The following is a 137,849-nucleotide window of genomic DNA, read 5'->3' on the forward strand; positions in this document are numbered from 1 at the left end:
GTTCCGCAGCAGCCACCGTTCCACGTGTTTACATCCACGGCCGCCGGAGCAAACGGCGGACTGAGCAGTGGGGGAATTGGGTGTCGGACCCCCACCCATCTCATATTATTGACTTATTGCAAGGATAGTAAATATGCGATAACTGCATTAAGGAAAACAAAATACGCCCTTGAAGGTATAAAGGTATACATATATACTGACGTTTCCCCTCCTTAAACCTTTACCACAGCGTCCACTTTACAGTCGCTTTGTTTTTTGTATGAACTGTGTTTTGTCATGAAGTTGTAATATTGCGCACACTGTACGGCAGTCACCTCAAGAGTCAGCTGGGCGGAGCTGCCCACGTGAAGGGCATGCGATCCCACTCCCCTTCTGGTGTGCCCTAGTCACATAGTGTCTGCAGACTCTTACCCGAGGACCAGACAACCCCTTTAAGTCAGTAATGGCTACCCCCAGCCATATATAGTGAGATGTAAGGTGTCGGATTTGGCTGGGCATGACTTATACTGGACTGAGAGCCATCAATCAGCCAGGAGGGATAAGGCACGCCATGACTCTTCTCCTGATCTGCTCCGCCCAGATGACTCTTGGGGAAAGGACACAGATTTATAGCCCATGCCCTGTTGAATCAGAATCTCTCTACGGATCCGCAATCTTTGCATTTCTTCCCTCGCCTTTATCAGATATTTAGGGCAGCAATTGCAGGACTGTATTGTCCATTACTTGTCTAAAGGTGGGCTAGATTAGCTGCCGGGGGGCTTCAGAGCTATAAATGAGCCATTCCCGTAGTGGGCATGTTAGGGAATGGTATAGAATAGCTGACCGTTCTGGTTACTGCAGGACTTCTTACAAGACTCGTTACGGTCAGATTCCATCATTCGCTTCCGGTGCCCGCAGGTTTGGCAGAAAGGCGGAAATCATTACCCTCATCACTAATGTCACCAGGATAAAGGGGAAACCTGAGTATTCTGTTATTTATCACGCTGCGGTCCGTATTTCCGCCCATGTGGATGGAGCACCGTGCCTCTGAGCTCACCGGCTGCAGCGCTGGTCACCTAACAAACCACATATTTGGACCGAGATTTTTTTTGAAAGTGGACGACCCCTTTTAATTATTTTTACATAAGAAAGATTAGTGTATCTTTTACATTTGATTAATCAACAATTGCGTACCATATAGCCTGATATTATGATGCACAATTGTGGAAGATTTAGGAAGTGAATTGCTGGTCGGGTCTCCCCCAGAAGAAGCTTGAATAGAGGCGAAACCTAGGATGGGGCTGTCTGATCGCCGTACAATATGCTGATTTTTTTTTTTTTTTTTTTTAAAGATTTCTTTGCTATCACTCTACTTTTATCTGAGTGATTTTTTTTTTTTTTTTTTTTAATTCTACTTGTTACTTAAAGGGGTGTTCCCAGGTTTCTAGTCATCCCCTATCCTTTTGATATGATTTAGCTTCCCGATTGCAGGTGTCTGATTTGCTTACTTAAAAGGGGGGGTTCTCAAGTTTAGAAATTATTCACTATCTCTTGCAAAGGGTAAAGGTTACTGATCGCTGTGGTTCTGACCTCTGGGCCCCTCACGATCCCATCAATCAGGCCCAAAGTGAATGGAATGGGGGCCGATCATGTGCGCTCCTGCTCAATTTCTCCTTAATGGGAGACCCCCAACTGAGCTCAGCGTTTGGCTATCTCCAGCGGACCCTTTTAAGGATGAATTGAGTGGATGTGCGCATGGTTGACCACCACTCCATTCACACAGGGGGGCTCTCGGGATTGGGGGGGGGGTGTATGCCTTTGAATTCCTGGCGCCCAGTAAGATAGACTCTATCCAATGGACCCAGGGGATAACTTTCACTCTAGAGAATACCCCTTTAATTATGGATGAAGTGTAATTCCAGGCTTGGCCACTGTGATTAGAGTGGCGCTGCTCCCCTATTCTCATACCATCCATTTAACCCTGTAATCAGCTGATTGTGCCCCGTCTGGCTGCAGCAAGGAGGGCTGAATACAAGAATGGCGCACGTCTGCTTAAACCTGACCAACAAAGACAGAAGAAGCCCGGCGAGTAGTCATTTTGTCGTTTTTTTTTTTGTTTGTTTGTTTTTAACCCTCCCCGGCCTGTGAATTAAATACTAGAAAAAAATCAAATTTTCCCAGTGACCAGGACACGTTTTTCAAATCTGACCTGTAAATTTTTATGTCAATCGTTTGGAACGTTTCAACGCATCCCAGCGTGATTGTTTTTACGTGACGCATTATACTTTATGTTAATGGTAAATTTGCTTTGATTTTGTTTTCGCCTTTATAAAAAATATCAGAAATTTTACAAACTTAAAAAAATAAATAAATTTGGGGACGTCAGAAGCATAAATTGTAGCAGCAATTCTTCATTTTTTATTTTTTTTTTTCTATGGAGTTTACAAAACTTTTTTTTTTTTTTGGGACCCATTCAGTTTTGAAGCGACATTGGTGGTCTTGTATATCAGGGAAAAACCTCCAATAGTGATACCATTTTAAAAAAAACGGCACCCCATATCCAAAACTGCTGTCCGGGAGTTTGTTAACCCTTCCTGTGCTTTTCAGGAATTAATGTGGCATGATCGGAAAAGTATTGGGAGCACACAATCCTGATCTCGGGGGGCAGGAGGGAGCCCCCACACTGTTAACCGTCTAGATGCTGTAGTCGCTACTGACAGCAGCGTTTAAGAGGTTAAACTGTGTGACTGATGCAGCAGGGTGTCTGCTACAGTGGACAGCTGCTGCATTTTCTCCCGGCGGGGGATTCTATTATCTTCTATCTCAGGGCAGTAAAAAGAGGGGTATTGGGGATAAATGCGGGTAGTAATGTAGGAGCATGCATCTGATTGTGCCTTGTGAATGTGCATGTGAGCCCCCCAAACACATATTCTGCACATACCCCTATTATTGCCTAGTTGTATATATTCACAGTAATACAGTAATTGCAGCGGTGGCCACAAGAGGGAGCTCTCTGCTTATCTTAGAAATTGTCTTTGCACCAGAATGGTTAAATATCTAAGGGGGGTGTTTAATTTTAATATCACGTTCCTTCACAAAAAATACATCAGCCCTCTCATTTATTGCACTTTGACACAAGTTATGTGAACAGTCCGTAAACGATCTTGTTTTTTTAACTAGTTACTGGGGAGGATGCCAGACCGACGGGATCTGCGGCCATCCTCGCAACTTCCGTCACATTTTATTTTTATCGCTTTTCAAACATTTTATCACCACAATTCTTTTTTTCTTTTTCCTCCTTTCGGCATCAGAGGTGAACTGATTGACGACCTCACAACAAAGTGACATTATTTTCCATTATCCACCCGTTGACCTGAACGATAAAGTGGGTGGGTAGATAGGGGAGCGTTGAAAAATCTGCAAGGAGTTTGTATGTTCTTCCTGCGCTCGGGTGGGCTGCCGCCCATGCTCCAAAGACATACAGGTAGGGGCCAGTGATGGATGTGCTGTGGCTAATGATGGGTCGCCTGTATGATGGAGGTAAACCGCTGCTATCCTGGGTTTCTCAGGGCTGAAGCAACGTTTGGGTTCAGGGAAATGAGAAGGATAAAAGTTGGAATTATTTTTTTTTATAACGAAGTCCAAAAGGGACTTTTCATCCAATCAGGATAGTTGCCCAATGAAGCGGACAGGCAAGGAGCCCTCCTGGAGGCTGCACAGGTGACCCATCATTAGCCACATCTCTTCCATCACTGGCCCCTACCTGTATGTCATGGGTGGCAGCCCACCTGGGCACAGGGAGAACATACAAACTCCTTGCAGATGTCATCCATGGTGGGATTTGAACCCTGGACTCCCATGTTGCAAAGCACCAGTGCTTTCCACTGGGCCACCATGCTGCTTGGAAGATAACCTTTGCCATATCATTTATCTGACTCGCAGCACCAGGAGGATCCATTTGCAATTTCTAAAGTACAACTGAGAGGTAGAATTACTCTGACCTCAGTCAGAATTGAACAAAGGACCCAAGCGTTCGAAGGTAATCAAGCTAACCACTGAGCCACCGTGCTGCCTGAGCATTATATGATGGCTAGGTCATCAATATGTCTATCAGTACCTACCGACAGCTCATGGAAAGAAAGTGCAGGTTTCATTTGAGGTCTCTGATTTCATTTTCTGAGATGTGTCTGAGAGGAGGAATCTCATTGACCTCAGTCAGAGCTGAACCAAGGACCCAAGTGAAGTTGGCAATGGCGGTAACCACCGAGCTGCCTGAGTTTATTTCTGGCCAGATCATCAATAGGACTCTCAGCATTTGTGGGTAGGTCAGAAAAAAACTAGAGCAGGTCCCATTACAATCACTGACTACAATTTCTAAAGTACACCTGAGAGGAGGAATCTCCTTGTCCTCAGTCAGAGTTGAACCCAGGACACCAGCGTTGTTAACGCAACATGGCATCTACTAATTAGTCTAGCAAATTTTGCATTCAAAAAGTCAAATGTCGCTCCTTTCCTTCTGAGCCCTGCCGTGCGTCCAAACAGCAGTTTTGCTCCACATGTTGGGTATCGGCGTACTTGGGATAAATTACGCAGCAAACTGTACAGTTTCTTCTGTTGCCTTTATGAAAATGCAAAATTTGTAGCTAAGAAAACATTTTTGTGAGATAACTTCTGTGAAGCACCTGGGGGTTCAAGGAGCTCACCACACGCTTACATAAGGTCCTTACTTTCCAAAATAGTGTAACTTGTGCGTGGTTTCCATTATTTATGCACATCAGGGGCTCTTCAAATGTAACATGGCGCCCGCTAATGATTTTTATATTTGAAAAGTCAAATGGCGCTCCTTCCCTTCCGAGCCCTGCCGTGCGCCCAAACAGTGGTTTTCCCCCACATACAGGGTATTGGCATGCTCAGGAGAAAATGGCACAGCAGATTTTGGGGTCCATTTTTTTCCGGTTTCCCTTGTGAAAATAAAGAAATTTGGGTCTAATTTAAAATGTGAAAAAGTTAAATGTTCATATTTTTCCTTTCACCTTCCGTTTATTCCTGTGAAACCCCTGAAGGGTTAATAAACTTCTTGAATATGGTTTTGAGCACCTTGAGGGGTGCAGTTTTTAGAATTGGCGTCACTTTTGGGTATTTTCTGTCATATAGACCCCTCAAAATCACTTCAAATGTGATGTGGTCCCTTAAAAAATGGGTATTATACCTACCGATAATTCGGTTTCCAGGAGTCCATCCTGACAGCACGCTGGAGGACGTCCTCCTCCTCCTTGCAGGGACAGGAAACACAACACGAGAGGTTAAAAGGTCCCACTCCACCCCCTTTCCCTCAGTGATTTGACAAGTACCACACCAAGGATAGATATACTTTGCAAAAAAAATTTTTTTATTTACCAACATATACAGCATATGAAAATAGAAACCATTGGGGGGGAAATAACAGTGCTGTCAGGATGGACTCCTGGAAACCGAATTATCGGTAGGTATAATACCCATTTTCCAGGACGTCCCCCTGACAGCACGCTGGAGAATACCAAAGAAACCTCCTCTAGGGTGGGACAACTGCCTGGAGAACTTTTCTCCCAAAAGACGTTTGATGGGCTGCTAACACATCCAATTTATAATGCCTGCAGAAAGTATCTACTCTGGCCCATATAGCTGCTTTACAAATCTGATCTAGGGATGCCCCTGCCCCTTCGGCCCATGATGCCGAAACCGCTCTAGTAGAATGTGCTTTAATCCCTACTGGACAATCTACCCCTTCTGATAAGTAGGCTTTTGAGATTATAGACGTGATCCATCTCGCTATTGAAGTTTTGGAAGCTTTTTTACCTCTATTTTTACCCCCGAACAAAATGAACAGATTAGAATCCTTTCTCCAAGAACTAGTGGCTTCTAGATAGTCTAAGACCGCCTGTCTGACATCTAGGGAGTGTAACGCCTGTTCTTTCTCATTGGAAGGGTTGTCACAAAAAGAGGGTAAGATTATCTCCTGATCTCGATTTTTTGCAGACGCTATCTTGGGAATAAAGGTTGGATCTAATTTTAATATTATATGGTCTTCTCGGACCTGAAGGTAAGGGTCTTTAACTGAAAGAGCCTGAATCTCGCCTATGCGCTTAGCTGTTGTAATTGCTACTAAAAAGGCCGTTTTCCAGGTACGTAGAGAAATAGGCATGCCTTCTCTAAGAGTATAGGGATCTTTACATAGGGCCATGAGAACTAAATTTAAATCCCAAGAAGTAAATAGTTGTCTCAAGGTGGGAAGTAATCTCTGGGTGGCCTTCACAAATCTAATTATCCACGGGTGGGAGGCCAATGGATAATCCAAGAAGGTACTAAGAGCCGAAATCTGAACCTTAAGAGTACTTGGACTAAGCCCCATGTCAAAACCAGATTGTAGAAAATTCAAAACTCTAGGAACATCCAAGGCTCCCGACATCCCGACCGACCTGCCACTTTCTGTACAAAATTTCTTCCAAATCTTGTGGTAGATGGCTATAGTTACAGGTTTCCTGCTAGCCTGGATGGTTGAAATTACTTTATCAGACAGACCTTTGGCTTTTAACATGTCCCTCTCAGGATCCATGCCGATAGATGTAATCTCTCCGGGAGTTGATGTAATACCGGCCCCTGATGGATGATGTCCTTCCATAACGGGAGTCTGATAGGATCTTCCAACGTCATGGTTCCCAACAGTGGAAACCAACTTCTTCTCGGCCAGTATGGCACAATTGTTATTACTGTTGCTCGATCCTCTTGAATTTTTCTGAGCACAACTGGGATAAGTGCTATTGGAGGAAAAGCATAAGACAGAGGTTCGTTCCACGTCTGACTCAGAGCGTCGACCGCTTCCGGAAAGTCTGAGGGGTTGAGGGAATAAAATCTGGTAACCTTCGAATTTTTTCTTGTGGCGAACAAGTCTATCCCGGGAGTTCCCCAACGATGGCATAGAATTTGAAAGATTCCTTGATTCAGTTCCCACTCTGTTGGAGAAACATTTCTTCTGCTCAGGTAATCGGCTAGAATATTTCGAGATCCCTCTAGATGTACCGCTGTTATTGACAGGATCGTGTTTTCTGACCAGGTAAAAATTCTTCGTGCTAGATCTTGAAGAGGCTTGTGTCTGGAACCTCCCTGATGTCTCAAAAAAGATACTGCTGTTACGTTGTCCGATAGTATCTTTACGTGTCTGTTCCTTAAACGGAGACGATTTCTTCTGAGAGCTTCCCAGACTGCATACAATTCTCTGTAGTTTGAAGACATCCGACTGATCTCTTCTGGCCACTCCCCTTGGAAAAAACTTCCTTCCAAGTGAGCTCCCCATCCCCACTGACTTGCGTCCGTGGTGACTACCACACAAGGAGTAGCAATCCAAGGAACACCCACTCTTAGGTTGTGGTCTTGAGTCCACCATAGTAACGACTTTCTTACGCTTATTGATACTCGTATCCTTCTGTCCAGGGATGAGCGACGACGATCCCATACCTTGAGAACTTGTTCCTGTAGTAGCCTTGAGTGTGCCTGAGCCCACCTGACACAAGGGATGCAAGCTGTCATCTTCCCCAAAATCTTCATGGCTGACCTTATTGTAACCGGACCTTTTAGGAATTCTAACATCATCTTCTTTATCGAGATCCGCTTGTCTTCTGGCAAAAAGGATTGTCTGTTTGTAGAGTCCAGGAGTACTCCTAGAAATATTTTTCAGGATTCTGGTTTTAGATGTGACTTTTCCCGGTTTACCACCCAACCTAGGTGTTCCAATAACGATACGACCCGATCTCTGTGTCTTAGTAGTATGTCTTCCGTTCTTGCCACTACGAGAAAATCGTCTAAGTATGGCGGACTTGGTAAGCTTCACGCTGCGCTGCGCTGCTCTGCTCTCGTGTGTCCCTCCATGCAGGGACAGGAAAAACACTGAGGGAAAGGGGGTGGAGTGGGACCTTTTAACCTCTCGTGTTGTGTTTCCTGTCCCTGCAAGGAGGACGAGGACGTCCTCCAGCGTGCTGTCAGGGGGACGTCCTGGAAAAAATGGTTTTGTAAATTTTGTCGTAAAAATGAGAAATCGTTGGTCAACTTTTAACCCTTATAACGTCCTAACAAACAAAAAAAAATTGTTTCAACAATTGTGCTGATGTAGACATGTGGGAAGTGTTATTTATTATTAACTATTTTGGTGACCTATTTCTCTGATGTAAGGGCTTAAAAATTTGAAAATGGCAAAATTTTCAACAAATTTAAGCGCAAGTCATATTATTATTTATTTATATAGCACCATTGATTCCATGGTGCTTTACATGAGAGTCATATAGAAGACATTAACCACTATCGTGAAGTACAATATGTCACGAGAAAAGTCTCAATCTGCGGGATCCGTTGAAGCATTCAAGAGTTATTATCTCATTGAGTGACACTGGTGAGAATTGTAAAATTTGGTCTGGTCATGAACTTGAAAAGAGGCTTGGGGGCTAAAAGGGTTAAGTCAAGAAAGCAAGACGAAAAAAAAAAAGTTTACTGCCAGACGCAAGCATGAGTAAAAACTGCGAAAAATCACGTCCCCTGCTGAGATTTGTGCTTTGTCTTCTCTTTCTTCTCTGCACTTCCAAGATCTGTCATAAAACAAAACCTCCAGTGAGGAAGAGAGCTGTCAGAAGCAACTTAAATAGGATTTATTATATCACTTCAATTCGACAGAGCAAAAAAAAAAAAAAACAGCAAAGTATGACCGCGAGTAATTACTGGAGCTATCAATTATACTAATTACACCAGAAGCCGGTGCACAAATCTTTATAGAATGGATCTGAAATGTAACTGGCTTTATCTATGGACGTCGCTTCTAGAACACGTCGGTGAAGGAGGCCTAGAGATCTTCCACCTCCAAAGGTTCCTGTCAGTAGAAGAAGAATCTTTTCTAGAACGTTTCCAATCCTTTACTATTCACTCCTGACGCTGGATAAACTGCAAGATGGGATTGCATAGTATATCACCGGATTTCAGAAGGCAGGTATCGGAATCGTCCTGATCATGGATGGAGTGCCACCACGACCGGTTCCATTACCAAGAGGTCCTGATGGTCACATTGCGTCTAGTCCTCCTAAAATAAACAGAAATAGAATTCCAGTTGATCATTTGGGTCTTGGTGGGCTTGAGAGCCCCGAGAGAAGGAGGAATATTACCTCGATGCTCCTATGTATCCAGTCTAGGAAGGATGCAATCTTAGTGTAGACCCCCGGCCGGTTGGGCTCGGCACATCCCATGCCCCAGCTCACCACTCCAACCAGGCGCCAGGCAAAATCAGTCTGACAAACCAAGGGTCCACCGCTGTCACCCTGGAGGAACAAGGTCAGAGACGGTATAGTGAGCAGATGCCCTCCTTTTACGATGCGGCTTATTTTTTTACCATTGGCGAAAGAATTGGGAAAATTTTTTAAATTTACACAACTATTCTATCTGGAACACCTATGTAACGTGCTGTGGGTGTAGGTGATGCTGGCAAATAATTATACTCTTGGTTAATTCTATTTTAACCTTTTCTGCAATAGCAAATTTTCATGTATTTTTTTTCTAACTTATGTGCAAGTGCTTCTTACTAAGTTAGAACATCATCAAAAAGTTCATTTATTTCCGTTCTTCAATACAAAAAGTGAATCTCCTACATTATATAGAGTCATTCCAAAAAGAGAGATCTATTTCAAGTGTTTATTTCTGTTAATGTTGATGATTATGGCTTACAGCCAATGAAAACCCAAAAGTCATTATCTCAGTAAATTAGAATACTTTACAACACCAGCTTGAAAAATGATTTTAAAATCCGAAGTGTTGACCTACTGAAATGTATGTTCAGTAAATGCGCTCAATACTTGGTCGCGGCTCCTTTTGCATCAATTACTGCATCAATGCGGCGTGGCATGGAGGCGATCAGCCTGTGGCACTGCTGAGATGTAGGCCAACATCGGACCCATATCTTTTTTTTGTGTGTGTGTGTGCGCGATATGAGTTGTAACTTGATCTGATTTTTTGATCACTATTGTATTTTTTGGAGAGATGTGCTAAAACCAAAAAATGGCAATTTTGGTGTTTTTTTTTTCTCTTACGCTATTTACCATTCGGATTGACCCATTTTATGTTTTTATAGAGCAGACTTTTACAGATGTGGCGATACAAAATAGGTTGGTTCACTCCTTATGTTTTTTTTTAGATTTTATAGGATCACGGGTTTTTTTTTCTTTGTAATCTGAGAGCATCGTGATGTAGGGGCTGAGACCCTGATTCCAGTGATGGGTTACTTGCTGGCCTGCATGCTGTCATTTGATTACAGTCAGAGTTTTCTCTGCTGCAGATTTAGCAGTGCTCTGAATGCTGAGGTGTGTGTATAACCCCCGCCCACACCACTGATTTGCAGTTTTTTGTGCGCACTGTGTATTGACAGCTGCTAATCCATGGTGGGGGCAGGGTTACACACAGCAGGAGGACTAGGAGGCACAAGACAACTAATCTTGTAGTAATAATCTTCTGCTGATAAAACACTGGGTTGTTTTTTTTGAGACCGCAACACATAGCCCAGTAAGTGACACATCGCTGGAATCATCCTGTCAGCCCCCTACATCAGGGGTGTCAAACTGCATTCCTCGAGGGCCGCAAACAGGTCATGTTTTCAGGATTTCCTTGTATTGCACAGGTGATAATTTAATCACCTGCACAGAATGATTCCAGCACCTTGTGTAATGCAAAGGAAATCTCGAAAACACGCATGGTCTGAGGCCCTCGAGAAATGCAGTTTGACACCCCTGGCCTACATCATGCTGGTCGCAGATTTAAAAAAAACCTGCTGACTTTATTTCTCAGTCCCCCTAGAGGACTTCAATGGGTCAACAACAGTTGAGTTTAATGGAAAATGCAATTAAAGTAGGAGAAGTTCGAAGTGTTTCAGGTTTTTTTCCAGTAACTATTCATTCCGTACCTGACAAGCATCAACTTTTCCATCCAGGTATCCTGCACAAAGCATCCGGGGAGTGATATCTCCATCGTATATGCAGGAACTGTTGCATTTCTTGGTACTGATGAGAGGAACCATGGCTTCCTTCAGACTCTGAGGCATGAGAGCTAGAGAGACGAGATACTTATGAATCAGTCCGGCATCTTTGATAACGCCTAAGGCTAAATTCACACGCAGCAGCCATGCTGTGTCTGATAACTGCAGCAGCCCTTTGCCACTGTGGTCTTTCACCTGCAAATGATGGAGACCTTTAGGCCGGCTTCACACTCAGCGTATGAAAATACGGTCCGTATATTACGGCCGTAATACGCTGAAATGTCCCGAAAATAGTGGTCCGTAGCTCCTCCGTAGGCAGGGTGTGTCAGCGTTTTTTGCGCATGGCATCCTCCGTATGTAATCCGTATGGCATCCGTACTGCGTGGTTTTCTCGCAGGCTTGCAAAACCGACATACCGCTATAGAAATGATCCATGTGTCCCAAAAAGAAAAAAAAAAAAAAATATATATATATACACTATATATATATATATATATATATATATATATATATATATATATATATATAATGTCAGTAGACACATATATGTATATATATTAATATTTATTCCAGCGCTATACAGCTTGAAAGCCGGTAATTCAATTACCGGCTTTTTCTTTCTCCTTCCTAAAACCCGACATGATTTGAGACATGGTTTACATACACTAAACCATGTCTTCTCTCCATTTTTTTTGCAGATTCCACACTACTAATGTCAGTAGTGTGTATCTGCAAAATTTGGCCGTTCTAGCTCTTAAAATAAAGGGTTAAATGGCGGAAAAAATTGGCGTGGGCTCCCGCGCAATTTTCTCCGCCAGAGTAGTAAAGCCAGTGACTGAGGGCAGATATTAATAGCCTGGAGAGGGTCCATGGTTATTGGCCCCCCCTGGCTAAAAACACCTGCCCCCAGCCACCCCAGAACAGGCACATCTGGAAGATGCGCCTATTCTGGCACTTGGCCACTCTCTTCCCATTCCCGTGTAGCGGTGGGATATGGGGTAATGAAGGGTTAATGCCACCTTGCTATTGTAAGGTGACATTAAGCCTAATTAATAATGGAGAGGCGTCAATTTTGACACCTATCCATTATTAATCCAATTGTAGTAAAGGGTTAAATAAAAGACAAACACAATATTTAAAATTATTTTAATGAAATAAAAACAATGGTTGTTGGAGTATTTTATTCTACGCCCAATCCAGTCACTGAAGACCCTCGTTCTGTGAAAGAAAAAACATAATAAACCAACAATATACTTACCCTCCGCAGATCTGTAACGTCCAACGATGTAAATCCTTCTGAAGGGGTTAAAACAGTTTGCAGCAAGGAGCTTTGCTAATGCAATGCTACTCCTCGCTGCAAAACCCGGAGAATGAGTCTAAATATAGATCAATGAGCTATATTTAGCTTCATTTGCGGTGAGGCGCCCTCTGCTGGCTGTTTATAGATCGTGGGAACTTGCCTAGAAAGCCTGGGAGCTTTCTAGGTAAGTTCCCACGATCTATGAACAGCCAGCAGAGGGCGCCTCACCGCAAATGAAGCTAAATATAGCTCATTGATCTATATTTAGACTCATTCTCCGGGGTTTTGCAGCGAGGAGTAGCATTGCATTAGCAAAGCTCCTTGCTGCAAACTGTTTTAACCCCTTCAGAAGGATTTACATCGTTGGACGTTACAGATCTGCGGAGGGTAAGTATATTGTTGGTTTATTATGTTTTTTCTTTCACAGAACGAGGGTCTTCAGTGACTGGATTGGGCGTAGAATAAAATACTCCAACAACCATTGTTTTTATTTCATTAAAATAATTTTAAATATTGTGTTTGTCTTTTATTTAACCCTTTACTACAATTGGATTAATAATGGATAGGTGTCAAAATTGACGCCTCTCCATTATTAATTAGGCTTAATGTCACCTTACAATAGCAAGGTGGCATTAACCCTTCATTACCCCATATCCCACCACTACACGGGAATGGGAAGAGAGTGGCCAAGTGCCAGAATAGGCGCATCTTCCAGATGTGCCTTTTCTGGGGTGGCTGGGGGCAGATATTTTTAGCCAGGGGGGGGGCCAATAACCGTGGACCCTCTCCAGGCTATTAATATCTGCCCTCAGTCACTGGCTTTAATACTCTGGCGGAGAAAATTGCGCGGGAGCCCACGCCAATTTTTTCCGCCATTTAACCCTTTATTTTAAGAGCTAGAACGGCCAAATTTTGCAGATACACACTACTGACATTAGTAGTGTGGAATCTGCAAAAAAAAATGGAGAGAAGACATGGTTTAGTGTATGTAAACCATGTCTCAAATCATGTCGGGTTTTAGGAAGGAGAAAGAAAAAGCCGGTAATTGAATTACCGGCTTTCAAGCTGTATAGCGCTGGAAAAAATATTAATATATATACATATATGTGTCTCACTGACATATATATATATATCTATTCTATGTGTACACATTTATTCTACCTATTCTACTGTAAGCTGTCAGTGTGATATTTCTGTACACCGCACTGAATTGCCGGCTTTTCTCGCTAACACCGCTGCGTATTTCTCGCAAGTCACACTGCTTGTCCGTGTGTAATCCGTATTTTTCTGGCTTCCATAGACTTTCATTGGCGTATTTCTTGCGCAGTACGGTGACAAACGCAGCATGCTGCGATTTTGTACGGCCGTAGAAAGCCGTATAATACTGATCAGTAAAATACGGCAGATAGGAGCAGAGGCATAGAGAATAATTGTGCCGTATTTTTTGCGAGTTTTACGGACGTAGTTTCTGTGCTCTTACGTCCGTAAAACTCGCAAGTGTGAAGCCGGCCTTACAATAGGGCAGGTTAGTATTTCAGGTGAAACAGCAGTTTTCCTACAAAATTAAGGGGGCACTGAAAAGAACACACCGGCACATGGCCGCTGCATTTTTATCGGTCGTCCATGACAGCACCACAGAGAGAGAGGAGATCCGCCCTTTGGGAACAGGAAACCTACAGATGCATAAGGGCGGCACCTTTTCCGCGCATCAGTTGATTTCCTGCTCCTGGAGGACAGGATGCCCTACAGATATCTGTACTTCATCTGGAGATGCCAGGCTGACTGTCTGACTCGGGTAGCGAGGGGGTCTCCTACCTCGGTCAGTGCGGGTCCCTGGAAGCGCCATGGTGGGTCTGGGTAGGGCTCCATGGTAGTGAGCGGAGCAGGTGGAACGGAGTCCGGAGGATGTCAGTCTCCGGGTGGCAGCGACGGAGGTGAGTATTTTCCCCCCACGGGGTCCGTCCAGTTTCCCCGGTGCCTCAGCAGCTCCTGCGTCCCGTCGGTAATCCTGTCCGGGGCGCGTGGCGGTGTGCGGCAGGGTCGGCCGGCGGCACCGTGTCTCTGTGCGTTCTTTCCGGCGCCGGAAATGACACGGCAGGGGGCGGGACCGGAAGTCAGACGCCGGCCGGCTTCTGCTGCAGACGGCCGCTATGCTGCAGCAACGTGCAGCGGTGGCGGCGGCGTGGGGGGGACGGCTGGGGGCTATGGGGGGACTGGCAGTGATCTCGGAGAGATCCCATGCAAACCCCCAGCCGAAGACCCGCAGACACAGTGATCAGCCCAGTCGCAGGACTTCATCTAGACTGAAGGGAGGCTGTGGCGCCGTGCCACAGCCTCCCTGTGCATCCTTGTGCATTCTTTCCAGCGCCGGAAGTGACGCGGCAGGGGGCGAGACCGTGACTGGTAGTTGGACGCTGGCCGGCTTTAGCTGCAGACGCCGCTATGCTGCGGCAACGTGCAGTGATGGCGGCAGCGTGGGGGGGATGGCGGTGATCTGCACTGGGAGGGGGCCAAACCCCTGGCCACGCCCATGCTAACACTCTGGATCCGGGGGAAGGCCTATTTAAAGCCGCACAGAAGACTGCATGGCTGCTTGTGAGCCAATCTGCAGCAATGGATGAGCCAGAAGCTCCCGTCGGTCTGCTGGAGGAGCAGGACAGAGCCTCAGAGAGGTCCCATGCAAACCAGCCGAAGACCCGCAGACACAGTGATCAGCCCAGTCACAGGACTTCATCTAGACTGAAGGATCCGGTTCGCTCCCCAGTAATCTGGTACCTACCGCTGCGGTCTGGGTAAGAGACCTTCGTGAACGTGCCTGATGCAGTCTTTTCCTATGTTTTTTCCTTAGCGGAAAAAATGCGCTGGTAAAGTAAAGAATAAGGAGTGTGCACTAAGTGGTTGCCCTTTGCCAGACGCCTACCCTAAAGGACTATGTCAGTCATGTATGCGACAGACGGTAGAGAGAAAAGGAAATATATATATACATTTTATAGCAGTGGTATAATTTAATTACATAGGGTTCTTTCCGCTCCCATAGGTGGCGGAAGAGTCTCCCGATTTTACTTCAAACCTTAGAGAAATCATCAGGAGAGAAGTAAAAGATTCCCTAAAATCATTGTCCCAAGTGGAGCCTTCCAAGAGGAGAAGGGAACCTAGTGTTTCAGATTCGTCTGCTGCCCCTAGGAAAGAATGTGGTTTGGAAGCCTCCGTCTCCTCTGCATCCTGTTCAGAGGAGGATTCTAATCGATTTTGTTACACTCTAGACCAGATGGACAGGCTGATTAAATCAGTCAGATCCACCATGGGGGTGGCTGACGAAAAACCAGAACTTTCGGCGCAAGACCTAATGTTTGGCGGTCTAGACACGAGAAAGCATAAATCATTTCCACTTAATGATAAAGTCCAGAACCTTATCAAAAGAGAGTAGAAAAAAGCGCTCCCTACCACCGGCCTTTAAACGGAGATATCCCTTTGACGACCCCTTGGTGAGCACGTGGGATAAGGCGCCAAAATTAGACGCAGCAGTGGCTAAGGCTTCTAAAAAAACAGTAATTAGACCTACTGGTAATTGTATTTCCAGGAATCCATCCTGACAGCACACTGGAGGACGTCCTTCTTATCCTTGATGGGACAGGAACACGAGAGGTTAAAAGGACCCTCCCCCTACCACCCTTCAGTGCTTTTCCAAAGTAACACATCTGGATGGATGCAAAAACACAGGTTTATTCCGACAACATAATCAATCATACAAATGTTACATCACATGAGTATAAAGATCATACATTAGGGAGGGAACTAATAGTGCTGTCAGGATGGATTCCTGGAAATACAATTACCAGTAGGTCTAATTACTGTTTTCCAGTTCACCACCTGACAGCACACTGGAGAAATACCAAAGGAGAATGGTATTTAGGGTGGGACTACTGCTTGAAGTACCTTCCTACCAAAAGCCAACTGAGGCGATACTACATCTAACTTGTAGTGCTTCGAAAAGGTACTAAGGCTAGACCATGATGCAGCTCTGCAGATCTGATCTGCCGTCGCCCCCCCTTTCTCTGCCCATGACGTGGCCATGGCTCTAGATGAATGGGCTTTGATGCTGACCGGGGAATTTTGCCCGCTAGCTCTATAGGCTAAGTTGATCGTGGATTTTATCCATCGTGCGATAGTCGCTTTAGACGCTTTCCTACCTTTATTTGGACCCCTGAACTGGACAAACAAATTGTTGTCCTGTCTCCAGGGTCTGGATATTTCAAAGTACCTGAGCACCGAGACCCTTACGTCTAAGTTATGATAAAATCTTTCTTTCTGATTTTTAGGGGACTGGCAAAATGATGGTAAGACAATTTCCTGATTCATATTGGAATCTGACACAACTTTAGGGAGAAACGCCAGATCGAGTCTGAATACTAGTTTATCCTCGAATATCTGCAAGTATGGATTCTGCACCGACAGGGCCTGTAGTTCCCCCAATCTTTTTGCCGACGTGATTGCAACTAAAAATGCGGTTTTGAGAGAGAGTTTATCTACTTCTATATCCCCCGATACATCCCACGCCGGTTTACATAGGAAATTCGAAACCAAGTTCAGATCCCACGGCGGGACAGAACGTCTAATCAGTGGTTTTAGTCTCTGGACGGCTTTAGAGAAACGGCTAATCCAGGGATGAGCAGAAAGGGAAGAGTCAAAGAATACACTTAGGGCCGCTATCTGGACCCTCAATGTGCTTGGTCTAAGACCTTTTTGAAACCCTGACTGCAAAAAAACAAGAATTTTGGGGATATTTGGGTGGTCAGTATCAACTGTCGTCTCTCCGCAAAACCCACAGAATCTCTTCCATATTTTCAAATAAATAGCCGATGTTACCGGCTTCCTGCTCGCTTGAAGGGTAGAGATGACATCATCCGAGAGTCCTTTTGCTCTCAAGACCTTCCGTTCAGGATCCAGGCCGCCAGCTGAAGTGCTCCTGGATTCTGGTGTAGAACTGGTCCTTGTAGAAGAAGATCCTCTCTCTCCGGCAACAGGAGGGGTTCTTCTACTGATAGTTTTCTCAACAATGGGAACCAACTGCGTTTCGGCCAGTGAGGAGCTATGAGAATGACCTTGGCCTCGTCCTCGCAGATTTTCCTGAGTGTCCTCGGAATCATCGCTAGAGGAGGAAATGCATACAGGAGACCGTGATTCCAGGGTTGTGAGAAGGCATCGATCGCGGCTGGACTCTCCCAAGGGTTTAGGGAGTAGAAAGTCCTGAGCTTTGCGTTTCCCTTTGAAGCGAATAGGTCCACCGTCGGCATTCCCCAATGATGACACAGGTCTTTGAACACCTCGTTGTTCAGTTCCCACTCCGTGGGGGATACGCTTTTCCTGCTGAGGAAATCTGCCAACTGGTTCTTGGAGCCCTCCAGGTGAATTGCCGTGATTGACAGAACCGACCTTTCTGCCCACTTGAATATCCATTCCGCCAGGTCTTGCAATGCCGGATGTCTTGGACCCCCTTGATGTCGCAGGAATGCTACCGTTGTCATGTTGTCTGAAAAGACCTTCACATGTTTGTTCTGTAGCAGATGTTGTGCTGCCGTCAGGACCTCCCAAACCGCTTGTAGTTCCCTGTGGTTTGATGACTGGTTGCTGTCTGCCTCTTTCCAGCGACCTTGAAAATATCTTCCCAGTACATGACCTCCCCAACCGAGCTGACTGGCGTCTGTTGTAACTGAAACGCTTGGTGTTTGAAGCCATGGTACCCCCAGTCGGAGGTTCCTGGGAAGAGTCCACCAACCCAGAGATCTTTTGATCTGCGGAGTAAGGTTCAGAGTTCGGTTCAGCGAGTTTTGTCTTCTGTTCCAGCTTCTCAGGACTCCCCTCTGAAGCTGTCGAGAATGAAACTGGCTCCATCTTACACAGGGAATACACGCCGTCATCAGACCTAGTATCTTCATCCCGTCTCTGATCGTATTCCGACCTTGGGAAAAGTGATGGATCTTCTGTATTATGCCCTTCAGCCTGTCCTCCGGAAGGAAGGACATTCTTGTTTGTGAATCGAGCATGACTCCCAAGAATTTTATTTTGGGTTTTGGGATTAGGTCTGATTTTTGCCAATTTACAATCCATCCTAGATTCTCTAGAGTTGAGATGAGGGACCGACAGTTGATCCTGAGTTGGACTTCTGAGTCTGCTGCTATTAGGAAGTCGTCCAAATAGGGGACCACCATTATATCCTGATTCCTCAGGAAAGCAACTACTTCTACCATAAGTTTTGTAAAAACTCTGGGAGCGGAGGCCAGGCCGAAGGGGAGACAGCGGAATTGGAAATGGAAGATCTTTCCTTCCAAGACTACCGCGAACCGCAGGAACCTCTGATGGTTTAGATAGATGGGAACATGGTAATATGCACTCTTTAAATCTAGAGTGCACATGACCATGCCTTTTCCCAACAGGGGAATGGTGGACCGAATCGACTCCATCTTGAACCTTTTGTAAATGACCCAATTGTTCAGATGTTTTAAATTTATAATGGTTCTCGATTCTCCCGATGGTTTTGTTACCGAGAAGAGATTGGAGTAATGACCCCTGCCTTCTTCCTGAGGGGGTACTGGGACAATGGCCGCCATTTTTAGAAGGTCCTGAATATCTGACCACATGGGGGATGACTGTTTTAGATGGGAGCTGGATACCAGGAATCTTTCGGGAGGAAGAGATGTGAATTCTATTTTGTATCCCTGGGATACTATCTGTAAGACCCATGGACTTGACGTGATCTCCCTCCAACCTTCCAGAAAACCTGTCAGACGACCCCCTACTCTGATGGCGTCATTTTCTGCGGTAACTGGAACCCTGTCCAGAGTAGCTTCTTTATTTATTTTTAGGCCTGTTATCCCCCCCTTTTTGGTAGCTCCATCTACCCTGCTTTCCCTTACCCCTATAATCGGGTTTTTGATTATAGCGGGGCCTCCGAAAGGGCTGGAATTTTTTAGGTTTCTCTTCCGGAAAACCTTTCTTAACATCTGCAGCTTTCTCTAAAATATCGTCAAGGACTGGTCCGAAGACCTTGCCCCCGGAAAAGGGTATAGCACACAATTTATTCTTAGAATGCATGTCCCCTGACCAGCTCTTAAGCCAGATGGCTCTACGGGCTGCATTCGATAGCGACTGGCCCCTAGCTGCGAACCTAACAGATTCTGCAGATGCGTCTGTCAAGAAGGTAGTTGCTAGCTTTAGCAAGGGTAGGGATTTTAGAATATTATCTCTGGACGTTTTAGCTATTAATTGATCTTTAAGATCATCTAGCCAAAGGTCCATGGAGCGGGCTACTGATGTCGCTGCAATATTAGCCCCAATAATTGCCGAGGAACTTTCCCAGGCCCTTTTTAGAAGGCCATCTGCTTTTCTGTCCATGGGTTCTTTCAAGTTGGACGAATCTTCAAACGGAATCGCCGTCCTTTTGGAGACTTTAGCCAAGGGTATGTCAATTTTTGGTACATCAACCCACTCCTTGACTTCCTCTGGGTTAAACGGCAAGCGGAGTCTGAAGTCCTTAGGAATAGTCAGTCTCTTCTCGGCTTCCTCCCATTCCTCCAGAATCATAGATCTGATATGGGAGTTAACAGGGAACACTTTGGATGTCTGTGAGCGCAAGCCTCTAAACATTTCGTCCTGAACGGAGCAAGATGGCTGCGGCTCCTCCACCTGCATGGTGTGCCGCACTGCTTCCAACAGCTCTCCAGTGTCCGCAGCAGAGAACAGATATCTTCTCCCTTTCTCCAGGGGATCTCTACTTTCATCTTCCTCCTCTACCTCCGACCCACAGGATGATGAGTCTATGGAAGAGTACTCGACCCTTGGTCTTTTCCTCGGCCTCTCCAAAGGTGAAGGTGAGGGTGAGACTTGAGGGAGTACCAGACTTGAGACTGAAGCCTGAACTTCCTCCCTTATCATGGCTCTCATATTAGACATAAGAGACGCCTGCTCCTCTCCTATGACTTTGCAGGTGCATGCTTCACATAGGGGTTTCTGCCAGGAATCCTTTAGCTTAACCGCACAGATAGGACACTTCTTATTCCTACTGGGTTTCTTTACCGATTTCTCAGATAGGGAGGCTGCCTATGGAGACATTATATATATATATATATATATATATATATATATATTCTCAAACACTAGCATTTTTTTTTTTATGGCCTCTACTTACTAGTGCTGCTGACTCCTGACCCTCTGCTCTAGCTGCGTCCTCCATGATGCTCTAGAGATCACTACTGCCCCTGCACATACCTTTTTATTCTGTTCCTCACTCAAAAAATGACGCTCCAGCGTTCTCCACCGCTCTTTCCTCTGCACTACCTGTAGCAGAGACGCCGTCCGTCCCCCTCAGCCGCAAACCGGAAGTGACATGCGGCCGTAAAGAGAGGAAGGTGCGGCGTTGAACTGGTTCCCCCAGCGGCCGCATGGAGACGCCGACGCCAGCAGAGGCCGCCGCTGAGCCTGCACACACCAGGGGACGGACGGAGGAATCGAGAGCCCCCGCCAGGAGGAAGCGATTCCCAACCCAGGAGCAGCGCTACACTGGTAGGCTGAGGGACCCTTCGGGCGGGTGTCAGCCAACGGAAGTCACAGGAGGGAAGGGTGAGGCTGAGCCCCCCCGATCCACATCCCCCCCGCACAGAACGGCAAATCCTCTCGTCCGTTCCTATCCCTGATGGGACAGGAAAAACACTGAAGGGTGGTAGGGGGAGGGTCCTTTTAACCTCTCGTGTTCCTGTCCCATCAAGGATAAGAAGGACGTCCTCCAGTGTGCTGTCAGGTGGTGAACTGGAAAATACTCTATTCCCTTCGATGACATGGCTTCTTTAAAAGATCCTCTCAATAAGAAGACAGATTCGTTTCTTAAAGGGACTTGGAAGATGTTGGCTGGTGCTCTAAGACTTGCAGTAGCTGCGACATGCGCAGCCAGATCGATGATGGTCTGGCTGGACCAGCTAAAGTCTAAGTTAGAAGATGGAGCCTCTAGGGAATCCATGTTAAAATCCCTGCCGACAATCCAGAATGCTGCTGCTTTTCTCGCCGACACGTCCGCAGATTCTGCAAGGATGGCAGCTAGAGCTGCAAGGTTATCAAATGCGCCACGCAGGGCCCTATGGTTGAAGTGTTGGCCCCGCGACATTCAGGCCAGATCCCGTCTTTGCTCTATTCCGTGCGAAGGAGAGTACCTGTTCGGTCCGGTTCTAGATGAACTGCTGGAGAAGGCCGGAGACGAGAAAAATAAATTTCCCAGTCTACCAACCACTTCTTATAGGTGTCCTTTCACAGGGAAAAGGTTCTTTCGCAGAAGGCCGGCCAGGGACCAAGGCTGATGGGACGCTAAAAAGAAAAAAGGTACTTGATTCATGTTTGGAGGTGGGGGACGTCAGGAACCATTCCGTGAGATCAAAAAGCCACCCCAATGACTAGTCGCCCCGGTGGAAGGTAGACCATCTGCCTTCTACCCAGCCTGGTCAAAAATTTCCAGTAGCAAATGGATTTTGGGAATAATAGCTACGGGTCTATGGCTAGAGTTCTCCTCTATCCCTCATAATTTCTTCAGAGTTATCCCACTCAGCCTCTATTAAAAACCTGTCTCCTAAAGTAGCCTTCCTGGTGGCCCTAACGTCAGTTTGTAGCGTAGGCGACATCCAGGCGTTATCCAGGCTTCCCCCTTACATGCAACATAGGGAAGATTGAGTGATACTTTCCCCTGATCCAGCATATCTTCCTAAAGTAGTATTCCAGATTCCATAGAACACAGGAGCTAGTTCTTCCATCTTTCCTCCCTAATCCTACTAATGATAAAGAAAGGCAGCTACACACTTTAGACGTAAGAAGATGTATCCTAGAGTATCTAGCAGTGACTGATCCTTGGAAGATAGGACACGAATAGGTCGTTATCTATCGGGGTAGTAGGAAAGGTCATAGAGTATCAAAATCTATGCTAGCTACGTGGATCAGGGAGGCTATTTCGCTGGCATACATCTCAAAGAGCTAGCCGGCGCCTGAAGGTCTAATTGCGCATTCCACTAGAGCTATGGTTACCTCGTGGGCGGAGAGGTTAGAGGTGTCGATCGACCAAATATGTAAGGCTGCTACTTGGTCTTCTCCAAACACATTCTATAACCATTATAGATTAAACCTGGGTGCTTCCTCGGACCTCTCTTTTGGTGTAAGGGTGCTGCAAGCCTTAGTCCCTCCCTAAACAGTTTACTCTCTGTAATTCTCTCTGTGGTGCTGTCATGGACGACCGATAAAGTCTTAGCTACTCACCGGTTAACGGTGTTTTTCGGAGTCCATGCCAGCACCCGTACATACCCTCCCGTCTTCTTAAGTTCTGGGTGTACACCTCTTCCCTTTTTTATATAATCCACTTGTGGTGAATAGTTAGCACTAGTATCGTTGTATATAAATTGTGCTGTTAACCTTGGTGGTTCTCTTGTGATCTGTAAACCAACTGATGCGTGTGAGAGGTGCCGCCCTTATGTATCTGTAGGTTTCCTGTTCCTGAAGGGCGGATCCCTTCTCTCTCTGTGGTGCAGTCATGGACTCCAAAAAACACCATTAACCGGTGAGTAACTAAGACTTTTGTCTGTTTTAAAAATGGTGCACCATTTTGAAACTTTTACCAGGGGGGGAAAATGCAGCGTAATCTTAATGAACATGATTTTTTTGTGGTGCCGCTTCTGGAAGGGGTAGCCTTGTGCTGCTGCTCAGGCTTTAAAAGTCATTGCCGTATTTACCCTCTTTCATCTGTAAATGTGAATATCCTTCTTTTTATATTATAACAGCAAACATAAAATAACAACTTTTGCTTAATTGGACCTTGAAAACTACATAAAAGACCCCATGCTGTGACCGGCAATGTTCACTGCGGAGCTGCAACCTGGAAATTAGCCGAAGAGAGGGAAAACACACAGTAATTAATGAAAAGTGGGTCTTACATAATCTTCTCTCAAACTGAATAAGTCTTATTTTATCAAAGTTTTATATGGTTTTCTCTTAAAGGACTTGCTGCTTTGTGTCTGTTTTCAGACATTTAAAGAAAGTCTTTTACACTGCTAAATTACTTATACCACTACATGGCTGCAATGAAAACCCATTGTTAACAAATCTATGCTGCTGTTTACAGCATTTTTTCAAATCAGTTTCATGAAAAATCAGCACATTTTGATTTCTATATCCTCTACGCATCATTGTACATAGGAGATTGAAAATGGGTCTTTAACCCTTATCTGTTACCCTAGTTCTTCTGGATGGCCATATAATGGCCATATGGATTTGAAAGTTGAACTTTGTGGTTATAAATCAGAGGATGATTTAGGAAAAGAGCGTTAAATGTTTCAGACTCATCTATACTTTTCTATGTACTGTGATACATAGAGGCTGTAGAAACTAAAATCGTACAAACGTTTTGAAGAATACCTATTGCAAAAATTCTTTTTACCCCAAAGTACATTAATTTAAACTGAAGTTGTCACTTTGAAAATGCAGTTCAGTCCTAGCCGTACATCGTGTATATTTCCAAGATCCCCAGAACATGACGAATGCCCGCCTGGTTATCAACCCATTCTAGCACCCAGGGAGATACATAGAACAGCTAGTAGTAGAAACCAGAAAGTAAAGCTGTGTTTCCTGGTAACGCACAGCATGGGCACCACAGTTCCAAGGTAAATTATGCTCTGCACAGATTTTATTTAGGATATCCTGCCACCTCTTAATATTTGTGTTGGTTCCCCTTGACTTTTTGAATGCCTACTCACCAGTTTACTATTGGGTATTTTTTCTGACACCTTTTATGTATTTATTTTTTTCAAATCTCCTTTGTACCTGTGCATTTTTTACAGCAAAAGAGGGGAGAAGCCGGCTCTGCTTATGGTCAGAACACAATAGATAAAGTGCACATGCACATATTGATTTCTAACTGTATTTCAAAATGAGACATTTAGCAAACAATTGATCAAATCTTTGAGCCACCCTGCCACTTCATGGCATTCTCATAATGGGGCAGGCCTACGCTACGTTTTTTATATTCGCTGTGCCATAAAGGCCTCCTAAATGTATTAAAAGCAATACCACATTAAATGCAAACTGTACCTGAAGCTTTTCTGAATCACTCCCATGGCACAAGAAAGGGCAAGCGCAGATAAAGGTTGACCAGGTCTGGATATAGGCATTTTAGGTACAACTTCCACACTGCCCAGCCAGCACCACAGATGAAGGGTGAGACAGACTGAGACACAGGTGCACAATTAAACAGCGCCTAGGGCAGGGCTGCTGTATGTGTGTACAGCAGCCTATCAATCACAGTGAACACAGAAAGAATGGCATACATGACCCAGCATGCACGGCAACAGTGGTGGTCAACCACAAACCAATATCAAAGCAAAAGAGGGGAGAAGCCAGCGCTGCTTATGGTCAGAACGCAATACGTAAAGTGCACATGCACATATTGATTTCTAACTGTATTTCAAAATGAGACATTTAGCAAACAATTGATCAATTCTTTGAGCCGCCACGCCAAGGCATTCTCATAATTCTCATACGTTTGCGCCTGTGTCCAAGCCTGTCTCACCCTTAATCTGTGGTGCTGGTTAGGCAGTGTGGAGGTTGTATCTGATATGTCTATATCCTGACCTGGTCAACCTATATCTGCGCTTGCCTTTTCTTGCACCATGGGAGTGATTCAGAAAAGCTTCAGGTACAGTTTGCAGTTAATGTGGTCTTGCTTTTAATACATTTAGAAGGCCGTAATGGCACAGCGAATATACAAAACGTAGAGTAGGACTGCCCCATTATGAGAATGCCGTGACGTGGCGGCTCAAAGAATTGATCAATTGTTTGCTAAATGTCTCATTTTGAAATACAGTTAGAAATCAATATGTGCATGTGCACTTTATGTATTGCGTTCAGACCATAAGCAGCGCTGGGTTCTCCCCCTTTTTTATTGTGAGTTTTTTACCACTTGTGTGTCATCAGTGTGTAGCTGTGGTGCCTGCTATTCTTTGACCATTCTCTGTCTTCACCATGCATCGTTTTTATGTCCTACCTTTTACATATATTTCTAATAAATATTATGTTTTATATTCTTGCTGTTTTGCACTATAACCTATAGTGCTGTTTTGCACTATATTATACTTACTCTCATACAGGGTCACTTGACTGCTTACATTTTATCTGTTTCTAATTGCCCTTATATGGTTCCATTGTATATGTGTAACCATAGTGTATATAGTGTATTGGCCAGGTGTCCTTAAGGTGATTAAGTATATTTAACTTTGGGCTGCTCTTCTATCTTGATCCATGAATCCACACGTCTGTTTCTTGGTTTAATTTTCCATGCTACCGGGGCTGGTTTCTGGTCTGATATAATCCTGTTAATGGACCGGGCTTCTATCTAACGAGGAACTGGTGGCAGTCCTACTGGGCGGGCAGTGCTCTGTTTCACTGGTGCTCGTGAAAGGGGCTTCTCAACCTGTCAGGATTGTGGACGAGCATGGTTCCACGTTGCTGTGTGGGCGACATCTTCTTACTCCCCATGCCTCCCTGGGCCCATGTGGACAGGGGGCATCTGTAAAACTGTACCAAGGTGACGTTATGTGTCCCCAGGGGATGCGGAACGTCATGTTGGTGAAAGTGGAGAGACCGCATTACATAATCCGTGTGTCATAATAGTGATAAGGCGAGGTGAGGGTACATCACATAGTTTTGTGGGATAAGATTCTGTATTACTTTTTTAATTTCAATCCTTGCTCATTTGGGGTTTTCAAGTCCTAATCAGTGATTTACATCTTTCCTTGTATCAGTGTGCATACAGAGATAGCTGTCTACATTAATTAGGACCCCTTCCTTCACTAAACAGAATGATCAGGAATAAAATGCAAGTTATGCAGAATCTTTCCCTGTAAAACTACATAGCGGTTTGCTTAGCTGCTTCTGTGCTGTAACATACTCCCTGCAGACTGGCCTGCATTTTCAATATGACAGGTTCCGATTAAAGAGGAACAGTCACTTAAATATGTACTTTTTAACTCCGTATAGATGCCTCTGTTCTCCTGAATCTGGTTTTGTTTTTCTTTTGTTCCTACGCCTCTCTGTTCCTGAGATACGGACCCTTCTTCACTGTACTTAAATCCTTTCTTGTAAGCCAAATAGGCGTGGTCATTAATGCTCCTCCTTGAGCCACACCTAGTTGACTAAAAAGACTAGATTTATATACAGGGAAGCAGGGGCCATACCTCAGGAGTGGAGAGGCGCAGGAACATAAGAAAAACATCTTTGGATTCGTGAGAACAGCGGCATTTACAGTACACCAGTTTAAAAAAATACATATTTATGGTAAGTGACAGGTCCTGTTTAAATTAAAACAATGCATCGATATTATTTAGATCTAGTCATCAAGTGCCCTTCAAATATCATAGGTCAGGTAAATAATTCTAATTAGTGCAACGTTATTGACTATTAATGTACTGGATACCCTCATATTATGAAATGTTAGAGGTATTTGGTACTAAAGTTTGGGGAACTACCAGGAAGTCCCCAAATTCTTTGCCACTCCTAAGAACCACCCTATATTAATATTTTGAGGTTTGAGGACCTGTTAGATACCTGTTCTTATTGTTATCCATTTATCTTTATTTATTTAGCACCAACCTAGTAGAATCGCTGCACATGGCATACACTTGTGTTTTCATCCCAACGTGTGGATGAGGCCGGTTGCTCATTTTATAGGCTGCAGGCTTTAGAAATAACGACCCTTGCAGAAAGTTATCATCCATCATTGCAGATTACTCAGTTACTACATACATGATATCGCTACAACATTTTTTTACGTCTCCGTTCTTCCTCCAGCTACCGGAGGGTTTTTTTTTTCCATCTAGGGAGATCTCTTTCCTGATAGGATTGGGGATGTCAAGTTGTCGGACCTCAGAACCGTATAACATCTATCAGACATGGAGAGCGTTAATTATCGCACATACCTGGGAAGGACTCATTCCATTCATAAAATCGATAAAGGTCACGGTTGGACCATCCATCTATGCCGCTATACGTTACCCATAATGAATGTGCCATCAGCACAATAGTTAGTGTGCATATAGTGCTAAGAATAAAAGTGCTTGGTCTCTTCCAGGCAACCCATAGTGTGCTGACCCAGCCTATTTTGAACCTAATGACCTGGCCGTTTTTTGCAATGCTGACCAGTGTCCCTTTATGAGGTAATAACTCCGGAACGCTTCAACGGATCCTAGCGATTCTGAGATTGTTTTTTCGTGACATATTGGGCTTCATGTTAGTGGTAAATTTAGGTGAATAATTTTTGCATTTACTTGTGAAAAAAATCGGAAATTTAACAAAAATTTTGAAAATTTAGCAATTTTCACATTTTGAATTTTTATTCTGTTAAACCAGAGAGTTATGTGACACAAAATAGTTAATATAACATTACCCACATGTCTACTTTACATCAGCACAATTTTGGAAGCAATTTTTTTTTTTTTTGCTAGGAAGTTATAAGGGTTAAAATTTGACCAGCGATTTCTCATTTTTGCAACCAAATTTACAAAACCATTTGTTTTTAGGGACCACCTCACATTTGAAGTTATTTTGAGGGGTCTATATGGCTGAAAATACCCCAAAGTGACACCATTCTAAAAACTGCACCCCTCAAGGTGCTCAAAACCACATTCAAGAAGTTTATTAACCCTTCAGGTGCTTCACAGCAGCAGAAGCAACATGGAAGAAAAAAATGAACATTTAACTTTTTAGTCACAAAAATGATCTTTTAGCAACAATTTTTTTTTTATTTTCCCAAGAGTAAAAGGAGAAACTGGACCACGAAAGTTGTTGTCCAATTTGTCCTGAGTACGCCGACACCTCATATGTGGGGGGGGGAACCACTGTTTGAGCACGCGACAGGGCTCGGAAGGGAAGGAGCGCCATTTGACTTTTTGAATGAAAAATTGGCTCCAATCTTTAGCGGACACCATGTCGCGTTTGGAGAGCCCCTGTGTGCCTAAAGATTGGAGCTCCCCCACAAATGACCCCATTTTGGAAACTAGACGCCCCAAGGAACTTATCTAGATGCATAGTGAGCACTTTGAACCCCCAGGTGCTTCACAAATTGATCCATAAAAATGAAAAAAGTATTTTTTTTTTCACAAAAAATTTCTTTTAGCCTCAATTTTTTCATTTTTACATGGGCAACAGGATAAAATGGATCCTACAATTTGTTGGGCAATTTCTCACAGTGATACCTCATATGTGGTCAGAAACCACTGTTTGGGCGCACGACAGGGCTCGGAAGGGAAGGAGCGCCATTTGACTTTTTGAATGAAAAATTAGCTCCAATCGTTAGCGTACACCATGTCGCGTTTGGAGAGCCCCTGTGTTCCTAAACATTGGAGCTCCCCCACATGTCTGACATGATTAAGATCGCATAGATCGAAACGCGTCTATCCTCATGACTGCATCCACCTGTGAGCAAGGATTTTAATCACGCTATATTTATATGCACCAATAAAGCATTTCAAGATTTTAGAAGCAGGAGTATTCACCTTAGCCTAATTCTAACCCTAATTGCAACCCTCACCCTAATTCTAACCCTAATTGCAGCCCTAACCCTATTTGCAACCCTAACCCTAATTCTAACCCTAAATTTAACCCTAACCCTAATTGCAACCCTAACCCTAATTCTAACCCTAAATGTAACCCTAACCCTAATTGCAACCCTAACCCTAATTCTAACCCTAACTTTAATTGCAACCCTAACCCAAATTGCAACCCTAACCCTAGTTCTAACCCTAACTCTAACCCTAATTGCAACCCTAACCCTAGTTCTAACCCTAGTGGAAAAATAAATGTAAATATATTTTCTTTATTTTTAAAAAAAATTCCCTACCTATGGGGGTGATAAAGGAAGGGGGGGGGTTATTATTTTTTTTATTTTGATCACTGTGATAGGTTCTATCAAAATGTATCTGGAATGAATCTGCCGGCCGCACTGCGGATGCGCCACCATTTTGGAAGATGGCGGTGCCCATGGAGAAGATAGACGGACACCAGGAGGGACACCGGAGCTCGGTAAGTATGCGGGGGTGAGATTGGACAGCGGGGGGAGTGGACAGGAGGACCGAGGGGAGTGGAAGACAGCAGAAGACAGTGGCGGTGGCGGGGGCAGATCGTGGTCTCCTTCCATGGCCGATGATATTACAGCATCGGCCATGGCTGGATTGTAATATTTCACCAATTTTCATTGGTGAAATATTACGATTTCTCTGATTGAAAGTGAAACATCACTTTCAACAGCCAATCAGAGCGATCGTAGCCACGGGGGGTGAAGCCACCCCCCCCCCCTGGGCTCAAGTACCACTCCCCCTGTCACTGTATGTCGGGTGAAATTAGTTAACCCTTTCACCCGACCTGCAGGAGCGCGATCCGACCATGACGCATATGCTATGTCACAGATCAGATTGGCACAGGTTTTCATGACGCATACGCTTCGTCAAAGGTCGGAAAGGGGTTAAGGATTAGAAACCCCTGAACTAATTGTTATTTAAAGAGAACCGGTCAGCGGGATTTTGCCAAGTAAACTAAAAAAAAAAAAGTAACTAAGTAATCAGTGTTAGAAGTTTTCAGTTAATGAGATGCCGGTGCTTCAGGGCCAGACTGTAGGCAGAATCTTATCTTGGTGCTCTAAGCTAGAGAAACCAAGGAAAGACCTGACCGCAGGCCGCGCCGAATCACAAACATGTTCCTCATCATAGAAAAAGAAAGAGACAGACAGAAAGAGACAGACACACAGAGCGATACAAACTCGGACAAATAGACAGACACAAAGGGAGAGACAGACACAGAGAGAAAGAGTCAAACACACAGAGAGAGAGACACTCAGAAAGACAGACACCGACAGAGAAAGACATAGAGAGAGAGACAGATACCCAGAGAGAGACAGTGTCTGCATCTGTGTCTGTCTCTCTCCCTCTGTGTCTGTCTCTTTTCTGTTCCCAATTTACTGAGCCCAGTACACAAGGTCCATACAGACATGGAGGGGAGAACATGACCACAGAGCCCGGACCTCCACCCCATCCAACACCTATAATGGAGATTGTGAGCCCGGCCGCCCCCAACATCAGGGTCTGACCCCACAAATGATCTTCTGGATGAAGGGATAAAAATTCTCACAATCTCCAAAATGTTATAGAAAACCTTCCCAGAAGAGCAGAGCAGTTATATCTGCAGAGGAGCGACTCCGTATTACGTCTATGGATGTAGGATGGGAGGTCAAAAACGCTCCTAGAGGTAAATGTGGAGGGGCCCAATACATTTGTCTTCCATAAGTCTAATCAATGGGAACACCACTATGATAATGTATAATGAGGACTGATAGAAACAGCTGAGCGTCTTTGCATGTGACCACTGCAGCCGGTCACGTGTTGTACTACTGTCATCATCATTGCTGAGTGGTCATGTCAGCAGTAGTATTGGCTGCATCTGTCTCGTGCCGGGGCTTATACACACAGTCCATGAGCACTGCCAGAGCCGAAAAAAAAAGAAGTGAATATCAAATGTCTAGATAATAAAATCTGCTCTTTTCTTTTTAGTTTTTTTTTCAAAGGTGCGGTATCTGACTACACATTGTTTATTCGTAGTCTGTAACCATGGAGACACACAGTTCTGTTTTGGAGCTGTAAGATAATAGGATATATTTAATCAAGGCAATTTTCAACTTATTTTACTTTTAACGTCAAATGCATTGTGGTAATAAGGATTGATACTAAGGATGTATGTGATCGGATTAAAAAATAAAAGTATATATTGCAAGAGAAATAATTTCTGGTGAAGTTTTATAATACTTTTTGGTTATTTTATTTTCACACTTTTATTGTAGTTTTCCCCAGCCGACGTAAAAAAGAAGCAAACCTAAAGGTAATACTCACTGTTGTCAGGATGAGTATGTCCCCAGCCGGAGACCCAGCACTCGGAGCCGGCAGGAATATCTTGCTCATATTGCGGTAGACACACAGGGCGAACGCTATCTAAAAGAAATCATGTTCATGCAATTAAAAAAAAGTGATATGCAACAGGGGTTAGAAAAATGAGAAACGATATCCTAAAAAAAAAGGATATAACGTGCACAACACCCACAACGCACAACATCATCTACAATATAAAAGTACAAAGGGCTCGAAAACACATAAAACATTCAGCTGCCATGGTCCTGGACAGGAACAATAAAGATTTCCAGCTGAAATAGGCAAAAATTAAAGGAAGTAGAAATGTAACAATTAGAATAAAATAGGGCATAAAATATGGTAATCAACGTGTTACTTTCATTTAATAGTGATGTCCAACCTGTGACTATAACAGATTTCATTCTAAACTGTGTGCTCTCCTGTAGCCCAGGCTTATAGGACTAAGAGGAGATCGGGAAAGCAATCTACTTCCTTGTGAGAGCTCAAGTATGACGTAGACTTTCCCACATTGACAGATCCATGAAAAAACTGAACAATGAAGACAACGACCTTACATACTTACTGCACCTTGAGATACTCGGGCAATGTGATATTTCCATTGTTGGCTATTATGGTATTACGCCAACAGCGTCTCCTAATTATGGTGTTTTTTTTTAGCGAACTAGGTCATTAAAGATTAAAAAACTGATATTTGAGACCTTGTTAAACTGATGTATTTACTTAGTCAGAATGGCTGTATTATTCTTGAAAGTTTATTCTCAATCTCAACCCACCTAGCCTGATTGACAGCGTCTCACTGTCCCTCCTCCCCGTTGCTGCGGAGTCTCCACCCAACAAGCTTAATTAACTGCTCCTCCTTATCCTCCCTCCCTGCTGCTGAATCTGTAGCCACCATGCTGAATTGAGAGCTCTTCTGTGTCAATCCTGCCTACTTCTACTGAATCTCCACTCACAAAGCCTGATTGACCGAATTACACTCTCCCTCCACCCTGGTGGTCCTGAACCTCCACCCATCTAACAATGTCCCTCCTCCCTGTTGATTCTTTATCCTCCTAGCCTGATTGACAGCATCTCACTGTCCCTCCCTACCTGTTGCTGCTGAATCTCCAAAGCAGCCTGATTGACAGATCCTCAATGTCCCTCCTCTCTGCTGATTCTCTGTACATAGGCTTAACCATAGTGATGTCATGTAGCCAACGCAGACAATGATTGGCTGTTTAGTCACATGTCACGTCAACACACTACATCATTGGAGAAGCCTCATAAAAAGAAACTGGTGAGGGACCTGACAAAAATTGAAGTGGGAGTTAGTTTTTCTGTTTTTTTGTTATTTTGGAGCATTTGCAGCTATTTTGACATACTTTGAGTTCTTGACATCCTCTTCAAAAGTAGAGAATGTTTTCGTATTACATGCCAACTAAAACTTTGTTTCCACTCACATAGCCATCTCATGATAGTGAGGAAAATCAGTGATAGATGTGGTCCCATGAATGTTTATGGGATGGTTCCCAAATATATGACACATCATTTATTGCACCAGCTTGGTCCCAATTCCACAAAAAATGTTGCGTGCAGGCATTTCTTGATTGGGCTATGGATGTCTACTTTGAAAGTGGAACCCTGGATCATCCATGTCAATTACATGCTATGTGACCCCCTTACATAGACCCCCCATGATGATCCAAACAAGCAGGCAAGAACAAAATGTCTCTGCCCTTCTTCAGTCCAATTAAATAATTTCTAAACCTATACGACATAATAATAGAATAAAGAACCAACCTGAATAATTTAAAGGTTTCTCTAATTTCATCAATGCAATGTCATAATCATGGCTCCTGTCATCATACTTCTGATGATAAATGATTTTCTCCACCGCTGAAGAAGATGCGTATTGTCTTACAGGGGAGTGACTGACAATGCCCGAAAGGACAGACCAACTGGACAGCGAAGGAGACCTGTAACTAATTGGAATACTTATCAATAACATATGAAACATAATAAGAAAATCATGATTCACCTTGTCACTTTTCATTTCATCTTCCAAGTGATTAATCCTTGTGGGTGGGACTTAATATTGGCATTAAACCTCATGGGTGGGGCTTGATATAATTGAATAAAGCAAGCTGTGTTGATATTGTTTGAGGGCTTTTTGGGTAGATTTAAAAATATAACACTTATTGCTATGTCACAGGAGCTGAATGCCCATAAACTAATCTATACAAGAGAATTTACTGTAAGTAAGAAACAGATACGTCGAAATGAGCAAATAGATTTCCAAAACCCTGGTTTAGCGGCTAGGTCAGCATTCCCTGGCCACTGTACAGGAACCCTGAAAACCGTCTCCCACCTGCCAGCATCCCCGCCTCCTCTATTCATTAGCCGGCCTGGTGCAATGTTGTGTGTGTGGAACTCTATAACAATAATGTCCGGCTAATCAAGGGAGGATCCAGAAATGCTGGCAGGTAAGAATCCCTTTAAGCGTTCATGGATTGTACTTTTGAATCAATTACCCCATCACTAATGTCTACCGTTATACACTGCTCAAAAAATAAAGGGAACACTAGAATCCCACATCCTCGGTATCACTGAATGAAATATTCCAGTTGTAAATCTTTATTCATTACATAGTGGAATGTGTTGAGAACAATAAAACCTAAAAATGATCAACGTAAATCACAACTAATATCCCACAGAAGTCCGGAAATGGAATGATGCTCAAAATCAAAGTGGAAAATGAAGTTACAGGCTGATCCAACTTCAGTGGAAATGCCTCAAGACAAGGAAATGATGCTCAGTAGTGTGTGTAGCCTCCACGTGCCTGTATGACCTCCCTACAATGCCTGGGCATGCTCTTGATGAGGTAGAGGTTGGTCTCCTGAGGGATCTCCTCCCTGACCTGGACTAAAGCATCCGCCAACTCCTGGACAGTTTGTGGTGCAACGTGACGTCGGTGGATGGTGCGAGATATGATGTCCCAGATGTTTTCAATCGGATTCAGGTCTGGGGAATGAGTGGGCTAGTCCATAGCATCAATGCCTTCATCTTGCAGGAACTGCTGACACACTCCAGCCACATGAGGTCTGGCATTGTCCTGCATTATGAGGAACCCAGGGCCAACCGCACCAGCATATGGTCTCACAAGGGGTCTGAGGATCTCATCTCGGTACCTAATGGCAGTCAGGCTACCTCTGGCGAGCACATGGAGGGCTGTGCGCCCCTCCAAAGAAATGCCACCCCACACCATTACTGACCTACTGCCAAACCGGTCATGCTGAAGGATGTTGCAGGCAGCAGGTCACTCTCCACGGTGGCTCCAGACTCTGTCATGTCTGTCACATGTGGTCAGTGTGAACCTGCTTTCATCTGTGAAGAGCACAGGGCGCCAGTGGCGAATTTGCCAATCCTGGTGTTCTGTGGCAAATGCCAAGCATCCTGCACTGTGTTGGGCTGTGAGCACAACCCCCATCTGCAGATGTTGGGCACTTAGACCATCCTCATGTAGTCGGTTTCTAACCATTTGTGCAGACGCATGCACATTTGTGGCCTGCTGGAGGTCATTTTGCAGGGCTCTGGCAGTGCTCCTCCTTGCACAAAGGCTGAGGTAGCGGTCCTGCTGCAGGGTTGTTGCCCTCCTATGGCCTCTCCATGTCTCCTGGTGTACTGGCCTGTCTCCTGGTAGCGCCTCCAGCCTCTGGACACTACGCTGACAGACATAACAAACCTTCTTGCCACAACTCGCATTGATGTGCCATTCTGGATGAGCTGCACTGCCTGAGCCACTTGTGTGGGTTGTAGAGTCCATCTCATGCTACCACGAGTGAGAAAGCACAACTAACATTCAAAAGTGACCAAAACATCAGCCAGAAAGCATTGGTACTGAGATTTGGTCTGTGGTCCCCACCTGCAGAACCACTCCTTTGTTGAGGGTGTCTTGATAATTGCCAATAATTTCCATCTGTTGTCTATTCCATTTGCACAACAGCATGTGAAATTGATTGTCAAACAGTGTTGCTTCCTAAGTGGACAGTTTGATTTCACAGAAGTTTCATTTACTTGGAGTTATATTCTGTTGTTTAAGTGTTTCCTTTATTTTTTTGAGCAGTGTATTTGAGTTGAACAATTCTTACATACCCCATGCTAGCAATAACCTTATCAATAGTAATTTCCACTGCCGAGTGGCCACTTAGACCAGTGCAATGGATGCAAACGTGTTACCAACTTGTATGGGTTATCATTGTAGATTATTTAAATGAGAAAAAAGAGAGTTGGAAAATCTAAACAAATAAAAATTAGCAGTTATGTTCATACTTGGACCTATTTTTGATCGATTGACAGGTAGGGTCCTCTAATTGGGTCATCTATGGTGGGTCTAAATCAGGCTATGTGGTAGAGATTTCAGAAGAACAGTTTCTATATTTGGTCTGTGAGGGGTTTTGTCAAGGATGAAATTGCTTAGAGATAAAACTACAAATCACTGATTGATCTCTGCCTTAATCCTTGAGTTTTTTTTGGCTTCCACTGATAGAATGGGATCATGAATGACTTGTAAAGTAAAGCATCGCGCAGAAAAACTCAACATGATAGATCGATTTTCTGACAGATTGGTCAAACATTCCTGCTATCACCTGCCAGCTGTCATCCCTGTTTAGATGAGGAAGGTTGGCAAAAAAATAGTTTAAATTTACTTTTCATCCATCCAAAATCTCCAGCGTATGTCCAATTTAAACTGTATCAAGACCTACTTGTGCACACAGTGTGCTGCCGTTATGATCCATTGCTGGGCTATGATGGAGCCACCACAGACATGTTTGTTGTGTAGATACAGACTGACTAGCCATGGCCAACGACCCAAGCTTACATCACGTCCTCCAATTATTCGAGAAGATTTGGAACGGGATCCGCATTCTACAAAGGTAAAAGGTAAAGTTATAATTTGCTTTACGTTACCAAAAGATTTAACGGGGTTGGATGTGATTAGGAATAAGGTTTGAATCATAAAGTAGACCTCAAAAAACATATAAAACCACTATTTATTGTTAAAATCAAGGCAACGAACCCAACCCTAAGTGACAAATACACACAAACAAACCAAAAAGCACAAAAACAAGCTATAAAACCTACTTGAACTAATGGGGATGGCTATATGCTTATATCATAAGTGACACTACCTATCATCATATCTGGCCTCCTGAAGAGCTGTGGCAGGCGAAACGCGTTGAGGCGTTCTTTATTAAGATGGCGGCAGCGCTGACATGCCGGCAGATGAGTACCGACAGTTTTTGTATATATTAATATTTTGAGATGACATAGCAATTGGCGTTACATCAGGGATACCTATTGAGGATGCTCCAGTGAATATGAACGAGTTGGTTCTGTCTGGCAGCAATTATACCCTATTTTTGGCAGCTACCTGCTTTTAGTCCAGCTATTTTTGCGGTACTATCTGTTATATGTATATTGGCATTTCACCTACCGTCATTAGTGTCTATCATTCACATTTTTCTTGTTCATTTTGGGGTATAGGCTTTCCCTAGTGCAGTTGATCTCTGTATAGTACTAGAGGACCCTTTAGCTGCTGGGTAGAGGTGACCATCTAGTGGTATAGGGCACACTAGGGCCCCTAGGGATAGTCATCGTTGAGCGGGGGCGCCAGTACGTTCCCCCTAGGGTGTCAACCTCCGCAGATAGGTAGGGGAGCATCTAGTTACCTTACTAGGGGCATATAGCCATCCCCATTAGTTCAAGTAGGTTTTATAGCACGTGTTTTTGTGCTTTTTGGTTTGTTTGTGTGTATTTGTCACTTAGGGTTGGGTTCGTCGCCTTGATTTTAACAATAAATAGTGGTTTTATATGTTTTTTGAGGTCTACTTTATGATTTAAGCCGTATGTACCTCGTACTCTATAGATATATTTTTGAGAGTATTTTAGGAATAAGGTTTGCTTCATTTTCCAGAAACAGACCCTCTCCATGGACGCTGTGGGACATTGCAACTCGTGCTGTTCCTGGAAGCTAGAAAGCAAGTCTTGTTTCCTAGATTCATAAAACCTCTTTAAGGAATGACTGCAGACTTTTTTGCATTCAGAGTTGTTTATAGTGACGTTAAACTTGGGTAAAATGTACAACTCACCTGAACATTTCAGTGCAACAATGTGTCCAGAACGACATCCTTGTCTGCAAAGTGAAATATGGAAAAAAAAAGTACAGTCGTTGTGAGAAATAGGAAATCATAACAAACAATTTAATAAAAAGAAAATTCATGGCATAATTGAGGTAGTAGGACCAGGCCCAAAGATTGAAGGTATCTATGTGAGAGCCTTATCTTTTCCAATTTTTGAGAATGGGCAATGGTAAGATTCAAGGATGCATAGGAGCAGGATGACTAGTAATGTTTGAAGCTCCCTATGCAATTTTTTTTCCCTTGTTGCTCACTCTTCCGCACAACCCAAAATGAATACGGACCATTCGTCAAATCCCCAAAATAAAGATTTACTGTAAACCAAACATGACCAACTAAATGAACAAATAGATAACAAACCTTCCCTCCCCAGGCAGACCCTCGTCCTTTTTCCTTTCCCCAATTGAACACTTTATGGAGACATTAAACCGGAATACAATCCACAGTCAAGACTTCTATTTACAATTTTAAAGAACTTAGTCCAAACCTCACCATTTACTGATTCCAGACTAGATCTTCTTAGTTTACAGACCCTAGATCAGATCCCCCTTGTTTACAGACTCCAGACCAAACATTCCCTTTTTTACAGATCTTAGACCAGACCATTTCTGTTTAAAAACACAACATCAAGCCAGACACACTCTTGTCTACAGCCCCCCTACCAGACCTACTCCTGTCTACAGCCCCCTACCAGACCCACTCTTGTCTACAGCCCCCTTACCAGACCTACTCCTGTCTACAGGCCCCTACCAGACCTACTCCTGTCTACAGGCCCCTACCAGACCCACTCTTGTCTACAGCCCCCTTACCAGACCTACTCCTGTCTACAGCCCCCTACCAGACCCACTCTTGTCTACAGCCCCCCTACCAGACCTACTCCTGTCTACAGCCCCCTACCAGACCCACTCTTGTCTACAGCCCCCTACCAGACCCACCCTCTGTCTACAGCCTCCAATCAGACCCATGCCTGTCTACAGCCCCCTACCAGACCCACCCTCTGTCTACAGCCTCCAATCAGACCCATGCCTGTCTACAGACTCTTCCAGACCCACCACTGTCTACAGCCTCCAATCAGACCCACACCTGTCTCAGCCCCTCTACCAGACCCACCCCTGCCTACATCCCCTCTACCAGACCCACCCCTGCCTACATCCTCTCTACCAGACTCACCTTTCTAAAGCAACCCTATCAGACCCACCCCTATCTATAACCACTCTACCAGACCCACCCCTGCCTACATCCCCTCTACCAGACCCACCCCTGCCTACATCCCCTCTACCAGACCCACCCCTCCCTGCCTACATCCCCTCTACCAGACCCACCCCTGCCTACATCCTCTCTACCAGACTCACCTTTCTAAAGCAACCCTATCAGACCAACCCCTATCTATAACCACTCTACCAGATCCACCCCTGCCTACATCCCCTCTACCAGACCCACTCCTGCCTACATCCTCTCTACTAGACTCACCTGCCTAAAGCCATTCTATCAGACCCACCCCTATCTATAGTCACTCTACCAGATCCACCCCTGCCTACATCACCTCTACCAGACCCACTCCTGCCTACATCCTCTCTACTAGACTTACCTGCCTAAAGCCATTCTATCAGACCCACCCATATCTATAGCCACTCTACCAGACCCACCCCTGTCTACAAAACCGCTCTTAAACTCACCCCATCAATATCCCCTCTACCAGATCCACCCGACAACATTCCCTCTACCAAACCAATCTCTGTCAACAGCCCCTCTAACAGACCCACCCCATCAACATCCACTTTACCAGATCCACCCCATCAACAGGCCTTCTACCAAACCCACTCCATCTTCAACCCCTCTACCAGACCCACCTTTGCATACAACACCTCTATCAGACTATCCCCTGCCAACAGCCCCTCCATCAGACCTACCCACATTTACAGCCCCACCATCTACAGACCCTCTACCAGACCAACCACTATGAACAGCCCCTCTTCCAGACCCTGACATTTCTTATTAAATCTTAAACTTTATATGTTATTCTCAATGAGACCAGGGCTCCTTTCAATCTCAGGCCATCAACATTTGGAGGGGGCATCTTTTGACAGCTGCCATGGCCACTGATTGGCTGCAGCTATCACATTTCGGAGAGTAAGACGCCGAATTGCACAGAATGTTAAGGCTGCAACTGGCTTTTCAAGCAAGGTAATACCCCTTTAAGCTAGTTACCTCTCCCCATTCCTTAACTTTCCTGTTCCCAGCACAGCGTTGGATGCTTAGTATTAGAAGCAAAAAAGTCTAGTAAATAATACATGTGCATTTTTATTATACTTCTTTTACTTTGCGCTACACATAATAATCTATATTTATCTTTCACCTACTGTCATACCTGATGTGCCAAATATGCTCAGGTGCAGCGGTTTGTCCAAATGGGACCTGGACAAATTCTTGACTGTGATTTACATTTGCGGAGGTCAGGTTCACAGCTTTGTGATGCACCAGTCTGCAGGACACAACTCAGTCAGGAACAACCTAACTTCACAATGAACTTTATGCAAAGATATAGTTAAAAATTCAACTACAGGCTCTGCAGGGGCGTAATTAGGGAGAGCAACCCACTAGTGTCCCTCTGGGTGCTAAATACAAGACAGGCTTCTTTGTGCATTGATAGGGATATTTGGATATGGAGTTTAGGTTACTTATAGGAATCTGTAGCCAAGTTTTTGCTGTTTGTGAATAGTATGATTTAGGGGCAAAGACACTCATACCAGTGATAAATCACTTGGGCAGTCGTTACCCCAGGACTTCCCTATTGTTGCACCTCGGCTTTTTGTATTCAAGAATGTTTTTTTTTGAGCAGTCAAGACCGACTGCTTCATTCATTGTTTAATAGGGGTTAAAAAGTACTTTTAAAGTTCATCTTAATGGGCCCAGTGTAATAGAATAGAAAAAAATACTATATTGACCTCCCGGCCCGAGGTTGCTATTCTGTGCTCACCCATGTGTCAACATTCGACGCTGATTGGCTGCATCGGTCACGTGACGTCCCTTGTCGGATGTCAATGCTAGAGGACTGGTGGGGGACACAGTATGGAAAGTGGTGGAGGTTCAGGAAATCGGGGAAGTATGTAGAAGTTTTCTTTTTCCTTTCTTCCACTTCCATCACACAATTAAGGTAAATTTTCATAGCAGCGGACAATCCATGAAAGGGAACCAGTCGTTAGATTGATGCTGCTCATGCAACAGGCAACAGTAATCACATCCTGGCTGCAAAACTTCCCAGCGCTGCTTCAGATCTGTCCATTGTATGTGCATAGGTGCAGACCTGTCAATCATTTCTAGCAGCGCTGATTGACAGGTCTGTCCATTGTATGTGCATAGGTGCAGACCTGTCAATCATTTCTAGCAGCGCTGATTGACAGGTCTGTCCATTATATGTGCATAGGTGCAGACCTGTCAATCATTTCTAGCAGCGCTGATTGACAGGTCTGTCCATTGTATGTGCATAGGTACAGACCTGTCAATCATTTCTAGCAGCACTGATTGACAGGTCTGTCCATTGTATGTGCATAGGTGCAGACCTGTCAATCATTTCTAGCAGCGCTGATTGACAGGTCTGTCCATTGTATGTGCATAGGTGCAGACCTGTCAATCATTTCTAGCAGCGCTGATTGACAGGTCTGTCCATTGTATGTGCATAGGTGCAGACCTGTCAATCATTTCTAGCAGCACTGATTGACAGGTCTGTCCATTGTATGTGCATAGGTGCAGACCTGTCAATCATTTCTAGCAGCACTGATTGACGGGTCTGTCCATTGTATGTGCATAGGTGCAGACCTGTCAATCTTTTCTAGCAGCACTGATTGACAAGTCTGTCCATTGTATGTGCATAGGTGCAGACCTGTCAATCATTTCTAGCAGCGCTGATTGACGGGTCTGTCCATTGTATGTGCATAGGTGCAGACCTGTCAATCATTTCTAGCAGCGCTGATTGACAGGTCTGTCCATTGTAGGTGCATAGGTGCAGACCTGTCAATCTTTTCTAGCAGCACTGATTGACAAGTCTGTCCATTGTATGTGCATAGGTGCAGACCTGTCAATCATTTCTAGCAGCGCTGATTGACGGGTCTGTCCATTGTATGTGCATAGGTGCAGACCTGTCAATCATTTCTAGCAGCGCTGATTGACAGGTCTGTCCATTGTATGTGCATAGGTACAGACCTGTCAATCATTTCTAGCAGCGCTGATTGACAGGTCTGTCCATTGTATGTGCATAGGTGCAGACCTGTCAATCATTTCTAGCAGCGCTGATTGACGGGTCTGTCCATTGTATGTGCATAGGTGCAGACCTGTCAATCATTTCTAGCAGCGCTGATTGACAGGTCTGTCCATTGTATGTGCATAGGTGCAGACCTGTCAATCATTTCTAGCAGCGCTGATTGACAGGTCTGTCCATTGTATGTGCATAGGTACAGACCTGTCAATCATTTCTAGCAGCGCTGATTGACAGGTCTGTCCATTGTATGTGCATAGGTACAGACCTGTCAATCATTTCTAGCAGCACTGATTGACAGGTCTGTCCATTGTATGTGCATAGGTGCAGACCTATCAATCATTTCTAGCAGCGCTGATTGACGGGTCTGTCCATTGTATGTGCATAGGTGCAGACCTGTCAATCATTTCTAGCAGCGCTGATTGACGGGTCTGTCCATTGTATGTGCATAGGTACAGACCTGTCAATCATTTCTAGCAGCGCTGATTGACGGGTCTGTCCATTGTATGTGCATAGGTACAGACCTGTCAATCATTTCTAGCAGCGCTGATTGACAGGTCTGTCCATTGTATGTGCATAGGTGCAGACCTGCCAATCATTTCTAGCAGCGCTGATTGACGGGTCTGTCCATTGTATGTGCATAGGTGCAGACCTGTCAATCATTTCTAGCAGCGCTGATTGACAAGTCTGTCCATTGTATGTGCATAGGTGCAGACCTGTCAATCATTTCTAGCAGCACTGATTGACAGGTCTGTCCATTGTATGTGCATAGGTGCAGACCTGTCAATCATTTCTAGCAGCGCTGATTGACAGGTCTGTCCATTGTATGTGCATAGGTGCAGACCTGTCAATCATTTCTAGCAGCGCTGATTGACGGGTCTGTCCATTGTATGTGCATAGGTGCAGACCTGTCAATCATTTCTAGCAGCGCTGATTGACAAGTCTGTCCATTGTATGTGCATAGGTGCAGACCTGTCAGTCATTTCTAGCAGCGCTGATTGACAGGTCTGTCCATTGTATGTGCATAGGTGCAGACCTGTCAATCATTTCTAGCAGCGCTGATTGACAGGTCTGTCCATTGTAGGTGCATAGGTGCAGACCTGTCAATCATTTCTAGCAGCGCTGATTGACAGGTCTGTCCATTGTATGTGCATAGGTGCAGACCTGTCAATCTTTTCTAGCAGCGCTGATTGACAAGTCTGTCCATTGTATGTGCATAGGTGCAGACCTGTCAATCATTTCTAGCAGCGCTGATTGACGGGTCTGTCCATTGTATATGTGCATAGGTGCAGACCTGTCAATCATTTCTAGCAGCACTGATTGACAAGTCTGTCCATTGTATGTGCATAGGTGCAGACCTGTCAATCATTTCTAGCAGCACTGATTGACGGGTCTGTCCATTGTATGTGCATAGGTACAGACCTGTCAATCATTTCTAGCAGCACTGATTGACGGGTCTGTCCATTGTATGTGCATAGGTACAGACCTGTCAATCATTTCTAGCAGTGCTGATTGACAGGTCTGTCCATTGTATGTGCATAGGTGCAGACCTGTCAATCATTTCTAGCAGCACTGATTGACGGGTCTGTCCATTGTATGTGCATAGGTACAGACCTGTCAATCATTTCTAGCAGCGCTGATTGACGGGTCTGTCCATTGTATATGTGCATAGGTGCAGACCTGTCAATCATTTCTAGCAGCGCTGATTGACGGGTCTGTCCATTGTATGTGCATAGGTGCAGACCTGTCAATCATTTCTAGCAGCGCTGATTGACGGGTCTGTCCATTGTATATGTGCATAGGTGCAGACCTGTCAATCATTTCTAGCAGCACTGATTGACAAGTCTGTCCATTGTATGTGCATAGGTGCAGACCTGTCAATCATTTCTAGCAGCGCTGATTGACGGGTCTGTCCATTGTATGTGCATAGGTGCAGACCTGTCAATCATTTCTAGCAGCGCTGATTGACGGGTCTGTCCATTGTATGTGCATAGGTGCAGACCTGTCAATCATTTCTAGCAGCACTGATTGACGGGTCTGTCCATTGTATGTGCATAGGTACAGACCTGTCAATCATTTCTAGCAGCGCTGATTGACAGGTCTGTCCATTGTATGTGCATAGGTGCAGACCTGTCAATCATTTCTAGCAGCACTGATTGACGGGTCTGTCCATTGTATGTGCATAGGTACAGACCTGTCAATCATTTCTAGCAGCGCTGATTGACGGGTCTGTCCATTGTATATGTGCATAGGTGCAGACCTGTCAATCATTTCTAGCAGCACTGATTGACGGGTCTGTCCATTGTATGTGCATAGGTGCAGACCTGTCAATCATTTCTAGCAGCACTGATTGACGGGTCTGTCCATTGTATGTGCATAGGTACAGACCTGTCAATCATTTCTAGCAGCGCTGATTGACAGGTCTGTCCATTGTATGTGCATAGGTACAGACCTGTCAATCATTTCTAGCAGCGCTGATTGACAGGTCTGTCCATTGTATGTGCATAGGTGCAGACCTGTCAATCATTTCTAGCAGCGCTGATTGACAAGTCTGTCCATTGTATGTGCATAGGTGCAGACCTGTCAATCATTTCTAGCAGCGCTGATTGACAGGTCTGTCCATTGTATGTGCATAGGTGCAGACCTGTCAATCATTTCTAGCAGCGCTGATTGACGGGTCTGTCCATTGTATGTGCATAGGTACAGACCTGTCAATCATTTCTAGCAGCGCTGATTGACAGGTCTGTCCATTGTATGTGCATAGGTGCAGACCTGTCAATCATTTCTAGCAGCGCTGATTGACGGGTCTGTCCATTGTATGTGCATAGGTGCAGACCTGTCAATCATTTCTAGCAGCGCTGATTGACGGGTCTGTCCATTGTATGTGCATAGGTACAGACCTGTCAATCATTTCTATCAGCGCTGATTGACAGGTCTGTCCATTGTATGTGCATAGGTGCAGACCTGTCAATCATTTCTAGCAGTTTCTGGGAAGAGCTGGCTGGGCGTATTATCGGATTCGTCTCATCTACGGCTATGGTCCTCGGCTGGATCATTAAAGTATATGCTTTCTAAAATGCCTGAGAAAAATATACCTGGCCGTAATTATGCTGCTAGGCTCTGATTTATGCTGCCCACATTTTAGTCAGCATGATGTGGGCAATATGATTCAAATGACTGTTTCCCTTTAAATTATTGAATTTGAGGACAGTTCACATGGGCCACCAAGCAGCCAAGAAGTGAGCAAAAGATTAATTCATGACCTATTGGGATCGTTCATGAGGCCTAAAATGTGCAGACTGTATGGGGGCCGATCTATTGGAATAACGATCTTTCAGCCCTATACAGCTTTCATCAGCCCCCATAAGAGTCTTAAAGAAGCCCCTATCAACTTGCTCGTTATCTCAGAATAACAAATTGCTCGAGACATTACTTTCACTACCATATTAAGATTTGCACCTGATGAATCCTAAGTGTCGGCACACGTGGGTTCCCCAATCTGCGCTCCACCTCTCATGACACGCGAGCAGCCATTCTTCTCTGTACTCCACCTGCACTTCCAACAAGAAGTTTTCTGTGTTTATTCTGAAAGATACTGAAACCGTTGTCATGAAAGAATGATTTCTTATTGACCAAAGATTTCGATTTTTGAATGGACACCACATGCCTCAATCTGGTAATAAATCGAGCGCGCCTACACAATGACATAACAGTATACAATATATTATTACATTGCCACAATATATATGACTGCAGTCACCGCAGGAAACATTGACTTTATTGCCCTTCCCCAATTTGTAACCTGTAGAGATTTACATACAGTATATAGGTTCCATCAACATTTTCCCATAGGGTGGCCATACTGAAGACATGCACTAGAGGTTGTCCAAACTGGGCAAGTGACCCATCCATAGGAAAGGTGACAACTGCTGATAGCTGGGAGGTCACTATTGGGACCCCCACTGATCCCGAGACTGGCGCTTTGATATGCCTTGTTAAGACCCCCTTGCACATTAGACTAACGTTGATGGAGCCCACCGACATTGACAGCTCGGACGACAGTCTAATGTACATTGGGGCCTCCTGACTTTCTTCCCGAAGGATTTGGCATTTCCAATTTCGGGCTGACGATCCTTTTGTTCTCTAACAGATAAGCTGCCGCCAGTGTTGACTGAGCGCTCCTGTGGATGGGAGAGTTGTGAGAGATGGCTGCCGGCTAAACCATCGTTCAGCTGACAGAGTTTTCAAGTGTATGGGGGGACATTAACCCTGCTGTTGTCTTCGGTCAAAAACGACCGACCTTGAACTTCAATATTCTTTAAAATATTCAAGATGCGGCTCTGAAACCCATGGCCGACCGACCCATCCTCATTTAAGTCAATCAACCACAAGTTTCAGAACCGCATCTTGAACACCCCCAAAAATACCAAAATGGGTCTCCCCAGACTGAAGACAACAGCAGGGTTAAGATGGAGCAGCAGTGATCTACTGGAGGGGCGAGTGTGCGACCACCACTTCGTTGTAAATGAGCACCTAAGAGCGTTCGGACCCCCAGTTAGTATAGCCTTACCTATGGATTTACTGTATAGTGTTTTTATTCTGCCTTATCTAAGCCTTAAAGGGGTTTTCTAGCAATAACTTTTTGATGTGTGGCGGTCCGAACTACTGGGAGTGGTAGAATGGGACACTTTATCCATGTTTAAATGCAGCTGTACTGCACATGCTCGACCACCACTCCATTCTCTATGGGGCTTCCCCGTATAGAACGTATGGAGCCGCGGTCAGACATCAGACCTAATGCTCCATTCTATAGGGAATAAAAAAGTGTCCTGTCTGGTATAAACATTTCCAAGTGTGTGGATGAAAGCCATCAGACCCCTATCGATCTATATGTTATCACCTATACAGAGGATAACTTGTTTTCACCAGACAAATACCGCTTTTACCTTGCCATCCTATTTAATAATAATGAGATGACTCTGATGACTCTTTCCCAGCCTACAAAGCAAAGCTAAAATATGAGCAACGAAAAATCTAAACTATCCACTTATCATGTGTGCTGCAATGGCCAGTATGAAAAGTGGAAAATGTTTTTTTTTTTTGTGTGGATAGTAATATAAAAATAAGAAAAACATTCCAAACCTTTTCTTCGTGGCACAGTAGTGACTTCATTGTCAGTGTCGTTACATGAAGAGCTCACGTCAGCATCTTGCAGCGGTACAGAGCCTTGATAAACAAGAGGCGCCATGAAGTACTGCGCTGGAAAGAGTCAGAAACCAGAATGATGAAATCCTTTTCTTACAAGGAATTACATAATGTCACACTTAAAGGGAAGGTTCACCTTAAATCATCTTCTGACATGACACTAAGTCCTGTGTCCCCCCCACCGCTTCTTTGCTTCTCTATTTCCTGATGTTGTACATTTCCCGTAAAGCACAATATTATGGCAGACACTTGTATTAGAGTCTCATTGCCGTAAATGGTAAATTTCCTGCTGACGACCGAGCAAACCAAATACCTACAGGTCCGATGAGCAGGAAAAGATTTTGGGCATATTATGGATCAAACATTCTGATAGGTCTATGTTTTAAGATGGGCATTCCCTCCAACCAATTCATTACAACATTTTAAAGGGAACCTGTCACCTGAATTTGTCGGGATCGGTTTTCGGTCATATGGGCGGAGTTTTTGGGTGTTTGATTCACCCTTTCCTTACCTGCTGGCTGGCCGAAATATTGGATTGAAGTTCATTCTCTGTTCTCCGTAGTACACGCCTGCGCAAGGCAATCTTGCCTTGCGCAGGCATGTACTACGGAGGACACAGCATGAACTTCAACCCAATATTGCGGCCAGCATGCAGCCAGCGGGTAAGGAAAGGGTGAATCAAACACCCGAAAACCCCGCCCATATGACCGCAAACCTGTCCCGCCAAATTCAGGTGACAGGTTCCCTTGAAACAGTATAAAATGTTTTCGCATCTTCTTTTCTTCAGGAGCACACAGCTCCTCGGCCTCCCATATTCCTGGTGTTTGGGGGTGGTGCGCTCCTGAAGATTAACAGTTTTGACCAGCAGCATGGTCATACCACAGGTCAGAACTAACTGGTCCGCCATGCTGCAAGAAGATGTACCTTTACCCCTGCAGCGAGGGACACTGATGCTGACTGGACCCAGGGAAGCGGCCGGCTACAGAGCGGCATTTCTAGGCGCTGAAGTATAGAGCTCGCAAGTGGTGCGCACTCATTTCCTACTGTGCCCAGCCACTCAGGACTGCAGGGTGGCCACAACTTGGCTGGAGCCGTACACAACAGAAATAAAAATCCCTCTGTTCTTGAGAATGAAGAAGAGTTTTACAAGCACTTTGCAATTTTAGCCATAGAAGAATTCAAGACTATATCTTTAAAGGGGTTGTCCATTTTTGGGATAAATCTATTTTTATTACTTACATTTCTGTATGTGGGGCCAAATCTAATTTTTGTAACTCGGCTTCATTAGTAATTTTGCACTATTTTACTTTTATGGACTTTTTGTTTCTCTACACATTCAACTTTGATGTGATCTGTCGTCACATATGATCTGAGAGGAACTCCGAACAAGACAGATAAAAGAGTTACAAACTTTCTCCGTTAGACCATCTTATTGGACTGACTGACGGATTCTCAGATAACTCAATCTGCAGCCAGCCATAGACAGTGCAACACGGAAGTTATTGTAGGCAAAGGGTATAAAGTTTTACGTCATCAGTCCAGCGTTTTTATTGCAGCACCGGAGTGGTGCTTGTAATCCAAGTTCCCTGCCCCTAGTCTTACAATTAAGTGCCGCCATTTTCACCTTCTACCAGTGCCACTCCGGTCGGTCTCCAGCAGTTTGTGACCTGCCGGATTGCTTTAGGGTTTGCCGAATGAGCCAGAGGTCACTTTTCTATGTACAGTGGGTACAGAAAGTATTCAGTATTCTACTCTGTTTCATTGCAGCCATTTGGTAAATTCAAAAAAGATCATTTTTTTTCTCACTAATGTACACTCTGCACCCCCATCTTGACTGAAAACAAAAATAGAAATGTATAAATTTTTGCAAATTTATTAAAAAAGAAAAACTGAAGTATCACATAGTCATAAGTCTTCAGACCCTTTGCTCAGTATTGAGTAGAAGCACCTTTTGAGCTAGTACTGCCATGAGTCTTCTTTGGAATGATGCAGCACATTTTCACCCCTGGATTTGGGGATCCTTTGCCATTCTTCCTTGCAGATCCTCTCCAGGTCAGTCAGGTTGGATGGTGAATGTTGGTGGACGCCATTTTCAGGTCTTTTCAGAGATGCTCAATTGGGTTTAGGTCAGGACTCTGGCTGGGCCGGTCAAGAATGGTCACATACTTGTTCTGAAGCCGCTCCTTTGTTATTTTAGCTGTGTGCTTAGGGTCATTGTCTTGGAAGGTGAACCTTCGGCCAAGTCTGAGGTCCAGAGCACTCTGGAAGAGGTTTTCATCCAGGATATCTCTGTACTTGGCCGCATTCATGGTTCCTTCAATGACAACCAGTCCCTGCAGCTGAAAAACACTCCCATAGCATGATGCTGCCACCACCATATTTCACTGTTGGGATTGTATTGGGCAGGTGATGAGCAGTGGTTTTCTCTACACATACCGCTTAGAATTATCACCCAAAAGGTCTATCTTCGACTCATCAGAGCAGAGAATCTTATTTCTCATAGTATGTGAGGCCTTCGTGTGTTTTTAGCAAACTCTATGTGGGCTGTCAGATGTCTTGCACTGAGGAGAGGCTTCCGTCGGGCCACTCTGCCATAAATGCCCGATTGGTGGAGGGCTGCACTGATAGTTGACTTTGTGGAATTTTCTCCCATCTCCCTACTGTATCTCTGTAGCTCAGTCACAGTGATCTTGGGGTTCATCTTTACCTCTCTCACCAAGGCTCTTCTCTCATGATTGCTCATTTTGGCTGGACGGCTAGGTCCAGGAAGACTTCTGGTTGTCCGAAACCTCTTCCATTTTAGGATTATGGAGGCCACTGTGCTCTTGGGAATCTTGAATACTGCAGAAATTCAGTTGTAACCTTGGCCAGATCTGTGCCTTGCCACAATTCTGTCTCTGAGCTCCTTGGCCAGTTCCTTTGACTTCATGATTCTCAGTTGGTCTGACGCACTGTGAGCTGTGAGGTCTTATATAGACAGGTGTGCGCCTTTCCAAATCAAGTCCTATCAGTTTAATTAAACACAGCTGGACTCCAATAAAGGAGTAGAACCATCTCAAGGAGGATCACAAAGAAATGGACGGCATGTGACCTAAATATGAGTGTCTGAGCAAAGGGTCTGAATACTGATGACCATGTGATATTTCAGTTTTTCTTTTTTAATAAATATGCAAAAATTTCTACATTTCTGTTTTTTTCAGTCAAGATGGGCTGCAGAGTGTACAATAATGAGAAAAAAAATTAACTTTTTTTGAATTTACCAAATGGCTGCAATGAATCAAAGAGTGGAATATTTAATGGGGTCTGAATACTTTCCGTACCTACTGTAAGTCTGCAAGAACTTCTTTCTGGCTCTCATAGACTTACATCCTAGAAGTCCTTGGTCCAGATAGGACTTTCTAACGCAGCACGGACAGGTAGCGCTGGTGCAGTAAAGCAATGTAGTTGGAATAATGTTAGCCGATGTGGCAAGACTGGAGAAGCAATATCTAGAGTAGCAGACCTGGCACAACAGTAGCAGAGTGGGAATAGTGATGCACTAGATTCAGTATAGAGGAATAGGTATAGCAGACCCACGTTTGTAAGGTGCATGATGGTGTAAAATTAAAGATTTTATTCAGCCAACGCATTTCTTAGCCAGACTGGTGCCTTTGTCAAGGTGAAAAAAACATTATTTTTACCTTTACAAAGCACCAGTCCATTGCTGAAATGCGTTGGTTGAATATAAACTTAAATTTCATACCATGGCTGATTTTGCATTCCCACAGGGACTGTGACCTCTCCACTGAAGTGATTTGCTGTTTGGAAGATTGTCCCCCCCAGCCACAGGGCCGCAGCTTCTAAGGCTCTTATAGGTGTTGTGTCCTTACACAACCCCCCCCCAGATGAGCGCTACCATCACTCTCACCCTCTGTTATTTCTCTGGCGGTATTGCCATATTGTGCACTTCTATTACAACCAGGCCTCAGAATGTTTGTAATGTGAGTTCATTATAGTAGATCTTGTACAAAGAGGTAGCAGAGTTGACTCAATGTTCTGCACCTGGTGCAGCAGGGCCGAGTTTACATAAAAGGCTCAGTGCAGCAGAGCTGGCACAGCGATATAGCAGAGCTGGCGCAGAATTGAGGAACTGGTGTGGCAGAACTGGGTTTGTAATAGAGGTTAAATGTAGCGCAGCGATGTAGCAGTGCTGGAACTACAATGATTTAATAGCAGAGTTGAGTTAACAGTGGTTGTACAATGTAGCTTCCAGAAGTCCAACTACCTGAATACTCAGGCCGTATCCTGCCTCATGAGGCAGATTTAATTGGTCCAAGTGGTCAATGCACAGGAGAATAGATAGGACCACACGGATGCTCACGGCTCAGGAAACGTGACAGGTGAGTAGCATTGACTTGTGGGACTTTTCTGGATGCGATCTTTCTTTTGAATCTCAGTGGTTTTAGTTCTATTGACTTTGCAGCATTTCATTACGTAATATCTGAGAGCAGACAGAGGATCTGTGATGGAGGTTTCAGCACATGTTTGGGCATAATTCCTACAGCCCCATTATCGCAACATTAATACCTGTCTAGCAGAACATTGAGCCCATGGCCCAGTAAATCGCATTTACATATCAGTGGAATCACCTTCTAAACTTTGTAAAATGTAGGAACTGATCATCCTTCACAAAGTCCCGTTCAAGGCCGTGTAACATATTAACGCCGGTATCATCCTGTAATACAATCTATTGCAAACAGAAATCCATCTCTCTGTTGTGTAGAGATACACGGAGACCATTTGCATGAGTTATACATCACATCTTTTCATCTGTAAGTGGGAGCCTAATGAAGGTTATCGTTTGGCTATCAAAATGCTTATAAATGATACGTAATAGTGACCATAAATCATTCACTAAAGAGCTAATTAGGAATATACCCATTCTCCCGGCAGCACGGCGTGTAGGACTGCTAGATCTTTGCGGGATGTTTTCCTAAAGGCGGCGGCGCTGTCTAAGAACAGCATATGACAAAAACGAATGATGTATTTTCTTGGCCATTCGCATAAATGAAGGTGAATTACCCATCATATTAAATCAGTATCTTATATTAGAAAGTATTGATGAAGATGTTTTCGCGCTGAATCTTTTGAAAACCGAATACTCTAGGATCAATGGATTTTGGAAAAAAAACGATTCGCCAAGAATATTCCAAAGTCTCCAAGTTCCATGAAAATACGTGTTCAACACCTTGTGGTCTACTAGGACTGTGTCCAATCGATTTCAAGCTGTTTAAAGGGAATCTGTCTACAGGTTTTTGCTATCTCATCTGACAGCAGCATGATGTAGACAAAGAAACTCTGAATCCAATGATGCATTACTTAGTTTGCTGGGTGCAGCGGTTTTGACACAATCAGAGTTTTTAGATTTAGCAATGCAGCACAGCTGAGAAAACTGCCCCGCCCACACCACAGCTAACCCCGCCCACACCAAAGCTGCCCCCCCCCCCCCTCCCCGCCTAGAATTGACAGTAAGCTGTCTATCACAGTAGGAGGTGAAGTTAGACAAGAGCCCTCATGCCAGCTAGTCCTGGCAATGATAAATGCCAGGTGATAAAACTTTCAGTCTAAGTAAACAACAGCACACAGCTTGACATGTGACACATCGTTGAACTTGTGTTTTAACCCTTACTTCATGGAGTCCTCAGATTACATAGCAAAAATCTGCTAACAAATTCCCTTTAACACAAACACAGCCTTACTAAGTTCAAAGTGGCCTTACCATAGACATAAACGGTAATAGACTTTAACAAAAATGAATAAATTGAAAAAGGTCCAAAAATTATCCATCTTACTCATTTATGATCAGGCCTAAACACTGACTTAAACTGAGAATGTTGCTATGAGGAGTAACATCGCTCAGTTGTGTCTGAGACCGGTGTGACGAGACTTCAGGGGTGCGGTTTACAGAACAAGAAGAACAAAGCTGTTACATTTTATATTTAAAATGCCACATATTCCATAACACCCTCCACCTCCACTCCACTTGCCAGAGGCAAAGTAGACCAATTGTGACCTGTATTTATAAATGTTACTGCCCGGACAGCTAGTGCCGGAGGTCGCGGTGGTGCTTCTGCTGCCTCTGGCAGCTCCCACATTCTTAGCAGTTTTATGCTTTTTTATGCTTTTTTTCTTTTGTCATTGCCACTTTTCCTTTAACCATTTCGTACAACACTATAACTTCAACCCCAGTTATTCAACTCTTGCCATAAAAAAAACATAACAAGAAATGCTAGGTAAAGTATGCGTGGTTGTCAAATTCTTCTAAAAAAATCAGGGGTACAAAAACAGGCATGAACATATAAATGTCTTCATTAAAAAAAAAAAAAAAAAAAAAGGCTGTAATACAAAAATACTAGGAGGGTGAATGTCCAAAAAGCGAGCACCTGCAGCATTGCATTACATTAGGGTGATGTATACGGATGTAAGATTTGACTAGTAAAATGGTTTGCAACACGCACAGTTTAGAGGTAGACAGTTGCCGTTAACAGTCTGAATTTTGGGAAACTTTATTTTGTATTTTTATTTTATATTTCTGCATTATTTGTATACAGTATGTCATATGTGTTTGTGAAGATATGTGGTTGATTTCCGAATGTAGAGAGGACACAGAAATACAACCCTTTATCTACGGTCATTTTCTTAACTTATTCATTTCTTAATGAATCGTTAGATCTTTGCCCATTGATGGTGATGAGAAAATCCCTTTATTGACCCAAATGTGAAATTACGGAACATTTGAACAAATTTTTTTTTTTTGCATTTATCTGTGACTTTTTCCCCCTTTAGGCATACTCGCAGAGTATATTCAGGTCTCCACTACTTTACCCATATATTAGCAGATTAGGTTTCATGTATACAGGGATATAATGGGTCCTCGTTGCGTGCAGAAAGGGGGTCCTTGAGTTTTTCTTTTTAACATTAAGCAGTAACTTCTCTCTTTCTCAAGTTTCTAGGCTTTTGGAGTCTTTCGATGCTGGCCATTGCGCTTTTCCCTTATTTACTTTTAACATGCCGTTTTAGCAGAGTTGCACATTTTAGTCATTTGGTTTAAGTGCGCTACATCAAGCCGTCAACTGGGGCCTATTAGATGTTTCTTCATGCCTTTAAATTAAATATATAGATATTGCCAGAAATAGATGATTCTGTATAATTAGCAGTCATGAGACCTAAGAGGATGGAAGCTGAATTTAAAACTTCTTTAGTAAGAGAAGTTTTTGGCGAATTTGCAAGAAAAAGGCTGATCGGCAATTCAGTTGCAAAAATGTTAGTGCATGTTCATATGTTGCAAAGGGAGGATATTAGCAGTATAATGGTGCGACTTGGTTTTTTCATTATGGTGGTTAGAGCCATCACGGATGCAGCTCGGTCTGGAATACCCCTCGTAGGAGTTCTGACGCCGACTGTTTTCTGTGCAGAAATGAATAATTTAGGAATCCTGACTGTGCGTTCTGGAAATGGCAGCGCACTGTGGGTCACACTGAGATCTGGGTAAATTAGAACAGATATGACGGGGACATGTCCTGGACTTACAACACATTCAGAGTCACGTTTTGCATTTGTGTAGGTTTTCCCTTGAAATGCTTTGACTTTTCAGACAAAACATACTTTGCAAGTAGGGAACAATGGGACTAGGAGGACTAGTCCTAGAGGCATGTCCCCTGCTGCTTCTCTCCACGCCCTTGACTGACAGTTCTCTCCTTATGAGTGGGTGTACGGCTTGAGCTGTCAATCTAGAGCAGTGTTCCCCAACTCCGGTCCTCAAGAGCCACCAACAGGTCATGGTTTCAGGATTTCCTTAGTAGTGCACAGGTGATGGAAATATTGCCTTTGCAGGTGATGCAATTATCACCTGTGCAATACTAAGGAAATACTGAAAACACGACCTGTTGGTGGCTCTTGAGGACTGGAGTTGGGGAACACTGATCTAGAGGATAGGAGAAGCTGCGAGGACTGGCCTCTTGGACAGTTGCATGGTCCCCAGTTGGCCTTTTAGTATATTTTTTCTGAAATACTGCAGAGTTTCACAGTGAGACATGTATCACGGCAACAATGGTGCTGAACTCTGATTAATGCTGTCCATAGTTCAGGCAGCATGAATCTATGATCAGGTTTCCTTTAAAGGCTCCTTTCACATTGTGTTCTTCACCATGTTCAGCGGTCCCATCGGGGTTTATGTCTGAATACCTCGCAAAACTGGTATGCGCCAACGGGGCCAATGACTATAGTGGTTCCGACTGAGTCAATGTATGCTCTGACGTGCATCATTTTTGGGCATGTATGCCTACTGGAGGAGGACACTCAGACGTAGTAGACGGGATCTAATTGTCAGCCTCCAATAGGCGTAGATGCTCGAAAATAATGCACAACAGGGCACATGTTGACTCCTTTGGCACCATTAGTGTCAATGGCCCCAGAATCCCGATTTGAAGGTTGATCGGACTTAAGCCCCGACGAGACCAACGAACATAGTACAAAGCGCCTTAGAGGTTATTTACAACTTAGCAGGTTATCATCTATCTACCGCATAGGTGGTAAATTGTTGATCACTGGGGACTCTCCGATGCCCCCCGTATGAATGAATTGATAGCCGTACATGCACAACTCTGCTGTATTCATCGCATATGTCACTGATGGAGATACAGCACAGTGTGAAGGCTTACTGTAGAGTTTTTCCATGGGACTAAGAAGTCTATGAAAGTCTATCTCCATTACTGGCACTTGATGTCACATATGTACAGATGTGAGAATCTCCAGGAGCATTTACACTTCTGTGTTGGTTGTTGCTATAAGCCCCAGACAGAGTTAATGTTAGAATTATCCAAGTCAAAAGGAATTAGAAATCTCTGTAAGATACCTAAGATGTAAACTCCCACCGCTGTCCCGATGAGGAATCCAAGGGTAACGAGAAGCATTAACATCTTCTGGAATCGGCATCTGTCGCCTTTGGACTTTTCTAGAGAAAACATGCAAAATATTTTATGTACATTATTACAAGTAATTATTGTAAGCTTGTAGGTTGGCCAAATTAATACATTTTGATTTGACTGAAATCTCTTTGCATAAGCAATAATTAAAAAATATTTTTTTATATACGTATGTAGTGTCTGAAGCAATAGTTTAGTCTATATAAACCAGTTATGTGATCAGGGTTCATTGCTTACCTAATAAGTTAAGCTTTTAATGAAGATCCTGACGCTGGAATCCTCATTCTTTGTAACATTGGTCATGGTACGGTCGCGTTTGGCAATGACCAGTAAAATGGTATTTACCCTCATGCAGTGTTATTACTGATAATATTGGTCTTTGAATACTGGATTTTATCCCGTAACATTTGGTGATAGTAGTTTTAGGCTCTGTGAACATTTCCATTTTGCACATTATTTTTGCCCGTTCCGTTTCGTAGATTTTAAGGTTGTAGGCAGACAAACTCATAACCTAACCTATGGATCCAGAGAATTTTGATTTCCAAATTAGAAGTACTTCAAATGGCCTACTTCAAGTCTTCTAGGTTGGTATCCACCCCCCCTTCAAAATCTTTAACACAATCACATTCTTAGTCACAGTGACTTTAACATATATGGCTATGGGTACATGGTTGGTAGCTGTTATTCATTGCTCTACTGTACAGTTTCATCAATGTTTTATCACTTTCTTTCCCTATCTTAACCCGTGATGTTTTCTTCCTATTCTGATTTGCCCCATAATTGCTGCTGCATTCCTTGTTTTGGCTTTTATACTGGCCATGATAGATCCTCCAGATGGATTGTGCTATACCTTGTAATGTGATAGCTGAAAAACATTATGGAGAAGCTAAGGGGTCATATCAGTCTTCTCTGACAGACGCATTCTTCCACAATATGTAAAACAACGGTGGCTGTTTTTGGTGATTTATGCAAATCGAATCGCAAATAGTTTGAATTCACCGGGTTTGGCAAATTCCTAAAAATTCAATACAAATTAGATTTACTCATCTTTAGTGCTTTGTTATGTTCTGCTAGAAGAGAGGAAAATAAGACAACTCCATTTTTCTTTTAGCTTTTTACCAATCATAGCAATTTCTATGATGTACGACCCATTCAGTAAATGATTTCTTTGAATTTTGAAGTCAAGGGTATAATTTCACTGCTATATATTCCCTTCACACGCAAAATAGATAAAAAGGCTATTAAGTAATAATAATATTCTGTGTCCTAAGTAATAAACCTCTTCAGTCTTTGCTGTCTAAAAACCTATATAGCACGTTATCAATTTACATTGTTCATTTTGCGATGCTTTTTTGTAATATCCTTCCACAAAGGGATTTTGTGTACCGTAAATGTTCATGATTAATTTTCCCTTTGATCGAACGTTGTTACATTTAATGAGTATTGTAGGGATGAGATTGTATTACTTGTACCCAGACTCAATATATATTATCATGTTAGTGTATTGAGAAGGTGATTGAAAATCTTCCGCATAACGCATTACTTACTGCTTCGGGCGATACTCTAAAAGGGAGACAATTACAGTCCGGGCCGCTATATGTTGTGTTTGGTGTTGTGTACCTGATGAGATTCTCTTTGAGCTTTCAATGCAAGGGAACCTTTTATTGAAAGTAATATTGACATAACCATTCTGAAGGATTGATTATTCTGAATTTACATTGGCCTCGGCAATAATTCACTTTTCAGACGGTGGAGGATGCGGGCATAAAAAATAAGTATCAGACCCCATAGCAAACTATTGGATTGAGCACCACTCAGCTGTGACCGTCATCTGTAGTTTATGAGCCCAGAAAGTGGAAAAGCTGTTATAAGTCACACCTTCCACCTCTACTCAGTGGCTTACATCTTTACATCCCTCCAAGGTCTCCTAGCATTCTGCATTCATTTTCCCATGGCCACTGCTTTACATCTCTCGCTTTTGCTTCTCTCCGTTCCCAATGGCAGAATCATTGTGACCATTCTGTTTTTTTTTTACCTGCAAATGCTTCTTTAAATTGATTAGTGACCGTGTCACTCAGAAATATCATATGTCACTACACGAGGGTGGACACAGACCGAAGAGGACCCCTGTGCAAGAACACTATATGGGCCCCTTTTACATTAATAGCTTTGACCATGCACAATTCCTTCTGCTTTGGTGGTGGTAGTGGCCCCCTTATCTCTTCAGCTCCTGTGCAGCTTAAGAGGTTGCACCAATAATATATCCTCCCCTATCACTACAGTCCAGATTTTGCAGCCTTTACTTGTAATTCCTAGTTGAAATAACTCTGGATAACATATACATGTTGATCTTTAAAATAGCCCTTAAAAAGTGAAGAAGACCCTCAGGGCTGCAATGTGTAATATCATTGACCTATTTAGTGTAAAAAGGGTGATAAATAATGACCCCCATACACATGAGATACATGTTAGCCAAATGATCGGCTGACAGTTTTCTCTCCGGACCTTTTTATATATAGGAACACTCATCTGAGTCGAGCGCTCCAGTATTCTCTAAGCATAAGCTGCTTCCATACTGGGTGTCCTAGCCAGATCCTTCTCTTCCCCAGCATAATCTCAAAGGTCACATTAGACTATTGGCTGAACTCACTGATATTGGAGGTGTAAAATTGTAGTAGCATTGTACTTAGTGAAGAGGCAGTGACCCACAAAGTTCCAACACAAAAATCTCTAATGTATTTTCTCACAGCATTAAAGTCAAATTCACGCCAGTTCATAGCAATACATATCATATGGCTTTATTTTTACAGTCCCTAAACAGGCCAGACTTCCCTTGTCCAGTTTCCCTGGGCGACCGCACGCCATATTAAAGGGAACCTGTCACCCCCCAGGCGTTTGTAACTAAAAAAGCCACCTTGTGCAGCCCTAATACTGCATTCTGACAAGGTGGCTCTTTTAGTTCGGGTCCCTAGCACTACTGAAAGAATCTTTTTTAAAATTAGTCCCTCATACCTCGAAATCGCCATGGGGCAGGTCTTTCCCCTCTAATCCAGACGCCTCCCAGCTGTCACTCATGGCCTCTGCGCACCGGGCGCCGCCTCCTCTTACCTTATTATCGTCCCCGGCGCCTGCGCTGTAAGTTTGAAGGGCAGCGCAACTGTGCATGCCCGAAAAAAAAAATAACAGCGCAGGCGACGGAGACGCTAATGAAGGAAGAGGAGGCAGCGCCCGGCGCTCAGAGGCCATGAGTGATGGCTGGGAGACATCTGGATTAGGGGGGAAAGACCTGCCCCCGTGGTGATTTTGAGGTATGAGGGACTAATTTCAAAACAATTCTTTCAGCAGTGCCAGGGACACAAACTAAAAGAGCCACCTTGTCAGAATGCAGTATTAGTGCTGCACAAGGTGGCTCTTATTGTTACAAACGTCTGGGGGGAGTGACAGGTTCCATTTAAAGTCCCCATATACACAGCTTTACATGTTGCAGACACTACACACGCCAGCCCCTTCCGATTAGTTCCCGTGGGTGTCCTGCATCACTGTATCACAGTCTCTTACAGTCTCTTTACTCACACAGCCGTAAACAGCCCAGGATATCCTCCGGATAGCAGCGGGGCATCATATCCACCTGTTTGCAATCGTTACACATGCTAGTCCTCTTTCGGGCACAGGACATCCACCTCTGGGCACAGGACTGTCCACATCCGTCTCTTTCGGGCACAGGACATCCACTTCTGGGCACAGGACTGTCCACATCTGACTCTTTCGGGCACAGGACATCCACCTCCGGGCACAGGACTGTCCACATTTGAGACCAGTATCATGGACGACTTGCATCACTGTATATGCTGCGGGTGCCAGGCTATTTAGCTGCCCTGGTTGCTGGCTCCACTGGCCTCTGTCTCCATGCACTCAGCCAGCGCTCTGCAGGCTTCTGCTCTGCACACCAGCACACACCAGACTGACACTGACGTGCACCTCACACACCTGACAACTGACACACCCATACCTCTTACTGCAGGCTTTTAAACACACACAAACCTGTGGCCTTCAGACACATGGAAAACCCGGACTAGAAATCTGTGACTCCCATGCACACCTATGGACTTCATCCGTCTGCATGCACTACCTGGGGAGAAGACACAGTGACCCCTACCTGTGACATGAGTCACTGCCTCACATAGGGTTCAGCCAACTTTTATGTATGGTGGTCTTTAGGTTGACAAACACTAGGCTGACCATACATTAGATTACAGTCAACCAAATATACTGGTTTTGGTTGGATTGACTCTTCATAATGAGTGTTCAACCAAATGGTATTTTATCTACTTGGATTAAGAATGGATTATCATGGGATAATAAGCGTTGACAGTATAATAGTACCTAATGCCAAGACACTATCTACCAGAATCCCAACAGCTCTCTAAAAGCTCTCTAAAAAGTTGCAGTACTTGCAATTCATTTCATAAGCATATTATGGATCATATAGCTCATGGGGTCAAGAAAGTAGCATAACTTGAAGCTCATGGGCCTCAATTCAAAAGCTCCAATGGGGTCCCCAATTTTTGCCTGTGTTTAATGCTATTGGCTTTTTCTTATAGGTCAAAGAACCTTTTAGGGCCTCTTAGACTCCATGGCGTGGGTGCGATTGTGACTCCTGTACCTATTGTAGTTAGTGTTCTTCCAGGTTCTTGCGAAATATCTGCCATATGAGTTCATGAAGGTCAATTTTCTGAAATAATAATCTTAGAAGTTGACTGTACTAGATACTGAAGATAGGTCATCCATCCAGGGATTTTTTTGTGATTAACATATCTAGATTTTTTCCTTAGAAATTGAAACGTATGACTAACAACTCTTTGCTTTTCTCTACACTGAGGGCTTATAGATTGAAGTTGACGGACTTACGTCTAATACTATGTTACTAGGTTCAACTTGCCACACTGAAGCATGAACTTATGACGAGGCAGTTTCCCAGTTATGTAGCAGCCACAGAATTTAACATTAAGAACTACTGGTCTCAATCCGGAAGTGTACTGGTAATTTGCAATCTACAGGCCACCAATTATTTACAGATATCCATAGGAAAATGTATTGTCTTTCCTTACCTATGACTCAAAGTTTCTTGGAAAACTTTAGCTGGGTTTTACTATGGTTCAAAGTTTTCCTAAATTATTTACTCTTAGTTAAAATAAATGGTAAACTGGGAGCTCACTGAACCCACATTGCCCTTTTTTTCTACATATTTTATGTAGTCTTATTTTATTCACAAGGTGAATCCTAAATTATTTACTTAGTTGTGCACGTATCCAGCTCAATTACTCATCATTTCTCATATTCTGAACTGAATTCATGGAAAAACAATGTATATGTATGCTCTGATATTTGTTATCTGCATACAAATGTCGCTGGTTTTAATTCCGTGCACTACTCATCTATTCGTTTTGTTTCTGTGTCTTCTTTGCTTTTTCTTACCAGTCCTTTGTGTTCTTTGGGTTCTCAGAAATTCACCACTAGAATGGAGGGTCTATGGCAGTAGCGAAAATTGACAAATACAACAATAGAACCTCCTGTGACCATGAAATCGTTTCCTCTCCTGTGGACAAAGTTCTCACAATGACTTGGAGGCCACAGGAACGTTTCATTACAGGACCCCCTTCCAATGGTGTTTTATAGAAAGACTTTCCTCCCACCACATCATGTCACCAACATGTGACCCAGTTACAGGGAACCTGCCACCAGTTTTTTTTCTTTACCAGCCATGTACATCACCTGTAAAGCACGTAAATGAGGTTCCTATAACACCTTGATACCCTCAGATGTGCCCCTGCATACCTCCGAAAAAGTACTTTATTCATGACCAACGTGGTATCCAAATGATGTGGTCCCATTTGATGGGTTAATCCAGTGCGTCCCCGATCCCACTGAACGGCGCCTCTTCTATCTAGATGGAAGCGGATGATGTCTCTTATGTCATCCACACAGTGCTTGTGTGAGTCTCACCTTAGACAGAGAGAAGAAGAAGCGTTTGACGGGACCAAGTGGCGTTGAGCGTGATCTGGATTGACCCATTGGACCACACAAATTGCATACAGCACAGGACACGAATAAATTATTTTTTTCGGAGGTATGAAGGGACCCCTCTGATGGTATTGGCATTTTATTTGGCCTGAGACCGGTGGAGGACAGCACTGAGATCAGAGGAGGGGAATTGGTTTAGAAGGTTACTAAAGGATTTTTAATTTATGTTATGCAGCACATTACGGCCATTAACTTAGCTGTGGACAAACGCTTTATACTATTTAAAGATTAATTTATCACCTCATTGCAGTATTTTTATTCAGACAGTTCCATCATGTTAGACTAGTCGGCTCCGGGCACCTTCCTATGTAACACTATGTCCTGTTGCACTTTACAGCTGGGTGTATTGTATTGATTCTCATTGTGCACTTGTGAGACTAATGTTGTTGAGGACGACTATTTCCTGCAATGCTACACATTATTCTCCTTCCCCTGTCACGGAGACCTAACCCGACAGGTAACGCTGTAATAACACAGTGATGTTCTGATGCGTCTCTGTACCCTGAACATTATTATCTATTGGCAATGACCCTCTACTTTACCATGCAAAAATGACAATAAATGCAGAACTAAAATACCTGGAGTCAGGTGTCACACCTCGTATATTGCCGCAAGGTAGAAACACTCCATTTCTGATTAGTATTTGTGGAGTATGAAATTTCCAGTAACTCAAATTTGCATTACAAAGGCATTCAATGTACATTATGTTTTACTTTTTTTTTTATTTTAAACATTTTCCAGGATAGGTGATAACATTCTGATGGATTGGACTCCGTCCACAGTGACAGACCCCCAGCAATCAGACATTTATCGAAGAGAACCCCGAACCATGGGCAGCATGAATCATAGGGTAGATGCATGAACACAGCCAGACGTGTTTTTATCTAAAATGTTCCTGCGTCTCAGTGAAAACACAATTTGAGGATCTGACTTCTCCCCCCACCCCACTCCAGGTGATTGACAGGTCTTTCTCAATGTACACACATAAGAGAAACCTATCCCTTACAGTGGAGCAGGAGAAGTCTGCCAGGGGTGTTGTCGGCCATTTCTCATCGGTTTAGGCTCACCCAGTAGAGTGGACCCACTAAGCCCAGCTCTGGGTCCTGGACGTGGGTACAGCTGGCAGGATGGTAAGTGGGGAGTGAGTACGGGACACCCTCAGGAATCTTTAGAGCAGCTGGGCAGATGAAGTGAAGTCAGCAGGGCAACAAAGATAACAGCAAGTAACACGGTGTGCACAGGAGGTGAAGAATAACAAACTAGAGTCTTGAATAACAATCCAAAGACAGGTGTCTCTCCTAATGGGCCTTAAATAGGATCACGGGGAGCACATCAAGTCATTCCAGACAACCTGCAAAATCTGACGCAGAACACAACAGAGGGCAGCAGTTGGAAGTGAAGGAATTCCAGCCCGGGACACCCGGGACAGATGTGACATAATCCCTCCCTATAGTCCCTGGCCAGCTCACCAAATTATTACTTCTCTGAAATACAGGAGCGTTTTAGAGAAAAACATATCTGGTTGCAATTAGGAACCCAGGCTCTGCTTGATGACCCCCGTGGATTACTCAGCATGAATCATGTTACAAGTTCCCTTTTGCTAGCTGAGGATTGATGTGGATATATATTTACAATGCACCGAAACAGCTAAAGGCATCAAAATGACATCCCAATGCACTAACCTTTTCATGCAAAACTGGAACATGACTTTTTAGCATCTTTTTTCCATCAAACCCCTGGAATACTTCCAATAGGTTATTAGATTTCTTTTATTGAGAGCAATCAACCTTTTTTAAACTGACTAAGATAGTACCAAAACCTTATTTTCTCCTTGGTATTACCACCTCCCCACCTGTATCCTCCAGGATAGTCTCATCGTCCACTTGTATCCCCAGGTGTCCCATCACCGCCTCCGGTGCATTTTCCCCCACTTTGATGCTATATCACTTTTTCCCTGAATACTATAACCACAGTATCCTCCATTAGTCGTCCTCTCATTCTTCCTTCAGATGTGTAGGATCAGTCCCACCCAGCTGGTGCTCCTGGCTTAGCTGGACTCCATGGCATTTGTCACTTCATACACTAAGCCAGTGTTCCCCAACTCCAGTCCTCAAGAGCCACCAACAGGTTGTGTTTTTAAGATTTCCTTAGTATGGCCCAGGTGATGGAATTGATGCCTGTCTAGATTATGGAGTTCTCACCTGGGCATTACTAAGAAAATCCTGAAAACATGACCCGTTGGTGGCTCTTGATGACCAAACTTGGGGAACACTGCACTAAGCACTCACATGTATCTACTCTGTCATGTCCCATGAAACTGGCATAAACCCCAACATCACCCACATAGACCATGCGTGCGCCATACACGGATCATTATCAATGTATCTCTGCACACCTCCTGCTGCCCCGATGCTGACATGTGCCAGTCATGATAGAAGAGCCGGCGTTCTGGAGACAGGAGGACAAGGACCTGGTCTGGACACTGTGTTGCTCCAGTGCAGAAGTCTCATGAGTCCTAATATACATGAGACTTTTTAAAGCATAAAATAGCCTGCACAAGTATTGTTGTAACCTCTTCTTGGTGTCCTCTTTATAAATCTGTTCGTGATGAGTCAGTTGTGACTGATCCAACACAAAGAGCCGGCTACCGTCTATGAACGATGGGAGGTATTACGTCAAGGAGAGCTACTTGAAGTTTCCGAATACCTCTCACTTTGTTAAAATTAGAGTTTTCAAATACTAATGAAACGTATTTAATAAGTATTCAGTTGGGATCCAAAATAACCAGCTCTTTTTGGTGAACAATGGCAACTTGTCCAGTAGATAAAAAGAGCTGGACTGCCAATTAGTACTGCCGGGCCTGATTCCTCTACCAGCATTCTCTATGCACACTGGGTTCTGGACATCTGAGACTCTCCCTGATCTGGCCAGCTTCATGTTGGAGCAATGGGTGCCCCCGACTGCTAAGGAATAGTGGACAAAGTCTACGCTGAGAAACCACCCCTGCTCTCGGCTGGTCCATATAGGAGCATCTAAAAATTGTCCGTCTAAAAATTGTCTGAATAAACTTTTATGGCAATGTAGACCCTATTGGGGGACAGGAGTTATTCCTCAGTATTATCACCATTTTACCAATCAGGTCATATACGTGTCCCACCATTGACACATTTAGTATTGGTCTTCTTATGTTTACTTTATGGGTGAAGGGTATTCATTTCTATTTATTTCTCCACCTTATCAGGATTTTTTTTTGTAATTACAGGGAATGTAAAATAGAGGGGGGAGTCATCAAGGAATGCAAGAAGGGGGCTAAACTAACCGTAAGGTTTCCAATTTCAAAGTTCTTCTAAATCGAATTATTGTCATTGTGTGAAGCCTATCGTGTTCATGGCAGTGAATGACTAAATTACCAGGTATCCTTGGCACAATTCTTACCGATCATGTCTGTTTATGATTAGACGATACAGATGATGTTGGTGAAAATGTGTGTTGTGCGGTATAGTACGAATTTTCTTAGCGCTCAATATTTTTTTCCATGCAAATCTTTTCTCTTACCGGTATCTATCACTTCCAATCGATCCTCTTTCGTTTTGATAGTAGTCGTTAGCCCATGAGCATTGCTATGTGTGGTCATCTTGTGAGCCTATGTGGAGATTCGTAACACATTAACTGGATTCCATAGAAATCAACGCAGAGGGGCTTATAAATTCTCCTCCTTCTTCATAGATTGCACAGCTCTCGTGTCCTCAAAATGTCTGGAGGAGCAAATGACAATACTTGGTCATCACCCTTCTCTCCAATTAAAAAAAAACAGCTTTATTCTCATGAGCTATGGTTTTCAATTGGAGGAGGCTGATGAACAGGTCTGGTCTTGTGCTCCTTTTTAAGCAGCAATTTTGAGAACAGGAGAGCTGAGCTGTCTGTGATAAAGAAGAAGAACCTGTAAGGCTGGTTTCACATTTGCGTTTTTTGCCGCTGCGTTTTAGCGCAAAAAAAGCATACTTTTTTTCCCTATACTTAACATTAAAAACGCATGCGTTTTTTGCATGCGTTTTGCTGCGTTTGACGACGCATGCGTCTTTTCTATGCTTGCGTTTTGTTGTGGAAATGCAACATGTAGTAATTTCTAGAGGCGTTTTTTGCGGCAAAAAAAATGCATGCTTTTTTTTGCGGCAAAAAACCTATTGCTGTCTTTGTAAACGCATGGGTTTTTAAGCACATGCATTTGGTTGCGTTAAAAACGCATGCGTTTTCATAGAAAAAAACAAGAAAACACACTGATAAGCCACCCCCTACTATAAAGGTGATAAAGGTATCCTAACCCTAACCCTACCCCTAACCCTAACCATAGGGATCCTAACCCTAACCCTAACCCTATGGATCCTAACCCTAACCCTAGCTATTTCTGTTTATAGAGGGTTTTCTAGTTGATTTTGATGATTGGCAGCTGTCACACACTTCTCAGCAAACGCAGGCAAAAACGTATGTACACGCGTCAAAACGCCGCATTTTTTTCCACATGCAAAAACGCATGCGTCTAAAAAACGCAGCGTTTGCACGCGTTTACATGCGTTTTTTTCACCACCTGCGTTTGCGTTTTAAACGCTGCGTTTTTAAACGCAAATGTGAAACCAGCCTAATACAAATATTATTTTGTATGTAAACCCTTTTGTATTTTGCATGAAAATAATTGCACTATGGAAGGTAAACTAATATCTACCATTATCCCCATAATCTATGTTAATGGACACATACTGTAATACATAGGCACAGGAGTATTAACATTTACATAACGCATCCAACTATGTACCTGATGTCCTGTGTCCGTTTCCATGTATGTAGGGCACATTCTGTCTTCTTGGCCAAGATTCCACCATCAAAACACTTCCTTATAATTCACCCTCATTAATAAAAATCATCCTTGTAATTAGAGAAGAGGATCGTGGCATCACAATGCATTTTGCTGCTCCCACGCGCTGAGTTTTGAAGGATTCTCAATGGCGACCACTTGTTACACAGTCAGCTAGAACAGACTGTTTATTTGGTCAAACGAGAGAGCCAAATCAGCAGAGCTCGTTTCAATAGGTTTGTTGTTTTACCTCGGGTCGGGGGCTGAGCTGAGCCAGTGTCAGATCCTGTTATGTTTATCCAATGCTGAAAAGTCGCTCAATTTCCCAAAATCCAAGCATTCAACAATCCGTATAGCGTGATCCATATCTGAAAAAAAAAAAAAATTCTTGATCATTTACAGGAGCAGTTTGCTTGGTAAAGAGGAAGAAATAGGTGTGTATATTTAAAACATAACCTTTGATAGAAATATTTTAAAATGAATGGCAACTGTCCCTCTGTGCTTCCTGACGCGTTTCTCCTGCAAAGGTTCCTCAGGGGAACTCAGCACATATTCATAAGTTCAGAAGGAATGCAGGGTTGAATCCCCCAAACCCCCAAACATCTGCAAACATCTGCTGGAGAAAAGTGTCGGGGGCAGAGAGAGACAAGTCCGGGGCTTCCGAGCAGCCAGGGATAGCTGTTGACAGCCCTTGTTTGGGCAGGAGTCGTGGGGACAAACCAGGGCTATTTTAGGGCCCCCTAAGTTTATTGCCTGCCTTCCGAGTAGAAGGAAAAGGAGTTTCCTTGACATAACCTGGGACACTATGACTACATTTTGAAGCCTTCACATTGGTGAGATTGTTCCCGTTTATGCTTTCTTTACACTGATGTCAAAATTATTAAGAAAAATTTACCTGTCCCGATAGATTGGTTCTGTTTGTGGTATATGGATCGCTACAACTTAGACCGACCACTGTCGTCTTGTGTTAGCCATCTTGCTTTTTTTATTCTCATCAGGATTATTCTTTCTACAGTTTGGCATTGAGCGATTATTCATTTTGAGAAGCCGCCTACATTAGCACTGACCGCTCTCAGACTAGGATCGGGATTCTTATCCTTCATCAGGCTCCCCACAAGGTTGTCGATTTTTTTTTTATCATCTGCTTTACTAAGAACTCATTTTAGATTGTTGAGATTGCAGTTGCAATTAATTTTAATGTATTCCTATTAAAGGCTATGTTTTAAATATACACACATTGCTTACTGTGTAGAAGAGGAGACCATCCCATTCCCTCCTCTTTTGGTGCTTTTCTCTGGGCTCACTGCATACTTCAAATTGCAAAGTGCTCGTAAAAGCCAAACAACCTTACAATGTAAAGCTTACTAGAAATCCTCTCTATTTTCAAGAACGGAGGGATTTTTAAATTTTATTGCATAATGATCATTGTATTAGGTTACCGGCTATTTCATTCTCTGTAGAGTTGGGTGAGCAAGCGCCATATTTTTTTTTAATTGTGGAACTTGTAAGCACCGATATAAAGCTGAGCAAATCACTGGAGTTCACGATCTGATCAGCTTTGGTATCCCTGCAACATCAAAGAGCGCAGTTGCAGCCATGCTGCTGGTCTGGGCTGTCAATCTTTAGAAGAGCACCGTCCTCTAGAAATCAGGAAGCCAGGACACTGAAGAAGGGTGAGCAACCAAAGATGAACTGGTTGTCCGGTCTACTGCTAAAAGTCTAGTCTACTAGGCACTTCTACTAGGCACTGCTCCGGATAGCCAGTTTCCTACTCCACACTGATGAGGGGCAAAAACCCCGAAACAGCTGTCTGTGGATGGATACCATGCTTGGCATAGGTGGTTTTCCTTTATTGGATGATTTCCTTTATTGGATGCTGCCGTTCCCTTGGTTGTTCCTTCCCGGGGAAAGGCCTGGCTATTCACTGTCTGCGTTGAGAAACACGTGATGGTGTCTCCTCAGCTCCTCTACATACTGCTAAAAGTCTGCAGTTACTCTATGTGACTGCAGACTTCTGAATCCCAACACCACACTCACTTGTGAGATTCTCAACTACTGCTGCTGAGACCGGGCGTTCACACAATGGAAAATATTCTATTTACATACACGCCGTCATGTGAAAACTAGACATGCTCAATTGCTCAATACAAGTGAATTGAGTGAAGGTACCTTCACACTAAACGATATCGCTAGCGATCCGTGACGTTGCAGCGTCCTCGCTAGCGATATCATTCAGTTTGAGACGCAGCAGCGATCAGAATCCTGCTGTGATGTCGCTGGTCGGGGCTAGAGGGCCAGACCTTTCTTTGGTCGCTGGCTCTCCCGCTGACATTGCTGAATCGGCGTGTGTGACACCGATTCAGCGATGTCTTCGCTGATAACCAGGGTAAACATCGGGTTACTACGCGCAGGGCCGCGCTTAGTAACCCGATGTTTACCCTGGATACCATCCTAAAAGTTAAAAAAAACAAACGCTTCATACTTACCTACCGCTGTCTGTCCCCGGCGCTGTGCTTTCCTGCACTCACTGTGAGCACAGCGGCCGGAAAGCAGAGCGGTGACGTCACCGCTCTGCTTTCCGGCCGCTGTGCTCACAGCCAGAGCAGAGAAGCACAGCGCCGAGGACAGACAGCGGTAGGTAAGTATGTAGTGGTTGTTTTTTTAACTTTTAGGATGGTATCCAGGGTAAACATCGGGTTACTAAGCGCGGCCCTGCGCTTAGTAACCCGATGTTTACCCTGGTTACCGGCATCGTTGGTCGCTGGAGAGCTGTCTGTGTGACAGCTCTCCAGCGACCAAACAGCGACGCTGCAGCGATCCGGATCATTGTCTGGATTGCTGCAGTGTCGTTTAGTGTGAAGGTACCTTGAGACCGAGCAAGTCAAGTTGGAATGTGGCCGGAGGTGTGCAAATCACATACTTCTCGGCAGCCATACTGGAGATTCTTGACCGCATGCTGTGAGAATTCAAAAGTATGTAGACACAGAGTGACTGTAGACTTTTAGCAGAAGACCGGACATCCCCCTTATTCCTTCGTACCCAAGACATCATCCATCAGAAAGCCCCTTATTCACAAAAGATAGTAGGTCTTTCCAGCTTAAAGCTATGATTTTGTCTGACTTTGATCTGTAAGTGCACCTTATCCTTTAGGAAAACATGAAACCACACACAGGTTTATTGTCTCTTTAAATAACATGACATTTCCCGCCCACGTAGACTGCCCCACATCCTATCATTTTTCTTAGAAAGGCTTTACGAAAGAAATGAAAAGAAAAATGACTACTGTAGAAAATGACCACAGAGGAATTTATCTGTTGATCCCTGGAGAGAATGATCACGCTCATATAACTCCTTTGCGGACAACTAAACTCAAAATGAAAAAAAAAACTTCATATGTGTAATAAGAAAGTAAAATTGCTCAGCAGTGCAATGACTTCCCAATGAACCTCGACTGGAAGTTGAATTTGAGTCTCCTCTCTGTTTTTTTTTACTGCTTATGTGGATAATTCCATAAAAAAAATCAGGGTGCCTTTTGTGCTTCTTCCTAGATGAGCTCATCAAGAGCCAAAATAAAGATGGCCGATCTTTGGCCGATTCCACCCACATGCATGTTTGGATTGGTGGATTGTGCATGTGCTCTCACAAAGAAAAGGGGAATAACAAGCTGGTAGACATTCCTGGTGGCAGCTTATTTCCCGTGACCATAAAGGATGGGACATGCTGAAATCTGACAGCTCCATTAGAGATGTGCAAAAAGATTTGGACTACTTTGGTTCGGCATCTGTTGTGAATTCCGTTCTTGGGCTCCCTCCGGTGGTTGTAAATGGCACTTTTGTGAATTCTGCCCTTGGGCTCCCTCTGGTGGTTTTGAGTGGAACTGCCGCTCCTTGGGTTTAGCTTTAGCAGCTGCTTTCACTAATCGTCTCTCCTGGCTCTGCTATTTAACCTGGCTCTAGTCTTCAGCCTATGCCACTTGTCAATATTCTCTGGCTGGATTCACATCTCTGCTTGGATTCTCCTGGTTTCCTGACCAGTTCTGCAAAGATAAGTTCTGGCTTTGCTCATTTCAGTCCACATGTTGTGGACTTATTGTTCTGTGCATTCTATTTTTGTCCAGCTTGTCATTATGGATTTTTTCTGTTAGCTGGAAGCTCTGGGAAGCAGATTTACCCTCCACACCTTTAGTCAGGTGTGGAGATTTTGTAAACTCTGTGTGGATTATTTTGTAGTTTTTATACTGACCGCACAGTATCCTTTCCTGTCCTATCTATCAAGCTAGACTGGCCTCCTATGCTAAAATCTGATTTCATCTCTGCGTATGTTATTTTCCCCTCCTCTCACCATCAATATTTGTGGGGGGCTATCTTTCCTTTGGGGATTTTCTCTGAGGCAAGATAGATTTCCTGTTTCCATCTTTAGGGGAAGTTAGATCTTAGGCTGTGCCGAGGGGTCTAGGGAGCGCCAGGTAGCCCCCACGGCTATTTCTAGTTGCGCTGCTAGGTTCAGGGTCTGCGGTCAGTACAGATACCACCTCCTTCAGAGCTTGTCTCATGTTGTTCCTAAACCACCAGATCATAACAGGCATCCACTTTGGTGCTCCATTACAAATAGAACTTTCAACCAGACCAGGGCGGTGCGATTTTCCTTTGCCTGCACTTGAATTCTGGAGTCTTGGCTGCCATTTGCAATTACTAGGCCCACGCAACATCAAGTTGTTGTAGGGGACATAGTAATTTCAAGAGATGCTCAGGATGCCACTATTTGAGCACTAGACGAGATCGAAGTGGACACCAATCTCCTTTTTTTCTATCGACATCTATCGATGGAGGAGAGTCAGCAGTCATCTCTGGTTGATGCAGACAAAGTCAACAGCGTTGCCAACTTAGCTCTTACGTGGGCACCTCTAGACAGACACTGTTTTATTGCCTGACCCTAATTTGTATATGTGGTGATGATATCATAAGTTACAATTTGTGCATGGTCCACACAGATTCTAGAATTTAACACCACAAGATGTGTGGAAGATCCAACCACATCCTGAATGAGATTAGGAGATCATCTACAATCAGGATGCTTGGCTCGAAATGCGTCATCTGTTTATACACAGTTGTGCTTTATGCTCTTTTTTTATATGAAGCTTTAAAACGGATTTTGTTTTTTTTTACCTAAAAGTTGCTCCTGGATCATATGAATATATTCCTACAGCTAAATTATATACTGTAGTTTTAAAACGAATCCCTTCAAAGACGACTCAGACGAAGCCGTATATTTCCGATGCTGATATTTAGCCAAAAGTGAGGAACGGCTTCTTTTATCCTAACTTTGTGTCATAGTAACATGGACACAGCCAAACATAATTTATTATGTTTGCTGCTTTTACGCAGCGTGTGCATTTGGTACCTGCTGGGTCAAAGCTTCGCAGAGCGGTGTGTCATGTTCCGCCAGTTGGCATATTGAGAAAATAGGTTTATCCATTTGGTACCCACCATAGGGGGTCTGACATAAAATTTTAAGTGAATATTTTACAATCCAGGCATGATATGAACATTTGTAATGATGCATAAACAGAAGGTGAGGTCGTCTCATAAAAACAGTTTTATTACTAAGCATCTGGACTCGGAGACTTTGATTGCCAGGTTGCAACCGGGATATTTTGTTAGTAAATGTAGAATGGAAAATCAGTTCACACTATTTGTTTTGCTAAAACATTCTTCATATTCTTATTTTGAAACAGCTTGACTCCCAGTTAAAAAATCAGCAGTAGGGTACAATGTTATCAGGAGTCTTCACCTTTTCATATCATTCACATTGGACGAATATCTGCCGGTGTAAACATGTCGATTGTCCCCGACAACTGAGCAAATTGGTTATTTGTTGAGTGATTGGATTGTTTATGCTGCATGAAAATCGCATCACCCTGTGTAAGCAAAAGATGTGCTTCCAAGAAGATGTGGATGAGACGATTGTATTATCTAGCATTCTTTCCCGTACATTTTTTGTTGGCCGATATAAATGGACTTCTTAATAAATAAGCAGTGATTGACCTAAGCGTCGACTATGTACATTGACAAAATGAAATTGGCCAATGTGAATGGGCCGTTAGGTGCCTCTGATCGCTGATGGCTGTTATGATCCGGTGACCTTGGAGCCGCATGAAACTTTCACTGGAGTAGGTGGAAACTGTACTGACCGCAAATCCTAAATTAACACCGCAACTAGAAGTAGCTGTGGAGTGTGCCTAACAAATCCTAGACACCTCGACACAGCCAGAGGACTAAATACCCCTATAGATGGAAATAGGAATTCTACCTTGCCTCAGAGCAGAACCCCAAAGGATAGGCAGCCCCCCACGAATATTGACTGTGAGTAGTAGAGGAAAGACACACGCAGGCAGAAAACAGGATTTAGCAAAAGAGGCCACTCTAGCTAAATAGGAAAGGATAGGACAGAATACTAAGTGGTCAGTATGAAAACCCTTCCAAAAATATCCACAGCAGATAATACAAAAAATTCCACCATCTAACTAAAGACGTGGAACGTATATCTGCAACTCCTGAGAATCCAACAAGACTGAGAAAATACTGACACAATCTAAGCTGGACAAGAAAAAACAAATGAATAGCACTGAATAATTAAGCACACAGCATGTGTGCCACAGAAACAAAAACCAGACACTTATCTTTGCTGATTTGGCAGCAAGGCAGGAGGAACCAGACAGAGATCCAAAACCTCCCAAAAACCATGGACAACTGGCAAGGACTAATGAATCCTGCACACCTAATTACCCCAGTCAGAACTGCAATCAGCATATACACCTGACCAGGACTGCAACCCAGGGACAACTGCATTACCACCTACAACCCCCGGAGGGAACCCAAAAGCAGAATTCACAACAGATGGCTTCCTGGAAGTGAATCAGACACAAAGAAAGCAGGTAGAGGTAGGGTAGATACGGTTAAGGAAATTTGGGCAAAAGTTTATTCTGCGAATTGCAAGGGTATAGCAAGGAATTGTGATTAGACAGTTCAAAAGTCAGCAAAGCCCTCAAACACACATGTAGTAGAAGGGACATCATGGAAATTTAGTCTGATAGACTAGGGGTCCAGGAACAGACCTCAAGCATGTCTGGATGAGTGGTGCCATAATCGATAGTTCAAGAGTTTAGTTTTACGAGTTTAGGATTTGGCAACATTAATTGAGGAGAATTGGGCATGTGGCAAAGCTGGAAAGCGAAACAAGAATTAACCATGCTGGGTAAAGTCGGCTGTGATATTCAACTGAACGGTCGTAAGAAACAAAAACCAAATCAAGAGATCCTCATTTCTTTTGTTCTAATTTATTTCTTATTTCAATCAGAACTTAAAAATGTATAAAGGAAATCTTTTATACCAGTCTCAGAACCGTTTTGCCACTCCTCCTCCTTGTCCTTTGTAATTTATAAGACAACTGACTGCAGCAGGAACCTTCCCCCACTCAGTAATAAAACAAGCAGAAATATCACCATTAGTTACCCTAAACTAGGCATGTGGATAAGATTTTGAAAATGTTGTTAGTTTTTTTGTTAGTTTATGTAATCTGCTACAAATTTTACCTGTGTAATTTTGTAGGTGACGGCCCTGATTCATCAAAGCGATTACGTCAGAATGCTGATGTACGGTAAATCATTTGGAAAATTCACAAAAGTTTTGTGCAACATGGTGATGGGCAAAACGTTTTTGACTCTTCCTGTTTTCACGACAGTTTCGTCCAACCACAATGGGAAGAGATGAAATGGGACAAGGGCGGAACTGGGAAATAATGCCACAGGTCATCTAATTCATGAGGAGCTGCGGCATACTCATGCAAGAAACCTTACTCAAGTCTTTCTCGTTTCTTACATTTACCCAATAACCTCTATTGATTAATATTCAGTATCAGGCAGTAAAACTAATGAATGCTGTAATCATGACCCATACTTCCCCTGTGCCAGATGCAAAATCTATATTTCTTAAGATCTTTGATATCTAAAGTTCATATTTAGGTTTCCCAGAATTTTACCTGATCGCACTGATAAATACATATGAGCACCGTGTCTGTCACTGATCTCAGTAGGTAGCATGCTACCATGAGCTTTATGTAGAATTGTCATCTTGATAGATCGCATTACTAGTCATCTTCTGTTGTCTTCAAGAATGTTTGCATTTATCATTCAGAAAATCTCCAACCCTCCTAGGTAGATGATTCATCTTCGTAGCTCAAGGGAAGGATTTCGAAAAAATGAAATTCATAGGCTTAACCTAGAAATTTCATGTCACATCTTACTGAAGTATGTGCGAGATATCTAAGTAGTGACCCTGGTCTTCATTCCTAAGCAGTAAGCTTTGTAAGGAGGGACAGCAACGCCTTCTCAGGAGGTCTAGTGTTCTCAGTTGCTTAAAGTGCGAGATTGACTATTTTTCTGTTTGCCGCTGCATGTTAATATCACATTTGTCTATATACTTTCATGATTTCATATGTAGATTGGATTTAACAAATTACTTTATATTAATAAATAGAACAACCAATAATAATTGTCGTGTGACCTTTAAAGAAGATTAATATACCTATTGTTAGGGGTCGAGTTCCCGCCTCTGCAAGGGGAAATCTCGAACCATCTCCGCTGCGGTCTCTCATTCTTCTCCAGCCGCAGTGGAGCCTGCTCAGCAGAGACGTTGGTACCAGTGTCTGGCGCAGCCTGATACGGTGCGGATGGTTACTGCTGCCTTTCCAGGCTCAGCCATTGTAGCTAGTACTGGTCAGTGGCAAGCAGACGTCTCTGGAAGTCCTGCTTTTCCCCTTCTGAGCATGCCTAGGGTAAGACCTCTCATTGGAGGTCGGGGATCACATGCTCAGGTACTGCAGCAGCTTTCATTGGTCCTCTAGGAAGGTCCTGAAGTTGCCCAGGTACTGTAGCAGCTCCCATTGGTCCTCTAGGAAGGTCCTGAAGTTGCTGCAACTATAAAAGGTTTGCATGGCTGCACGGCCATGCGCTAGTATCAACTAAGTTATGTGTTCAGCGCCAGCGTGGTCTTATGCATGTGGTTTCAGGGTTCGGCGGAAAGAAGCCCCTAGAATACTGGCACATCCGGTGAGGAGTTTTGCGTGTGCTATTCTGACTGCATGACCACTGTTCGCTTTATTTGGTAGCTGTGTTCCTCTGTGAGGTTAACAGGGCACGGTGTTCTCTTCTCTTAAGTGACTCTGTGAAGTAACAGAGTTCAATTACACCGCCATATAGTACCGTCACTTACTAGCAGCGGGTTTTACTCCTGCACGGTGAACCCCAGGTTGTGAACGCACCTAGTACTCTATAAATAAATATTTGGTGCCTTCCGCCAAACCCTAACACCTATATAGTGGAAACACAACTAAAATAAATTTGAATATTTATTATTTATTAACATAATTAGAATCAGACAATAACAAAACAAACCTCTCAACAGAAAAATTGGGCAATGGATGGGATATGATAAAGTGCTTATGTGTAATACATGATCCCAATAGCAGCCAAAAATATTGCACAAAGGGGGTAAAAATATCACAGCTGCATTTCCAGGTAAGGGTCACAGAAATAAATATTAGTACTAACTAAACTGATTGTCTTTATCCAGACTGGGTTTTGAGTCCTGTCTTCCGATTTTTCCGGTCTGGTCATGCCAGGGTTTAACTTTCTCAGCCTCATTCTGGTCTCAGGTTTGCCCTGTCTCTCCGCTGTGTCCTGCAGACCATGTTAGTTATAGTTTCTGCCTATGGCATCTGTAGCTGACTCTGTTTGCCCTGATTTGTACTGCTGCTTGCTTACTGAACCTGTGTCTGTTTTTCCACTCTTCCCTTCCTGACTCAGTGTTCCTCTTTTGAGTATTGACTCTCTGGTTTTGACTTGGCTTGGACCCTGACCTGTGGTTTTGTCTCTTGTCTTTGGCATATCTGCTCCTGACCGGTACTGACCCATTTGACTTGTTGACTCTGTGTTTGCTTATTCCTTTTGTACTGCGCTACAGTCTTATATTGACCCGGCTTGTTTTGACTATTCTGCTGCCACCTGGTGGTGGCCTAGCCGCTGTATTGAAGGCCTGGTCTTGCTGTGTGCAGTCCTTCCACCACTCTATTGCAACCTAGTGGAGCTTGCATTTACCTGCATTGCAGCGGCGTGACTCTGACCAGTGCTCAGTAACAATTTCACCTATGCCCCAACAATAACACAGTGTGTTACATAATCCAAAGAGTATGAAATATAGAACATAGTGGCAAAAAGTCACACATACACCTTACTGGCACAACTAGTTATAGAAGAAGTAAAGTATTAAAGTGACCAGTGCACAATATAGAGAGTAGATAATGCCAGATAGGGAAAGGGGCTGCTCACCCGCTCAGGCCACCGTGCCCTACGCGCGTTTCTATGCAGCTTTCACAAGGGACCACGATGGGTGTATACCCAAGATCAGAGAATATTAGATGTCAGTCGAGGGAAGCAAACTACATCTTTGGCGGAGTGACAGAAAGCTTAATAAAAAACTTTGCAGATTGTCATAAAGTACAAATCTAGTTAACTGATGAACATTCATTGATTTTTGTTTGCCTATTTTAATTAAGTTAAAATATTATTAATGTCTATATCCTGTGCCTAATCAGATTAGAACGTAGCAGAGGAGGATTAACATGATATCTGCTTTAGATTGCGGTAAGGTTCGTGACTTTCAATTGGATAATTACTATTAAAATAAAAGTTTAACAGATTCAAAACAACTAAGTCATTAATTTTCTGTATAAAATAAAATCTTTCTACTGCTAAACAGACCACAGGATATAATTAAAAGATACAATACAATGTTTGTCACTTTTACAAAAAGCTGGCATGTGTGTACATGAGGAATAATACTTTTGCAGGTCATTATATGATTTGTATCCTGTATTTTTCACCAATTTCCCCCTTTTTTAAGCTCTTTTCCCTCCCATACACAGCTCACACTGACATGAGGGATTCCTGCTCGCTTATCTTAATATACAGAATGGGAGGAATAGGGCTAAGCAACAGCACATGTGAAAAAGACCTGGGTATACTAATAGATCATAAACTGAACATGAGTCAACAGTGTGATGCAGCAGCAAAAAAGGCAAATGCAATTCTAGGATGTATTAACAGAAGCATACAGTCTAGATCACGCAAAGTCATTATTGCCCTCTACTCCTCTTTCGTCAGACTTCATCTGGAATACTGTGTCCAGTTTTAAAAAACACATCAACAAACTGGAATAATTATTTCTTAGTAGTCGTTTAGTTATCTGTATTTTTATAACTTTTCTATTCTAGCCTTATAGAAAGAAAAAAAAACACTAAAACACCTTTCCATGAATAGACTTGCTGTAGCACGTGAGATGGGCTTTGCTTTATACATAGCAGACAATCTGAGGAGGCAGAACTGCAGAGCGACGGGGGATGATGGCTTTTTGGTCAAGATAGCATTAACTAAGAATCCTACGTTATTTACTTGTACTATTACTATTTACTTGCTGTAGGGTATTTGATCATTTTGTTTTCTTTTTTCGGTTTTGTCTGTGAAATGACCACAGTATGAACACACTCTTTTACTTTTGCAAATACATAAGTTTAGAGTCTGTCGCATTTCTTTGGTTTTCCCTTTACAGGGACCTGGACATAACAAGGACCCCTTGGCTGGGGCCATGGAGTTAGCTGCCATTTGTTGCTGCGAGCTGGCAAGTAGAATAGTCCGGTAAACGCAGGTAGAACCAGGACAAAATCACAAGGCAGGAGAGCATTCAAAAAAATGAGCCACAGTCAAAAATCAGGAATGTCTATTGGGATTCCAAGCAGAATACTGTTTTCTTGTAGCAAGTCAAATTATATCTGGCAGTGGACTACGGACAATCAGGTGGTTAAATAGCGGGCAACCCCACCAAGGCCACACAGAAGAAAGAAAACTCCTGATCTACCAGGACTACAAGTACAAGAGGACAAAGAACTAGAGTTGCCCCCTTGCATTGTCAGCAGCAAGTGCATTGTACCATTTGGAGACAGAAGCAGAGACAGAAAGGGCAGGCACCGATGCAGATGTAACAAGAATCAATTTAGGTTGGGAGCTCTGCAAGATGCCTCACAAACCCTGGAATCCAAGGTGACCCTATGTCAAGCCCTTCACTGGCTTCCTATCGCCCAGAGACTCCAGTTCAAAACCCTCACAATGACATACAAAGCCATCCACAACCTGTCTCCTCCATACATCTGTGACATGGTCTCCCGGTACCTACCTACACGCAACCTCCGATCCTCAAGACCTCCTTCTCATCTCTTCTTCCCACAACCGCATCCAAGACTTCTCCCGTGCTTTCCCCATACTTTGGAACTCTCTACCCCAACACATCAGACTCTCGCCTACCATAGAAACCTTCAAAAAGAACCTGAAGACTCACCTCTTCCGACAAGCCTACAGCCTGCAGTGATCCTGAACTAAAGGCCCTGTCACACATAGCGACGCTGCAGCGATACCGACCACGATCCTGATCGCTGAAGCGTCGCTGTTTGGTCGCTGGAGAGCTGTCACACAGACCGCTCTCCAGTGACCAACGATGCCGGTAACCAGGGTAAACATCGGGTAACTAAGCGCAGGGCCGCGCTTAGTAACCCGATGTTTACCCTGGTTACCATCCTAAAAGTAAAAAAAACAAACAGTACATACTTACCTACCGCTGTCTGTCCCCGGCGCTCTGCTCTGCACTCCTCCTGTACTGTCTGTGTGAGCACAGCGGCCGGAAAGCAGAGCGGTGACGTCACCGCTCTGCTTTCCGGCTGACCGACGCTCACAGCCAGTACAGGAGGAGAGCAGAGCACAGCGCCGGGGACAGACAGCGGTAGGTAAGTATGTACTGTTTGCTTTTTTACTTTTAGGATGGTAACCAGGGTAAACATCGGGTTACTAAGCGCGGCCCTGCGCTTAGTAACCCGATGTTTACCCTGGTTACCAGTGAAGACATCGCTGAATCGGCGTCACACACGCCGATTCAGCGATGTCAGCGGGACCTCAACGATCAAAAAATGGCCCAGGCCATTCCGACACGACCAGCGATCTCACAGCAGGGGCCTGATCGCTGGTACGTGTCACACATAGCGAGATCGCTACTGAGATCGCTGCTGCGTCACAAAACTTGTGACTCAGCAGCGATCTCGCTATGTGTGACGGGGCCTTTACTGACCTGCCGCACAACCTGCCCTACTCTCTCCTAGTGTTTCATCACCTGCAGACTGTGAGCCCTCGCGGGCAGGGTCCTCCCTCCTTATGTACCCATGTGCCTTGTTATTTGCTCATGTTTAATGTATTTGTCTATATTTGCCCCGTATTCACACGTAAAGCGCCATGGAATAAATGGCGCTATAAAAGTGTATAATTATAATAATAATAATAATTAGTAGCCCATCACTACATCATTCATGTAAGTAGGAGGTGGATCGTAGGGCTCCGACCCAGTGGCCACAGACTACTGATGGAGTAGCTGGACCAGGGTCTTGTGAATCAATTTGCTCATCACTTTTAGTCACAAATCACAGCCCTGCCCTAATGAAGCCAAGCTAAAAAGTGATCAAATGGCAAGAATTGAGGAAAACTGAAAGCAGGCACCCATTGGTTTTGAACATTTTGTCATTTCTGAGCTCAGAACTGGAAAGTCACATTAACTAGGAAATAAAGTTTACCGCTTAGGTCTAGGCCTAAAGGCCCCTTCACATTAAGCGACGCTGCAGTGATACTGACAACGATCTGGATCGCTGCAGCGTCGCTGTTTGGTCGCTGGAGAGCTGTCACACAGACCGCTCTCCAGCGACCAACGATGCCGGTAACCAGGGTAAACATCGGGTAACTAAGCGCAGGGCCGCGCTTAGTAACCCGATGTTTACCCTGGTTACCATCCTAAAAGTAAAAAACAAACAAACAGTACATACTTACCTAACGCTGTGCTCTGCACTCCTCCTGTACTGTCTGTGTGAGCACAGCGGCCGAAAAGCAGAGCGGTGACGTCACCGCTCTGCTTTCCGGCTGACCGACGCTCACAGCCAGTACAGGAGGAGTGCGGAGCACAGCGCTGGAGGACAGACAGCGGTAGGTAAGTATGTAGTGTTTGTTTTTTTTACTTTTAGGACGGTAACCAGGGTAAACATCGGGTTACTAAGCGCGGCCCTGCGCTTAGTTACTCGATGTTTACCCTGGTTACCAGTGAAGACATCGCTGGATCGGTGTCACACACGCCGATCCAGCGATGTCCACGGGAGATCCAGCGACGAAATAAAGTTCTGGACTTTCTTCAGCGACCAACGATCTCCCAGCAGGGGCCTGATCGTTGGTCGCTGTCACACATAACAATTTTATTAACGATATCGTTGCTACGTCACAAAAAGCAACGATATCGTTAACAATATCGTTATGTGTGAAGGTACCTTAAGTTATGCTCTAGTGATACAGATCAGTACAGAGCTCACTTGTAAGCTTTGGATTTTTAACAAGGCTTATTAATGCCAAGAAACTTTTCTCAGAATCCGATCAGAAGTTTGGCCGAAAACTTCTATTTCATTCTTGTCACTTGGATTAACAATTTTCCAGCTAAAGTCAGCTTTTCGGTTAAAAATATCACTAAATCAATAAAAACCCACAAGTTTCACTTCTGCTTATCACAGACCGTTCAGCGGCCTTTTCAGCTCCAACAATATCTAGCGCCGACACACTTCACTACCTGCAGGATCACTAAAGTCTTCCAGAGGACGGTTCCCAACAGACCAGAGCAACATAACCCTTACAATCAGCATCACAGATCTCAGCAGTTCATTTCATTTTATCTTCAAATGTTCCTCTATATTTCTAAAATGTAAGGAATTTTACAGTTCTGAAATGGTTGAAGTTGCTCCTGTTAACATTTAGCATTTTAGCTCCAATCACCCATAACTTATCGAGATCCATTAAGGTACCGGTATTATTGCTGTTAATGTCTGTAGGGCTGTTCTTGCCCTTGCTTCTTACTGGAATTCTCCGACAGCATCTCTGTAGTTAGTGGGATCTTTAATGATTTTTCAGAATTAATTAAAGTGAGCCTAATAGACCTTTCATGGCTCTCTAGAAGCAGAAATCATTGTTCCAAAGTGTTATAAAGGTTTAATCTGTGTAATGCCAATGGAAATCATTTACGGCAATGGTGGTCAACCTACTATTAAAATGCTCGTCTTTCATGTTGCTTTTAATGCCACCCAAGAGACACACAATAAAGTACATTTATGGTAGGTTGTCCCCCATTTGCAATGTAAAGGTGGCAACCATGTAACTTCAATCATGACTGCATTTCTCTCCCACTATGTAGAGTGACTATGAATGTAAGACGTACTAGTCAATTTTTGAAGTCTGGTGTAAGCAGTTTACGGTGTGCATTGAAGACCCTAAAAAGGTTTCCTCTGTAATCATTTCTAGGTCACAACCCAACCACACTTCATCTACTTTCCTTGAATGTTCATTTGTGTGCTGTTTTTGACGTCCCTCAAAACCAGTCTTGGAAGGCTTTTAGGCTGTTAGAGATTTGCAAACTTCTCCTGAAATCCAGAAGGTCCCACGCAAACAAGATGAGAACATACAGACTCCTTGCAGATCTCGTTCTTGGCCGGATTTGAACCCAGGACCCTGGTGCTAACCACTGAACCACCATCTTGCACAGATGCCAATGGAGCTGCAGTTTGAATAGCTGATAGCTCTTGATAGACCTTGTGTTGCCTTTGCCCTCCACTGCTTTTTGTGTAAATTTCAACTTAAAAAATATATAGCAAAACTTGTAAAAAAAAAAACCTTAAAAAAAATCCCCTTAACCAGACTTCCTGCGACAGATATTCAGTCACACAATGTATCATGCGTACTGGCTAACTCCTTTGAGAAGACCACTTTTTAAACTAATTTTGGCTGGTCATCTGAAAATAGTTGCATTGTAAATACAAACCAGAATATACTTTGACGGTCTCCAAAAAAATATTAGCATAGTGATATTTTACTGATCCAATTAAGAATTTAATAGCAAGATATACAGGAGAAAATAGCAACAGGCTACACGGCATATGTGAACTGTCCTTATTCATGACATCAAAAGGAACCGTTCACATATGCCGGTTTGAAATGGGAAATGAATTAAGAAAATAATACTGTTTTAACAATTATTTTTTAGAGACCGTGTACTGGACTGGTCATCTGCTATGTTGACTTCACGAAAAAAAATGGCTTAAATGGACGCTATCCAAGTCACCAACGTACAAAGCATGAAAAAAAAACCTCAAAAGCCATTGAGGGAGCTGACCTCCTTTCCAAACCTTAGTGCTTGCCGAGCATCATCAATGAGTTGACCCATATCTTTTTCCAGGGAAATACACCGGTGGGTCACAGTCAATGGCAAAATTAAAAATAAGATTTAACAGTAATACAGTATAAATGTCATTTATTCAATCTTTGCAGACATCTTGGCACTTACAGAAGTAGCTGCTCTCTTTTGTTTGGACATTATGCAGTCGTAGCATCTTGCACCTGTTCACACTTGCTTTATTCTGTTAGTAGGTCCTGGTCAGCTTTACCGAATTTTTCTTTGCAAAACTAAATAACAAACACTAAGTTGTGTGGGACTGACTTTGTGACTTTGTATACAATGTTCCGGTGGTTTAGTGAATCCTGCTTTGAGCAGGGGGTTGGATACGATGACCGGGAGGTCCATTCCAACTCTAACATTCCATGATTCTACCGGATGTTATTGGCTTACTTCTCAGCCACAATAATTTCCCATAAAATGAGAAACGACTTGTCCATTACAAGGTTGTGTTAGGCTTAATGTCACATTAATCTTAATGGAATTAGAGGGTTCAAGAAAATGTTCCTATGAGGTTTTAGCCCATGACTGAGTGTTTGACGTGTACTAATTCTTCAGACTAGATTTATCATTGCTAATTGACTCGTGGGATGACATAAGTTAATCAACGCCCTGATGTATTGTTACCTGATGTGTTTCATTGTCTGCATCTAATTAAATGATCATCTGTAATTACTATATAATTATTCTTTTCAGATATATGAAGGCTGTTTAGTAACCCCCACACTGTAATACCTGATGAATGGGAAATGATGGTAGATGGCAGGAGTCTGTAGAGTCACTCCTCCTTGCAAAAACCTTCTACTTGCTACTAGAAGGTAAATTTTTTACTCCTAGCCAAATATTTCAGAAAGAATCTGTTATGTTACTTTCCACATAAACATTCTTTATTTTACAGTTAGGTAAGTCAAACATAAAGGGGATAATGTCCCTTTGTACATTTAGTCCGACCTGTAGACCGCACGGTATAGAGAATGAGAAGCTGAGCAAAAGTATATTTAGGTTTGTCGGGAAAGATTCAGTATAATTTGTACTTTAGTCATTGAAATCCCTGGTGTTTTGTATGCATGAGTCCAGTGGGCGGTACTACTCAGTGATTGACAGTTATCTCTGCATGCACAGTACAGGAGACACTGTAAATCACTGAATAGATCCACCCACTGGAATCAGATGCACATAACTCCGGGGATTTTAACGAATAAAATATGAGTTTTACTGACACATTTCCACAGATGTATATCAATTTGATCATCTCCTCTTGCCGTGCAATATCCTGCCTGTAGATCAGATATCATTTACAACATGGCAAGTTCCCTTTAACTATGGATAACTTTTTTTAAGAATACCCCCCATCCAAAAAAAAAAAAAAAGATATCCTCTTTTTGGAACACCTACAAGTGCTCCAACCATATAAAAGAGTTTGCTCTTGGAGTCAAAAGGTCATGACTTGGTTTGTACAGTAGGAAGAAGAGTATTAGTGAAGAATCAACTGTTTAGACGGAGCTATAGAAGGGGGATAAGCGCCACTCCTGTACAGGGACGGGGCAAAGAAAAGATCCTTGATTAAGGAAAACAGTTATGGAAACATGATCGTTGGCAAAAATCAGCGTTACTGTCACGGAATATATGGGGTTATGGGGGGTTGGTCAGCGGATGGCACGACACACACACAATGGGATGGTATAGCAGAGAGGAAGGCCCTACAAATAGGGAATGAGGGATGGTCATCACCTGAACTCAAAACGGAGTCGGTCCCTGCACTCCCTTAACTCCCTAAGTGGGTCCTTCCCCCCACCGCCATCAGGAACCTCATCTCTCGCTATCACCTAGCACTGCCTTGGCTAGTGCACTGGCCGACAAGGGGTACTAGCCTCACGACTGCAGATAGTACCACACAGGGGGCAGTGACAAACACGAAAGGGACAAGGAATAAACACAACACTTAGCTTCCAGACACCGCTGCCAAGCTCCACACTGCAGATGACACAGAAACAGGACTCCAAACACCAGAAGTAGCTGACACCAGAAAGCTGCAACTGCACGGCTGGTCTCCATAGAGAAACTCTATCACCAACAGTCAGGTGACCATTTAAAGGATGATGGGAGTGGTCATCACTCACATCAGCTGACCCAGCAATTCTGCAGTTACAGCAGTTTGCCAGCGGGGGAAAACTGACATTAACCCTTGCTGGTCCTGAAAGGAAAAAAAAAAAGCTACTTTTAAAAACAGAGTGGAACCAGCGCTGCCACGAATCCAAAAATGAATCGTGACAGTTACAAAACTGATTTCTTTACTCTATTTCAAAAATACAATTTCCTTGTATTTTTTTTTAAATGAATCTCAATCCTCCTTTGCATTATCTTCTTGGAAAGTTGTCACTTCACTGCTCATGGGCATACATCAAATGAGCTGCAATGTAATCCAGGTTTAAAATGTGGAGCCGCTCACGCTCTGATTGGCGCTGCATTTCGCAGCTCACTTTTACAAGAGGTAAGGTGCAGCAATATTAATGTGACAGGCCACTTTCATGCTCCGTAAGGCTCCATGTATTGGAATCTAATCTCTTCAATGACATTCAGAAAATAACGGCCACCTGCTAAGAATAGCATTAGCATTAATAATTATGCCTGTATGTAACCACTGGGAAATTTCCAATTCCAGCTAATAGCTTCTCTATCATGATAAATCATGCAAAAAATATTAATTTATCAGAGAAGATGCAGAAGATTAACCCAAGTGGGACTGCTCAAAAACAAATATGGTAATGAGGACCAGGTGTGTTGAAGGCAGTGTCCATCCCTTTGATTTTTTTCTTAACCAGAAGATTAAAATGGTATAAAGTAAGAAATTGAGTAACACATAATGATCGCACCCTGCTTCTATACTATGGCTTTCCAATTCTTTAAGCCTCAACACCTTACATGTGACCACTGCAGCCAATTGAATTCAGGAGACACCACTCACTTAGATCTCTCCTGCATCCAACCATGGCCTCAGTGATGTCGAAAAATAGAATACAAAAATATAATAATTAGAAATAAATAATATTTATTCTTTAGTTTTAAAAAATAGACAGATCACACTTCTCTATCTGGACGAGTCTTGGTTTGGTGACTGCCAGGAGAACATTACCTGCCTGATTGCATTGTGCCGGCTGTACAGATGGTGGAGGAGGGTAACGCAATGGGCTGTTATCAGGGGTCGACTTTGGTCCCTTAGTTCCGGTGAAAGGAAATCTTAATGCTTCAGTAGCAGACATTGTGGACAATTTTAGCTTCCAGCTTTGTGGGAACAGTTTGGGTTGAAGATGGGAGACTGGGATGAAGAAGACGTTGTGGCAACGGGGGGGTTGTAACAGTGTTGTTTAGTTTTATATACTAATATGTGATAAAGTAATGTTATATTTTATCACTCTGGCCGGTGTTGTGTGTTCAATTCTTCTACAGGCTCTGCCTATAGCCGTCCCTGGAAATGCCAGAGGTCTGTCCACTAGGGGAACCATACAGCACACAGTAGATAGGGGTACAGTTTGCACTACACTAGGGATTGGATAGGTGATAGAGTTGGGATTAGCTCACAGTATAGTAGGGGTTAGACCAGGTTTTATAGAACATGTTTTCCGGTTACAGTTAGTCAGGAACAGTCTAGTGAGAGACAGTCTAGTCAGAGTCTAGGACTCCAACAAGTGCCGCTTCTGGGTGGAGTAGAGAGCAAGGCTGAACATAGCTGAGTTATCAGGTTCTAGTGCAGCTAAGCTGTAGCAGAAGAGAACGGATCCAGTCAGTATAAGTGTCCTAGAAGAATGAAAGTACAGCTTCGGTCACGTCTGGATGCCGGGACAGTCTTGGACCTAAGGTCTGGAAGAGGTATAGAGAGTCATGCCTCTGTCTCCCTGAGGAGAAAGATGTAAGCCAGGTCACAGAGTGAGGTGAAGATGGTGGGTCTCAGGAAAGGACAGGAACAAGCAGTGGTGGATCACAAAACCAAGGGAACATCACTAAAAAGACACTTTGTCTTAATCTGTACACTACAGCCACGTCTAAATGAATTGCACAGTAAAGTCGAACCTGTTAACACCGACCAAAGATCTTCTGTCTTGTTTGTAGTCAAAACCGGTTCCATGGACAGGGAGGTAACAAAGGCTCCTGAAGCAAAAGTGAGTAAAGAACATACTCCACTACACCACACACTCCACCCAGACATTGGTTTAGAAAAGGGTTTGCGGGGCAATCAGAACTCAGTTCCGGCCCACAGCAAACGCAAACACGTGTGCCCCAGCCCCGCTTCAGGGGTTCACTCTTTTCTGTTCCCCCCATACAGACATGGTTGGGAGGTTTTGGTGGAAAGAACATGATCGGCCTCACAGATCCCAGACCTCAACCTCACACAACACCTTTGGGATGAACTAGAACAGAGATTGGGAGCCCGGCCTCTCCCCAACATCAGCGTCCAATCTTACAAATGTTCTTATGGATTAAGGGACAAATATTCCCGCAGATGCCTCCAAAATCTTGCAGAAAACCTTCCCAGCAGAGCAGGTAGCCATTATATCTGCAGAGGGGCCGACCCCATATTAATGTCTATGCAGAATGGATGGCCAATGGGGACTCAGACAAGCTCCTGTAGGAGTAATGTGAAGGGCGCACACATTTTTGTATGTATAGTGTTTATACAGCTTTTAAACTGCCCCAATCCCCATTAAAAATTAATTTACCACTGAAAATTTCCACCAGAGATCCCAGTTATTAAGGTTAATGACTTAACAGCCACTTGTGGAACCTCATGCGCCATGAAATAATTCTGGGGAATCTTATCAAATAACTTGCAATTGTTCCATTCCTTTATTATTCAACCTGAATATCTTTGAATGAATTGACAAGTGGGTGTTACCATTCCCCTTTTGCATAGGGGTGTGTTCTTAAACAGTTTAATGCTGGCAACTCTGATTGGTCATTGTTAGTTCACGTAAGGACCCACCACCAACTGTTTATGTACAGAATTGTAGGAGGAATAACAGAGGAATGACACAACATCGTTATAAGAAAAGTTTATCCAAAATGCTCAATTTTCAGAAGAATACAAGTATCTACTAAACCAATACACAAACGCCACGAAAAAAATTACTATGGCTCAAGGAATGCAAAATATACCAATTTTATTCACAATTAAACATATAAAATAATGACACCTGAGTACCTCAAAACACAACTATAAATCACCAAGGCTGAGGCATTCTGGATAATCAATGCTGAGCCGCATTCATAATGACACAGGTGTTAAACATTGATACTAAATAATCACAGTGAACCTTAAATACAGCACTGAATGCAGCCACTGGTATGAAAAAACCTAAGTGAGAACAAGCTGAAGGGACACTCTTGTAACTTGTATATATAACCTGAACCATATGAGAGCGGAGATTAAAGTGCATATAAATGTATATTACCTATAGCGTGCCCAAGCCTAGATGAACATCCCACCCCGACGCGCGTTTCGCCAGTTCTTCTTCCGGGGACGTTAGTATTTAGTAAAATAGACATTGCCAGGAGTGGAAGCAAGTCCTCCTTAAAGAAGTGCAGGGCTGATCAGCTGGTTTTTGTTCCTATTCATTCTTGTAAATCAATGCTCCTCCATAGGTTTCTATGTGTTCCCGCAGATTCAGAGTGGAAGACGCAGCCTAAGTGCATTGACTCGCCCCCAGTGCACTTCCAGACTGATTTGCATATGACTTCTATGCTAGATTTCTCATGACTGGCTCATCAGATCCCTACAAAAAAGGTATAATTTATTATGGGTTACAAGCGCCTATACAACCATATTGCTACATCTATATGTCAAAACTTGACAAATTCCCTTTAAGTGATGAATTGGAAAGCTTCCTATTAAATTACAAAGAGGAGCAGGAATTGCGATTCATAAAGTGCAGATTTACCACTGCTTTATACATTGTGAATAATCATAATATTAGTTGATCTGCACCAATATACATAAATACATTTTTAATATTGCCAAAACGCAATATTCTTTATTAAATTTTCCTTCTGATGCTTGTTTGAGTGGAAATCATATCTGATGGGAAAAGAAAGCTGAAAGCTATAGGACTCCGGGGAAATTTGTTGCAAACTTTCAGTCCCAATTAGCTGATGTTAGAACAGTTTATCCCACATAGTCCACCCACTTTATAACGGAGAGATATTTTTATACCCACAATGGATGACAATGCAGAGGAGCAAAAACAGGTTTCGTGTATTATGATTGATGTCAAGCGAAGAAGCAGCAATCACACATAATAAAGATGTAAAGAAAGGAAAAGGGGCTTAAATTAAGAACTCACAGGAGAATATTTCCATAGGAGAAGATACATGTTCTGAAGTATCGCGTTGGATATTTAGCTATTTTAAACAGTAAATATGAAAAAATAAAAATAAATAATATTTAAAGTAAGTTATGTCCATCTTACATTCAGTCCATGTGATCACATCGGGTGTGACGCTCAAACCCTGCTGTTGTCTTCGGTCAAAAACGACCGACCTTGAACTTCAATATTCTTTAAAATATTCAACATGCGGCTCTGAAACCCGTGGCCGACCGACCCATCCTCATTTAAGTCAATCAACCACAAGTTTCAGAACCGCATCTTGAACACCCCAAAAAATACCAAAGTTCAAAATCGGTCTCCCCAGACCGAAGACAACAGCAGGGTTAACGTCAATGTTGGACTGCCATTTACCTGGATTGGGAAATTCGTAACAAATTTGATTTGCTCATCTCTACTCAGAACCCTATCAGAACAGTAAATCATCTGCTTCTTTATGGAAGAAACAAAAATACATTTTGCATTTGTCTTGATATTAGAGTAATGGGTCAATCTAATCCCTAGTATGGCAAAAAGGGTTATTGATCAAGCTCAAAACTTATTTTTTTTTTTAAATATTTTTTTACTATAAAAGTATGAATGACAGCTAAGTCTGATATCACATCCAGCTTATCCAGCATTAAGTGCTGTAATTAAATTATAATTAAATCAGTGAGGTTATTTTTGGGGACCACAGACTGCTATGTTGTTGGTTACATCAATCTATCAGCTCCCAATTCGCCAGCTTACTAATAGTAAAGCAGAAAACTGCACAAACCGCTCCCTGTCTGATGCTATAAGCTAATCAACGTGCCTCAGGGAACTGGTTGACAAATGCAGCTGTCATCTTAGACCTATGATATGACAAGAATTCCCGGGATGTATGCTGAGCAACCACAATATTGGGAGGTCTTCAACATCTTTTCTGAGGTTTGAGACTTTTGACGTGAATGGAAAACAGGCTACTGACTGTTCACCAGACTAGATGACAGCCTCAGATATGGTAGTTTGGTATGGTGCCCTTAGTGACTAGTTAGTAGCATTGCTACATGTTAGTCAAAGTTTTGGGGGCAATCTTAATGAGTTGCTCATAAGACATTTAGAGACTATCTGTCCACAACTACATACTGTGACAGAGTCACTGGTGAAGTGATGGAGGGCAGATACGTGTAATGGCTTCGGTGATGTAAAATCAGAATAGTTTCCTCCAGCACACTACGTGTTCGGATGCTTTATTGAAAGTTATATTATGGGCTGTTTTAGTGGACATTCATAGAGCGGGAGGGAGAATGTCCACGTAGCTCCTCTTGCAGTGTCCTGACAGGACCTGTGTTATGTTGAGATCATGTGTTCATCACATGATGGAGGAGTTACATGGTCTTGGCTTAAATGGCTGACTGCCAAATCTTTCAGTGTTCAGTGTGTGCCTGGAGAGGGAGCACTCCAGGGAAGTTTGTGCTAAACCTTTGACATGGGCATTGCTACTTGTGAGCGGGCTGATCCCTGCTAGGAAAAGGACTTTGTTTCTTTTTGTTTTTTTGCTTTGCTGTTTTGCCCAGAGGGCCGTGTTTACATTCCCAAGCTTGGTTTATGTTGTTTTCAATAAACCAAGCATTTTCTAAAGAAACAGTGTTCCTGTTCTACCTCTGCGTCCAGCTGAGTGAGCCACTCAACCACAATACTTAAAAGGGAATTCTTAAGTTTGAAAAACTATCCCCTTTCCACTTGATAGGGGAAAATTTCCCGATCACGGTGGGTCTGATTGCTGGAACCCCCACCAATCTTGAGCACCTGCGCTCTAAAGTGCCCCATCTAAATGGAATAACGAAACGTTATGCACACTAATACTTCATTCATCTTTAATGGCGCCTTTGGAAATAGCCCAGTGTTGCGCTCAGCTGGTCTTTGCAAACCCTAAGCGTGAATGATGCAGCAGTGCGACCATTACTATGTTGTCATGGATTCCACAATCTCAAGATTTCTGCGGGTCCCAGCAGTCAGCCCCCAAACCGATTAAGAAGTTATTCTCTATGCCATAGAAGGAGATAACCTACAAACTTGAGACTATCCTTTTAAAGGCCCAGAACATCATATTTTAATCCAAAGAAAAAAGGACATTTCTAATGACCGTCAACATAAAATGAAAGGCCGAAAGAAATGCCCCTATGTCAGCTTTCTAAAAGTTTATTAGCAAGTGATAGTGATTAAAAAAAGGCATTTGTGAGGTTAGGTTCTGTTATTGTTGAAAACTGTTCATTGAAAGGTTCTGTGCCTTGTATTATCAAGTAGTCTTCTGAAAAGTATCACAAAATGTCCCCCTCTTAAGTGTTTCATTGACCCACAGGAGAAATTATATATTATACTGTGCCTATTCATAAAAATGTGATGTCTATGTAATAATGCAGGACAGGTCTTCCAGAGTGAGAGATGATCTTTATAATGGCTCCTAAACACGATACCCCTCAGCATTAACTCAGAATTAATGGTGCACAGAAATGAGTTTTTGAAACCAGACCAATCCTTTTCGAATTATTTTTAATTGTTTTGAAAGATGTGAAGTAACTATTAACCAGTGATACAAGGCTTATGTAGAAGATGTGCATTCACTGGCTAGCTAAGGGATTTTCCATTGGTTAAACCAAAGAGAAGAATCTAAGAAATTATGAGATTTTTCACTCATAACTCTTGGAAGGAGGTTTGGACTTTCCTACATACTAAATCCCAAGTTTGCTCCTTCCAGACTAGTCTTCTTTAGCAAAAGGCTGATGGTAGAAAAATAAAGGACTCCAATATGCAGAATGATGGAAACCAACAGAAATTATGGTCAGGTGGCCATCAGTCGGGGCAGGCAGAGTTTAGACATAAACGGTAGAAGGGCAATGGTTTGGATGGGCAGCAGACATTGACACGTGGTCAAAAGCAAGCTGGATAAAGGCAAAGGATTATAGAAGAACTTATGCAATCTTTTTTTTTTCAGAACAAGAGCAATGGGAAATGGTCAGGCTCAAAGCCAGGGCAGCTGGCCCTTTAGGAGGTTGCTCGGTCATCACAAGAGAGACGCAACAAGAATGGACACAACACATGATCCAGGGGTGATTGAACAGGTCTTGGCACATATTCTGGTTTCTCTATGACTGACTGTTATTAGCTAGTGTGCCTCTGTTTTTTATTATTATTATTATTTATTTATTTATATAGCACCATTGAATCCATGGTGCTGTACATGAGAATGGGTTACATTCAAGTTACAGATATCACTTACAGTAAACAAACTAAAAATGACAGACTGGTACAGAGGGGCGAGGACCCTGCCCTTGCGGGCTTACATTCCACAGGATTATAGGGAAAGAGACAGTAGGTCGGGGGTTGCAGGAGCTCTGGTATTGGTGAGGCGGTAGCGTCGGTAGTGATAAAGCGGCAGCGGGGTCAGTGCAGGCTGTAGGCTTTCCTGAAGAGATGGGCTTTCAGGTTCCATCTGAAGGATCCGAATGTGGTTGATAGTCGGACGTGTTGGGGCAAAGAATTCCAGAGGATGGGGGATATGCGGGAGAAGTCTTGGTGGTGGTTGGATGAGGAGCGAATAAGTGTGGAGGAGAGAAGGAGGTCTTTGGAGGACCGGAGATCACGTGAGGGAAGATATCGGGAGATTAGCTCAGAGATATATGGAGGAGACAGGTTATGGATGGCTTTGTAGGTCAGTATTAGTAATTTGAACTGGATACGCTGAGGGAATGGGAGCCAGTGAAGAGATTTGCAGAGGGGGGAAGCAGAGGAGTAGCGAGGAGGGAGGTGAATTAGTCGGGCAGCAGAGTTAAGAATGGACTGGCGAGGTGCAAGGGTGTTAGCAGGGAGGCCGCAGAAAAGGATGTTGCAGTAGTCAAGGCAGGAGATGATGAGGGCATGGACAAGCATTTTAGTAGATTGACGGTTGAGGAAAGGATGGATTCTGAGGATATTTTTGAGCTGGAAGCGACAGGACGTGGAAAGAGCTTGGATGTGTGGTTTGAAGGACAGGTTTGTTAGCTTTTATAACATGTTGGCATACAAGACACTTCTGTATTGTATAGAGTGCAAGGACGACATTTGTTGAACATTAGGTTTCATAAACCGACAACATATTTTTCGTCAAGAATTTTAGAAAACAGTGGTGACACCAATTAGTATTCTGCACGCCACGCTCATTCAGCTTATGTGTCCTGTACTGTTTATCATGGTAAAGACTCTTGGAAATTGCTTTTCACACATTAGCTAAGCTGGCATCTCTTTGTGGCCGACATCATTTATAGTTTTCAAGCAAATTAGTCAGATTTTTCAGCTTCACAAAATAATTCACCTTCAGAACTGTTTGACAATGGCCATATTTATGTGAAACCTACGCAGATCCTCTGCTTCTGAATTATAGAGCACGGATTGCACATTTTACGAATTGTTTTACAGCCTATCCAACTTCTTAAAAAATAAATTCTGCTCACCTCTTTCCTCTACCATCCATTGCTACAACCATTACAGTCATTCAGTAGAGCTAAGCGGTTAAAGGGGGAGGCAAACCATATATGATTTCTTAATGCAAAGACATTTTGGAAGTTAGATCAACTGAAGCAAAAAACAGTGAAGCTAAAACTGCAGCTAGGTTTTAGAAAGAAGCCTCACCCTAGCACTACAAGGCATTAAAGTGGTTGTCCACTTGAAAAATATTGTTATGTGTTTCATATATATCAGAGTTTATTGAGCAAATCAATTTGCAGGACCCTGGTCCAGCAACCAGGTTGGACGAGAGTCCCAAGAACAGTCTTCTACCTGCCGGTATCCCAGGAGCATGGCATGATGTGTCGCCACTCTTGCATTGTGCCCACACCATTCCAACTAATAGGAGGAAGTTGTCGGGTTCCCATCCAGTGGCCAAATAAAACTGACCTGGCAGCTGGAAAAGGTCCTGCAAATATATTTGCTCCTTTCTATTTGTAATGGGTCGAAAATGACCCAATACTTCTATTTATCCCCCTTCTTAAATTCTTGCACTGCTGACATTCAGTGATATAGTGACTTGTTCTACAGATGTGCACCTATGTTCACCTTGATTTCCTTGGGATTCTCTTAATCCTCTCCTGGATGTCCCAAAATGTTGTTATCTTTTCATTTTGTGGCATCAGCCGCGGATTCTGAGATGCCACTTTTGCATCTAGCCTACTGAAGGAAAAGAATCTCGGCACAACCATTTGGTAATGTAAAATTTTTTTCCATTATTGAAAATCTATGAAAACAAGGGGATTTATGCAGAGGTTATGCTATGGTAAGGGCGTTTGTTGTGCCAGAAACGAGTCTGTTTTTTAACCTCTGTATGGATCCCCTCGTTTTAATGGATTTTCAATAAAGGAAAACTTTTTTTTACATAACTGGATGGCTATGCCAAAAGATGTGAGCACGTTGTGCATTTGGAAGCCCGGATTCTGAATCTAAATGTGCAGCTGGCAACACTGAGAACCATTGACAATATGGAAAAGAGTCTTCTGCTCACTGAGGAGATGCTCAATAGGACAGATGAGGCGGGGGATGGTAGGATGGCGCTGCAGGACAATGAGGTAGCAAGCTGGGTGACAGTCAGAAGGCTGGGTAGAGGGAAGAGTGCCAGGGAGGGTAGTCCTGATCTGGCACACCCCAATAAGTTTGCTAAGTTGGCAGATGAGGGGGGTGCCAGTACAGGGGTAGCACTGCTGCAGCCAGGCATGTCCTCTGAAAGCCGGAGGAGTGACTGCTCCAGTAAGAAGGGAAATAGGAGAGCAGGGCAGGCCAGACAGGTGCTGGTAGTGGGAGACTCAATTATTAGGGGAACAGATAGGGCAATCTGTCACAAAGACAGGGATCGTCGAACGGTGTGCTGCCTACCTGGCGCTCGAGTCCGACACATCGCTGATCGGGTGGACAGATTACTGGGAGGGGCTGATGAGGACCCAGCGGTCATGGTGCACATTGGCACAAATGACAAAGTTAGAGGTAGATAAAGCACAAATGTGGATGAAAATGCAGTCACCAACATATTAGGATAAACCCACTAAGGGTATCTCTATATCTATAGTCAAGCGGGACAACAAAAAGGACCATACTGGACAAACTGCACAATTGTAACCAAAAACAACGAGAAGAAAAAAGCAGCAAATAGTCCAAAGTAATGAAAATATATAGAAACTTTTTATTAAATGACACCAGATAAAAACATGACAGAGGGATAAAATAGTCCCCGCACTACACAAAGCATGTAAGCATTGGGCAGGTGATAGGTATCCACATAATATAGGTATACACAAAGACTACCCTAAGAGCACAGCTCATATTCAATAGAAGCCATGCAGGAGTGGCCCATTGTTACTGAATAACCAGAAAGACCATATGGTACAAATAATTATGGCCACATCCATGCATAACAAAGTATATACATACCGGGTAGAAGTGGAAAATCTTATGTATGAGCAGACACCGCACACTGTATCTGAAGAGGAATAACCTCATGACCCAGTATCAGCACGGGTTTACTAAGGACCATTCATGTCAGACTAATCTGATCAGCTTCTATGAAGAGGTAAGTTCCGGACTGGACCAAGGGAACCCAGTGGATGTAGTGTGTATGGACGTGTCAAAAGCTTTTGATATGGTGCCACAGAAAAGGTTGATACATAAAATGAGAATAATGGGGATAGGGGAAAATATGTGTAAGTGGGTTAAGAGCTGGCTCAGGGATAGGAAACAAAGGGTGGTTATTAATGGAGCACACTCGGACTGGGTAGCGGTTAGCAGTGGGGTACCACAGGGGTCAGTATTGGGCCCTCTTCTTTTTAACGTATTTATTAATGACCTTGTAGGGGGCATACAGAGCAGGATTTCATTATTTGCAGATGACACTAAACTCTGCAGGGTAATCAATACAGAGGAGGACAATTTTATATTACAGGATGATTTATGTAAACTAGAAGCTTGGGCTGATAAATGGCAAATGAGCTTTAATGGGGATAAATGTAAGGTCATGCACTTGGGTAGAAGTAATAAGATGTATAACTATGTGCTTAATTCTAAAACTCTGGGCAAAACCGTCAATGAAAAAGACCTGGGTGTATGGGTGGATGACAAACTCATATTCAGTGGCCAGTGTCAGGCAGCTGCTACAAAGGCAAATAAAATAATGGGATGCATTAAAAGAGGCATAGATGCTCATGAGGAGAACATAATTTTACCTCTATACAAGTCACTAGTTCGACCACACTTAGAATACTGTGCACAGTTCTGGTCTCCGGTGTATAAGAAAGACATAGCTGAACTGGAGCGGGTGCAGAGAAGAGCGACCAAGGTTATTAGAGGACTGGGGGGTCTGCAATACCAAGATAGGTTATTACACTTGGGGCTATTTAGTTTGGAAAAACGAAGGCTAAGGGGTGATCTTATGTTAATGTATAAATATATGAGGGGACAGTACAAAGACCTTTCTGATGATCTTTTTAATCATAGACCTGAGACAGGGACAAGGGGGCATCCTCTACGTCTGGAGGAAAGAAGGTTTAGGCATAATAACAGACAAGGATTCTTTACTGTAAGAGCAGTGAGACTATGGAACTCTCTGCCGTATGATGTTGTAATGAGTGATTCATTACTTAAATTTAAGAGGGGACTGGATACCTTTCTGGAAAAGTATAATGTTACAGGGTATATACACTAGATTCCTTGATAGGGCGTTGATCCAGGGAACTAGTCTGATTGCCGTATGTGGAGTCGGGAAGGATTTTTTTTCCCCAATGTGGAGCTTACTCTTTGCCACATGGGTTTTTTTTTGTCTTCCTCTGGATCGACATGTTAGGGCATGTTAGGTTAGGCTATGGGTTGAACTAGATGGAATTAAAGTCTTCCTTCAACCTTAATAACTATGTTACTATGTTACCAAAATGTAAAAGTAAAAAAGTATGTAAAAGTTTCCCCTACATTACACTATTTGCTGTGCCCCACCATCAAGATTTGGCACCCACTGGTCTCGAGTTATTCATCTGATCAGCAAGTGTGGTGAGCTCTGTCCTTTTTCTTCTGCATCTAGCCATATATACTGCTTTTTGCTTGAACGGGAAGAACAGAAGAATTGGAAATTGCCAAGAAGATGTCAAACAGGTGTAAGTGATCCTGGGTGTACATCTGCCTCCACTATAACAATTTGCAGATGCAAAAAACACTACTGTCCACCACAGAGAACCACAAGACCATCAGAAGACGACGATGGGCCACAGTAGTTTCCTACACTTCTCTGGTGAAATGGAAGCCAACTCTTGCTTAACTGCAAGACCATTCAGATGAAAGAGGCCCAACAAGAATCTTCCTGCACAAAACAAACAAGGGAAATGGGGACTTTTTTGTGGACCACCCAGTAATTTGCCAAGTTTCAGGGGCATGAAGTTTTGCCCGGTTCTCCACTCTTCTTATAAAAATCATTACACTTGTTTAGATGTGTGAAAAAAAGATAAGACATCAGAAATATTGCCTTAAACCACACTAAACTGGAATTCGGTAAAACAAAGGAAAACATCTCACCAAACAATTTGATATTACGAACACCGCCGAACCATTTATTGTGTTTCATTCGTTTGCCATATTTTCCATTAAAAACACCATTAATTTTTTTCAAGGTCTGTAAACAAGATTACAAGTTTGTTTTTTTTGCAAAATAAAATGTCTTGTAATTTAATCAGCCGTTAAATATTTTCTATAGAAAAAAAAAAAAAAGATTGAAGCACAGATATAACAAAAAGTCGGTGGATTCTGTACATATCCTGATAAACCTTTAACCCGAGGCATCCGGATTGTGATATTATTATGTTGCTTTTTCAATTTGCTTTTTAACTCTGTAATTTTGCTGTTTGTGTGGAGATAAAATGACTGCCTGGCCCTATCTTTCTGCTAAGGCAATATATATAATCTCTCGCTATTGATTTTTTGGGAAAAAAAAATATAAAATACAATTGCAGAAAAGTATGACTTTGGCAATCAGAGCACGGGACGATGTTTCACAAGCTTGAAAGCAAAACAGAATCTTCCAATCAGGAAATAATAAGTGCAATTTATCCAATTTAAAAAGAAATTGTACCAAAAAAGACATAACATGGAGGCTCCCAACATGGAGGCTCTCACTGTTTCTTGCTGCATTTCTACATTGTAAGCCTCGGGATACATTAAAGGGACTGTCCAGCTCCTTGAGATTCTTTACCATTCTACAGCTTTAGCAAAGAATAACAATCTGAGCCGCACCTTTGTTTCCAACTTTGAAGGTCCCCCGTCGATCTTGTAGGTCCCAAGTGACTCCACCAAGATATTAGCTTCCAGTGATCGGCTGCAGTCATCACTTTTCCATATTGGCTTGTCATCCATAGAGGTCAGGATTCAGAGGCTGGCAGGGCATCCAGGAGGTGGCGGCACTAGAGCAGCAGAGCACCGTTATTTTATACTGTTCTTCGGCTAAGTTCACACTTCTGTTTTCACATTCCGAACAGACAAATGATATTCATGAAAAAATTCAGATCCATTGCATTATTTTTGCAATCGGAAGCAGATGTATCCCATAGATTATGGTTTTTTTTCCGGGTTCTGTTTTTGGAACGCAATCAAAGGTTCTGGCGCCGCATTGGATGATGGATGCTTGTGTACCGCCTTTCCATTGACAGATGAGCCAGACTGGCTTGGCTGTATCCTAAACTTTCATTGAATTCAATGTAGAGAGCTGGTCATTTGCGTCCGTCCACCTCTCTGACAGTCGCCATGGCATCAGATAAGATGGGAAGCTCAGGGGAAGTGTAGATCCTAACAGCAGGATCCACATCCAATCAGATTTTTATAGGGCGGATAAGCCATAAATATCCAATATTCCCTGTTAGGAAATGTTTTTTCTTAGATTACTTCCATGGTAGAATGTCTGAATAATATAGTGCCCTTTAGAAGAACTTAAAATGTTATAACTCAGTCTGTTTTGCCATACAAGACTCAGTCGAGAGACGTACTTGCCTACGTCCTCTCTATTCTAAGGGGGCACAGAAGTCAACCATTCTTATATATAGTGGGCTTCCATTGGTTGGACCACCACTCATCTTTTAGTTTGTTCTTGTGACCATAGTAGCTAGAGAAGAGTTGATCATGCAAAATTCAAATCCACATTTTCTCATAGATTTTACAGAGAAATTAGATTTGCAGAGAAGTTAGTTTAATGTCCCCGATGATGCTTTAGGGTCTCTCTCCAGATCCCATGGCATATTAAATGTAAGATGTAAAAAAAATCCTTATAGTTGCCTCACCATCCCCTCCACTCCTCAACATCAGGCGTCCAGTTCTCATTACATGAAAAGATCTCCACTGCAAGTCGTGACATTCCCCGACTTCTAACGCTGAATTTTTGGCTCCTATGAGACCCGGGAGGGTTCTGTGCGAGAGCAAAAAGTCACAGTGTCATGAATTCAGGATGTGCGTCGTGACCTTGCACATGACTGGGCAAAATTGTTTCAAGCGTCATCAGACCTATATGTCAATTTGAGAGGTCCGGGGATTTCAGTGATGACAGTGGGGATCAAAAGAGGATCGAGTTGAGAAGTGGAGGATCTAGAATGGAGAGCGGTAAGGTAAGTATAAGGTTTTCTATTTAATTATTAACCTTTTTATGGCCCTTTATGGTTCAGAAAAATGGTGGTCTGTGCTCGCAGAAGCAAATTATACATTTTTTTGCATAATTCCTCTTGGATGTATTAGCTCATCTCTAATAACGGAATACACCTTTTAAGGCTCATTATTCCAAATCTCACTTACTGATATTTCAGGTAACAGTGTGATATAAGGTCACAAATCAGGTCAATTAAAATCATAAAATTTCACAATTTTGACCATCCGATAACGAACATTTCTAATGCATTTCCCACTTCAGTTTTACCCGTGAAAAGATCTCCTTTGTGCATATTCCTATAGCGACATGAAAAAAATGTACACCTTCATTAGTACTTGCCAAGGTCTCGTGGGAAAACGGAAAACTTTCCTTTTCACCGAGACGGTGAAGCAGAAATAATTAAGAGTTTTAATGATGAAACTTTTTGTCATTGAGAACTTAAAATACGAGAAAGTAGAGATCTGGTAACGGGCCGTTTACTGTGAGCAATAGGAAAAGAGGGTATATTTTAATTATGGAAATTAAGAGACTTTACAAGGTGATTACAGGCAAAATGTTTGCAAGAATCCAATACTCTGACTGAGCGCCCGTGCCGGCTGGCATCTGCTTTGCTGGCTGCAGTTTTTAGCAAGGAGGGGTTATGCAGAATTAATGAAATACATGAGCACTGTGCATCCCTGCATAACCTTATCTGTGCCAACTCTTGACGTTAATCATAAAGTTAATTATGCCGGGCCATTATAATTGGACTAAACAGATATCAGAGAAGGACAGAAATGTTTCATATGAAGTTTTATTTCATAGAGGTTGAACTATTAATGAGACGTCAAAGAAGTTGAAGAGTTTCTTTTTATATTCGGCTATTTCTTGTCACGTTGGAATGGGCATCAATGATCTTTACAAGTTATGCAGCTTCATGAAGACTAATGCTGAATGGAGAAACGGTAGATGTGGCTTTAAAAGGTTAATCACTTCTGCAGTGGGAGGTGATGAGTGCTGGTGACGCCTCATCTTCAGATACCTGCCTGGATGCACATACTGTACGATCGGCACTAGAATATAGGACTGGTGCATCCACCACACACCGACGTATCCAGGACATGGGCTACAAGTGTTTCATTCCTTGTGTTAAGCCACTCATGACCAATAGACAACGCCAAGGAGAAAAAGAACCGGACTGTTGTCAGTGGTCCAAGGTGTTGTTTTCAGATGAAAGTATATTTTGCATTTCATTTGGAAATCAAGGTCCCAGAGTCTGGAGGAAAAGTGGGGCAACCACAATCAAAGCTGATTGAGGTCTAATGTGAAGTTTCCACAATCATTGATGGTGTAGGAGAAAAAAAGGTTGATTCAGCTCACCCTTATGAAGAAATCCTTATGTTCAGGACGTTGGCACACAGATTTGGGTTTCTGCCAAACACCTGACTTGTGACCATAAAGAAGAAGGAAAATCCAGCTCCGACAGATAAAATCAAAATACTTTATTCCTATTCATATAAAACAGAGGTAAGGCTGTATGACATACAGAGACTGGGTAAACCGGAGGAAGAGTGCCTGTCTTTAACTTAACGCGTTTTGAGCATGTGACTGCTGTTAGACTCAGTTGAGACTCACGTGCTCGAAACGTGTTCAGGTAAAGACAAGCACTCTTCCTCCAGTTTACCAGGTCTCTGTATGCCATATAGCCTTACCTCTGTTTTATATGAATAGGAATAAATTATTTTGATTTCATCTGCTGGTGTAGGTCCATTGTGTTTTATCAAGACCAAAGTCACGCAGCCGTCTAGCAGGAAATTTTAGAGCACTTCATGCTTTCCTCTGCCGATCAACTTTTTGGAGATGGAAATGTCATTCTTCAGCAGGACTTGGCCCCTGTCCACACTGCCAAAAGTACCAATACCTGGCTTAAACACAACAGTATCTCTGTGCTTGATTGGCAGCAAACTCGCCTGACCTTAACCCCATAGACAATCTATGGAGTATTGTCAAGAGGAAGATGAGAGACACCAGACCCAACAATGCAGACGAGCTGAAGGCTGCTATCAAAGCAACCTGGGCTTCCATAACCCCTCAGCAGTGCCACAGGCTGATCGCTTCCATGCCACGCCGCATTGATGCAGTAATTGATGCAAAAGGAGCCGCGACCAAATATTGAGTGCATTTACTGAACATACATTTCAGTAGGCCAACATTTCGGATTTAAAATTCATTTTTCAAGCCGGCGTTATAAAGTATTCTAATTTACTGAGATAATGACTTTGGGGTTTTCACTGGCTGTAAGTAGTGATGAGCGAATATACTCGTTACTCGAGATTTCCTGAGCACGCTCCGGGGTCCTCCGAGTATTTTTTAGTGCCCGGAAATTTTTTTTCCATGATAATGCATTATTTTTGGTCTAGTGGTATTCATTGCCATTTCTTAGACCAAATTCTTCAAAATTATGCCTACGGATTGATGAATTTAGCTCAGAATTAAAAATGCTCCTTTTTTTCTTTTCTAATCTTTTTTGCTCTTTTTCTTAGCATTAAATAGTTACATGATACTTTAAAAGGTCACACGTTAGTCATCTACTGTGCAACAAGGAAATGAGACAGACGTTGTGCTTTACTGGAGAAATACTGTGCAAAAGTTTTACGACATTTTGAAAAGTTGCAAATCATGAATTAGGCTAAGACATCTGGATAACAACAATTAAGGCCATAATGCTGCAAAAAAGACACAAAAAGACCCCCCCAAAATGAAAAAACGTTCACTCAGAAAGGGCAAAAATTAAATAATGAATAAGGCACAATTAAAACAAAAACTTACTACTAGAATAATTTTTACTCCAGAGAAAAGGCGGAAAGACAATAAGAAAATTGGCGCCATGGTATCACAAAGTATCATCGGGGTACAGAAAAATGAGAATTGAGTGAATTACATGTATATCTTGCTTTCTGTTCCTTGTGTCTTTTGTACGTTCTATGTTTGTACGTTTTTGTACCAAACAGGGTGAAATTCACACATCCTGGTGGATGATGAGATTGCAAACTTTAAAATGTGAGCATTTAACAGAGCTTTTTTCTTTACTCATCTTGCACATTTACTAAATGCTATTGTATCATCAATGACTGGAATTGGTCTTTAATTAAAGCAATTTCATTATATCAGATTACGCATATTGAGCATAACAGAACTGTACTCACCCGACACCAGAGGACAAGCTGACTACTGCTAGGTCTGAAGGCTAATTATTTCCTCTACAGTGCCGTCCACTGATCCATGCCCGTCAGGATGAAGCTCCCACCATGTTTCATCTATATATATATATAATTGTCTAAGGGTTTTTTTTCCGTCTGTCTGTCCTGGAAATCCCACGTCTCTGATTGGTCGAGGCCGCCAGGCCTCAACCAATCAGCGACCTGCACAGTATCGACGTAGAAATCCCACGTCTCTGATTGGTCGAGGCCGACAGGCCTCGACCAATCAGCAATGGGCACAGCGACGATGATGTCATAAAGGACATAGAAATCCCACGTTTCTGATTCAGCGACGGGAACAGTATCGACGTAGATGTCATAATGGTTGCCATGGCGACGATGATGTCATAAAGGTTGCCTCAACCAATCAGCGACGGGCACAGTCTGCCGCGAATTCTGGAATCCTCATTGTCCATATACTGCGGGGACATGCATATTCTAGAATATAATGCGGGGCCACAATCTAGTCTCTAAATAAAGTCCTATTAACTGTCTTGTAAACAGGAATCAACAATGCGTCTTATTAAAATAATTGTGGACGGACAATACGTGGAATAGACCCTAAATAAATAATATATTTCCATTACCGAGTCAACTATTTTAAATTCTTTTCTTTTGTAATGAAAACACATAAACAACATGTATAAATGCTAGTATCAATTTCTAACTGAAAAGATGAATACAGTTTCAATATACCAAATGTAAGGTCCAATTTCTTGGGCTCCACCAATGACCTCTTGTGTCATGCCACTGGAGGAGATCCATGAGCTTGGCAAATTAATGGTTCAGGAAAACTGGTTATTTTGTATTTCCAGTTCCAAAAATAATAAAAGGAACCCTTGAAGTGTCACACTATTATTATTATTATTATTATTATTATCATTGTTATTATTAAGGATCAAACCTTTCAAAATTTTAATTCACCATCTTCAGCTAATTTTTCCCAAAAATTCGATGAGGGAGATAGAAAAAAGTGGATGGAGGACAGAGGTGAAATATGAAAGAGAGAGGACAGAGGGGACGGAGGGGACAGAGGGCGAAAAGGGGAAAAATGGGGAAGAGGAGAAAAAGGATGAAGAAGGAAAAGGGAGAAGAGGGGAGAGATGGGACAGATGTGAGAGAAGGGACAGTAGGAGAAAAGTAGTCAGAAGAAAGAGGCAAAAAAAGGGGAAAAGGAAGAAAGGGAGGGGAGGGGAAAAAGGAAAGAGGGGATAGAGTGGGAAAAGGGGAGAAATGGAAGAGGGGAGAAAAGGGGAAGAGTGGAGACAAGGGGCAAAGGGGAGAAAAGGGGAAGAGGGAAGAACGAGAGAATAGATGGAAAATGATGAAGATGACGAGAGAGGGGAGAGGGGGAGGAGCGAGAGGGGGCAGAGGTGAGAGGTGGGGAAGATAATGAGAGGGAAATAAGGGTGAAAAAAAGGAGAGAGAAGGGAGAAAGTGGAGAAAATTAGACAGGTAAGTGTAGGAAGGAGGGTAGCAGATGAGATAGCACACAGGAAAGTGGGGAGAGACAGAAGATAGACAAGAGAGGGCAAGTAGGGGAGAGAAGGAGAGAGACAATCTGTGACTCCAGCAATCTTCTGTAATCAATTGTTGCAATTTGGTAGGACTTACCGATTTCAGGAAATTCAGCTCGAATTCAATTCACATCAAACTGATTAGAAAAATCTCTAATAATTATACATACCCTCAAATTTTGGGTTACATACATCCCCGGCCGGATCTTCAAAGAATTTTTTCTGTGAAACACCAGAAAATTGAATGAATTCAGCTAGATTTTGTGCAAACTTTTATTGCAAACTGTTGTAAACAGGTGATTGGGACGCAACAGCGCAAAGATTGAAGACTCAGTATTAACTTAACCAACAGATATTTATTTGATTAACACAGATATATGTGGTGCCTACAACACAATATCAAAGGATAAAGCAAACAATGGAAATACAGTAAATTATTATACAATGAAAATACAGCGATTCACCTATACTGGGTATTATCACAATTCTATTCACGCACTATGGTTCTATTGTTACAAGTTAGATAGGTTGAAAAAAGACCTCGGTCCATCAAGTTCAACCTCTCTCCACCAATTGTACATTTTGTCAATAATTTAACTATAACCCACAATGTTCTGTGTACTGAGGAAATCATCCAGCCTTTGTATAAAAGCTGTTATAGTGTCGGCCATTACTACCTCCTGTGGTCGGCATTCCACAATCTGACTGCTCTAACCACAAAGAACCCTTTCCTATTTAACTGCCGGAATCGCCTTTATTCCACCTGTAATGAGTGCCCCCTAGTCCTCAATATGGTGTGTTTTGTACTGGCCACACATATATTTAGACATATAAATGAGATCTCCTCTGAGGCATCTTTTTTCTAAGCTAAACAAGCTCAATGTTTCCAACTTCTCATCATATGAGAGGCCTTCCATCCCTTGTAATAATCTAGTTGCGCGTCTTTGACCTGATACTAACTTCTGAATATCCTTTTTAAATCTTGTTTGCTTTTGCAGCTGCTGCTTGACGTTGAGTGTTGCTGCTCAGCTTACTTCTAACGAGAATGCTATTATCGTCAGGAGTGTCTTGGACCTAATACCTCGACCAGAAGTGGATCTCAGTACTATTGGGCCACCACGGTCATCTCTTCTCTTAGGCAATATGAATTGTCATACAAGCCTCGTCGTTCAGGCCATAACAGGAGTCTACGATGCTATGCCTTTAGGCTGCAAGTCCTTTAAAAATCAGTCAGTTTGCACACCCGTTGCACTGGCCGCCATAGTCTCAGAAGCACGGCCCTAGTCCCCTTTGTGTTGTACATCCACACCAGAAGTTACAGCTCACACGAACGTCCCTCTCCTGCAGCCTAGTCATTTCCCTCTGCGCGCTTGGCTTGGGTCTGGTTACTCGGTTCTTCTCTCAGCTCTGGTTATTCAATTCTCGTAATACTGTTCCTCACGTGAATCTAGTTGCTCAGTTCTTCAGTCAGGCCTGGTTACACTGTTCTTCACTCCGATCTGGTTATTCTCATCTAGTTACTCACTTCTTAACTCAGATCTGGTTATTTGGTTTCTCATGCAGATCTACAGGGTGGGCCACTTATATGGATAAACCTGGGTGGGTCATGTATATGGATACACCTAAATAAAATGGGAATGGATGGTGATATCAACTTCCTGTTTGTGGCAAATTAGTATATGGGAGGGGGAAAACTTTTCAAGATGGTTGGTGACCATGGCAGCCATTTTGAAGTCGGCCATTTTTGATGCAACTTTATAAATGGCCCACCCAGGTGTATCCATATAAATGGCCCAACCTCTAGTTACTCGGTTCTTCACTCGGATCTAGTTACTCAGTTCTTCTCTCGGATCAGGTTACTCATCCTACAGTTCCTGCTGATGCATTTCTTGCTACTTTCTCTTGTGCTACAAAATTTGACAAGCAGATTGCGGTGCCTACTTGGAGACACTATTAGCTCGCAAACTGAAAATCTCTCATTTGTTCATCTCCTTAGGCTACATTCACATTTGCGTTGTTGGGCGCAGCATCGTCGACGCAACCAACAACGCGTATACACAACGCTGCGTTTTTTGACGCATGCGTTGACATAAACTAGTAATGTTCATGATTTTTGGTGCAGGGAAAACGCTACAAGTAGCGTCGTCCGTGCCCTGTCTGGTGCGTCAAATTGACGCATGCGTCGTAAAACGCAATACAACGCATACCGGCGCATGTCCATGCACCCCCCCCTTGTTAAAGATAGGGGCGCATGACGCATGCGTCGGTATGCGTCGACGACGCTGCACCCAACAACGCAAATGTGAACGTAGCCTAACACTGTTGTCAAAGTTTAAGAATATGAGGAAATTTATACACAAGTCATTTAGAATTACGGTAATTGGGTCTGAAAATTCACTTTAATTTTTTACATTTCTTGGATGAAATATGTACAAAAAACATGTATTGCCGTAAAAAAGGGAATGAACCCTCTACAAAAAAAGAATTTACACAAATTTTTTAGTAAATTACTATATTGTGATACAATCTGAGATTGAGGAGTCCGTAGATCTTTGGCTCTCATGTATGTTTCCTGCTAAGGTATTGTCACATCCAGTTATTAGGTGAGAATTAAATTTCCAGCTGCCATCTCTTCCAACGATGTTACTTTAATTATCAGGCCGATCATTATTTCTGATATAACGACTAACCTAGTTTCCCACCCTGACCCCTCACCTTATGTGATAAATAAGAGGTGAATGTGAAGGAGACAAGCATGGAAGGCTTTAATTGGCTTTGCTATTTATAAGCCAACCATTGATTAGTAGAACATTTTATTAAGCTCTCCTTCAAAGTCCTTCTTTATGGATGAGGCTTGTACACAATAAAGTCACTTAAGTTGAGTAAATGGCACGATGGCTTTGACTTAATACATTTGGATTTCAGAATGCAATGACATATATACATTTATTAACCAGTTCAGGACCAGGCCATTTATCCTGACCAAGTACATTTTCTGTCTATTTCATTCATGTGGTTTAAAGAGATATACATTTTCTTTCTTGTTCGAATGTTCAAATACTTAACTTTTTTTTCCATAAGTTTAATTTTTATGTTTTCGTCCTTTTCTTTAGTTTTTTTGGCAATATCGGTAAGAATTTAACGGAAATGTCTGTTTTTCACATTCTTCTCATTTTCTCTTTACAATCATGAAGGAACACTACAATGCATTTTAAAATTTGATACCCTTTCTTTAAATTATTTTTATATAATATGATAGTAACTGTGATTTGGATAGGCAGTTGCTTTTTTGTCATATGCGTTCTACCTATTTTTTTATTCATTTATTTCACATATTGTACCCTCCATAAGAAATTAGAATTGCATTACTGCTCTAGATAATAAGAAAAAATGGAGGCGCTTGGCACATAATTTCGCCAATTCATGCATGTCCAGCAGCCAACGACAAGGCGATCTCTGGTTGCTGGGACCCTATTTAATGTGAATTCTTTCATAGGCTAAAGCCTGGAGATGTTTAGCACATAATTTGACAGTTTCAATTCCAGTAGGATCCCACCTACTCATAAATGCAGGTTTTAGCCTAGGAAAGGATTAACATTAAATAGATTCCCAGCAACCGGAGATTGCCTTGTCATTGGCCAAATAGCCCGGCCATCAGCTATCGTAGGTGCATTTCCAGCTTTAGGAGGAGCAAGATCCCTCTTAGTCCATAACACCATTTTTGACTGTTGTCTAGAATTATTCAATATATCCAGTCTGATAATTCAGCCCTAGACTAGGCTCCTAAATAAATTCCCACCTCGATAAAACTCATAAATAATTCTGACCCTAGGTATGACCCCTAAATTAAATCCAACACTATAACAAACGCCTTAAAATAATTCAGTCCCCGATGTTAATAGAATCTTCAGATCAGACCCTTCCAAAATTTAGACCCCAGACTAAATTGTAAAGAAATTCGGTCCCACGACATTTCCCATTCTGTATATGTAGGCTCCTAATTGCTTACCGACCTCAATCCCACTCAACCACCTGCTGTGATTTGCAATCTGACTTTCCAGGAATTTTGGAGAATACATGTCTATATATGCAAACATAAGCATTCACTTATTTCCTTTTTTGACAGTTATCAAACAATTAATTTCTAATATTTACATACTATAATGGACTGGTAATTCTGATCTTCATAGAGTCATAGTTTGCTTTTTCCATCCTCAATTATTTCCAGCGTAATGAGATAAATGGATCCTACAATAAGAATACTTAATGTTATCAATCTAGCCTCGTATTAATGAAAAAGTCAGATTTCAATAGGAATGGAGTACAGTGGCTTGTTTTACAAGAATATATCACACCAATATCAGAATATTCATTGACCACCAAGAGATGGGTTTCTAAGACACTTTGAATCTGACATTGTTAGGGGTCGAGTTCCCGCTTCTGCACAGGGGGAATCTCGAGCCACTTCCGCTGCGGTCTCCCATTCTTGTCCAGCCGCAGTGGAGCCTGCTCAGCAAGGACGTCGGTCCCAGCGTCTTGCTCATTCTCACTCTGTTCTGAGAGTTAGTGCTGCTTCTCCAGTCTCTGCCATTAAAGTCAGTGCTGGTCAGCAGCGAGCGGACTTCTCTGGGACTAAGTCCTTGTCTGCATGTACTGAGCATGCCCAGCGTAAGGTCTCCCGTTGGAGATCGAGGGTCATGTGCTCAGGCTCTGCAGCACATTCCATTGGTCCTCTTGGCAGGTCCTAGAAGGGCAAAAGTGCTGTGGCCACTTCCTGTGCTGCTGTTATATAAACTGCGCATGACCGCACGGCCATGCGCTAGTATTGTCAAACAATTGTTGATGTGTGTATGTTGTGAGTGCAAGTCGTCCTTGGAAACCCCTTCCCTATTGAATGTCTGTTCGCGGAAGGTGTATGGCTGCTACCTAGCGCCCGACTTAGCCTACAGCACTAAAAACACATCTCAGCGTCCTGTAGCTGTGCCTGCCAGTACGGCGCCGTGCGCCTGTCTTGCGCTTTCCATACCCGAGTCTGGGTGGTTAGTGGCGTCCGTTAGTGCGGCATCGCTCGCACTCTTGTGCACTTATATTCCTTAAGGTTCTCTACACACCCAGTTGCGGTGTTACGCCAGCAAGGGTCTAATCGGGCTCCAATCCCTTCTGGGGTTAAGTCCGCTGACCACTTGCTCGCGCACTAGTGCGGTACTGCGGTCCTGTGGATTAACAGGATCGCTTTCTTCACGCTGGGTGAGGTTTAACCCACGCGTGTATCCTTTAGTGTACCGCCATATTGTCCGTCTTGCTAGCTGCAGGGTCTTTTACCTGCACGGTGGACCTCGGACTGCGAACGCACCTAGTTTCTTACCATCTATACATGGTGCGTTCCGCCAGTCCTTAACAGAATACTAGCGCCAAGGTCTGGCTAGTATGGCGGACATTCAGCAATCTTTGCGGTATATCCAGCAGTTGGAGGGTAGGTTGAAGGTTCTCGAGAACTCAACCTCAGCTGTGGATGTTACCGCAGTTGCTGTAAAGGCTGCTGGCGTGGCGGCAGCAACCTTGTCCACTGCCACCCCTGTTCCGACATTATCCCGCCTCCCATTGCCAGAAAAATTTTCTGGAGATTGCAAAACTTGTAGGGGATTCGTGAGTCAGTGCTCTATCCACCTCGAGCTCCTGGCTGCACGTTTTCCTACAGAGCGGGCTAAGGTGGGATTTATTGTCTCGCTGTTGTCGGACAGGGCGTTGGAGTGGGCTACGCCGCTGTGGGAGCGTGATGATCATGTGGTGCAGAGTGCTCCGTTGTTTCTGGGCACGCTGAAAAAGGTCTTTCTAGGACCTCAACTCACCCATGATACAGTGCTCCAACTACTGGCATTAACTCAGGGTGAGTCCTTGGTCAGCCATTTTTCTGTCCGATTCCGTACTTTAGCTTCCGAGCTGGAGTGGTCGGACAAAGCCCTTATCCCCATATTCTGGAGGGGCCTGGCTGACCATGTTAAGGACGCTCTGGCCACTAGGGAGATTCCTGCCACACTGGAGGAGTTAATATCTATTTCTACTCGTATAGACCTCCGTTTTAACGAGCGGAGGTTGGAACGAGCCCAGTGTAGGCAGAGGTTTCGGCTGGCTCCTACCTTCGCCAAACCTTTGGAATCCCCAGTCCAGGCATCTGAGTCACATGAGACCTTGGAGGTGACACGAGCGGGATCTAAGTCTCAGTCCGCTCGTGCACATAAGGTCCGTCATGTTTGCCAGCAGTCAGGACGTCTTGTCTCCAAGAGTCCTCAGCGGTCGGGGAAACGTCAGCGTCTAGTGGCAGTTGGAGGAGGTACACTAGACACGGCGACGTTTGCCTCAAAGTTGTCCTTCAAGGGGACAATTACCATAGGCCCATCCACTCTTACGGTCGAGCTTTGCTTGGATTCTGGGGCAGAGGGTAACTTTATGTCCTCCGCCTTTGCCCAGCGTCACGCAATACCCTTGGTGATGCTCGCCCAGCCAGTGACCGTTCGAGTGGTAAATGGGTCAACACTACCTTCACAGATTACCCACCAAACCATTCCTTTCACGCTGTCTGTGTCTCCATCACATCAGGAGATAATCTCCCTATTAGTCATTCCTGAGGGAATTGATGAGGTCCTGTTGGGGATGCCATGGCTTCGCTACCATTCTCCTCATATTGAGTGGTCCTCTGGGAGAATTTTGGGATGGAGTAAATCCTGTGAGGGTAGATGTCAGAGGGAGTGCGTTCAGGTTGCTACTACACAGGTACCCGCAGATCTTTCCTCTCTCCCCAAGCACTATTGGTCCCATGCAGACGTGTTCTCCAAAAGAGCTGCGGAGACTCTTCCGCCTCACCGTCCCTATGACTGTCCTATTGACCTCTTGCCTGGTGCTGAGCCTCCCCGGGGTCGAGTCTACCCGTTATCTCTCCCGGAGACGGAGGCAATGTCCCAGTATATTCAGGAGAATCTGGCAAGAGGATTCATTAGGAAGTCAGTGTCACCGGCAGGGGCTGGGTTCTTCTTCGTACAGAAGAAGACTGGAGACTTACGTCCATGCATAGACTACAGGGGTCTTAACGCCATTACCGTTAAGAACAAGTACCCATTACCCCTGATATCTGAGCTCTTTGATAGGCTACGGGGAGCAAAGGTATTTACAAAGTTAGATCTGCGGGGTGCTTACAACCTGATTCGCATCCGTGAGGGGGATGAATGGAAGACGGCTTTTAACACCAGGGATGGGCACTATGAATATCTAGTGATGCCCTTTGGGCTCTGTAATGCCCCAGCCGTTTTCCAAGACTTTGTGAATGACATCTTTCGGGATATGCTCACCACCTCGGTCGTAGTCTATCTGGATGACATTCTCATCTACTCTCCAGATATAGACTCCCATCGGAGAGATGTTCGCAAAGTCTTCGACCTCTTACGGGCAAACTCCCTCTACGCTAAGTTGGAGAAGTGTGTGTTTGAGCAGGAGTCCTTGCCTTTCCTTGGGTATATCATTTCTGCCCAGGGTTTGGCTATGGATCCTGCCAAGCTACAGGCAGTAATGGACTGGCAGGAACCCCATTCTCTTAAAGCGGTGCAGCGATTTATGGGGTTCATTAATTACTATCGCCAGTTCATTCCACACTTCTCAACTTTGGTAGCTCCCTTGGTCGCCCTCACCAAGAAGGGAGCAAATCCCAAGTTGTGGTCAGAGGAGGTCTCCAAGGCTTTTCTCTCGATTAAGTCACACTTCGCTAGCGCTCCCATCTTACATCGCCCCGATGTAGATAAACCATTCATCTTGGAGGTGGATGCCTCATCCGTTGGTGCTGGAGCAGTCCTTTTCCAAAAGGATGCTCAAGGTCGGAAGCATCCTTGCTTCTTCTTCTCCAAAACTTTCACACCAGCGGAGAGGAATTATTCCATCGGGGACAGGGAGTTGCTAGCCATGAAGTTGGCTTTTTCAGAGTGGAGACACCTCTTGGAGGGAGCTCGCTTTCCCTTCCAAGTCTTCACTGATCACAAGAACTTGGTGTATATACAGACGGCCCAGCGGCTAAATTCTCGCCAGGCTAGATGGTCCCTGTTTTTCTCCCGGTTCCATTTTACCCTCCATTTTCTCTCCGGGGAGAAGAACGTTCGTGCCGACGCTCTCTCCCGCTCCGTAGTGTCATCTGAGGAGGAGGAGGAGGAGCCTCGGCTTATTGTCCCGCCTGAGAGCTTGAGAACTGTAGCTCCGGTTTCGCTGGAGTCTGTGTCCCCGGGCAAGACTTTCGTGCCAGCTAACTTGCGACCGGAGGTTCTCTCTTGGGCTCACTCCTCCAGAGTGGGTGGGCATTTTGGGACCAAGAGGACGTCTGAGCTTTTGGCGAGAACATATTGGTGGCCGCATATGGTCCGAGATGTCAAGGACTATATTCAGGCGTGCGTTTCTTGCGCCCAGAATCGGTCTCCTCGGCAACGGCCTGCTGGGTTGCTTTACCCTCTACCGGTGGCAGACAGGCCCTGGGAGATGGTCGGAATGGACTTTGTGGTGGGCTTACCCAAGTCGCGTGGCTGCTCCATAATTTGGGTAGTCACCGACCATTTCTCTAAGATGGTACATTTGGTACCGCTTCCTCGGTTACCCTCAGCACGGGCCTTGGCGGTGTTGTTCATGAAGCATGTTTTTCGATTGCATGGTATGCCTGATAAGATTGTCAGCGATCGGGGTCCCCAGTTCGCGTCTCGGTTTTGGAGAGAGCTCTGCCGTTTGCTCAGCATAGAGTTAAACCTCTCCTCTGCATATCATCCCGAGACGAATGGGTTGGTGGAGAGAACCAACCAGACTCTGGTGACGTATTTGCGACATTTCGTCTCCGCTAGGCAGGATGACTGGGCATCTTTGCTACCTTGGGCGGAATTTGCCTTGAACAACGCCGTAGCCGATTCCACTGGCCAAACTCCTTTTCTCCTTAATTACGGCCAGCATCCGCGTGTTCCTGTGCCCATGCCCGTGTCATCCACCGATTCTAGGGTGGCAGACTGGGCGGTGGAGGCACGGGACATCTGGGACCGCACACAGGATGCCATTCGGGCCTCCAAGGAGAGAATGAGGGTTTCGGCTGATACACACCGGCGTCCCGCTCCGGTCTTTGCTCCCGGCGACTTAGTGTGGCTCTCCGCCCGTAACATCAGGCTGCGAGTTGAGTCCACTAAGTTTGCTCCTCGCTACATTGGCCCGTTTAAAGTTCTGGAACAGGTCAACCCTGTGGTTTACCGTTTGGCCATTCCTCCACGCCTTGGTATCACCGATACCTTTCACGTTTCCCTCTTAAAACCCGTTCGTTTGTCTCGGTTTTCTGAGTTATCTGCTGGGACATCGGGTTCATCCACGGATGAGTTTGAGGTGAATGCTATTGTGGGAAGCAAGGTGGTACGTGGCAAAAAATTTTATTTGGTGGATTGGAAGGGTCATGGTCCAGAGGATAGAACCTGGGAGCCTGTGGAGCACATTCGGGCTCCGCAGCTCATTGCTGTCTTCGAACGTAGCGAGGCCCAAGGAGGGGGGGGCCCTAGGAGGGGGGGTAATGTTAGGGGTCGAGTTCCCGCTTCTGCACAGGGGGAATCTCGAGCCACTTCCGCTGCGGTCTCCCATTCTTGTCCAGCCGCAGTGGAGCCTGCTCAGCAAGGACGTCGGTCCCAGCGTCTTGCTCATTCTCACTCTGTTCTGAGAGTTAGTGCTGCTTCTCCAGTCTCTGCCATTAAAGTCAGTGCTGGTCAGCAGCGAGCGGACTTCTCTGGGACTAAGTCCTTGTCTGCATGTACTGAGCATGCCCAGCGTAAGGTCTCCCGTTGGAGATCGAGGGTCATGTGCTCAGGCTCTGCAGCACATTCCATTGGTCCTCTTGGCAGGTCCTAGAAGGGCAAAAGTGCTGTGGCCACTTCCTGTGCTGCTGTTATATAAACTGCGCATGACCGCACGGCCATGCGCTAGTATTGTCAAACAATTGTTGATGTGTGTATGTTGTGAGTGCAAGTCGTCCTTGGAAACCCCTTCCCTATTGAATGTCTGTTCGCGGAAGGTGTATGGCTGCTACCTAGCGCCCGACTTAGCCTACAGCACTAAAAACACATCTCAGCGTCCTGTAGCTGTGCCTGCCAGTACGGCGCCGTGCGCCTGTCTTGCGCTTTCCATACCCGAGTCTGGGTGGTTAGTGGCGTCCGTTAGTGCGGCATCGCTCGCACTCTTGTGCACTTATATTCCTTAAGGTTCTCTACACACCCAGTTGCGGTGTTACGCCAGCAAGGGTCTAATCGGGCTCCAATCCCTTCTGGGGTTAAGTCCGCTGACCACTTGCTCGCGCACTAGTGCGGTACTGCGGTCCTGTGGATTAACAGGATCGCTTTCTTCACGCTGGGTGAGGTTTAACCCACGCGTGTATCCTTTAGTGTACCGCCATATTGTCCGTCTTGCTAGCTGCAGGGTCTTTTACCTGCACGGTGGACCTCGGACTGCGAACGCACCTAGTTTCTTACCATCTATACATGGTGCGTTCCGCCAGTCCTTAACAGACATTTACGCAACTATAATTGAATATCACAATGTCACCGACTTTAGTCATTTATTTCCAGCTTAAAGTGCAATCACTTAAAGCTACAGAAAAAGGAAAAAGTTAATTAAATGGGAGTTTGGAGTGCCGACCCTTGTGGTTCGAGCAATTTGAGATCCAATTAGTAAATGTGAAATTCTTCAGTTTGAGGAGTGCATGCACTGAATACTGAAAATAATGCTTTAATGTACCAAGCTATGGATAAGTTGAGGATAGCATACTTAGTAGACTAACCATAAAAATGGGGCAGGAAAAGGGGCTGAATTTTAGGCTAGTAGTGATAATAAACCAGTGGCAGCCAAGACCAATCTCAAGGGGTTGTCCAAATTTGCATAAGGATGGAACATTTAAAAATAATTCAAGAGTAGGGCACTAAATTTTGTTATGGGGCATTGAAAACTAGTCTGATTGCCATATGTGGAGTCAGAAAGGAATTTTCCCCCTAATATGGAGCTATAAGTGTTTGCCCCATGGGGTTTTTGCCTTCCTCTGGATCAACGTGTAAGGTTAGAGGTTGAACTTGATGGACTTAAGTCTATTGTCAACGTTAAAAGTGTAAAACTGTAAGAGTGTATACTCTGCTATTGTAGACTTCATGATTCCAGCACATTCAGCTGATTTCCTAAAGAACTGGAAGTGATGACATCTCAGTGACAACCATTGAGGCCTGTGATTGACTGCAGCGGTCAGATAACTGGAATGGGATAGCATTCGATGGACATCTGATGACATTCAGTTCCGCTCACCAAAGAAAGGAACATTATCACTTTTTGTCAGACTGGAGACCACAGGAGTGAACAGCGACTCAACCCACTTCATATAAAAGAGAAGGAGAACGAGGGTGATAGTCTGCACTGCCGATGTAGATAGCAAGAAACCGAGGAAAATGATGGTAAGATCAAGGGGTTTATTCTCCACCTCAGAAGAACCACAATAGTAGACAGGTAGAAGATGTTAGATAGTTTGAGGAACTGCTTTCTCTCTTGGATAACGCAAATAAAAATGTAAAGAGGTCTGGATGGAGCACTGATGACAGAGGCCACCGTGGCACAGGTTGGAGGCTTTTTAAAACTTTAATCACAACGCGTTTCAACAGCCAATCGCTGTCTTCTTCAGGTATAAATGAATAAAACAATCTCCAACCTGTGCCACGGTGGCCTCTGTCATTAGCGCTCCATCCAGACCACTTTACACATTTTTATTTGCATTGCTGCTCCCTCTTTGAGGGACCTCGGTGGGAGCTGCAGCTAACAAGCCAAATTTTCCTTCGCTGCTCCAGGACCTTTCACCACGTGCCTGGCAGGTCCTTGATCACGTGGGACGCGGTACCCGGAGTCTCCTGCACGTCGTCACATCTCCGCATTCCAGCTGTCCCTACTCATCCTGTGACGTCCGGACACCACTGTGCCGAGGTCTGGGAGCCGCCGTCTATCTGTCCCACAGGACTAGGAATCCTCCTGAGCCACTCCACATTGTTATGCTTGTTCAGCATAACCGCCTGCAGTGAGTAGGTCTGTGACCTTTCTGCACCCTTTCCCCGGCTGATACTATTCATGTGTGCTCCCCTCTCTCTTTGTTTCCATTCTCTCTTGAATAAGACACTCTTGTAATTGGTGTCCCATTTTCCTTTAACCCACTTCATATAGAAAGATAAAGGCCCACCCACGCTTTCTGTAATGAGACAATGGCCCTCCCACTCTTTTTGTAGATGAGATAAAGACCCACCCCCACATCCTGCAAAGAGACAAAGACTCAATCCACTAATTATAGAGAGACACAGACCCTCCTCCACTTCATATAGAGAGACAAAGACACTCTTCCACTGATATAGAGAGACACAGACCCTCCTCCACCTCATATAGAGAGACACAGATCCTCATCCACCTCATGTAGAGACACAGACCCTCCTCCACTTCATATAGAGAGAGAAAGACCCTCATCCACTCATATAGAGAGACACTGACCCTCCTCCACCTCATATAGAGAGACACAGACCCTCCTCCACTTCATATAGAGAGACAAAGACCCTCCTCCACTCATATAGAGAGACACAGACCCTCCTCCACTTCATATAGAGAGGCACAGACCCTCCTGTTATAATCTGGTGGTTTAGGAGCAACATGGGACGAGCTCTGAAGGAAGTGGTACCTGTACTGACCGCAGTCCCTAAGCTCAACACCACACTAGAAGTAGCCGTGGGGTGCTCCTAACACTCCCTAGGCATCTCGTCACAGCCTGAGAACTAACTACCCCTAAAGATAGAAACAGGAAAACTATCTTGCCTCAGAGAAAATCCCCAAAGGATAGATAGCCCCCCACAAGTAATGACTGTGAGTGGAGAGGGAAAAGACATACACAGAATGAAACCAGGATGAGCACAGGAGGCCAGTCTAGCTAGATAGATAGGACAGGATGGAATACTGTGCGGTCAGTATAAAACACTACAAAAAATCCACACAGAGTTTACAAAAAAATCTCCACACCTGACTAAAGGTGTGGAGGGTAAATCTGCTTCCCAGAGCTTCCAGCTACACAGAATTAATTCATACTGACAAGCTGGACAAACATAGAAAGCACAGAACGGAGAAGTCCACAACCTGTGGACAGAAAAGAGCAAGCAAGGACTTAGCTTTGCTGAACTGGTCAGGATAACAGGAAAATCCAAAGAGATGTGAATCCAACCAGAAACCATTGTCAAGTGGCACAAGCTGAAGGAAAGAGCCAGGCTAAATAGCCGAGCAGAAAAGACAATCAGTGGTAGCAGCTGCTGACTGCTAAATCCAAGGAGCCGCCATTCCACTTAAAACCACCAGAGGGAGCCCAAGAGCAGAACTCACAAAAGTGCCACTTACAACCACCGGAGGGAGCCCAAGAGCGGAATTCACAACACCCTCCTCCACCTCATATAGAGAGGCACAGACCCTCCTCCACTTCATATAGAGAGGCACAGACCCTCCTCCACTTCATATAGAGAGACACAGATCCTCATCCACCTCATATAGAGAGACACAGACCCTCCTCCACTCATATAGAGAGGCACAGACCCTCATCCACTCATATAGAGAGACACAGACCCTCCTCCACTCATATAGAGAGACACAGACCCTCATCCACTCATATAGAGAGGCACAGACCCTCATCCACTCATATAGAGAGACACAGACCCTCATCCACCTCATATAGAGAGACACAGACCCTCATCCACTCATATAGAGAGGCACAGACCCTCATCCACTCATATAGAGAGACACAGACCCTCATCCACCTCATATAGAGAGACACAGACCCTCATCCACTCATATAGAGAGACACAGACCCTCCTCCACCTCATATAGAGACAAAGACTCAATTCTCTCATATAGAGAGACATAGACCCTCCTCCACTCATATAGAGAGACACACAGACCCTCCTCCACCTCATATAGAGAGACACACAGACCCTCCTCCACCTCAAATAGAGAGACAGACCCTCCTCCACCTCATAGAGACAAAGACTCAATTCTCTCATATAGAGAGACATAGACCCTCCTCCACCTCATATAGAGAGACACACAGACCCTCCTCCACTCATATAGAGAGCCACAGACCCTCCTCCACCTCATATAGAGAGACACAGACCCTCCTCCACCTCATATAGAGAGGCACAGACCCTCCTCCACCTCATATAGAGAGGCACAGACCCTCCTCCACCTCATATAGAGAGGCACAGACCCTCCTCCACCTCATATACAGAGACACAGACCCTCCTCCACCTCATATAGAGAGGCACAGACCCTCCTCCACCTCATATATAGAGACACAGACCCTCCTCCACCTCATATAGAGAGGCACAGACCCTCCTCCACTTCATATAGAGAGGCACAGACCCTCCTCCACTTCATATAGAGAGGCACAGACCCTCCTCCACCTCATATAGAGAGGCACAGACCCTCCTCCACCTCATATAGAGAGACAAAGACCCTCCTCCACCTCATATAGAGAGGCACAGACCCTCCTCCACCTCATATAGAGAGGCACAGATCCTCCTCCACCTCATATAGAGAGGCACAGATCCTCATCCACCTCATATAGAGAGACACAGACCCTCCTCCACTCATATAGAGAGGCACAGACCCTCATCCACTCATATATAGAGACACAGACCCTCCTCCACTCATATAGAGAGACACAGACCCTCATCCACTCATATAGAGAGGCACAGACCCTCATCCACTCATATAGAGAGGCACAGACCCTCATCCACTCATATAGAGAGACACAGACCCTCATCCACCTCATATAGAGAGACACAGACCCTCATCCACTCATATAGAGAGACACAGACCCTCCTCCACCTCATATAGAGACAAAGACTCAATTCTCTCATATAGAGAGACATAGACCCTCCTCCACTCATATAGAGAGACACACAGACCCTCCTCCACCTCATATAGAGAGACACACAGACCCTCCTCCACCTCAAATAGAGAGACAGACCCTCCTCCACCTCATATAGAGACAAAGACTCAATTCTCTCATATAGAGAGACATAGACCCTCCTCCACCTCATATAGAGAGACACACAGACCCTCCTCCACTCATATAGAGAGACACAGACCCTCCTCCACCTCATATAGAGAGACACAGACCCTCCTCCACCTCATATAGAGAGGCACAGACCCTCCTCCACCTCATATAGAGAGGCACAGACCCTCCTCCACCTCATATAGAGAGGCACAGACCCTCCTCCACCTCATATACAGAGACACAGACCCTCCTCCACCTCATATAGAGAGGCACAGACCCTCCTCCACCTCATATATAGAGACACAGACCCTCCTCCACCTCATATAGAGAGGCACAGACCCTCCTCCACTTCATATAGAGAGGCACAGACCCTCCTCCACTTCATATAGAGAGGCACAGACCCTCCTCCACCTCATATAGAGAGGCACAGACCCTCCTCCACCTCATATAGAGAGGCACAGACCCTCCTCCACCTCATATAGAGAGGCACATACCCTCCTCCACTTCATATACAGAGACACAGACCCTCCTCCACCTCATATAGAGAGGCACATACCCTCCTCCACCTCATATACAGAGACACAGACCCTCCTCCACCTCATATAGAGAGGCACAGACCCTCCTCCACCTCATATAGAGAGGCACAGACCCTCCTTCACCTCATATAGAGAGACACAGACCCTCATCCACCTCATATAGAGAGGCACAGACCCTCCTCCACCTCATATAGAGAGGCACAGACCCTCCTCCACCTCATATAGAGAGACACAGACCCTCCTCCACCTCATATAGAGAGGCACAGACCCTCCTTCTCCTTCCTCTAAAATGATATAGACCCTCCCACTCTTACTGTAGAAAGGCAAAGGCCCACCCATACTTTCTGTAAAGAGACTACTATTCTTGAAGACAACATGAAAACCGTCCCCCACTTCCTGTAGAGAGATAATGACCCAGCCCCATTTCCCGTACTACATATAGATATCTCTGCTGCTAGAGACAGATTACACTTGACAAATGGCAGTGGGCAGGATGAAGATAGATAGAATTGAGACCTCTTCTGCCCACATTTTCCAGTGATTTGTATGATCGTAAAATGTCATAACTTTTAAATAAAGATTGTCTATTGATCACATTATCCGTCATATGTGATGAAGTTGTCTGAAAGTACAGGGATCATTTAATCATGCATATATGAGAGTGTATGGTTGTGCACGTATGTGTATGTATTAATGTACAGCTTGTTTGCCTGTTTATATAGGAGTTCTTTAATACGCTGTGTAAGATTGCTCTCACTAAATGTATTGTGGGACACTCGCTTGGCACGGGATTGATGTAGTCAGGCACGATTTTTTAACACAAAACAGTCCATACGGTTTATTAAAGGGTCATAAACCGGGTTATGCACAGTCCATATTATACATTCATCAAACACAATAGGCACCAACTGGTGATGTTAACTTGCAGCTTTGACTTAAACACTTCTTTTACGGCTTTGTTTCACGGACACTAAACATGCTGGGCCTCTCACTTCGCCCAGTATCATGGGTGTCTGTATGCCATACACTTCACCAATGTCCATTGAGCACAACAGGCACCAACATACAACATTACAGGTTTGCAGCAACTAACCACGCTGGTCCTCCCCTGACCAGTTGCCGTGGGTTACCACAGTTCATTTCACACAGGTACCAACAGTCTGTACAAGTACCTGACGTGAGCTCCTGCTCCACCTGCTGACTCCTTGTCAGTCCTCTGGGAAAGCTGCCTCACGGGAATCACCAACTTGCCTGGCGGCATATCTTAGTCAGTCCAGACCCACCGAAGGACGGTTGCTTCCCCACATGAACCGCATATGTGACCTGTCCAGGTGCTATTCAGGACCTCGTCCAACACCCCAGGCCACCAGCAAGTCCAAAGCCCACCATGTGCTCTTCAGAACTCCTACTCCCAGGAAATTCAACACACCCGGCTCACCAGGTCCAAAGCCCCACCATGTGCTATTCAGGACCTCGTCCAACACAGGTGGTTCAGTGTGCTATTCAGGGATCCGGTCCTACTCCCAAGACCTCCCAACACACAGACCCTCCAGGACCTTCCACTGGAACCACACAGGTCACTCACAGCGACCATACACCGGACCATGTGACCCACACCCTGGTCACATTATATACCTTGAACAACTCCCCTGGGTGGGAGTGTGGGTGTGTGTGGCTAGTCTGACCCGCCCATCTCTCATGACTAGCCCTGCCAATCTCCCATTAGAACTTACACATTTACTTGTGGGACTACAGGTCCCAGCACAGCAACCAAACTACAGACTGGCAGCGCAGAGTCCCCTCCTCTGCGACACATATATCGGCCATTCACCACAATGCCGGATTTTGTCACATCATCACATCCATGGCTGTGATTCCCATGCACTCTCACGGCCTCAATACACCTCTGTGCGCATACTGGGGAGACTATGCAGCGCCCCCTACCTGTTACAGGGGTCACTGCATCACAGCTGTTATACCCAGGACCTTTTTTTTTCTGGACTTCATGTCTGGAGCTTATCAGATAAATCTGTCTGACCATTCTGGATCACTCTTGAAATAATAAAAGACTTGGAAATTGTGCTATCTGCTATCTCCCCCAATAAACGCCATCAGTAGAGTTCACTCAACTGCATCCAAAAAGGAATGTGTAGGGAGATATTTTTGGTGGTCAAAACTTGTATGCATGACTGACTATAAGAAACTTTATTCATGATAATGTGGAGTTCCATAAGGTCACTCACATACACTGCAGCTCTCCTTTTCTGATTCGTCTAAGTAGAGTAATCTGACATAGCCTTGACACACTGCTATGTGCTACATCAAAGAGCCTCAGGCTATGTGCACACATTGCGGATTTTGCTGCGGGTCCGCAGCAGTTTCCCATGAGTTTACAGTACAATGTAAACCTATGGGAAACCGAAAACGCTGTGCCCATGCTACGGAAAAAAATGAGCGGAAACGCAGCAGTCTACATTCCGCAGCATGTCAATTCTTTGTGCTCCATAAAAGAAAACCGCAGGTGTAAAACCGCAGTGGAATCCACACAAAAAACACGGTAAATCCGCAGTAAATCTGCTATAAATCCCCAGGAAAAACGGTGTTTTTTCCCTGCGGATTTATCAAATCCGCTGCGGAGAAATCCGCAGAGGACCATTCTACGTGTGCACATACCCTTAGGGCTTGTTTCCACATGCGAGAAACACGTCCGTGTCTCGCATGTGGAAACGAAGTTCTGGCGCCTGCACTCCGGAGCAGAGCGTGCAGCCGCATAGCAACACATGGAGCCGCACGCTCCACTCCGGAGTGCCGGCGCCAGAACTTCGTTTCCACATGCGAGACACGGATGTGTTTCTCGCATGTGGAAACAAGCCCTAAGAGTCAGGAAAGATCATAAATGATGCTCGGCAAGTAAGAGGATTCACTATTCTTGGGAATCCTATTCAATTACTGTACGTCTCATTTACTATACTGGTATCTTATGCAGGAGCGAGACCCCAAAATTTACAGCCTGGGTGTGACAATTACCTTTGCCCTTTTAGCGCAGGTAACGCAAACGTTCCATTGACAAGATTTGTTTCTACACTTGCTATCATAGTCATGTTAATGATGACTGATGAACAGAACCATTAGGGGGCAGGATTGTATAAAGTTCATCAATATTGACCTGATCACTGCTACTCTCTGAATTCTCTGAAATATTAGTGATGGAGAGCAGATTCTCACTACCCATAATACACGAATGGGTTCTGATACTGCTTTTTACTCCACCAGTATGGATTATAAATGCTGTATAGAAAAATAAAATTCTATGAAATAGAAAAATGTTTTTATGATGACTGCTCGGTAATCTCATAAAATCAAATTGGCACTAGCATTAATTAAGAGTGTAGGAAGATATGCAGTAAAAGGGGATGTGTCATGGATAAATATACTGTAAATGTGTACCATTTATCAATTTCAAAGTACCTTCAAATCTTCTAAATGTGGCCATGTACCAATATATAGAGATACACTGGAATGTCTAGGTGTATTTCTAAGTACCAGTACATATTCCCGTAAAGAAGAACATTATTAAGATTTTTAGCCAGAGACAATTCTCTTATACTGAACAGTGCAGACTGTGGCTCACTGTAATATTTCTGCCTTCCATTCTACAAGTCCTGGGTAAGACCAGATTATTGTAGGAAAAGAAAATAATTAAAAATTCTGAGGCATCCAATGGGCTGAGTAAGATATTTGGAGAAATATTCCTCCTCCAATGTTCTGGGTCATCAGAGGAGAAAAATAACAGAACGCGCACAGAATGGAGGAAGATTAACTGTTATTACTTTAATATGGTATTAATTTGAAGTAAACTATCGGCATAATTCAACTGAGCCCCTTTCTTACTGGTCCTTGTGTAGGTGCACTTGTGTTATGTCCATCCCTGGTTGCCATACACATCAGTTATCTCTCCCCGGCAAGTGTTCATGAGTTTTCAATAGGGCATGGAGTGCATCACTGTCTGGGATTTATTTGGGATCATTCCCTCCCTGAGATAACTTGCTTGTGAAGAGTTTTGAAGACCTCATATATAGCATAGCAGATGCTTAGTTGGTTCTGCCAACTTTTGTCTTACGTGCATAGGGACCATTAAGGGGGAGTTTCACCCCCAAGACTCAAATAAAACCACTATCAAATTCATTTAAAGGACTAAGCCCCTCTTAAAATTATATAACAGAGGAATATGGATTAGTATACAACAAGTAATCCCAGAATAAGCTCCGAGTCTACAGTCCAACCCAGTTCTAGTGGGGAAGAAGGGGGGGCAAGCCCAGTATTTGGCAGGAACAGTCTCTAGAAGTTTCTGAGGCTTACTGGGCCTTGACGAGGGATGCTGACTGGTCTCAGTAGCCGCACTTTTTCCTTGCAAAGTCTATCAATGCTCTATTGGACGCCTTAACTCCAACTGGACCCCGTCTGGTCCGCAGCTCATCTTTTGCCCACGACTGGCACCATAAGTCAATGCTGGAAGTTATGGCCCATCTCACCTGTCTCCTTTGATCATTGGCCCAGGCTACAGTCTCTGGCCGGGTATTCCCAGGACCTCTTCGGTGCTTGACCGCCGACGAGTGCCTCCTCAATCCATATCAGTGGGGGCTGGGCCTCAACTGTTGTTCGGCGTTGTCTAGATCGGGAACCTTGACCAGCATTGTTCGGGTCTTTGGTGCTTGACCTTCGACGAGTGCAATCTAGACCTTGACTAGTGTAGCTCTGGTCTTTGTTGCTTGACTGTGAGTGTCTAGGTCCAGGCCTAAAGGTACCGTCACACTCAGCGATGCTGCAGCAATATAGACAACGAGCCGATCGCTGGAGTGTCGCTGTTTAGGTCGCTGTAGAGACAGGAGCGTTCCAGTGACGTAACGGCGACTCACTTATCGTTCTCTCTGGTTGTTAGCTCCATGTAAAACGTGGCTGACGTCGTTGCTTTTGATGTCAAACATGACGATACACACCGACCTGACGACAAAATAAAGTTCTGGACTTCTAGCTCCGACCAGCGATGGCACAGCGGGATCCAGATCGCTGCTGCATGTCAAACACAATGAGATCGCTATCCAGGACGCTGCAACGTCACGGATTGTTGTCGTTCTCATTGCAAAGTTGCTGAGTGTGACGGTACCTTAACTTGTACCTGCAACTGCGGCCTGCTATCTTGGCTGCTGGAGGTGCAGTGAGAGCATCTGCCAGCTCTCATGGCGCCAAATCTCCTCCCGTTTTGGACCAATTACCTTTTATATCGAAGGCTGGTTTCATCACTGTCACCTTATCTGGGGCACTGCCTAATTCTATCCCCTTTGCAACTCTTCTCCATTGAAATAGTTTTGGAGGGTTTTATTCAAGTCTGGAGGCCACACAGCTTTGAAACACTTTGTTTTCTATGCTCTGTTCTTCTACAGTGGCTTCATAGTACATCAGCCAACACAGCAAATCTGTATCTGATTTTTTGACCTTAAAAGTAATTTAAACTATGCAATTATTACTTGAAGCTAGAGAGACTCTTTAATATGATTTAACTGTCTGCTTTCTCTGGTTTGTATGAAAGGTTTATTGCTTGACATGTCAAAATAGTTATGATGGAGGCACAAAAAAATTGTTGCTTCTTCTGTGGAAACGTGCTGTGGGCTTTGGGACTTTGCTTACATGACATTAGCTTCATAAGTGAAATAAGTATTTCAAAATAATGAAAAAGGCAATGGTGCAAGGAAATAATACAATATTGGCTAATTTCCAGCTGGAAAGAATAAGATGTTTTGGTGAAAACTTGGCTTTATGAGAGAATTTAGCTCGAGAAGGTAAGAAAAATGTGGGATAAAAACAAACAAAAACAACCCTGTTCGACAAATCCTACTAGGACAAATGCTCATTAGTCAGAGATTGGTGGTCCAATGCTTAATGGCATCATCTATTAGCTACAGTGGAGATTTACTGTACATGGCTTCTCTCTTTTCTGGTGGTCCTGAGTAATCCATTTATTATATCGATGAGTTGACCGTTCATTTGAATTATCAGCATATACTATATTTCCCCTAAAAAAAGAGTTGTTGACAAATTCCATCAGTTAAAAAGATGAAGATGAACTTATAAAACCATTTGGACCAGTTTTACGGCAGAGAAAAGTTCACACATATTGGCGTACGTTCGTTTCTAAAATTCCGGGCAACGCTTAGCTGGAGCGAGCATGGCCAACAATGACATTTACTATAGATATATACAGAAATTGGCATGGATTATAGTGTAAATTTACAACAGCTCATAGTTGACTGATTTCAGTATGATTTCTTATGATCTGCAATAAAAAATAATATTGTGGTACCGTGTTAGCCAGAAAAATCAATGTAAATACTTTTATGGTCAAAAATGACAAAAGTATTCTGCAGGTGGTTGGGCATTTAGGAAATAGCGACCACAATATTGTGCAGTTTCACCTGTCTTTCACTAGGGGGACTTGTCAGGGAGTCACAAAAACATTGAACTTTAGGAAGGCAAAGTTTGAACAGCTTAGAGATGCCCTTAATCTGGTAGACTGGGACAATATCCTCAGAAATGAGAATACAGATAATAAATGGGAAATGTTTAAGAACATCCTAAATAGGCAGTGTAAGCGGTTTATACCTTGTGGGAATAAAAGGACTAGAAATAGGAAAAACCCAATGTGGCTAAACAAAGAAGTAAGACAGGCAATTAACAGTAAAAAGAAAGCATTTGCACTACTAAAGCAGGATGGCACCATTGAAGCTCTAAAAAACTATAGGGAGAAAAATACTTTATCTAAAAAACTAATTAAAGCTGCCAAAAAGGAAACAGAGAAGCACATTGCTAAGGAGAGTAAAACTAATCCCAAACTGTTCTTCAACTATATCAATAGTAAAAGAATAAAAACTGAAAATGTAGGCCCCTTAAAAAATAGTGAGGAAAGAATGGTTGTAGATGACGAGGAAAAAGCTAACATATTAAACACCTTCTTCTCCACGGTATTCACGGTGGAAAATGAAATGCTAGGTGAAATCCCAAGAAACAATGAAAACCCTATATTAAGGGTCACCAATCTAACCCAAGAAGAGGTGCGAAACCGGCTAAATAAGATTAAAATAGATAAATCTCCAGGTCCGGATGGCATACACCCACGAGTACTAAGAGAACTAAGTAATGTAATAGATAAACCATTATTTCTTATTTTTAGTGACTCTATAGCGACAGGGTCTGTTCCGCAGGACTGGCGCATAGCAAATGTGGTGCCAATATTCAAAAAGGGCTCTAAAAGTGAACCTGGAAATTATAGGCCAGTAAGTCTAACCTCTATTGTTGGTAAAATATTTGAAGGGTTTCTGAGGGATGTTATTCTGGATTATCTCAATGAGAATAACTGTTTAACTCCATATCAGCATGGGTTTATGAGAAATCGCTCCTGTCAAACCAATCTAATCAGTTTTTATGAAGAGGTAAGCTATAGGCTGGACCACGGTGAGTCATTGGACGTGGTATATCTCGATTTTTCCAAAGCGTTTGATACCGTGCCGCACAAGAGGTTGGTACACAAAATGAGAATGCTTGGTCTGGGGGAAAATGTGTGTAAATGGGTTAGTAACTGGCTTAGTGATAGAAAGCAGAGGGTGGTTATAAATGGTATAGTCTCTAACTGGGTCGCTGTGACCAGTGGGGTACCGCAGGGGTCAGTATTGGGACCTGTTCTCTTCAACATATTCATTAATGATCTGGTAGAAGGTTTACACAGTAAAATATCGATATTTGCAGATGATACAAAACTATGTAAAGCAGTTAATACAAGAGAAGATAGTATTCTGCTACAGATGGATCTGGATAAGTTGGAAACTTGGGCTGAAAGGTGGCAGATGAGGTTTAACAATGATAAATGTAAGGTTATACACATGGGAAGAGGGAATCAATATCACCATTACACACTGAACGGGAAACCACTGGGTAAATCTGACAGGGAGAAGGACTTGGGGATCCTAGTTAATGATAAACTTACCTGGAGCAGCCAGTGCCAGGCAGCAGCTGCCAAGGCAAACAGGATCATGGGGTGCATTAAAAGAGGTCTGGATACACATGATGAGAGCATTATACTGCCTCTGTACAAATCCCTAGTTAGACCGCACATGGAGTACTGTGTCCAGTTTTGGGCACCGGTGCTCAGGAAGGATATAATGGAACTAGAGAGTGTACAAAGGAGGGCAACAAAATTAATAAAGGGGATGGGAGAACTACAATACCCAGATAGATTAGAGAAATTAGGATTATTTAGTCTAGAAAAAAGACGACTGAGGGGCGATCTAATAACCATGTATAAGTATATAAGGGGACAATACAAATATCTCGCTGAGGATCTGTTTATACCAAGGAAGGTGACGGGCACAAGGGGGCATTCTTTGCGTCTGGAGGAGAGAAGGTTTTTCCACCAACATAGAAGAGGATTCTTTACTGTTAGGGCAGTGAGAATCTGGAATTGCTTGCCTGAGGAGGTGGTGATGGCGAACTCAGTCGAGGGGTTCAAGAGAGGCCTGGATGTCTTCCTGGAGCAGAACAATATTGTATCGTGCAATTATTGGGTTCTGTAGAAGGACGTAGATCTGGGGATTTATTATGATGGAATATAGGCTGAACTGGATGGACAAATGTCTTTTTTCGGCCTTACTAACTATGTTACTATGTTACTATGTTACTATGAGTGATACCTTTATTGGCTAACCAGAAAAATTATGTTTGCAAGCTTTCAGAGCAACTTATACTATTATATTATTGTGATATCTCTTAAATATTTTGCCAGTTTTGGGGACATTACACCAGAATGGTGGCATTACATCAGGATGGGGACATTATACCAGGATGGCGGCATTACATCAGGATGGGGACATTATACCAGGATGGTGGCATTACATCAGGATGGGGACATTATACCAGGATGGTAGCATTACATCAGGATGGGGACATTATACCAGGATGGTGGCATTACATCAGGATGGGGACATTATACCAGGATGGTGGCATTACATCAGGATGGGGACATTATACCAGGATGGTAGCATTACATCAGGATGGGGACATTATACCAGGATGGTGGCATTACATCAGGATGGGGACATTATACCAGGATGGTGGCATTACATCAGGATGGAGACATTATACCAGGATGGTGGCATTACATCAGGATGGGGACATTATACCAGGATGGTGGCATTACATCAGGATGGAGACTTTATACCAGGATGGTGGCATTACATCAGGATGGGGACATTATACCAGGATGGTGGCATTACATCAGGATGGGAATATTATACCAGGATGGTGGCATTACATCAGGATGGGGACATTATACCAGGATGGTGGCATTACATCAGGATGGGGACATTATACCAGGATGGGTGACATTACACCAGGATGGGGACATTATACCAGGATGGTGGCATTACATCAGGATGGGGACTTTATACCAGGATGGTGGCATTACATCAGGATGGGGACATTATACCAGGATGGTAGCATTACATCAGGATGGGGATATTATACCAGGATGGTGGCATTACATCAGGATGGGGACATTATACCAGGATGGTGGCATTACATCAGGATGGAGACATTATACCAGGATGGTGGCATTACATCAGGATGGGGACATTATACTAGGATGGTGGCATTACATCAGGATGGAGACTTTATACCAGGATGGTGGCATTACATCAGGATGGGGACATTATACCAGGATGGTGGCATTACATCAGGATGGGGATATTATACCAGGATGGTGGCATTACATCAGGATGGGGACATTATACCAGGATGGTGGCATTACATCAGGATGGGGACATTATACCAGGATGGGTGACATTACACCAGGATGGGGACATTATACGAGGATGGTGGCATTACATCAGGATGGGGACATTATACCAGGACGGTGGCATTACATCAGGATGGGAACATTATACAAGGATGGTGGCATTACATCAGGATGGGGACATTATACCAGGATGGGTGACATTACATCAGGATGGGACCATTATACCAGGATGGTGGCATTACATCAGGATGGGGACATTATACCAGGATGGTGGCATTACATCAGGATGGGGACATTATACCAGGATGGGTGACATTACACCAGGATGGGGACATTATACCAGGATGGTGGCATTACATCAGGATGGAGACTTTATACCAGGATGGTGGCATTACATCAGGATGGGGACATTATACTAGGATGGTGGACATTATTATATGGCTGGTGAACACATATGTCTCTGTAGGATCTAGAACACTACAAGGGCCTATACATCTGACCAACACCAACGTACAGGTGGGGGACCAGGTCCAAATTTTGCACTTGGACCCATTGGACTCTAGTTAGGCCACTGCCCTTGAGAATGTATTATTTTGGAGGCTGAGAGGATGCTCTAATTTCATTTACTTCATCTAGCAAAAACAATAAATGGCGGTATTTAAAACTACAACATGTCCTGCACAAAACAAGCCCTTAAACATTTATGTTGACGAAAAAATGAGAAAGTTATGGAAAAAACAAAACAAAAGAGCAAATATGGAAAAATCACCATGTCGGGAAGCGGTTAAATAGGTAATTTTCTTATGACACTTTAGTTTTCAGTGTGAAAAAATGAAGTATTACCCTTTAAGTATAATAACTATACAAATGGAATTGATTTCTCTGGATGCAACATTTTCTCTCCATTTGTTTTGCCTAGTGACTAGAGAAGGAAATCTTTCCTGAGGGTAAATAACCATCTATATACAGCCAATAGCTTTGTTGGCTAAGAATCTAGATCAATATAAAACAATAATATATAACAGATAATTATACCTGGATCATTCCATGAGCTTCTATGAACATTCACTGCTCTCTGGAGAACTTAAACTATGAATTATGCATCAAAGCCACTTATCTTCTCCAGTTCCGGAACTATATTAATTTACTAAGAATCTAAAAAATAAAGATAATACAATAGATTATGAGGTGGTAGTGAAAATTGTAAAATTAGTTCACATTTTTAAAGCATAATAGCCCTAAATATTTGGTCCACATTGTAGCACAACATAGTTTAGTCTTTTTTTATGCATTTTTCACTGGATTTCCCTTCTGCAGACTCTTTAAATTTCTGTTGTCTCTCATCTAGTGTGTGGAGACAGCTGCTATTATGTCTCTTATTTGCAGAACACAGAGATATGGAGATTTCCGCTTTCCCCTCTACATGTACAGGTGCTTCTCACAAAATTAGAAAATCATCAAAAAGTTAATTTTTTTCAGTTCTTTAATTCAAAGAGTGAAACTCATATTATATAGAGTCATTACAAACAGAGTGATCTATTCCAAGTGTTTATTTCTGTTAATGTTGATGATTTTGGCTTACAGCTGCATTTAGCTGTAGCTAAAGAGTGCTGTCTCTCCTTGTCACATCAAGAGTTTCGTGTTGTGCCACCATCGGATCGTCTCACTATCTTGGTTAATGTCTACAGTGTCATAGTTGTGTGTTTGTGTGTCCATGTGCTTGTTGTGCATAGTTTTATAATAATTATGTATATTTTATTCGTATTCATGTTTTATTGTTGGTATGTCTTTTTAAATTACATTTGGAGTTTTATTATTGTTCACAGCCTATTATAAATACCTGCTATTTTCACAACTATATATATATATATATATGTACACACATTTATTAATGCCTTAATTGTTTATGTGTATTAATGCTGCTTCTCTTCACAGTTGTCCTCGTTTTTGGTCTTCACACATTTTCGGGTTCACTGCGCACTTATGCACTTACCACAATTTTGTTTTTAGGACCTCCGAATACTCCTACATATGTTTCCATAGTGACAGACACTCTTGTTGCTGGATGTGATGCTTAGCACCTTCCGGACATGCGCAGTGTGCGCTCCTTCCGTGTAGTCTTTTGCTGTATACTTATCGGATGTCCTCGGCGGTTGTTTAGGTTACTGAAACTCGGCTTGCCGGATGTTACGTCATGGGCGCTTCATTCGGTCGCCAGGGACACGGCTACTGCGGACTTATGTGGTATCATGCGCATGCGCTTTCTTTGGGTAGCGGTCGTTCCACTTCCGGGGTATCGGCACGTATTGCGTGTCAGTGTGTGCTACATCTGCTATATCCAATCCGCATATCCCTGCACAGGAGTCCTTTATCCATCTGATTGTGGCACTTTTCTATTGGCCCTCTTGCATATATATACTTTCACTGGCCAGTACCCAACCACCCCTGGACGAAGCATTTCAGTGCGAAACGCGCGTCGGGTGTGGTGGGTCCCCAGGAGTACTCAATTGGTAACTATACTTATGCTCATTATGCTATAATCTGTGTATCACTATACTTATTACTATTGGTGCTATCTTGTTCATGGTCACACAACACTATCGTATGTATATAGATTTCAGAGCGTTAATCAATTGTATATATGTTACTATTTATTTGGAGTTACATCCTGGGCTACCTACCCACCTTTTCTGCCTGTGCCTGTGGCAATATACCTAGCCTTTTATAGTTGTTTTTATGGTGTTTAATAAAGATTATGTATATTTTACTGGCCTAGTGTGATGGTGTTTCTTTTGGTTACTTATTGCTATGTACTTCATGGCCTTATATGGTGGATATATTTAGGTGTTTCGATGTATCAGGATAGTGAGAGTATGTCACAGCTTTGCCATAGAGATAGGGAGAAAAAAAACAAACACTGAATAAACCTTACAGATAGTATGTGACAGTACAGCAGTGAAAAAAATAGTGTATGTGAGAAAGAAAATATTACATATTTAATTCGTAGGGAGAGAGCAAAAAGAGAGTCAGAGAGATACACAAGTCTTTAAGACAACTGGTGGCTTTGGAGAACTTTCTATTCATGGCACATTGATCAACTGCAAATACAAATTTCCCGAAAAATATTTGTTGAAGCTGGTGACCTACAGTGACATCTTGACCCTTCTGAGTACAAGGTTTTCTGTGCTAACTACGCTAGTTAAAATTTACATCATGTAATGAAAGAGAAAAATTTAGACTAGATCCAATGTAATTGACATTGCAACTGATTATCAAATTATTCATCTTAACCAATTAACAGTTCCTCGTCTTCTATTCAAGTTCAGACTCGTGCAAAAGGTTAATTAGGGTTCATTTTCCAATTCAAGCATTTCAGCCATTTTTATTTTTACGAGGTCTTTAATTTTGCATGCATGTCTAAAGGCGGACAATAGACGTAAAGATTTTTAGTCAATGTGACGACTGGTTCAATATTTCTTTTACTTCCATAACAGAGTGATCATTTCGAAGAGAGGTGCCCTAAATAAAATGAGTCATAGTAACACTTAAAATAATTATTTCTAAGGACTGGATCATTAACAGAAAGTTAGATTAGTTCATTAGTCCATGTCCGGTAAACTTAATGAACATTTTGTTTGCTTAGATTGTTTTCGTACTAAAGAAGCAGGAGTGAATGAACCCATTCGAGAAATCTCAATTCCATCTCTGGATCTAAGGGCAGAGATGATGTACATTTTTATCTGTACTGCTCTTGCTTGGCTCCTACAGAATTCATATTTAATGCGTGGAGCAGTCATGTCCTGACAAGAGGTCAACCTGGAGTGGTAAATCTGCTGTACTGTGATGGATTTGGCTGACCCGTAGAGTAGCCTCCATGAGGGACTGCCAATGTGGAGACATAGATGACACTAGTCTGCAGAACTAGCCATACAGAGTCTGTAGTCTAACAGTCGGGAGGTCAAGGCACTGCGCGTTCTTGTAACTTGGCTAATAATCACCCTCTGGTCAGGGCAGGCGGAAGATATGGAATTGTCATCAGAAACTTGTCGGGTCACTTATAACTAACTGTGAGGTATAATCCTCACTGGGACCTCAAATATAACCAAAAAGAAAAAAAATATTTGCCAGGACAAAATGAATACATGATGCAGATTACCAAGAAAATATAATAAAATCTATTAAATACAAATCAAAAACACATGTACAAATAATTCCAGCTATGCAGATAAACAGTGGAATTACATAGTTGAATATCACACGTAACATAGTTAAGTAATTTACACAAATAAGTATTCGATGGAATGTAGACATGTACATAGAGATAAGGGTCCATACATAAATACCAAAAAGTACATTGCCCTCAGCAAATATCACTAGAAATGAATATAAGCAATCAGTAACAGAGAGGGTCACCCACCGAACACCAGAAGCGCGTTTCACAAATACTTTGCCAGAGGTGGTTGGTGGGAAGGAGAGACAAATATTTAAGGACGAAACGGCCAACGGAAAAAGTGCAAGATCAACAGGTGAATTCCATAAATAGATGTGAAACATACACTAACAGTTACATAGAATATAGAAACAGCGATTGCATCAGGTAAACGCCGGCGCATGCGCAGTATGACATATGAGGTGCCTAGAGTCACCAAACAGCAGCACCGAGCTGATGCAGTGGAACCAGTGGGCAGATCTGAAGCTTCTCAAACAAACGATGAAGCAGCTGGCACATCGCCTCAGGATGCTCTGTGCGTAAAAGGACCACGATAACTGCAGGGGACAGCTGGCGTCATGGTTTCTCTTATCGTTAGTGAAAGAAAGTCGGGAGAAATACCTTTAGTTGTATTTTAGAACCTTATTTCTCAGGTAAAGAGAAACCAAAGATGTAAGAATCTTGGGCTGGCAGAATATGTATTGGAAAGAAGTTCTTTGAGAGGCTGCGATCCAGTGCTCACTTACGCTAGAGGCAGCATAAGAGATCCCAGCAGGAGGCCGTGTGTAGTGGAAGAGCTGGTATGGTGAGACGGCACAGATGTGGCAGTAAGGAAGTGGGAAAAGTCTGAAGTACTAATTCAACGCCTTCTTTGGAGTCTCAATGATATTTATTTGTTTGGTATAGTATTGAATGTTCTTCTGTAATGGTTGATTTGATGGTCAACAGAATAAAGGAATAGTGCCCCCCCTGAGCTCTTTGCCCTTCTAGTATTTACACAGTGCAGGACACAAGCTTGCCACTATGCCTGGCTGTTTCTTAGAATTTGACCTCTATCTCTTTAAATTGGAGTTCTCAAAAATCCCTTTAAACATTTTCTAATGCAAAATAATACATCCTGCCATTGTCTATGATAGAATTACTGGGGCTAGACCTGTAGTATTTATCTTGCTTTGTCTTTATTGTCTATCCTCCAGGCTTAGTCAGTAGTCTTATTGATCACGTTTCTGTCTAGCTCTAACCTTTACTTTCTTGTGAAACACCCAGATTTATTATGGTTGACTTTAATATTCCTATTGATGAACCATTGTCCACTTGACCTTCTAAGCTTCTTTTTCTTTCCTTTTCCCTAGGGCCATCTTTCGAATACTCGAAGACTTGCAGTTTTTCTCGCACATACGAGACAACATTCCGCTATGACCACATGCTAAAATATGCATTGGATTCTGTTGCATCCTTCATTGTCCATGTCTAAAGAGATTGAAGATGGCATACTACAATCTAAAACCAATATTGGTAAGGACAATGTAGGTCGGCAGTGCAAAAGCAGATAAAGTATTACTAAGATGCAAATTTTCCCACTACACGTTCAAGCTGCAACCCAACAAAATTGCCAACAGTGCTATCAAAGTTAAACATTTAAAAACAAACAATAAAGGAGAAAGCACTCCATGTGGAGGTCATTATGGTCAGAGTTGGAGGGGAGGGAGGGAATGAGCCGCACTCACCTCCCATGGTTGTGCTTCTTCAGGAGCAACGCTGTTACTATGGTCAGAGTGGAGGAAAAGGCGGTACTATGGTCAGAGGTGGAGGGGAGGAGGTCAATGTTAAACAGATTTGCTTCAAATATGTTCAGTCTCAAGGAATTTGGCTCATTTGGCCTCTGACTGCGTTGATTGACAAGTCAAGCCATCATTGTTTTTGAAAAAATCCCATACATGAGCTTCGTTTTAGTGCATGTTCAACACAGGGAGACATCAGATGTCCGTAGAAAGGCTGTTCTGCAGATGCCCTAAAAATGAGAGTATTAACGTCAAAACGGTCAGTGGTATAGTAGTCTAACCATGTGGCCTCACCAATGGTGCCTAGAGCATCCCATATGCTTATGTAAAAAAAATTAGAAAAAACATCTTAGTGCAAGGTCCAATATTACTTGGATAGGGTATTTGGAGAGGATATACTCCCATAAATAAATATTTTGTATTAGGGTAAGATATTCACACTTACTGAAGCCCAACCAGGTATTAATCTGATGGTCTGAGCAAAACGTTCCGAAAAAACAGGTGTACCCTGGTGTTGGAAGGTATAGGGAGAAGCTGGGACTCAAAAGGACCAAGTTGGTCAATATTTGATTGGAAATACGGTTAGATTCAAAATGGGCCATGGATGATAATGGGTGTAATAAACATAGACTATGAAAGAATTTAAGCAAAAATATCCTAAAGAAGCAAGACTTATGATTGCAATGGGGATCAAGATATTGATTTCTGGATGTTCCATCAATTTTAATTCTGGGACCCACCTAGATGCAGAACGGCATTCTTCTCAAACAAGCGAGTGCTATAGGCTCAAGGGTCACTGAAAGTTTGTGAAATGGATGTCTTCAAGTCCTAGGGTGCAAAAGTGCTCAGTACATTAGGAGGCATTTAAATCTATGCTAAATAAAAACTTCAGATTTTTGCACCAATCCCTTCCGTGGCATGAAATTGCTTTTTCAGCAAATAATAAACTTCAAACTATAGAGACGAATTCTCAGCGGCTATAAAAACGCCAGAAGCTTTGAAAGACCCATGAAACTTTAGCATCTTTGATATGTAGGACTATTAGAGGATGCGATATCCTAAAAACTAAATCTACGGTTTTATGAGGAATAACTATAAAGGAGAGAGAGATGGTTTACAGGCAACTAAGTGCAAGGATCTGTATCCCAACAGGAGACAAAACTTGTAATGTGGTCATCATTTCCTCACCAAAATGACAAACTGATCCAAATCACCACTGTTTATTCTGATTTACGGAGGCACTAACACAAGGACCGATCCAAAAAACTGCTGAGACACTGCACCTTGTTAAATCAATGCCTCAAACTTGACATTGGGAGACATTAATTGGATATTACCTGACCGAGCAAACTATTCTCTACACTTTACCTT

General features: G+C 43.4%; 1 protein-coding gene and 1 long non-coding RNA gene across 2 annotated transcripts; both read right to left on the minus strand.

Annotated features, from left to right (window-relative positions):
- Positions 1 to 8,628: 8,628 nt before the first annotated feature.
- Positions 8,629 to 67,057, minus strand: TMPRSS5 (transmembrane serine protease 5). The gene is made up of 13 exons (XM_069741169.1): positions 66,788 to 67,057; positions 65,533 to 65,620; positions 55,827 to 55,925; positions 46,871 to 46,987; positions 45,188 to 45,323; positions 39,845 to 39,958; positions 37,429 to 37,472; positions 36,043 to 36,205; positions 33,080 to 33,261; positions 31,265 to 31,363; positions 10,943 to 11,085; positions 9,159 to 9,311; positions 8,629 to 9,076 (listed from the first exon to the last, which is right to left on the minus strand). Exons 1-13 carry the CDS (start codon positions 66,824 to 66,826, stop codon positions 9,068 to 9,070), a joined length of 1,386 nt encoding a protein of 461 aa, XP_069597270.1. The 5' UTR covers positions 66,827 to 67,057; the 3' UTR covers positions 8,629 to 9,067.
- An 84-nt stretch (positions 67,058 to 67,141) lies between these two features.
- On the minus strand, positions 67,142 to 109,263 carry LOC138651151 (uncharacterized). Its single transcript, XR_011315444.1, has 3 exons — positions 109,173 to 109,263; positions 105,184 to 105,235; positions 67,142 to 67,194 (listed from the first exon to the last, which is right to left on the minus strand). It is a non-coding gene; the product is annotated as an uncharacterized lncRNA (long non-coding RNA).
- Between the last annotated feature and the right edge of the window lie 28,586 nt (positions 109,264 to 137,849).

Source organism: Ranitomeya imitator, chromosome 10 (genome assembly GCF_032444005.1).
Source record: "Ranitomeya imitator isolate aRanImi1 chromosome 10, aRanImi1.pri, whole genome shotgun sequence".
NCBI lineage: Eukaryota > Metazoa > Chordata > Amphibia > Anura > Dendrobatidae > Ranitomeya > Ranitomeya imitator.

Coding starts and splice junctions, on each gene's coding strand:
- TMPRSS5 (XM_069741169.1), bottom strand. CDS start 66,826: ATGTGCCCTACATACATGGAAACGGACACAGGACATCAG. Junction 65,621..66,787: donor AAACGGACACAGGACATCAG/GTACATAGTTGG, acceptor ATCTCCACATAG/GCTCACAAGATGACCACACA. Junction 36,206..37,428: donor TGTTGCACTGAAATGTTCAG/GTGAGTTGTACA, acceptor TTACCTTTGTAG/AATGCGGATCCCGTTCCAAA.